Source organism: Lepidochelys kempii, chromosome 3 (genome assembly GCF_965140265.1).
Source record: "Lepidochelys kempii isolate rLepKem1 chromosome 3, rLepKem1.hap2, whole genome shotgun sequence".
NCBI classification, from domain to species: domain Eukaryota; kingdom Metazoa; phylum Chordata; order Testudines; family Cheloniidae; genus Lepidochelys; species Lepidochelys kempii.
In genome coordinates, this window is record NC_133258.1 from 101,054,498 (window position 1) to 101,198,676 (window position 144,179).

At 42.1% G+C, this 144,179-nt stretch overlaps 10 protein-coding genes across 10 annotated transcripts; 2 read left to right on the plus strand and 8 right to left on the minus strand.

Annotated features, from left to right (window-relative positions):
* Nucleotides 1-11,420: 11,420 nt before the first annotated feature.
* LOC140908244 (trace amine-associated receptor 7a-like) lies at nucleotides 11,421-12,446 on the minus strand. The gene has a single exon (XM_073335195.1). It carries the CDS (start codon nucleotides 12,444-12,446, stop codon nucleotides 11,421-11,423), a length of 1,026 nt encoding a protein of 341 aa, XP_073191296.1.
* Nucleotides 12,447-30,375: 17,929 nt separating this feature from the next.
* LOC140908245 (trace amine-associated receptor 7a-like) lies at nucleotides 30,376-31,404 on the minus strand. The gene has a single exon (XM_073335196.1). The coding sequence runs from the start codon at nucleotides 31,402-31,404 to the stop codon at nucleotides 30,376-30,378; it is 1,029 nt and encodes a 342-aa protein (XP_073191297.1).
* Nucleotides 31,405-37,575: 6,171 nt separating this feature from the next.
* On the minus strand, nucleotides 37,576-38,671 carry LOC140908246 (trace amine-associated receptor 7a-like). Its single transcript, XM_073335197.1, has one exon. The coding sequence runs from the start codon at nucleotides 38,669-38,671 to the stop codon at nucleotides 37,643-37,645; it is 1,029 nt and encodes a 342-aa protein (XP_073191298.1). The 3' UTR covers nucleotides 37,576-37,642.
* A 9,443-nt stretch (nucleotides 38,672-48,114) lies between these two features.
* Nucleotides 48,115-49,143, plus strand: LOC140908248 (trace amine-associated receptor 9-like). Its single transcript, XM_073335198.1, has one exon. The coding sequence runs from the start codon at nucleotides 48,115-48,117 to the stop codon at nucleotides 49,141-49,143; it is 1,029 nt and encodes a 342-aa protein (XP_073191299.1).
* A 13,012-nt stretch (nucleotides 49,144-62,155) lies between these two features.
* Nucleotides 62,156-63,184, plus strand: LOC140908249 (trace amine-associated receptor 9-like). Its single transcript, XM_073335199.1, has one exon. The coding sequence runs from the start codon at nucleotides 62,156-62,158 to the stop codon at nucleotides 63,182-63,184; it is 1,029 nt and encodes a 342-aa protein (XP_073191300.1).
* An 8,786-nt stretch (nucleotides 63,185-71,970) lies between these two features.
* TAAR5 (trace amine associated receptor 5) lies at nucleotides 71,971-73,143 on the minus strand. Its single transcript, XM_073336668.1, has one exon. The coding sequence runs from the start codon at nucleotides 73,141-73,143 to the stop codon at nucleotides 71,971-71,973; it is 1,173 nt and encodes a 390-aa protein (XP_073192769.1).
* A 10,259-nt stretch (nucleotides 73,144-83,402) lies between these two features.
* LOC140908250 (trace amine-associated receptor 4-like) lies at nucleotides 83,403-84,446 on the minus strand. The gene has a single exon (XM_073335200.1). It carries the CDS (start codon nucleotides 84,444-84,446, stop codon nucleotides 83,403-83,405), a length of 1,044 nt encoding a protein of 347 aa, XP_073191301.1.
* Nucleotides 84,447-98,346: 13,900 nt separating this feature from the next.
* LOC140908251 (trace amine-associated receptor 4-like) lies at nucleotides 98,347-99,390 on the minus strand. The gene has a single exon (XM_073335202.1). The coding sequence runs from the start codon at nucleotides 99,388-99,390 to the stop codon at nucleotides 98,347-98,349; it is 1,044 nt and encodes a 347-aa protein (XP_073191303.1).
* Nucleotides 99,391-122,653: 23,263 nt separating this feature from the next.
* LOC140908252 (trace amine-associated receptor 4-like) lies at nucleotides 122,654-123,697 on the minus strand. The gene has a single exon (XM_073335203.1). It carries the CDS (start codon nucleotides 123,695-123,697, stop codon nucleotides 122,654-122,656), a length of 1,044 nt encoding a protein of 347 aa, XP_073191304.1.
* Nucleotides 123,698-137,201: 13,504 nt separating this feature from the next.
* Nucleotides 137,202-138,131, minus strand: LOC140908794 (trace amine-associated receptor 2-like). The gene has a single exon (XM_073336669.1). The coding sequence runs from the start codon at nucleotides 138,129-138,131 to the stop codon at nucleotides 137,202-137,204; it is 930 nt and encodes a 309-aa protein (XP_073192770.1).
* Nucleotides 138,132-144,179: the final 6,048 nt, after the last annotated feature.

A 144,179-nucleotide genomic window follows, 5' to 3' on the forward strand; every position in this document is an offset into this window, starting at 1 on the left:
TCTTATTTTGGCTTGTGGATCTCCTCTGTGCTAACCCCAGATGCTTTTGTCTGCTTGTAACCTTTAAGCTGAACCCCCAAGAAAGCTATTTTGGGTGCTTAATTTTTGGAAATTGCTCTTTTAAAATCTAACAAAAGCCTAAGTTCCAGATGTATTTTTTTTTCTTTCTGTTTTAATAAAATTTACCTTTTTAAAGAAGGGTTTGGATTTTTATGTCCTAAGAGTTTGTACATATGCTGTTTGATTAGCTGGTTGCCACAGCTAATACCCTTTGTTTTCTTTCTCAGCTCTTTCCCTGGAGGTGGTGGTGGGGGTGGGTGGAAGGAAGGGCTTGAGGGTACCCCATAGGGAGGAATTCCCAAGTGCTCCTTCCTGGATCCAAGGGGTTTGTTTTGTTTTGTTTTCATTTTAGTGGTGGCAGCGTTTACCAAGCCAAGGTCAGAGAAAAGCTGTAACCGTGGGAGTTAAATACAAGCCTGGAGTGGCAAGTATTAATTTTTAGAATCCTTGAGGGCCCACACTTTCTGCACTCAGAGTGAAAGAGTGGGGATTCAGCCTTGACAACTGTACTACCACCTAACCAGTTATTCGAATTTTGTAGTTGTGCGTTTGATTTTTTCCTTCCTAAGTGAAATACATTCCACTTATCTTTATTGAATTTCATCTTGTTGAATTCAGACGTATTCTCCAATTTGTTGGTCATTTTTAATTTTAATACTGTCCTCCAAAGTGCTTGAAATCCCTCCTAGCTTGGTGTTATCAGCAAATTTTATAAGAATACCTTCCACTCCATTTTCCAAGTCATTAATGAAAATGGTGAATAGTACTGAACTGAGGCCTAACCCTTGCGGGACCCCACTAATATACCCTCCCAGTTTGACAGCAAAGCATTGATAACTACTGTTTGAGTAGGGCCTTTCAACCAGTTGTGCACCCACCATACACTAATTTTATGTAGACCACATTTCCCTGGTTTAAGAGACCGTCACGTGGGATTGTGTTAAATATCTTACTAAAATCAAGATATATCATGTCCACTGCTTCCCCCTTATCCACTAGGCCAAAGAAGGAAATTAGGTTGGTTTGGCATGCTTTGTGCTTGACAAATCCATTTTGCCTATTCCTTATCACCTTACTACCCTCTAAGAGCTTACAAATTAATTATTTACCAGTTTGTACTAGGGCTGTCAAGTGATTTATAAAGTTATTCTTGATTTAATAGTGCAATTAATCGCACCATTAAACAATAATAGAATACCATTTATTGAAATATTTGTGGCTCTTTTCTACATTTTCAAATATATTGATTTCAATTACAACACAGAATACAAAGTTTACAGAGCTCACTTTATATTTATTTTTATTACAAATATTTCCACTGTAAAAATGATAAAAGAAATAGTATTTTTCAATTCCCCCCATACAAGTTCAGTAGTGCAATCTCTTTATCATGAAAGTTGAACTTACAAATATAGAATTATGTACAAAAATATAACTGCAGTCAAAAATAATACAATGTAAAACTTTGTATTAGGGGTATAGAACAGCTTCTGTATGAGGAGAGATTAATAATGGGACTTTTCAGCTTGGAAAAGAGGCAACTAAGGGGGGTATGATAGAGGCCTATAAAATCATGAGTGGTATAGAGAAAGTAAATAAGGAAGTGTTATTTACTCCTTCTCATAAGACAAGAACAAGGGGACACCAAATGAAATTAATAGGTAGCAAGTCTAAAACAAACACAAGAAAGTATTTTTTCATGCAACGCACTGTCAACCTCTGGAACTCCTTGCAAGAGGGTGTTGTGAAGGCCAAGACGATAACGGGGTTCAAAAGAGAGCTAGATAGATTCATGGAAGATAGGTCCATCCATGGCTATTAGCCAGGATGGGCAGGAATGGTGTCCCTAGCCTCTGTTTGCCAGAAGCTGGGATTGGGTGACAGGGCATGGATCACTTGATGAGAACCTGTCTGTTCATTCCCTTTGGGGCACCTGCCATTGGCCACTGTCAGAGGACAGGATACTGGGCTTGATAGACCTTGTGTCTAACCCACTATGGCCATTTCTTATGTTCTTTAGAGCCTACAAGTCCACTCAGTGCTACATCAGCCAATTGCTCAGACAAACAAGTTTGGTTACAATTTGCAGGAGATAATCCTGCCTGCTTTTTGTTTACAATGTCTCCTGAAAGTGAGAACAGGAGTTTGCATAGCACTGTTGTAGCTGGCATTGTAAGATATTTACATGCCAGATGCGCTAAAGATTCATATGTCCCTTCATCTTCAACCACCATTCCATAGGACATGCTTCCATGCTCATTATGGGCTCTGCTTGGTAATGATCCAAAGCAGAGCGGACCTATGCATGTTCATTTTCATCCTCTGAGTCAGAGGCCACCAGTAGAAAGTTAGCTTTCTTTTTTGTGGTTCGGGTTCTGAAGTTTCCACATCTGAGTGTTGCTCTTTTAAAACTTATGAAAGCATGCTCATCACCTCATCCCTCTCCGATTTTGGAAGGCACTTCGGATTCTTAAACCTTGGGTTGGGTGCTGTCGCTATCTTTAGAAATCTCACATTGGTACCTTCTTTGTGTTTTGTCAAATCTGCTGTGAAAGTGTTCTTAAAATGAACATGTGCCGGGTTATCACCTGAGGCTGCTAGAACATGAATAGATGGCAGAATGTGGGTAAAACAGAGCAGGGGACATACACTTCCCCCCCAAGGAGTTCAGTCACAAATCTAATTAACACATTACTTTTTAACGAGCGTCATCAGCATGGAAACATATCCTCTGGCATGGTGGCTAAAGCATGAAGGAGCAAACAAATGTTTTGCGTGTCTGGCATGTAAATTCCTTGCAATGCCGGCTACAGAAGTGCCATGAGAACACCTATTCTCACTTTCTGGTGACATTGTAAATAAGAAGCAGGCAGAAGTGTCTCCCACAAATGTAAACAAAATTGTTTGTCTTAACGATTGGCTCAACAAGATATAGGACAGAGTGCACTTGTAGGCCATAAAGTTTTACATTGTTTTATTTTTTTTGCGCAGTTATGTAACAACAACAAAAATCTACATTTGTAAGTTACACTTTCATGACAAAGAGATAGCACAACAGTACTTGTATGAAGCAAATTGAAAAATACTATTTCTTTTGTTTATCACTTTTATAGTGCCAATATTTGTAATAAAAATAATAATATAAAGTGAGCACTGTACACTTTGTATTCTGTGTTGAAATAGAAGTCAATATATTTGAAAATGTAGAAAAACATCCAAAATATTTAATAAATTTCAATTAGTATTCTATTGTTTAACAGTGCGACTACTCATGATTAATTTTTTAATCACGATTAATTTTTTTTAGTTAATCACGTGAGTTAGCTCTGATTAATCAACAGCCCTAATTTGTACCAATATCTTTCCAGGTATTGGAGTTAGACTGACTGGTCTATATTCCCTGGTCTTTGTTCCCCACTTTAAAGATAGGTACTATGTTTGCCCTTCTCCAGCTTTCTGGGACCTCACTCATCTTCCAGGGGTTCTCACAGATAATTGCGAGTGGTTCTGAGATTGCTTCAGCTACTTCCATAAGTACATAAGATGAACTTAACTTATTTAAATATTTATTAACCTGTTCGTTCCCTGCTTTGGCTTGTTTTCCTTCCCTCTTATTGAGTATCTGGTCACTATTATCCTTTTTAGTGAAGTCTGAAGCAAAATAGGCATTAATTACCTCAGTTTTCTGGGTGTCATCAGTTATTATCTCTCCTTCCCTGCTAAGCAGAAGATCAACACTTTCCTTCATCTTTCTCTCTCTCCTAATTTATTTAAAGACCCTGTCTCATACGTCCCTTGCTAGGTGTAACTCACTTTGTGCCATAGTCTTTCTGATTTTGTCCCTACATGCTTGTACTGTTCTTTCCTCTGTAGTAATTCATCCATATTTCCCCTTTCTGTCAGCTTTCTTTTTGAATTTCAGGTCATTAAAGAGTTCCTAATGGCACTAATAAAGGAAGAGAAGAGCCGATCCTCAGAAGCAGTAACCAAACCCCAGGAGAACAGGGGGAGAAGATCCAACTCCTTTCCCCTGCCAACGACAACTACCAATATTATAGATCTCAGCTGGAAGCAGGTAGAGGAGCCTGACTGCATGCCCTCCCAGCAGGCCCGGCTCTAGGATTTTTGCCACCCCAAGCAAAAAAAATGTTTGTGCCCCTCCCCCCACCTCTGGCTCCGCCCCAGCTCTGCCCCTTCCCAACCCCTTCCCCAAATCCCCGGCCCTGCCTCCTCCCCTGGGCATGCTGCATTTCCCCCACCCTAGCTCACCTCTGCTCCAGCTGTTCCCCTGAACACGCCACCGCTCCGCTTCTCCCCCCTCCCTCTCAGGCGAGGGAGAGGCAGCGTGCTCAGGGGAACAGGTGGAGCGGAGGTGAGCAAGGGTCAGGGGGGAGCACAGGAAGTAACGGGGGAGGGGGTAGAGGAACCGCTCCCCGCTCCAGCTCACCTCCGCTCCAACACCACCGCCTCCCCTGAGTGCGCTGCCGCTCGGCTTCTCCTCCCGCCCTCGCCGGGAAACAAGCCGGGGAGGGAGGGGGAAGAAGTGGAGCGGCGGCGAGCTGGGGGGAGGCGGAGAAGTGGAGCGGCGGCAGCACGCTCAGGGGAGCAGGCAGAGGCGGAGCGGAGGTGAGCTGGGATGGCGGGGGCACATTTCTAGGGGCAGCATGGCCAGCGCTGGAATGCCACCCCTAGAAATGTTCCGTTCAAGCACCTGCTTGTTTTGCTGGTACCGACAGCCGGCCCTGCCTCCCAGAGACCCTCCAGAACAGGAGGGGCCACAGCTTAAGAGAACTCAACTTCTACACACATACATTCTCTTTCCCACAGGGTGAGCAGAGGAACCAAGTCTCCAGTTTTGGGATCTTTCTGTACAGCTGGACTCTGTTCCCTCAGAAAGCACAGGAAAGCAGGCAGAGTACTCACCATTCCAGCCTTGCACTCTTCCTTTCTGTGGAGCTGCGACTCCAGAGTATGAGCGTGGGTACCATACAGGACCAGTCCTGGAGCCTGGTAGTCCTGTCTCTTCAAGATTTAATGACAGTTGTTTCCACCCACTGTCTTCTCTTCCCAGTCATCCTAGGCTTCTAGACAGTTCTGCAATTTTATTATTGTTTCATAGTGGGGATATCAAGAACCTTAAGCTCATCACTGCCTTTTTAATTTTTAGAATAGTTAAAGTGTTCATTCACAGTCTGAAATTAGTCTAATGTTTTTTGTATTAAAAAAAAGAAAAAGAAATAAAGAGAAAAACCCTTCCTAATATATGTTATACTTATGTAAATACAACAGAGTGACATAGATGTTACTTAACCCTGTGAGCTCTTCAGGGCAGAGACTGTTTTTTGTTAGGTGCTACCACAATACAATCATACTAAGAAGACGTTCAAAATCTTAGAAGAAAAAACCAAACTAAAAAACATTAGTTGAAGTTCTGATATCAAAACTCATTCCACATCACTCTTCCATCTCGCTGACTGTTTCAGATCCGGTGCCCTCTCTGCAATTAATTTAAACAATGTGGTAGCGTTTACTCATATTTATTAAAGCATGCCAGAGAGAAGTCATCCCAGAGGTGGAACAAAGTAGATTGGCAGGGCTTAGGTGAGGTCTTTATGCCAGGTATTTGGAATTTAGATGAGCAGGGATAGGTGATTTTTGATATTTTTTTCATAAAGAGTAATAAAAATGGCAGTCCCATGTATCTGTGCTATCATACGGTACATAAATCGTGTATGCATGCTGATTGTGGATTTAATATTTCATTTTGATTAGCAATTATTTTAATGCTGCTATTTGTATTTTCTTTTTCTTACATCTGAAATATTCAGGATAACCCAGTATTACCCACAACAGTGACATTAGCTTGCTCTCCTCTGCTAGCTGAAGATCTTGGGCTTGATTTTGATCTCACATAGGTTTTACACCAATATAACTCTACTAATTTCAGTACAGTCACTCCTGATTTATAGAGACTCATCTGAGATCAGAATCAACCCCTTCTCTCAAAGCAATATACCTACCAGTATTTTGTTTTGCATTTGTATTTATGATCAAAAATGTTGTTTTCAGAGAAGACACTTTCGGGGACAGTTTACTTTGATTCACAGCATATGGACAGCTCTGTCTACATTTCATGTCTTCTAATGGTATTCTGTGATTCCTCTGAAAGCAGAGGTTCCCAAACTGGTGTATGCAAGCTATCAGTGGTCTATGGAGATCTTCCTGGTGGGCACATGGTGCTGACTTCTCCTCCTTATCTTCAGCAGCTATTTTACATTACAAGCCAGATAAAAATTCATTAAATATTTCCCTAATATTATTATTCCTTTTAAGCAATTGTTGTTGTTGCCACAAGGATGTTACAGGATGAGAGGAGACAAAGTACAAAGTGCAAGCTGGTCTCCATATTGGAAGAGAAGATTGAAGGTCTGGAGCAACAGATAACGACCCTGCGTTGCATACGAGAAACTGAGGATTTTCTGGACAAAAGTCAGGATATGCTTCTACGGGCACAAAGCTCTAAAGATTTAGAGCAGGTTGCACAGTGGAGCCAAGAGGCCAGTGAAGAAGCTTGGCAACATGTGACCTCCAGAAGAAGAAGGCGGAATGTCCGGGTTCCAGCAACGCGGACACAAGTAACTAACCGCTTTCATGTTCTCTCCACAGGTACCTTTGTGGAGAGTGGACCAGATGATATGTCTGGGGGGAGAAAGCAGAAGGAGACTCTGCTGGTTGGAAGGCATGAGATGCACTGTCCTGAGATGGGGGGTTCCATGACCACCACTCCCAAAAGAAGGAGGTGGGTGGTGGTGGTCGGGGACTCTCTCCTCCAGGGGACTGACTCATCTATCTGCCGCCCTGACCGGGAAAACCGAGAAGTCTGCTGCTTGCCAGGGGCTAAGATTCGCGATGTGACGGAGAGACTGCCGAGACTCATCAAGCCCTCGGATCGCTACCCCTTCCTGCTTCTCCTCGTGGGCACCAATGATACTGCCAAGAATGACCTTGAATGGATCACTGCGGACTACGTGGCTCTGGGAAGAAGGATAAAGGAGTTTGAGGCACAAGTGGTGTTCTCGTCCATCCTCCCCGTGGAAGGAAAAGGCCAGGGGCCATCGAATCGTGGAAGTCAACGAATGGCTACGCAGGTGGTGTCGGAGAGAAGGCTTTGGATTCTTTGACCATGGGATGGTGTTCCATGAAGGAGGAGTGCTGGGCAGAGATGGGCTCCATCTTACAAAGAGAGGGAAAAGCATCTTTGCAAGCAGGCTGGCTAACCTAGTGAGGAGGGCTTTAAACTAGGTTCACCAGGGGAAGGAGACCAAAGCCCTGAGGTAAGTGGGAAAGCGGGATACGGGGAGGAAGCACAGGCAGGAACGTCTGTGAGGGGAGGGCTCCTGCCTCATACTGAGAATGAGGGGCGATCAGCAGGTTATCTCAAGTGCTTATATACGAATGCACAAAGCCTTGGAAATAAGGAGGGAGAACTGGAGGTCCTGGTGATGTCAAGGAATTATGACGTGACTGGAATAACAGAGACTTGGTGGGATAACTCACATGACTGGAGTATTGTCATGGGGGTTATAAACTGTTCAGGAAGGACAGGCAGGGCAGAAAAGGTGGGGGAGTAGCACTGTATGTAAGGGAGCAGTATGACTGCTCAGAGCTCCGGTATGAAACTGCAGAAAAACCTGAGTGTCTCTGGATTAAGTTTAGAAGTGTGAGCAACAAGAGTGATGTAGTGGTGGGAGTCTGCTATAGACCACCGGACCAGGGGGATGAGGTGGATGAGGCTTTCTTCCGGCAACTCGCAGAAGCTACTAGATCGCATGCCCTGGTTCTCATGGGTGACTTTTATTTTCCTGATATCTGCTGGGAGAGCAATACAGCGGTGCATAGACAATCCAGGAAGTTTTTGGAAAGTGTAGGGGACAATTTCCTGGTGCAAGTGCTAGACGAGCCAACTGGGGGGGAGCTTTTCTTGACCTGCTGCTCACAAACAGGGAAAAATTAGTAGGGGAAGCAAAAGTGGATGGGAATCTGGGAGGCAGTGACCATGAGTTGGTTGAGTTCAGGATCCTGACACAGGGAAGAAAGGTAAGCAGCAGGATACGGACCCTGGACTTCAGGAAAGAAGTCTTGGACTCCCTCAGGGAGCTGATGGGTAGGATTCCCTGGGGGACTAACATGAAGGGGAAAAGAGTCCAGGAGAGCTGGCTGTATTTCAAGGAATCCCTGTTGAGGTTACAGGGACAAACCATCCCGATGAGTCGAAAGAATAGTAAATATGGCAGGCGACTAGCTTGGCTTAACGGTGAAATCCTAACGGATCTTAAACATAAAAAAGAAGCTCACAAGAAGTGGAAGTTTGGACATATGACCAGGGAAGAGTATAAAAATATTGCTCGGGCATGTAGGAATGAAATCAGGAGGGCCAAATCGCACCTGGAGCTGCAGCTAGCAAGAGATGTCAAGAGTAACAAGAAGGGTTTCTTCAGGTATGTTGGCAACAAGTAGAAAGCCAAGGAAAGTGTGGGCCCCTTACTGAATGAGGGAGGCAACCTAGTGACAGAGGATGTGGAAAAAGCTAATGTGCTCAATGCTTTTTTTGCCTCTGTCTTCACGAACAAGGACAGCTCCCAGACTGCTGCGCTGGGCATCACAACATGGGGAGTAGATGGCCAGCCCTCTGTGGAGAAAGAGGTGGTTAGGGACTATTTAGAAAAGCTGGACGTGCACAAGTCCATGGGGCCGGACGAGTTGCATCTGAGAGTGCTAAAGGAATTGGCGGCTGTGATTGCAGAGCCATTGGCCATTATCTTTGAAAACTCATGGTGAAAGGGGGAAGTCCCAGATGACTGGAAAAAGGTTAATGTAGTGCCAATCTTTAAAAAAGGGAAGAAGGAGGATCCTGGGAACTACAGGCCAGTCAGCCTCACCTCAGTCCCCGGAAAAATCATGGAGCAGGTCCTCAAGGAATCAATCCTGAAGCACTCTGAGGAGAGGAAAGTGATCAGGAACAGTCAGCATGGATTCACCAAGGGAAGGTCATGCCTGACTAATCTAATCACCTTCTATGATGAGATTACTGGTTCTGTGGATGAAGGGAAAGCAGTGGATATATTGTTTCTTGACTTTAGCAAAGCTTTTGACACGGTGTCCCACAGTATTCTTGTCAGCAAGTTAAAGAAGTATGAGCTGGATGAATGCACTATAAGTTGGGTAGAAAGTTGGCTAGATTGTCGGGCTCAACGGGTAGTGATCAATGGCTCCATCTCCAGTTGGCAGCCAATATCAAGTGGAGTGCCCCAAGGGTCGGTCCTGGGGCTGGTTTTCTTCAATATCTTTATTAATGATCTAGAGGATGGCATGGATTGCACCCTCAGCAAGTCTGCAGACACTAAATTGACACTAAATTGGGAGGAGTGGTAGATATGCTGGAGGGCAGGGATAGGATACAGAGGGGCCTAGACAAATTGGAGGATTGGGCCAAAAGAAATCTGATGAGGTTCAATAAGGATAAGTGCAGGGTCCTGCACTTAGGACGGAAGAACCCAATGCACAGCTACAGACTAGGGACCGAATGGCTAGGCAGCAGTTCTGCGGAAAAGGACCTAGGGGTGACAGTGGATGAGAAGCTGGATATGAGTCAGCAGTGTGTCCTTGTTGTCAAGAAGGCCAATGGCATTTTGGGATGTATAAGTAGGGGCATAGCGAGCAGACCGAGGGACGTGATTGTTCCCCTCTATTCGACATTGGTGAGGCCTCATCTGGAGTACTGTGTCCAGTTTTGGGCCCCATGCTACAAGAAGGATGTGGATAAATTGGAGAGAGTCCAGCGAAGGGCAACAAAAATGATTAGGGGTCTGGAACACATGACTTATGAGGAGAGGCTGAGGGAACTGGGATTGTTTAATCTGCAGAAGAGAAGAATGAGGGGGGATTTGATAGCTGCTTTCAACTACCTGAGAGGTGGTTCCAGAGAGGACGGTTCTAGACTATTCTCAGTGGTAGAAGAGGACAGGACAAGGAGTAATGGTCTCAAGTTGCAGTGGGGGAGGTTTAGGTTGGATATTAGGAAAAACTTTTTCACTAGGAGGTTGGTGAAACACTGGAATGCGTTACCTAGGGAGGTAGTAGAATCTCCTTCCTTAGAAGCTTTTAAGGTCAAGCTTATCAAAGCCCTGGCTGGGATGATTTAATTGGGGATTGGTCCTGTTTTGAGCAGGGGGTTGGACTAGATGACCTCCTGAGGTCCCTTCCAACCCTGATATTCTATGATTCTATGATTCTATGAGAGGTAGTGGAAAAGGCTGCATGAAGAGGTGTGTCTTTCCCCGCGCCTGAAAAGAGAATGAGTGTTCCATACAGTGTACGGTGTTCTGAAAGTGAACTGGAAAGAGAGTAATGTGCTTTTGAACTGATCAGACCTTGCTGTGCAGGCTGGTCGTGTAAAGTTTCATTGAGCATTCTACAGTATAAAACTCTGTTGAGTGCTTGTTATTGAACACCTTCTTATTGAACACCTTCATTATAGAGCTTAAGTGGTACAGAGGGCCTTGGGTACTGGTGTGAATTTTATCCTCTAATATCAAACATTTGATTTACGCTTCTTTTATCTTCAGTTTTGAACAATAAAATTAGTGATAAATGCATGAAATCATCAACTGAACAGAAGATGTTTCCAAGGCAGTTTTTATTCCTGTGGCTCATCAGAATGATTAACAATAATTTATTATTATATGCATTTATTTATTTATTTGAATTAAAGTAGTGCCTAATGAAATCTCAGCCCCCAGTGTGCTAAGGCCTGTAAAAACATATAGTGGAAGACAGTCCCTGGCCTAAACAGTTTACAAGCTAAATACATGTATTGCAAAACCACTTAAACAAATTTACACCCCATAGTGTTTTTCATAAAATATTAATGTTTATATTACTAATATGGTAATTTATACCATATAGGTTTTAAAGGTATGGAAAAACATTTGTTTTGCAGTATTGTTATCCCTTCCTAACAAACAGAGATGAATTGCACTGAAAAACTAATTTTTGATCTTTCTTTTTTGCCTTTGTTTAATTGTGGAGGGCCTTTCTGTCTTCTCAGTTACACAATTACAACCAGTGGACATTGCTCTATTATTATTTCATAGCATAATTTAGTATTAACAGTATCTGTAAATAAATTGTCTTGATATCATGTGATAAACCAGTTTTTCACAATGATAAAAATTTTACAAAGTATAAAAGCAAGATGACAATATTTCATCCAGCAAAAGAAATACACAGCCAGATTTTATGAAAAGGACAAGGACTGTGAAATGTGAGTTGAGTAGCTTTGTGCAGGAGCGGATAGGTTTTCATTCTGGAAACAAATTCATTGTTGAACAGTCAAGCCGGAGCATTTTACAGCTCAGAATCACTTTCATTGCTTTTCGAAACCAAGGATAAAAGACAGAGTAAATCAAAGGATTTATGGCAGAGCTGGAATAAGTGAACCAAACCATGATGTCAAAGAGAAGGGGTGAAGTTATGAAGTTAAGGAAAGCATCAATTATTACAGTTATAAAAAAGGGTGACCAACATACCAAAAAAGCAATCACAGCTATACCCAGGGTTTTAGCAGCTTTCCTCTCTCTTCTGCTAACTCTGTCACTGTAGTTATCAGGTGACTGAGTGTTGTTGCTTCTCTCTATCATTCTAGCTTGTCGTTTAGCCACAGCAAAGATTTTGCTGTAAAGTGCTATCATTGTAAAAGAAGGTATGAAATAAAGGAGAGAGGTTACAACCACCCATGTTTTGTTGAAGACAAGTTGACAGCTTCCTACACAGGAGAAGGTATTTACTAATTCTTGTATCCCTTTGTCATTAGCCCCAGTGAAGACAACAGAAAAACTGTATACTAAGGAAAATGTCCAGGCAACAGCTATGCACGTGACTGAAACGGGCACTGTGAACTTGAGAGGGTAAATTAAAGGATCAGTAACAGCAACGTAGCGATCAACAGAGATGAAAAACAAGTGAAATATTGATGAATAACAAAAAGATGCATCTAAACAACTGTGGAATCTACAGAATGTTTCCCCAAAATACCAGCATGTTTCGACAGATCTTATACTGCTGAAGGGCAGCACCGTCAGACCCAAACAAAAATCAGCACATGCCAAGGAGACGAGCAAAACATTTGTAGGAGAGTGAAGCTGTTTGAAATAAGCAATTGTAATCATTACCATTAGGTTTCCACCTAGTGTAAGAACTGTCAGAAAACTAAGCACAACATACAAAGTTATGCGGATTCCAGAAGACCACAATGTTTTATAGCAAGATCCATTAATATTCTCAAAGCAATATTGTGCTTCTTCATTCTGAAAAAGCGCTGAAGTCATGTTGTGCTCTTAACTACTCTAAACTTTTTTGTGTTTGCGTTTGTATACTAACATTGATGGCGTGAAACTTGTTGGTCAAGCTCTTCAGTTTTTAAATCTTTCTGAAAAAGAGAATTAAAGTTGTTATGAGTGAGAGTACAATCATTCCAATGTGTTGATGATTTCCATAAGTATACTATAACTGTGTACCTAAATAGAAAGTAAATAGAAAGAAATACTATAACTCTGTACCTAAATAGAAAGAAAGAACATAGCAAAATATTTGTAACTACAGCTTTCAATGGCATTTTGAAATAAATAAGTAGCAAAAATACTTTATAATTGAAAAGTTTCTCCTGTGCTATAATATAGAATTTATTTTTACCTATTCATATTTATTTAAATTTCCTCAATGCCTGATCTTTCTATTTAAGTCAATTGCAAAACTCCCATTGACCTTACACTAGTTGGAGGGACTCCTAATGCCTTACCTTTTGAGAAGCTTTTCTTCAGATATAACCCTGGATTAAAATGTGAATAGAAGGCAGGAAGAGACACCTGTTTTCAGTAGTGTTTCATCCTTGGAGTTGTTTTAGCAAAGTTAATGAGAAAGTACTGGCATGCTGTCCTCTCAAAAATGAGGGCTGGGGTGAGGGGAAAAACAGCAAACACAAGTGAAATTTATTGATTATCCCATAAAATGAAATCCCTCTGGTAAAGGGACATACTTAGAGTCTTGAAAAAAAACCCATCATTAAGGAATCTACTGTGATTTATCACAAGACAGTCCTCTAATTAAGCATATACTGTCATGCATATGTTTGAAGTAAGTCTCATTATAAGATCCTTCCTTTATTTTTTGAAAACAAATTTAACTGGCTCCCACAGCAACCAGGTGTTATCTCAGTATTTGTATTCCTGACAAAGCAATTTACAGTAATGACTAGGGAATCTGAGGTCATAGAGAATGGTACCTGTGTTAAAGAAAATCTATCCCACCTTCATTGATCTTGCAGTGGGGTATTTTTATTTCTCTCCCTCTCATATTTTTGGCCATTTTTCTACACTCTGGGCTAAACTCATTCTAGTGCTAAGAATGGAGGAACGATTGAAGCAGATTGTGTCTTCTGTAGTCCAGAGCAGCCCCCAATGCAAATTTGGGCAGCCCTAAATTGCAGTCTAGTTGCCACGGCTTCTATGGCTTTGGAATAGCCAGGGTGCGGAAGTTCCCTGAGTATACCTGGCCAGGCTGCCAATATATCCCCTCCTTCTTCTGGCCTAACCACAGAAGTTCCCCACCCCATGGGTTTCTGCAAGTGTAAAGTTCGTGGAAGAAGCTCTGATCTTCCCTGGAGGCCACTTGCTAAGGGACTGTGCAAATGCTGGGCTGGTGAGGGCAAAGGAGCTGTGGACCACATATGATTTAGGTCCTATCTTCTTCAGTGAGATTGAGTAAGTATAGAAGTATGGTCGAGATGGCGCTTCCATTCCAAACCTATATTCTCTATGGCTTATAGGTTCCTCAGAAATGCAGGTTGATTCTTTAGTGGTGTTCAGGCCCTTAGGCCTGGTCTACATTATGAACTTATGTCGGTAGAATTACATCACTCAGGGATACGAAAATCCACACCCCTGGGCTCCACCGCAGTTAAAGCAATTTCACCCCCACTGTGGCCAGCAGTAGTTCGATGGGAAATTTCTCCGATCAACGTAGCTACTGCCTCTCGGGGAGGTGGATTACCTACACAGGAGAACCCCTCTTGTCTGCGTAGGTAGCGTCTTTTCTGAAGCTTTTCTTTCACCCACCTGCCCCCCGCCAGCAGGGGAACATGCTGTTTTTACCCCCTCTTCCCTCTGCCAGGAGGGGGACGCACTGTTTTTATTCCACCCACACACACCCACACCCACACCTCTGCCCCCAGAGTGGGACAAAGTTGCAAACTCATGCCAGGGTTCAGTAAAGAGCTTAGCTGCTGCTGAATCCTGGCCTGGAATGTCAGCTGCTGGATCTGGAGCCCAAACTGCACTTTGTTCAGAGTTGCGAACATTTCAGAATTACGGACAGCCTCCATTCCTGAGGTGTCCGTAACTCTGAGGTTGTTCTGTACTAGCCAGTGATTCTGTATTTTGTAGTTGTGCATTTTGATTTTTCCTTCCTAAGTGAAGTACTTTCCACTTATCTTTACTAAATTTCATCTTGTTGAATTCAGACAAATTCTCCAATTTGTCAGTCATATTGTATTTTAATACTGTCTTCCCAAACTGCTTTAAATTCCTCCTAGGTTGGTGTCATCACCAAATTTTATAAAAATACCCTCCACTCCCTTTTCAAAGTCATGAATGAAAATGTTAATGTTAATGTTAATGAACCGCGGCCCAATCCTTGCAGGACCCCACTAGATATACCCTCCAAGTCTGACAGCAAAGCATTGATAACTACTCTTTGAGAAGGCCTTTCAACCAGTTGTTCACCTACTGTACAGTAATTTCATATAGACCACATTTCCCTAATTTCTTTAAGAAACTGTCAGGGACTTTGTCAGAAGTCTTACTAAAATCAAGAAATATCATGTACACTGCTTCCCCCTTATCCACTAGGCCAAAGAAGGAAATTAGATTGGTTTTGCATGGTTTGTTCTTGAGAAGTCCATTTTGCCTATTCCTTATCACCTTATTATCCTTTAGGAGCTTCCAAAATGATTGTTTACTAATTTGTACTAGGGCTGTCAAGCAATTTAAAAAGTTATTCTCAATTAATTGCGCAATTATTAGCACCATTAAACAATAATAGAATACCATTTATTTAAATGTGTGGATGTTTTCTACATTTTCAAATATATTTATTTCAATTACTACACAGAATACAAAGTTTACAGTGCTCAATTTATATTTATTTTTATTACAAATATTTCCATTGTAAAAATGATAAAAGAAATAGTATTTTTCAATTCCTCTCATACAAGTACTGTAGTGCAATCTCTTTATCATGAAAGTTGAACTTACAAATGTAGAATTATGTACAAAAATATAACTTCATTAAAAAATAAAACAATGTAAAACTTTAGAGCCTACAAGTCCACTCAGTGCTATGTCACCCAATCGGTCAGAGAAACAAGTTTGGTTACAATTTGCAGGAAATATTCCTGTCCACTTCTTGTTTACAATGTTACCTGAAAATGAGAACAGGTGTTCTCATGGCACTGTTGTAACCAGTATTGCAAGATATTTACATGCCAGATGTGCTAAATATTCATATGTCCCTTCATCTTCAATCACCATTCCATAGGATATGCGTCCATGCTGATGATGGGTTTTGCTCGGTAACGATCCAAAGCAGAGCAGACCTAAGCATGTTCATTTTCATCATCTGAGTCAGATGCCACCGGTAGAAAGCTGATGGTGGTTCGGGTTCTGTAGTTTCCACATCTGAGTGTTGCCCTTTTAAGACTTATGAAAGCATACTCATCACCTCATCTCTCTCTGATTTTGGAAGGCACTTCAGATTCTTAAACCTTGTGTCGGGTGCTGTAGCTATTTTTAGAAATCTCACATTGGTACCTTCTTTGTGTTTTGTCAAATCTTCTGTGAAAGTGTTCTTAAAACAAACATGTGCTGGGTCATCATCTGAGACTGTTATAGCATGAATATATGGCAGAATGCAAATAAAAAAGGGAAGAAGAAGGATCCGGAGAACTACAGGCCAGACAGCTTCACCTCAGGCCCTGGAAAAATCATGGAGCAGGCCCTCAAGGAATCAATTCTGAAGCACTCTGAGGAGAGGAAAGTGATCAGGAACAGTCAGCATGGATTCACAAAGGGCAAGTCATGCTTGACTAACCTAATTGCCTTCTATGATGAGATTACTGGCTGTGTGGATGAGGAGACAACAGTGGATGTGTTATTCCTTGACTTTAGCAAAGTTTTTGATATGGTCTTCCACAGTATTCTTGCCAGCAAGTTAAAGAAGTATGGACTGGATGAATGGACTATAAGGTGGATAGAAAGCTTGCTAGATCATCAGGCTCAAAGGGTAGTGATCAATGGCTCCATCTCCAGTTGGCAGCCAATATCAAGTGGAGTGTCCCAAGGGTCGGTCCTGGGGCTGGTTTTCTTCAATATCTTTATTAATGATCTGGAGGATGGCATGGATTGCACCCTCAGCAAGTCTGCAGATGACACTAAATTGGGAGGAGTGGTAGATATGCTGGGGGGTAGGGATAGGATACAGAGAGCCCTAGACAAACTAGAGGATTGGGCCAAAAGAAATCTGATGAGGTTCAATAAGGATAAGTGCAGAGTCCTGCACTTAGGACAGAAGAATCCCGTGCCCCGCTTCAGACTACGGACCAAATGGCTAGGCAGCAGTTCTGCAAAAAAGAACCTATGCGTTACAGTGGACGAGAAGCTGGATATGAGTCAACAGTGTGTCCTTGTTGCCAAGAAGGCCAATGGCATTTTGGGATGTATAAGTAGGGGCATAGCGAGCAGATCAAGGGACATGATCGTTCCCCTCTATTCGGCACTGGTGAGGCCTCATCTGGAGTACTGTGTCCAGTTTTGGGCCCCACACTACAAGAAGGATGTGAAAAAATTGGAAAGAGTCCAGCGGAGGGCAACAAAAATGATTAGGAGGCTGGAGCACGTGACTTATGAGGAGAGGCTGAGGGAACTGGGATTATTTAGTCTGCAGAAGAGAAGAATGAGGGGGGATTTGATAGCTGCTTTCAACTACCTGAAAGGGGGTTCCAAAGAGGATGGATCTAGACTGTTCTCATTGGTAGAAGATGACAGAACAAGGAATAATGGTCTCAAGTTGCAGTGGGGGAGGTCTAGGTTGGATATTAGGAAAAACTTTTTCATTAGGTGGGTGGTGAAGCACAGGAATGCGTTACCTAGGGAGATGATGGAATCTCCTTCCTTAGAAGTTTTTAAAGTCAGGCTTGACAATGCCCTGGCTGGGATGATTTAGCTGGGGATTCGTCCTGCTTTGAGGAGGGGGTTGGACTAGATGACCTCCTGAGGTCCTTTCCAACCCTGATAGTCTATGATTCTATGAAAACAGAAGAGGAGATATACAATTCTCCCCTAAGGAGTTCAGTCACAAATCTAATTAACACATTATTTTTTAACGAGCGTCATCAGCATGGAAGCATGTCTTCTGGAATGGTGACCGAAGCATGAATGGGCATACGAATGTTTAGCATATCTGGCATGTAAATACCTTGCAACACCAGCTACAAAAGTGCCATGCAAACACCTCTTCTCACTTTCAGGTGACGTAAGTAAGAACCAGGCAGAAGAATCTCCCATAAATGTAAACAAACTTCTTTGTCTAAGTGATTGGCTGAACAAGAAGTAGGACTGAGTGGATTTTTAGGCTCTAAAATTTTACATTGGTTTGTTTTTTAGTGCAATTATGTAACAAAAAAAATCTACATTTGTAAGTTACACTTTCACGATAAAGAGATTGCACTACAGTATTTGTATGTATGTTGAATCGAAAAATACTATTTCTTTTGTTCATCACTTTACACTGGAAAATATTTGTAATAAAAATAATAATATAAAGTGAGCACTGTACACTTTGTATTCTGTGTTGAAATAGAAGTCAATATATTTGAAAATGTAGAAAAACATCCAAAATATTTAATTAATTTTAATTGGTATTTTATTGTTTAACAGTGGGATTAATCAAGATTAACTTTTTAAGCACAATTAATTTTTTTGAGTTAATCACGTGAGTTTGCTGTGATTAATTGACAGCCCTAATTTGTTCTAATATCTTTCCAGGTATCAGACTTAGACTGACTGGTCCATAATTCCCTTGGTCCTCTTTGTTCCCCATTTTAAAGATAGATACTATGTTTGCCCTTCTCCAGTTTTCTGGGACCTCACTCATCTTCCAGGGGTTCTCACAGATAATTAATTGTGAGTGGTTCTGAGATTGCTTCAGCTACTTCCATAAGTACTTAAGATGAACTTGAATACATCAACTTGAATACATCAAGCCAGGGGAGGGAATAGCTCAGTGGTTTGAGCATTGGCTTGCTAAACCTAGGGTTGTGAGTTCAATCCTTGAGGTGGCTGTTTTGGGGGGAGGGATAGCTCAGTGGTTTGAGCATTGGCCTGCTAAACCCAGGGTTGTGGGTTCAATCCTTGAGGGGGCCATTTGGGTCAAAAATTGGGGATTGGTCCTGCTTTGAGCAGGGGGTTGGACTAGATGACCTCCTGATGTCCCTTCCAACCCTGATATTCTATTATTCTATGATCTAATTTATCTAAATATTCTTTAACCTGTTCATTCCCTACTTTGGCTTGTATTCCTTCCCTCTTGTTGTTAATATTAATTGAGTTGAGTATGTGATCCCTATTAACCTTTTTAGTGAAGCAAAATAAGCATTAAATGCCTCAGTTTTCTGGAGGTCATCAGTTATTATCTCTCCTTCCCTGCTAAGTAGAAGACCAACACTTCTCTTTCTCTTTCTCCTAATGTATTTAAAGAACGCTTAATCTCTTTGGTTGCATTTTTCAAAGGAGCCTAAGGGAGTTAAATGTCCATCTCCCTTTGAAATTCAATTTTCTTATCCATTAAATGAGGATAATAATATCCATTCCATAGGGGTGTAGGAAGACTTAATTCAATAGTATAAGTAAAGAATTTGAACACGCATAGGCTGACAGCAATATATAAGTAAAAAACTTAATATTTATATTATTGATTTGGTAAATAATGATATCATATAGGTTTTAAAGGGATGGAAAAACATTTCTGTTTCCAGTATTGTTCATACTTCATAACAAATAGAGATGAATTTCACTGAAAATCTAATTTCTGATCTTTCTTTTTTTGCCTTTGTTTAATTCTGGAGGGCCATTTTACCTTCTCAGTCACAAAATTACAACCAATGGACATTGCTCTATTATTGTTTTATAGCATAATATAGTATCAAATTAACAGTATCTGTTCCGTCAGAAAACACAAGAAAGCAGGTGGAGTATTCACAGTTCCAGCCTTGCACTCTTCCTTACTGTGGAGCTGTGACTACAGAGCATGAGCCTGGAAACCCTGCAGGACCAGTCCTGGAGCCTGGTAGTCCTGTCTTTTCAATATTTAATGACAGTTGTTTCCACCCACTGTCTTCTCTTCGTAGGCGTCCTAGGCTTCTAGGCAGTTCTACAATTTTATTATTGTTTCCTAGTGAGGATACCAAGAACCATAATATTCTCATCACTGCCTTTTTAATTTTTAGAATAGTTCAAGTGTTCATTCACAGTCTGCAATTAGAGTCTAATGGCCGTTGTATAAAAAAAGAAAAAGGAAAAAAAAGAGAAATACCCTTCCAAATATATGTTATGCTTATGTAAATATGACAGAGTGACATAGATGTTACTTAACCGGAAAATAACAGAACGCCACTAGCCGTCACCTTCAGCCCCCAACTAAAACCCCTCCAACGCATTATTAAGGATCTACAACCTATCCTAAAGGATGACCCAACACTCTCACAAATCTTGGGAGACAGGCCAGTCCTTGCCTACAGACAGCCCCGCAACCTGAAGCAAATACTCACCAACAACCACATACCACACAACAGAACCACTAACCCAGGAACTTATCCTTGCAACAAAGCCCGTTGCCAATTGTGCCCACATATCTATTCAGGGGACACCATCACAGGGCTAATAACATCAGCCACACTATCAGAGGCTCGTTCACCTGCACATCCACCAATGTGATCTATGCCATCATGTGCCAGCAATGCCCCTCTGCCATATACATTGGTCAAACTGGACAGTCTCTACGTAAAAGAATAAATGGACACAAATCAGATGTCAAGAATTATAACATTCATAAACCAGTCGGAGAACACTTCAATGTCTCTGGTCACGCAATCACAGACATGAAGGTCGCTATCTTAAAACAAAAAAACTTCAAATCCAGACTCCAGCGAGAAACTGCTGAATTGGAATTCATTTGCAAATTGGATACTATTAATTTAGGCTTAAATAGAGACTGGAAGTGGCTAAGTCATTATGCAAGGTAGCCTGTTTCCTCTTGTTTTTTCCTACCCCCCCCACAGATGTTCTGGTTTAACTTGGATTTAAACTTGGAGAGTGGTCAGTTTGGATGAGCTATTACCAGCAGGAGAGTGAGTTTGTGTGTGTATGGGGGTGGGAGGATGTGAGAAAACCTGGATTTGTGCAGGAAATAGCCCAACTTGATTGTCATGCACATTGTGTAAAGAGTTGTCACTTTGGATGGGCTATCACCAGCAGGAGAGTGAATTTGTGTGGGGGGGTGGAGGGTGAGAAAACCTAGATTTGTGCTGGAAATGGCCCACCTGATGATCACTTTAGATAAGCTATTACCAGCAGGACAGTGGGGTGGGAGGAGGTATTGTTTCATATTCTCTGTGTATATATAAAGCCTGCTGCAGTTTCCACGATATGCATCTGAGGAAGTGAGCTGTAGCTCACGAAAGCTTATGCTCTAATAAATTGGTTAGTCTCTAAGGTGCCACAAGGACTCCTTTTCTTTTTGCAAATACAGACTAACACGGCTGCTACTCTGAAGCCATTCTTCAGAGCAGAGACTGTTTTATGTGTTTGTGCCTAGCATCGTGAAGCCTTGATCCCTGCTTGGCGCCCTTAGGTTCTACCACAAGCCAATACTGTGTACGCTGTACAATACACAACACAATTTCAAGTACATAAAAGGTTGTTACAAGGAAGAGGAAGAAAAATTGTTCTTCTTAACCTCTGAGGATAGGACAAGAAGTAACAGGCTTAAATTGCAGCAAGGGTGGTTTAGGTTTAGGAAAAAATTCCTAATTGTCAGGGTGGTTAAGCACTGGAATAAATTGCCTAAGGAGGTTGTGGGGTCTCCATTATTGGGGATTTTTAAGAGCAGGTTGGACAAACTCCTATCAGGGATGGTCAAGATAATACTTAGTCCTGCAGTGAGTGCAGCGGACTGGACTAGATGACCTCTCCAGGTCCCTTCCTGTTCTATGATTCTACGAATAATACTAAGAGAAAGTTGAAAAAGTTAGAAGAATAACCCAAACAAACGAAAAAAAACATTAGCTGAATTTCTGATATCAATACTCATTCCACATCATAGAATCATAGAATATCAGGGTTGGAAGGGACCTCAGGAGGTCATCTAGTCCAACCCCCTGCTCAAAGCAGGACGAATCCCCAACTAAATCATCCCAGCCAGGGCTTTGTCAAGTCTGACATTAAAAACTTCTAAGGAAGGAGATTCCATCATCTCCCTAGGTAACGCATTCCTGTGCTTCACCACCCTCCTAATGAAAAAGTTTTTCCTAATATCCAACCTAAACCTCCCCCACTGCAACTTGTGACCATTACTCCTCATTCTGTCATCTGCTACCAATGAGAACAGTCTAGATCCATCCTCTTTGGAACCCCCTTTCAGGTAGTTGAAAGCAGCTATCAAATCCCCCCTCATTCTTCTCTTCTGTAGACTAAACAATCCCAGTTCCCTCAGCCTCTCCTCATAAGTCATGTGCTCCAGCCTCCTAATCATTTTTGTTGCCCTCCGCTGGACTCTTTCCAATTTTTTCACATCCTTCTTGTAGTGTGGGGCCCAAAACTGGACACAGTACTCCAGATGAGGCCTCACCAGTGCCGAATAGAGGGGAACGATCATGTCCCTTGATCTGCTCGCTATGCCCCTACTTATACATCCCAAAATGCCATTGGCCTTCTTGGCAACAAGGACACACTGTTGACTCATATCCAGCTTCTCGTCCACTGTAACGCATAGGTTCTTTTTTGCAGAACTGCTGCCTAGCCATTTGGTCCGTAGTCTGAAGCGGGGCACGGGATTCTTCTGTCCTAAGTGCAGGACTCTGCACTTATCCTTATTGAACCTCATCAGATTTCTTTTGGCCCAATCCTCTAGTTTGTCTAGGGCTCTCTGTATCCTATCCCTACCCCCCAGCATATCTACCACTCCTCCCAATTTAGTGTCAATTTAGTGTCTGCAGACTTGCTGAGGGTGCAATCCATGCCATCCTCTAGATCATTAATAAAGATATTGAAGAAAACCAGCCCCAGGACCGACCCTTGGGGCACTCCACTTGATATTGGCTGCCAACTGGAGATGGAGCCATTGATCACTACCCTTTGAGCCTGATGATCTAGCAAGCTTTCTATCCACCTTATAGTCCATTCATCCAGTCCATACTTCTTTAACTTGCTGGCAAGAATACTGTGGAAGACCATATCAAAAACTTTGCTAAAGTCAAGGAATAACACATCCACTGTTGTCTCCTCATCCACACAGCCAGTAATCTCATCATAGAAGACAATTAGGTTAGTCAAGCATGACTTGCCCTTTGTGAATCCATGCTGACTGTTCCTGATCACTTTCCTCTCCTCAGAGTGCTTCAGAATTGATTCCTTGAGGGCCTGCTCCATGATTTTTCCAGGGCCTGAGGTGAAGCTGTCTGGCCTGTAGTTCCCAGGATCCTCCTTCTTCCCTTTTTTAAAGATGGGCACTACATTAGCCTTTTTCGAGTCGTCCGGGACCTCCCCCGATCACCATGAGTTTTCCAAGATAATGGCCAATGGCTCTGCAATCTCATTCGCCAACTCCTTTAGCACTCCCAGATGCAGCTCATCTGGCCCCATGGACTTGTGCTTGTCCAGCTTTTCTAAATAGTCCCGAACCACTTCTTTCTCCACAGAGAGATGGTCACTTTCTCCCCATGCTGTGCTTCCCCGTGCAGTAGTCTGGGAGCTGAAGACAGAAGCAAAAAAAGCACTGAGTACATTAGCTTTTTCCATATCCTCTGTCACTAGGTTGCCTCCCTCATTCAGTAAGGGGCCCACACTTTCCTTGACTTTCTTCTTGTTGCTAACATACCTGAAGAAACCCTTCTTGTTACTCTTAACATCTCTTGCTAGCTGCAACTCCAGGTGTGATTTAGCCTTCCTGATTTCACTCCTGCATGCCCGAGAAATATTTTTATACTCTTCCCTGATCATTTGTCCAATCTTCCACTTCTTGTAAGCTTCTTTTTGTGTTTAAGATCAGTAAGGATTTCACTGTTAAGCCAAGCTGGTCGCCTGACATATTTACTATTCTTTCTACACATCGGGATGGTTTGTCCCTGTAACCTCAATAAGGATTCTTTAAACTACAGCCAACTCACTTTAAAATACAGAAAAAAAGAAAAGGAGTACTAGGGGCACCTTAGAGACTAACCAATTTATCTGAGCATAAGCTTTCCTGAGCTACAGCTCACTTCATCGGATGAATCTGATGAAGTGAGCTGTAGCTCACGAAAGCTTATGCTCAGATAAAGTGGTTAGTCTCTAAGGTGCCACTAGTACTCCTTTTCTTTTTGTGAATACAGACTAACACGACTGTTACTCTGAAACCTTTAAAATACAGATCTCTCTTCCATCTCGTTGATTGTTTCAGACCCAGTGCCCAGTCTTCAATTAATTTAAACAATGTGATAGCGTTTAGTGATATTTATTAAAGCATTCCAGAGACGAATTATCTCAGAGGTGGAACAAAGTAGATTGGCAGGGCTTAGGTGAGGTCTTTACGCCAGGTATTTGGAATTCAGTTGAGCAGGAATAGGTGATTTTTGATATTTTTTTTCATAAAAAGTAATAAAAATGGCAGTCCCATGTTTCTGTGCTATCATACGCTACATAAATTCTGTATGCATGCTGATTGTGAATTTAATATTTCATTTTGATAAGCTATTATTTTAATGTTGCTATTTGTATTGTTTTCTTTTTCTTACAGTTGAAATATTCAGGATAACCCAGTATTATCCACTAGATGGCATAACAGTGACATTATAATGCTCTCCTCTGCTAGCTGAAGATCTTGGACTTGATTTTGATCTAACATTGGTTTTACACCAATATAACTCTACTGATTTCAGTACAGTCCCTCCTGATTTATAGAGAGACTCAGCTGAGATCAGAATCAACCCTTTTTCTCAAAGCAATATATCTATCAGTATTTTGGGGGGGATTTGTCCTTTTCGGAGAAGACTCTTTGTCTGGAAGCTGGGGGACAGTTTACTTTGATTCACAGCACATGGACAAGTCTATCTACATTTTAGGTCTTCTGATGGTAGTGTGTGATGCCTATGAAGCAGAGGTTCCCAAACTGTGGTATGCAAGCTATCCGTGGCCCAAGGAGATCTTCCCAGAGGGCACATGGTGCTGACTTTTCCTCCTTATCTTCAGCAGCTATTTTACATTACAAGACTGATAAAAATATATTAAATATTTACCTAATATTATTATTCCTTGTAAGCAATTATTGTTGTTGCCACAGGGATGTTACAGGATGGGAGGAGAGGTAGATCACAAAACAACCCAGTTGCCCCAAGAGAGGGGAAAAAGAAATACTTCTGAGCAGTATTATCTCTCAGACTGTCTCATCTATTTATTTTTAGAGCTTCCATCCCTGTAGCATTAGGGTGCTGAGTTGAGGGTTAAATAACTGTCTGATTATGAACCATCTTCTCTGCTCCTCTTGAGGCAAAATCATGTTTCATGTGCCCATATTAGGCAGAGGAAAAACAAGGGGGGGCTGATTTTCAGAGGTACTGGTCCCCAAAATTCTTTTTGAAGTCAGTGGAAGGTGTGGGTACTCAGTATCTCTGAAATTCAGACCTCTGGCCATTTTGTATTCCTCCTTATTGTGGGAAAGGCTGCATGAAGAGGTGTGTCTTTCCCAGCGCCCAGAACAAGGATGAGTGTTCCATACAGTGTACGGTGTTCTGAAAGTGAACTGGAAAGACAGTAATGTGCTTTTGAACTGATCAGACCTTGTTGTGGAGGCTGGTCGTGTAAAGTTTCATTTAGCATTCTGCAGTATAAAACTCTGTCGAGTGCTTGTTAGAGGTCTCAGGATTGATCAGTTGCAGCCCTCTTCTCCAAGGATGGCCGCCATTGGCCCATGAGTACTGCAGTATCATACAAGGATGTAAAAAGAAAAGGAGTACTTGTGGCACCTTAGAGACTAACCAATTTATTTGAGCATAAGCTTTCGTGAGCTACAGCTCACTTCATAGGATGCATACTGTGGAAAATACAGAAGATGTTTGTTTTCATACACACAAATCATGAAAAAATGGGTGTTTATCATTACAAAAGGTTTTCTCTCCCCTCACCCTACTCTCCTGCTGGTAATAGCTTATGTAAAGTGATCACTCTCCTTACAATAATCTAGGTGGGCCATTTCCAGCACAAATCCAGGTTTTCTCCCCCCCACACACCCCCTCCCCAAACAAACCCACTCTCCTGTTGGTAATAGCTTATCTAAAGTGATCACTCTCCTTACAATGTGTATGATAATCAAGGTGGGCCATTTCCAGCACAAATCCAGGGTTTAACAAGAACGTCTGAGGAAGCGGGGGGGTGGGGGGGTGGGCGGTGGGGAGGGGTTTAGGAAAACAAGGGGAAATAGGTTACCTTTCATAATGACTTAGCCACTCCCAGTCTCTATTCAAGCCTGCGTGGTCCAGTCCACACAAGAGATACACTTCCTGGACACTACAGTGCTAATAAACGATGGTTACATAAACACCACCCTATACCGGAAACCTACTGACGGCTATTCCTACCTACATGCCTCCAGCTTTCACCCTGACCACACCACACGATCCATTGTCCACAGCCAAGCTCTAAGATACAACCGCATTTGCTCCAACCCCTCAGACAGAGACAAATACCTACAAGATCTCTATCAAGCATTCTTAAAACTACAATACCCACCTGCAGAAGTGAAGAAACAGATTGATAGAGCCAGAAGAGTTCCCAGAAGTCACCTACTACAGGACAGGCCTAACAAAGAAAATAACAGAACGCCACTAGCCGTCACCTTCAGCCCCCAACTAAAACCCCTCCAACGCATTATCAAGGATCTACAACCTATCCTGAAGGATGACCCAATACTCTCACAAATCTTGGGAGACAGGCCAGTCCTTGCCTACAGACAGCCCCCCAACCTGAAGCGAATACTCACCAGCAACCACATACCACACAACAGAACCACTAACCCAGGACTAACCTTGCAACCACTAACCCACTATCCTTGCAACAAAGCCCGTTGCCAGCTGTGCCCACATATCTATTCAGGGGACACCATCAGAGGGCCTAATAACATCAGCCACACTATCAGAGGCTCATTCACCTGCACATCTACCAATGTGATATTTGCCATCATGTGCCAGCAATGCCCCTCTGCCATGTACATTGGTCAAACTGGACAGTCTCTATGTAAAAGTATAAATGGACACAAATCAGATGTCAAGAATTATAACATTCATAAAAAGAAAAGGAGTACTTGTGGTACCTTAAAGACTAACCAATTTATTTGAGCATAAGCTTTTGTGATCTACAGCTCACTTCATCGGATGCATACGGCATCCGATGAAGTGAGCTGTAGCTCACGAAAGCTTATGCTCAAATAAATTGGTTAGTCTCTAAGGTGCCACAAGTACTCCTTTTCTTTTTGCGAATACAGACTAACACGGCTGTTACTCTGAAACATTCATAAACCAGTCAGAGAACACTTCAATCTCTCTGGTCACGCGATTACAGACATGAAAGTTGCGATATTACAACAGAAAAACTTCAAATCCAGACTCCAGCAAGAGACTGCTGAATTGGAATTCATTTGCAAATTGGATACAATTAACTTAGGCTTGAATAGAGACTGGGAGTGGCTAAGTCATTATGCAAGGCAACCTATTTCTCCTTGTTTTCCTACCCCCCCCCCCAGACGTTCTTATTAAACCCTGGATTTGTGCAGGAAATGGCTCACCTTGATTATCATACACATTGTAAGGAGAGTGATCACTTTAGATAAGCTATTACCTTCAGGAGAGTGGGTTTGTTTGGGAGGGGTGTGGGGGGGGGGAAGAAAACCTGGATTTGTGCTGGAAATGGCCCACCTTGATTATCATACACATTGTAAGGAGAGTGATCACTTTACATAAGCTATTACCAGCAGGAGAGTGGGGTGGGGGGAGAGAAAACCTTTTGTAGTGATAAACACCCATTTTTTCATGATTTGTGTGTATAAAAACAAACATCTTCTGTATTTTCCATAGTATGCATCCGATGAAGTGAGCTGTAGCTCACGAAAGCTTATGCTCAGATAAATTGGTTAGTCTCTAAGGTGCCACAAGTACTCCTTTTCTTTTTGCGAATACAGACTAACACGGCTGTTACTCTGAAACCTATACAAGGATGTGTAGTCCATCCCCTTCCACCTCCCTTCATTCTACGGTTTCCTGCCAGCCAGGAAGGCTGGCAGCCCTTTTTGTAGTAAAAATGGCTCACAGCTGTCTGCACACATTCTTAATGAGCACCTTATTTATAGAGCTTAAGTGGTACAGAGGGCTTTGTGTACTGGGGTGAATTTTATCCTCTAATATCAAACATTTGATTTACGGTTCTTTTATCTTCAGTTTTGAACAATAAAACTAATGATAAATGCATGAAATATAAACTGTATAGCAGATGTTTCCAAAGCAGTTTTTATTCGTGTGGCTCATCAGAATGAATTACAATAATTTATTATTATATGCATTTATTTATTTATTTATTTATTTTAATTAAAGTAGTGCCTAATGAAATCTCAGCCCTAAAGTGCTAAGCTCTGTACAAACATATGGTGGAAGTCAGTCCCTGGCCCAAACAGTTTACAAGCTAAATACATGTATTGCAAAACCACTTAAACAAATTTACACTCCACAGTGTTTTTCATATTATTTAGAGTGGGACTTAATCTTCAACGGGAGCAGAGTTAGGCCAGTGCTGGGTGCTTTCGAAAATCCCACACTACATTCTTAAGTCTGTGCTCAAGTATCCTTCAAGCTCCCTACCTTGCCCATGCTCTAGTTTGTCTCATCCATCTGTTATATCTTATCTTTTAAAACACAAGTTCTTTGGGTGCGCAGGGACTGTCACTTACTGTTTGACTGTATAGTGCCTAGCACAATGCAGCCCCACTCTCTGTCTGAGACTTCTGTTTTTTCTTAATCATGCTACCAAATCACTATGACTTTATATTTTACATTTCACTTTATTTTACCTGAAAAAAAGAAAAACTACACACAGTTTTAGAATGACGAAAAGTAGAAAGGTGCCCCCAGGGTAACTGGCAGACAAAGATTTAGATGTTGTGCAAACACAGCATCAAGACAGATTTTCAGTCTGAAATAAATTCAGTTTTGAACAACCACCAGTTATTTAAATTTTAAGACTTATTTGCACTGCATCTTAAGCAAAGATAAAAGCTGCCATAAATCACACAGTTGACAGAGAATTTATAATTAACAGAATTGCCAGCCCACAAGCATCAGCTGGACTGTCAGATCAAGAAAAAACATCTATTATGTTAAAAAAACATCTGTTATGTTAAGAAAAGCTCCCTCTGGGTACTAACAGAGTTTTACCTTTCTCTCCTTTTGCTATTACCCGTTGTGTTTTTTGTGATGATGACTGGGTTTTGCTTGTTATATATCTGTTAAATCAAGTCTGTTGTTCAGCTAGCACAAACATTTTGAAATAAAGGGAATAGCCAGTGGATCCTGCCACTGCGGCTGCATGGATATTTCTCTGAGCTCTGGGCTTCTCCAGTATTTATGTCTCAGAATGGACCATACTTTTCAAACACTGGATCTTGCAAGATTTACCAGGGGAGTAATAGAAAAGTGTTCTGTGAGTTACAGGGGCAGGAACCAGTGAAGAGGCTACAGGTGGCTGCTTCCAAAAGGGGCAGGATGAAGTGGGCTACCTGCCTATCCCAGTCAAAAGGCTCTGCCATGAGAAGAGGGAGTGGACAGCTACTCTATTTCCAACAGAGGCATTATTTTATATATTTGATTAATATTAAGATAAAACATTATTTATTCAAATGAATACTAAAAGTCAGTCGTCATCCTATTCCTATGTGTCGCCAAATATGTTTTCTCGCAGAGGCTGTAAGCCACTGATGAAGTTGGTTAAAGCTTTGAGTCAGTTGGACATTTATAAAATCATGTCTCATGCTCTCATTAACGATTTCAATATAAGCAGGAGGCTCAGTTTTTCTGCTGTGAAGATGCTAATTTATCTCTGCTGACTCCATCTCACTGCTGTGTGGCTTGTTTACTCCACTCTGGGGCTAAAGGAATGGCTCTTTAGGCAGAGGGATGTATGGCTTGGGACAGAGAATTCCTACAGGGAGAGACCTGAGAACTGCCAAGCCTGGGGAGAATGTTTGGACCGAAATTTATTATTTTTTTTTGGTAATAAACTCAACCCTCAGGAGGATGGAGAGTTTGATCCTATGCAGACTAAAGCAGGCAGGGAAGAACTGCCATGCAAATTGAATTTTTACAAAAAGTTATTTTTGGAATTTGTAAATTAAACTTTTAGAAGTTTATCCCAGTTTGTTCATGTGATAGTTAACTTGCCTGCCAGAGTAAAGTCAATGGCATGCTCCTTCTTCACTTAAAATTTAGTAAACCAGATAATAAGCATTTACTGTTATTATACAGGAATATTGAAAACTAACAAATCTTTCTCATTCACAACTGGCCTGTCCAGAGCTTCTGTAGTAAGTGTTTGTAATCCATCTCCCTTACTGCCAGTGGGAAATATCTTAGGGCTTGTCCACATGGGAAATTTACTGGAATTGATATTGCAGAATAGGTAGTTTTAAATTCACACCTTACTATAAACCAAAATAAGTTTCAAATATAGACAAGCCCTTAGAAAGTTGCTGTGACACAGTTAAGCCAGATTTTCACAATGATAAAAAGTTATACAAAGTATAAAATCAAGATGACAATATTTTATACAGAAAATGAGATACACAGCCAGATTTTATGAAAAGGGGAATGACTGTGAAATGTGAGATGAGTAGCTCTACCCAGGATCGGACAGGTTTTCAGTTTGAAAATAAATTCATTGTTGAACAATCAAGCCGGAGCATTTTACAGCTCACAATCACTTTCATTGCTTTTCGAAACCAAGGATAAAAGACAGAGTAAATCAATGGGTTAACGGCAGAGTTGGAATAAGTGAACCAAAGCAGAATATCAAAGACAAGGGGTGGTGTTATGAAGTTAAAAAAAGCATCAATTATTACAATTATAGAATAAGGTGTCCAGAATACCACGAAAGCAATCACAGCGATACCAATGGTTTTAGCAGCTTTCCTCTCTCTTCTGCTAACTCTGTCACTGCAAGTTTCAGACGACTGGGTGTTGTTGCTCATCATCTCAATCATTCTAGCTTGTCGTTTAGCCACAGCAAAGATCTTGCTGTAAAGTGCTATTGTTGTAAAAAAAGGTATTAGATAAAGGAGAGAGGTTACAACCACCCACGTTTTGTTGAAAAGAAGTTGACAGCTCCCGACACAGGAGAGAACGTTTACTAATTCTTGTACCCCTTTCTCATTAGCCCCAGTGAAGACAACCGAAAAACTGAATACTAATGAAAATATCCAGGCAACAGCTATGCACATGCCTGAAACTGGCACTGTGAACTTGAAAGGGTAAATTAAAGGATCAGTAACAGCAACGTAGCGATCAACAGAGATGAAACACAAGTGAAATATTGATGAAAAACAAAAAGATACTTCTAAAGAACTATGGAATCTACAGAATGTTTCCCCAAAATACCAGCATGTTTCCACAGACCTTATACTGCTGAAGGGCAGCACCGTCAGACCCAAACAAAAATCAGCACATGCCAAGGAGGCGAGCAAAATATTTGTAGGAGAGTGAAGCTGTTTGAAATAAGCAATTGTAATCATTACCATTAGGTTACCACCTAGTGTAAGAATTGTCAGAAAACTAAGCACAACATACAAAGTTATGCGGATTCCAGAAGACCATGATGTTTTATAGCAGGATCCATTAATACTCTCAAAGCAATATTGTGTTTCTTCATTCTGAAGAAGCGCTGAAGTCATGTTGTGCTTTTGTTGTTAACTCCTCTGAAATTTTTAGTGTTTGCGTTTGTATACCAATGGTGATGCTGTGGCACTGGTTGGTCAAGCTCTTCACTTTTTAAATCTTTCTGAAAAAGAGAATTAAAGTCAACATGAGTGAGAGTACAGTAATTCCAAAGTGTTGCATTATGTCCATCAGTAGACTAAAAATGTGTACGTAACTAGGAAGTAAATAATAGAACATAGCAAAATATCTGTTGTAACTACAGGTTTCAGAGTAACAGCCGTGTTAGTCTGTATTCGCAAAAAGAAAAGGAGTACGTGTGGCACCTTAGAGACTAACCAATTTATTTGAGCATAAGCTTTCGATGAAGTGAGCTGTAGCTCACGAAAGCTCATGCTCAAATAAATTGGTTAGTCTCTAAGGTGCCACAAGTACTCCTTTTCTTGTTGTAACTACAGCTTTCAATGGCATTTTGAAATAGGTAAACAAGTAGCAAAAATACTTTATAATTGAAAAGTTTCTCCTGTGCTATAATATAGAATTTATTTTTACCTATTCATATTTATTTAAATTTCCTTGATGCCTGATCTTTCTGTTTAAGTCAATTGAAAAACTCCCATTGACCTCACTGTAGTTGAATGGGTTTCAGAGTAACAGCCCTGTTAGTCAGTATCCTTCTTGTAGTTGAATGGACTGCTAATGCCTTACCTTTTGAGAAGCTTTTCTTCAGATAGAACCCTGGATTAAAATGTGAATAGAAGGCAGGAAGAGACGCATGTTTTCAGTAGTGCTTTATCCTCAGAGTTCTCTTAGCAAAGCTAATGAGAAAATGCTGGCATCCTGTCCTCTCAAAAATGAGGGTTGGGGTTAGGGGGAAAACAGAAAGCACAAGGGAAATTTTGTGATCATCCCATCAAATGAAATCCCCCTGGTAAAGGGTGTAAACACTGATAGATGTGTAGAGTCTGGAAAAAAACCATCATTAAGGAATCTACTTTGATTTATCACAAGACAGTCCTTTAACTAAGTATATACTGTGATGAAACTAAGTCTCATTATAAGATCCTTTCTTTATTTTTTGAAGGCAAATTTAACTGTCTCCCACAGTAACCAGGTGTTATCTCAGTACTATTACTGTAAATTGCTTTGTCAGGAATACTGACTAAGGAAACTGAGGTCATAGACAATGGTATGTGTGTTAAAGAAAATCTATCCCCCCTTTATTAATCTTGCAGTGGGATATTTTTATTTCTCTCTCTCTCTCTCTCTCTCTTTCTTTCTCTTATATTTTGGACATTTTCCCATACTCTGTGCCAAACTCGTTCCAGTGCTAAGAATGGAGTAAGGGTTGAGGCAGCTTATGTCATCCCAATGTGTCTGCTGTGGTCCAGTCCAGCCCCCAGTGCAAATTGGGGGGGCCTAAATTGTACTCTAGTTACCACGGCTTCTATGGGCTTCTGGCTTTGGAATAGCCAGGGTGCAGAACTTAATTACACCTGGCCAGGCTGCCAGAATCCCTCCTCCCTCCTCTGGCCTATCCCCAGCCTGCCCCAGAAGTTCCCCTGCCCCATTGGTTTTGGAAGTGTAATGTCCGTGGAACAAGCTCTGATCTGCCCTGGAGGCCACATGCTAAGGGACTGTGCAGCTGCTGGGCTGGTGATGGCAAAGGAGCTGTGGGTCACATATGATTTAGGTCCTGTCTTCCTCAATGAATTTGAGTAGGTGTAGAAGTATGGTCGAGATGGAGCTTCCTTTCCAAACCTATATTCTCCATGGCTTATAGGTTCCTCAGAAATGCAGATTGATCCTTTAGTGGTGTTCAGGCCCTTAGGCCTGGTCTATATTATGAACTTATGTTGGTGTAACTACATCGCTCAGGGGTATGAAAAATTCACACCCCTGGGCTCCACTGCAGTTAAAGTGATCTCACCCCCAGTGTGGCCAGCAGTAGGACTATGGGAAAATTCTCCCATCAACCTAGCTACCGTCTCTCGGGGAACTGGATTACCTACACCAACAGGAGAACCCCTCCTATCTGCAAAGGTAGAATCTTCTCTGAAGCCTTTCTTTCAACCCTTTGCATCTCCCCCCCCCCATCAGCAGGAGGACATGCTGTTTTTACCTCCCTCCTCCAGCCAGGAGGGGGATGCACTGTTTTAACTGCACTCCACCCCGCTGGGAGGCAGACAAGCTGTTTTCACACACAGCCACTTATTCTGCATTTGTTAGTTGTGCATTTGATTTTTCCTTCTTAAGTGAAGTACTTTGCACTTGTCTTTATTGAATTTCATCTTGTTGAATTCAGATGTTACTTAACCTGTGAGCTCTTTAGGACAGAGACTGTTTTTTGTTATGTGTTTGTGCCTAGCACTGTGGAGTCCTTGATCCCTGCTTGGAGCCCTTAGGTGCTACCACAATACCATCATACTAAGAAGAAGTTCAAAAACTTAGAAGAAGAAAAACCCAAACAAACGAAAAAATATTAGCTGAAGTTCTGATATCAATACTCATTCCACATCACTCCTCCAGCTCAATGACTGTTTCAGACCCTGTGCGCTCTCTCTTCAATTAATTTAAACAATTTGATAGTGTTTAGTCATAGTTATTAAAGCATGCCAGAGAGGAGTCATCCCAGAGGTGGAACAAAGTAGATTGGCAGGGCTTAGGTGAGGTCTTTATGCCAGCTATTTGGAATTCTGTTGAGTAGGGATAGGTGTTTTTTGATATTTTTTTACATAAAAATAATACAAATGGCCCTCCCATTTATGCGTGCTATCATCCACTACATAAATTGTGTATGCATGCTGACTGTGGGTTTAATATTTCATTTTGATTAGCAATTATTTTAATGCTGCTATTTGTATTGTTTTCTTTTTCTTACAGTTGAAATATTCAGGATAACCCAATAGATGGCACAACAGTGATGTTATCCTGCTCTCCTCCGTTAGCTGAAAATCTTGGGCTTGATTTTGATCTCACATTGGTATTACACCAATATAACTCTACTGATTTCAGTACAGTCACTCCTGATTGACAGAGGCTCAGCTGAGATCAGAATCAACCTACCAGTATTTTGTTTTGCATTTGTATTTGTGATCAAAAATGTCCTTTTCAGAGAAGACACTTTGTCTTGAACCTGGGTGACAGTTTACTATGATTCACAGCATATGGACAACTCTGTCTACATTTCATGACTTCTGATGGTAGTGTGTGATGCCTATGAAAGCAGGGATTCCCAAACTGTGGTTTGCTGGCTATCAGTGGTCCATGCAGATCTTCCCGGTGGGCACATGGTGCTGGCTTCTCCTCCTTATCTTCAGCAGCTATTTTACATTACAAGATAGATAAAAATATATTAAATATTTACCTAGGATTATTATTGCTTGTAAGCAATTGTTGCTGTTGCCACAAGGATGTTACAGGATGGGAAGAGAGGGAGATCACAAAACAGACCAAATTGCCCCAAGAGAGGGGAAAAAGAAATGCTTCTGTGAAATTTTATCTGTCAGACTGTCTCATTTATTTATTTCTAGAGCTTCCATCCTTGTAACATTAGGGTGCTCAGTTTAGGGTTATGTAACCATCATATTCTGAACCATCTTCTCTACTCCTCTTGAGGCAAAATCATGTTTCATGTGCCCATATTAGGCAGAGGAAAACTAAGGGGAATGAGAGGAAAAACAAGGAGGGGGGACTGATTTTTCAGAGGTACTGGTCCCCAAAATTCTTTTTGAAGTCAATGGAATGTATGGGTACTCAGCAACTCTGAAATTCAGACCCCCGGCTGTTCTGTATTCCTCCTTATTTTGGGAAAGGCTTCACAAAGAGATGTGTCTTTCCCCGCGCCTGAAAAGAGAATGAGTGTTCCATACAGTGTACGGTGTTCTGAAAGTGAACTGGAAAGAGAGTAATGTGCTTTTGAACTGATCAGACCTTGTTGTGCAGGCTGGTCATGTAAAGTTTCACTGAACATTCTGCAGTATAAATCTCTGTTGAGTGCCTGTTACAGGTCTTAGGATTGATCAGTCGCAGCCCCCTTCTCCAAGGAGGGCTGCCATTGGCCCATGAGCACTGCAGTATCATACAAAGGCGTGTGGCCCATCTCCTTGCACCTCCCCCCATTCCAGAGTCTCCTGCCAGCGGTAAGGTAGTACATATGGTTCACAGCCATCTGCACACATTCTTATTGAACACTTTCGTTATAGAGCTTAAATGGTATAGAGAGCCTTGTGTATTTTATCCTCTAATATCAAACATTTGATTTACGCTTCTTTTATCTTCAGTTCTGAACAATAAAACTAATGATAAATGCATGAAATGATAAACTGTATAGCAGATGTTTCCAAGGCAGTTTTTATTAGTGTGGCTCATCTGAATGAATAACAATATTTTATTATTTTATGCATTTATTTATTTGTTTGTTTGTTTGTTTTAAAGTAGTGCCTAATGAAAACTCAGCCCTCAGTGTGCTAGGGTCTGTATAAACATATGGTGGAAGATGGTCCCTGGCCTACACAGTTTACAAGCTACAGTAATTACATGTATTGCAAAACCACTTAAACAAATTTACACTCCATAGTGTTTTGCCTACTATTTGGAGTGGGACTTAATATTCAGCAGGGGCAGAATTAGGCCAGTGCTGGGTGCTTTCAAAAATTCCACACTACATTATTAAGTCTGTGCACAGGTATCCTTCATCCTCTGCACCTTGCCCATCCTTTTGTTTGTTGAATTAAAAAAAAATTATTTTTGGAATTTGTAAATTAAACTGTTAGATTTTATTAACAAAATCCAGTTCGTTCATGTGATACACAGATAACTTGCCTACTACAGTAACGTCAATGGCATGCTCCTACTTCACTTACAATTTATCAAATGAGATAATAAGCACTTTACTGTTAGTATACGACAATATTGCAAATTAACAAATCTTTCTCATTCACAACAGGCCTGTCCAGGGCTTCTGTAGCCAGTGTTTGAAATCCAGATCCCTTGCTGCCAGTGGGAAATATCTTAGGGCTTGGCTACATAGGAAATTAACTGGAATTGATAAAGCAGAGTAACTAGCTATTGCGCTTTAAATTCACACCTTACTTTAAACCAAAATAACTTTCAAGTATAGAATGTTGCTGTGACACAGAAGACTGTTGTGACTGGATTTTCTCCTATAATGGAAAGGACAGTTTTCTCTCAAAACAGCAGGGGTAAAATCTTGGTCCTGTTGACCTCAAGGGGAGTTTTATCCTTGACTTCATTGGTATCTGGATTTCACCTTAGTTTATTGTGTTCTTTTAGTTTCTTTTATTACTTTCTTTTTATTACTTTATTACTCCCTTGTGTGAGGAACCCTTGTGCACATGAAAGAGTCTTATTTCAACTCAATACTTCCCAGAGAGAAAGGTTGGTCTTGCGGTTAAGGCATAGAGCTGGACATTTCCTATGTGAAAATGGTCAAGTCAGTTCCGGCTTATTCTTGCTCCCATTAAAAGTCAAGGGAGTTTTGCCACCAATTTAAAAAGTAGCAGGATTGGATCCTTGATATCTTTGGTTGGGGTTTTCAAAGGAGACTAATGGAGTTAAACTTCCATCTCCCTCTGAAATTCAATGTTCTTATTCATGAAATGAGGATAATAATATCTATTACATATGCGTGTTGGGGGACTTAATTCATTAGTAAAGAATTTGAACACCCATAGGCTGACAGTAATATATAAGTATAAAATGTTAGTATTTATACTATTTATTTGGTAAAAAAAAGATGTCATATAGGTTTTAAAGGGATGGGAAATCATTTCTGTTTTTCAGTATTGTTAGTACTTCCTAACGAACAGAGATGAATTTCACTGAAAAACTAATTTTTGATCTTTCTTTTTTTGCCTTTGTTTAATTCTGGAGGGCCATTTGATGAAGTGAGCTGTAGCTCACGAAAGCCTATGCTCAAATAAATTTGTTAGTCTCTGAGGTGCCACAAGTCCTCCTTTTCTTTTATCTTCTCAGTTTCACAATTCCAACCAATGGACATTGCTCTATTATTGTTTCATACCATAATCTAGTATTAAATTAACAGTATCTGTAAATAAATTGTCTTGATATCATGTGATAAATCAGTTTTTCACAATGAGAAAAGTTATACAAAGTATAAAATCAAGATGACAATATTTTATTCAGAAAAAGAAATACACAGCCAGATTTTATGAAGAGGGGAATGCCTGTGAAATGTGAAGTGAGTAGCTGTATGCAGAATCGGACAGGTTTTCAGTCTGGAAATAAATTCATTCTGGAACAATCAAGCCGGAGCATTTTACAGCTCACAATCACTTTCATTGCTTTTCGAAACCAAGGATAAAAGACAGAGTAAATCAAAGGATTAATGGCAGAGTTGGAATAAGTGAACCAAACCACAATGTCAAAGAGAAGGGGTGGTGTTATGAAGTTAAAAAAAGCATCAGTTATTACAGTTATAGAATAAGGTAACCAAAATACCACAAAAGCAATCACAGCAATACCAATGGTTTTAGCAGCTTTCCTCTCTCTTCTGCTAACTCTGTCACTGTAAGTTTCAGATGACTGGGTGTTGTTGCTCATCATCTCTATCATTCTAGCTTGTCGTTTAGCCACAGCAAAGATCTTGCTGTAAAGTACTATTGTTGTAAAAAAGGGTATTAGATAAAGGAGAGAGGTTACAACCACCCATGTTTTGTTAAAGAGAATCTGACAGCTCCCTACACAGGAGAGGGCATTTATTAACTCTTGTATCCCTTTGTCATTAGCCCCAGTGAAGACAACCGAAAAACTGAATACTAATGAAAATATCCAGGCAACAGCTATGAATATGCCTGAAACTGTCACTGTGAACTTGAGAGGGTAAATTAAAGGATCAGTAACAGCAACGTAGCGATCAACAGAGATGAAACATAAGTGAAATATTGATGAATAACAAAAAGTTACTTCTAAAGAACTATGGAATCTACAGAATGTTTCCCCAAAATACCAGCATGTTTCCACAGATCTTATACTGCTGAAGGGCAGCACCGTCAGACCCAAACAAAAATCAGCACATGCCAAGGAGGCGAGCAAAATATTTGTAGGAGAGTGAAGCTGTTTGAAATAAGCAATTGTAATCATTACCATTAGGTTACCACCTAGTGTAAGAATTGTCAGAAAACTAAGCACAACATACAAAGTTATGCTGATTCCAGAAGACCATGATGTTTTATAGCAGGATCCATTAATATTCTCAAAGCAATATTGTGTTTCTTCATTTTGAAGAAGCGCTGAAGTCATGTTGTGCTTTTGTTGTTAACTCCTCTGAAATTTTTAGTGTTTGCGTTTGTATACCAATGGTGATGCTGTGGCACTGGTTGGTCAAGCTCTTCACTTTTTAAATCTTTCTGAAAAAGAGAATTAAAGTCAACATGAGTGAGAGTACAGTAATTCCAAAGTGTTGCATTATGTCCATCAGTAGACTAAAAATGTGTACGTAACTAGGAAGTAAATAATAGAACATATCAAAATATCTGTTGTAACTACAGCTTTCAATGGCATTTTGAAATATGTAACAAGTAGCAAAAATATTTTATAATTGAAAATATTCTCCTCTGCTATGAAATAGAATTTATTTTTACCTATTCATATTTATTCATTTAAATTTCCTCGATGCCTGATCTTTCTGTTTAAGTCAATTGCAAAACTCCCATTGACTTCATTGTAGTTGGATCGATTCTTAATTGCTTACCTTTTGAGAAGCTTTTCTTCAAATATAGCCATAGATTCAAATGTGAATAGAAGGCAGGAAGAGATGCTTGTGTTCAGTAGTGCTTTATCCTCTTAATTGTCTTAGCAAAGTTAATGACACAGTACATGCACTCTGTCCTCTCAAAACTAAGGGGTGTGGTGAGGGGAAAAACAGAAAACACAAGGGAAATTTATTTATCATCCCAGAAAGTGAAATCCCTCTGGTAAAGGGTGTAAACACTGACAGATGTGTAGAATCTGAAAAAACATCATTAAGCAATCTATTTTGATTTATCACAAGACAGTCCTTCAACTAAGTATATACTGTCATGCATATGTTTGACCTAAGTCTCATGATAAAATCTTTCCTTTATTTTTTCAATGCAAATTTAACTGTCTCCCACAGCAACCAGGTGTTATCTCAGTATTATTACTAAATTGCTTTTTCAGGAATATTGATGGAGCAAACTGAGGTCATAGGTAATGGTATGTGTGTTAACGAAAATCAATCCCACCTTTATTAATCTTGCTGTGGGGTATTTCTCTCTCTCTCTCTCTCTCTCTCTCTCTCTCATTTTGGCCATTTTTCTACTACTCTCGAGGCCAAACTCATTCCACTGCTAAGATTGGAGCAAGGACTGAAGCAGCTTGTATCATCCCGATGTGTCTGTTGTGCTCCAGTGCAGCTCCCAGTGCAGACTAGGACAGCCCTAAATTGCACTCTAGCTTGTATGGCTTCTATGGTCCTCTGACTGTTGAATAATCAGGGTGCCGAACTACCCTGACTACACTGGCCAAAGTGCCAATATACCCCCTCACTCCTCTGGCATACCCCCGACCTGCCCCAGATGTTCCCCTGCCCCATGGTTTTCTGCATGTGAAAAGTTGATGGAGCAAGCTCTGAACGTGGCAGGGTTCGTCTGCCCTGGAGGTCACTTGCTGGGGAACTGTGTGTCTGTCATGCTGGTGAGGGCAAAGTAGCTGTGGGTCACATATGATTTAGGTCCTTTCTTCCTCAATGAGTTTGAGTAGGTGTAGAAGTATGGTCGAGATGGCGCTTCCATTCCAAAGCTATATTTTCCATGGCTTATAGGTTCCTCAGAAATGCAGGTCGATCCTTTAGTGGTGTTCAGGCCCTTAGGCCTGGTCTATATTATGAATTTATGTTGGTATAACTACATCGCTCAGGGGTATGAAAAACCACACCTCTGAGCGCCACAGTTACTGCGATCTCTCCCCCAGTGTGGACAGCAGTAGGTCAATGGGAGAATTCTTTCATTAACCTAGCTATTGCCTCTCCAGGAGGTGGATTATCTACGCTGATGGCATAGGTAGCATCTTCTCTGATGTGCTACAGGGCGCCACGTGGCAGTTTATATGTAGACAAGCCCTTATAAACCTTATTCAAGTGGCATAAGTTAAAGCAGCTGAGGGAGCAGGATTGGCACAGGCTCAGAAAGCCACAATCATCTCCCTGAGAACATGTAATGATTTGGGGAATTGTCTGTACTGTCACCAAGGCAACTGTAACCCGTATCCCACCTCTGTGGTTCCTCAAGGGCATCCAATCTAGGCTCCCAGTGCCTCAGCCACCACCTCGCCTGGGAAGAGACCTGCTCTCTTCCTCCTGATCAGGGTGTTTCCAGGCTTCACGTTTCCCTGCTTACACTATGATATCCCCAGCAAGCCAGGCTGCCTAAATAGGCCAGCATCTGGGCTTTGCTCTCTCTCTGAAGGCTCTGAACAGCTGTAAATGCCAGCTGTTACAAGTTACCACACACGAATTTATAAACAAGCACTTTATTCTTAAGGTGGAAGTATTACCAAGAAAACATATTAAAAACAGTGAAAGTTTACCAGAGATAATGCATGCTAAAAAGCTTCCTAGAGGACACTCCAACTCCATCCTTGGGATCAGTCCTTCAAAACCCACAACTAGGGTTTTCCATGTGCCTACTAGTTCATAACGGTCTCAGATTCAGAATCAGAACAACCATGAATAATTCAGTCTTTCCTTTATATAGTTTTGGTCTTTGATCTTGACCTTATGTGATCAGCAGTCAATGGCTTACTCCTCAGGGCATAGCTTCAAAAGGCTGGGTTGTTGAATAACCAGAGGTGGGGAATTTGCATACACCTCTCCTGTATATCCCAGGAAGTTCACTTCACACATATTGTCCCCAAAGTCCATTTTTGTCATGCACATTGTCCAACATAGTCTTTTGATCATCACATCTCCCAACTAGAGAGGTTACATATGACCCTGGCCCAAAATTATACATAAACTGTTAATTTAATACAATGGATCCCAAAGATACTTAAACTTAATTCAGTAAGGTTTGTCAATGATTTTGCAGGAAATTGTATCTCTAACATGTAAAATTTATGAATTCTGTGTGAGATGATGAGATCTCTGAATGTATCCTTACTACGCTGCAAACTGCATTTTGAAGGTGAGAATTGGTTTGTCAGGGGAGAGATTGCCTGATAACAAAGTTACTTGGTAGGACCCTAAGGTCATCTGTTAAGACTGACCAGGGAGTCACACGTCTGAGGGACTGGAAGGTTATAAAAGGGCAGAAGCTGCTCTGTTTGGGATTTGTTGGCCATTTTCACAAGCTCAGGATGAGGGAAACTACTTCAAGAGCCTGTGAAAGGGTTGTGTGTGTGGGGATGAACTCTGAATACTGGTCCCCTAAGGACTTCCAAAGGAAGGGTGAGCTAGAATGAGGGGCAGTATTTAGGATGTTTGTTGTGTTCTATATGATCTGTAATCTGTATTTTCTGTGCTTAAATAAAGAGAAATAATGTATTCGAATTCTGTGAAAGGTGTTTTTGTGTTATATGCTATACCTACCATGTGGCCCTTTAAGGAGGTAACCCATAAGGCCAACACTTTTGAGTGGAGTTCTGAGAGAGGGTTTGTTTTAAGCTACAGAGGAACCTGAGGACTCAGCACAAAGCCCGGGTGCTTGGCAGCTGGGCCATGTGGTCACAGTTCTCAGGGGGGATGCTAAACAGACAGCTGCCATGGCTTCCCAAGAGTCTGCACCCCAAGAGCGTGCCTAGAGACCCCAAGACAGGGGCAGTGACTAGACCCTGTTCAGACTCTGAGGGGCTTAAAATACCTGGAGGCCAGTGGCTGGGTCACCTCACAGCTGGCTGAGCCACCAGCAGGTGAAGCCCAATCAGATCTGTGCCTGGGCCCTCTTCTGTTCCTGTGCCCATGCTCCTCATTGTTATTATTCATATGCATATGTATTTATAAGTTTGGGGCCTATGCTTCAGTGTTCCAGGTAGGGATAGGTTTGTTTGAAATGACTGAGACAAAACTCACTATTTCGGAAAGTCATTCCAAACTGTTACAAGTCCAAGCGAAAGGCTTATGTGCTGAGAATAAACATTGTTAAAGAAAAAAATGGTCTTGAGTTAGGATCTGTACCTACTCGTGTCACCACTTCATAAGTTTCCTTTACATTAGTAAACTATATAAGAATGGCCATACTGGGTCAGACCCACGGTCCATCTAGCCCAGTATCCTGTCTTCTGACAGTAGCTAATGCCAGATGCTTCAGAGGGAATGAGCGGAACAGGGCACTTATTGAGTGATCCATCCTCTGTTCTCTAGTCCCAGCTTCTGGCAGTCAAATGCTCAAGGACACCCAGAGTATTGGGTTGCATCCCTGACCATCTTGGCTAATAGCCATTGATGGACCTATCCTCCATGAACTTATTTAGTTCTTTTTTTAACATAGTTATACTTTTGGCCTTTACAACATTCTCTGAGAAGAAGTTCCACAGGTTGACTATGTGTTGTGTGAAGAAGTACTTCCTTTTGTTTGTTTTAAACCAGCTGCCTATTAATTTTTAAGGTAACCCCTGGTTCTTGTGAAGGAATAAATAACATGCTCCTATTCACTTTTTCCACACTAGTTATGATTTTAAGGACTTCTCTCATATCTCCCCTTAGTTGTCTCCTTTCTAAACTGGATGGTCCCACTCTTTTCAATCATTCCTCATATGGAAGCTGTTCCATATACCTAATCATTTTTGTTGCCCTTCTCTGTACATTTTCCAATTCTAATATATCTTTTTTGAGATAGGGTGACTAGAACTGCACACATTATTCAAGATGCAGTGTACCATGGATTAATATAGTGCCATTATGATATTTTCTATTATTATCTATCCCTTTCCTAGCATTCTGTTAGATTTTTTGACTGCTGCTGCACATTGAGCAGATGTTCTCAGATAACTATCCAGGATGACTCCAAGATCTCTTTCTTGGCTGGTAACAGCTAATATAGACCCATCATTTTATATGTACTGTTGGGATTGTTTTCCAATGTGCATTACTTTGCATTTATCAACACTGAATTTAATCTGCCATTTTCTTGCTCAGTTACCCAGTGCTGTGAGATTCCTTTGTATGTCTTCACAGTAAGCTTTGGACTTAACTATCTTGAGTAATTTTGTATTATCTGCAAACTTTGCCACCTCATTGGTTAACTTTTTTTCCAGATAATTTATGTATATGGTGAACACCACTGATTCCAGTACAGATCTTTGGGGGACCCCATTACTTACCTCTGTCCATTGTGAAAACTGAACATTTATTCTTACCTTTTGTTTCCTGTCTTTTAACCATTTACTGATACAAGAGAGGACCTTCCCTTTTATCCCATGAATGCTTATTTTGCTTAAGAGCCTTTAGTGTGGGACCTTGTCAAAGGCTTTCTGAACATCCAAGTACACTATATTCAATGGATCAACTCGTCCACATGTTTGCTGATCCCCCTCAAAGAATTCTAATACATTGGTGAGGCATGATTTTCCTTTACAAAAGCCATGTTGACTCTTCCCCAGAAAATTGTGGTCGTCTATGTGTCTGATAATTCTGTTCTTTATTATAGTTTCAACCAATTTGCCTGGTACTGAAGTTAGGCTTACAGGCCTTTAATTGCCAGGATTGCCTCTGGAGCCTTTTTAAAAAATTGGTGTCACGTTAGCTATCCTCCAGTTATCTGGTACAGACCCTGATTTAAATGATAGGTTACATGCTACAGTTAGTAGCTTTGCAATTTCATATTTGTGTTCCTTCAGAATTCTTGGGTGAATACCGTCTGGTTCTGGCAACTTATTACGGTTTAATTTATCAATTTGTTCCAAAACCTCCTCTATTGACACCTCAATCTGGGAGAATTCCTCAAATTTGTCACCTAAAAAGAATGGCTCCGGTGTGGGAATCTCCCTCACATCCTCCACAGTGAAAACTGATGCAAAGAATTCATGTAGCTTCTCCGCAATGGCCTTGTCTTCCCAGAGTGCACCTTTAGCACCTTTATCGTCCAGTGGCCCCACTGATTGTTTGGAATGCTTCCTGCTTCTGATGTACTTAAGAAAAATTGTGGTTAGTTTTGTGTCTTTTGCTAGTTGCTCTTCAAATTCTTTTTGGCCTGATTAATTATAATTTTATACCTGACTTGCTAGAGTTTACACTCCTTTCTCTTTTCCTCAGTACAACAGTACTGAAATACATATTGTTTGCCCACTCTGACAAAAACCATGAGCGAATTGTTACAAAACAGATAAAAAGTGGGACTAGTAATTGGAATGCCAAAAACTTATCAGAGGCAGTTAAGCAAGCATTGTCACTCACATAGGAACTAGTATATTTTAGTCACATTTCATACATAATCTTAGTTTGTGAAGTCTGTTAATTTGGACAGGAAATGTGATCTCATATATGTATTTCTGACAACAGGGAGAAACAAAAACAATGAAAGTATTTTCTTCTGAGCAGGTGAAATAACCCTCTGTCCAGAAGGCTAGCATATAAGGCCCATGTACTATTTAAAGGCCACTTTATACCCTATTTTGAGAACAGAAGCGGTTCATAGGCCTTTTGCTGTCCTATACACATTTTGCTCAGATTGGGAGAAAGGCTTAAAGTATAGTGTTTGGCACAAATGGTGCCTATATGGTAAATAACTTTTATTGATAATGTGCACAAAACCCTACTTATCTATCTTTGACTACTCCAGCTTTTATTCTATTTGGCATGCCTGTGGTCTGAGTTTGCAGAGAACTTAGCATTTTATAGCACTTTATTTGTTCAGACCAGAGCTCTCATTGAAGACAACCACTGTTGTGTTTTATTAGCACTACTGCAAATCAGATTTGAGTCTCTCAAGTTGGGCACCCAGAAAAGAGAGACCACACAGTTAAAGTTGTGAAAAGTTCGGTGTTCTCGGTGTTAAAGTTGTGAAAAGTTCTATGACTCAGAGTTCCAATGTTATATTGGGCACTTACACTAAACTTTTGAACATGGTAGAGGCAGGAATAGAATTTTCTTCTCTAGTCAGGTACCTTCCTTTCCACTTCTCCTCTTTGCTGTCTAGGCACCAGCATGGGGACCATTGAGAATATACGAAAGAAAGTTTCCCTGCTCTCAGTTCCTATGTCTTGTACCACAGCTGCCTCTAGCTGCTGTGAGGAACAATTTCTGGGGAACTGCTTCTGAGCCCTTGCAGTACTAAGCTGGAGCATGCTCGATCATTCTTTGGGAATGTCACAAATAAAGTCTGGTCAGCAAATAGCCCGGTGCAGATGGAATCTTCAGAAGTTAACTGCCAAACTAACAAGTCTCTACTGAATATGCGTGAACTGGGATTTTCAAAGGCTTGTAATATGGCCAAATATGGGTGGATTTTCATGGAGATGGCAAAAGGCAATCCCCCAACCCACTGTCAGATTTTAAGTTCCTGCTCAAATCATGAAGGTGCTAGAATTTCTCAATTAAACAGTTGAATTTTTTTTTTAACATGGACAAAACATATTTTCCCCTAATTTACTTCTGAAAAACAGCAGAACCATTTTTGCTGAAATTTTCCAATCAAATCAATCAATCGATCAATTTAAGCCGGAAGCATGGAAAATTTCAGTCCCAACTGTTATTTTAGCAAAATTATAAGCAACTATAAAGGGGTCTTATAATGGGAAGCATCAGGCAATGTTAACTACAGATGTCACTACCTGCACCACCTATAATAAAGTAAATTACACTTAGAATATACCCAGATTTTGCATCCTGATCTCATCCAAACTGACTGCTATTACCAGCAGGAGAGTGAGTTTGTGCGTGTATGGGGGTGGGGGGGATGTGAGAAAACTTGGATTTGTGCAGGAAATGGCCCAACTTGATTATCATGCACAGTGTGTAAAGAGTTGTCACTTTGGATGGGCTATCACCAGCAGGAGAGTGAATTTGTGTGGGGGGGTGGAGGGTGAGAAAACCTGGATTTGTGCTGGAAATGGCCCAACCTGATGATCACTTTAGATAAGCTATTACCAGCAGGACAGTGGGGTGGGAGGAGGTATTGTTTCATATTCTCTGTGTATATATAAAGTCTGCTGCAGTTTCCACGGTATGCATCCGATGAAGTGAGCTGTAGCTCACGAAAGCTCATGCTCAAATAAATTGGTTAGTCTCTAAGGTGCCACAAGTACTCCTTTTCTTTTTGCGAATACAGACTAACACGGCTGTTACTCTGAAACCAGTATTTTGAATATAGTGCCTTCCAGAACAAGCTCTCTTCCAGAACAAGTCTTTCATGTTTGTGTGGCTGGAGCAAGAGAAACTTGATTATTGGAAAGCTAAAGAAACTCCTTGCTCTGGTAACAGTGAAAATAAAGTTGTAAAGATTCAGATAGATCAGATGCCACCTAATCACTCACATATCTGGAGAGACAGAAGTAACAGGGTTTGGTTGAGAAGTTCCAAAAATTACTGGTAATGACACATATGAGAATCTAAGGGCCTGATTCTCCACATTGTCACACCAATTTTATGCAATGGCATTACACGGCTGACTGGCATAAAACTGGTGTAAGGGAGTGGAGGATATAGCCCTAAATGTTGTTACTAAAAAAGGCCATGAGAGTTTACTGGGCTTGTAGATAGTAGGAATGTTAAACTCAGTGGGGCTACTTACATAAGAAAAGCTTCATATGTATGTAAGTGTTTGCAGGATGAGGGCTGAAGACTGGCATGAGACGGAGGGCTTGTCTATACTTAAAACACTACAGAGGCATAGCTCTTAGGTGTAAACACTACCTACATCGATGGAAGGGGTGCTCGCATCAGGGTAGGACAGGTGGTAGATAGGCCAGTGGAAGAATTCTTCTGTCACCCTAGTGCTAAGGCTAGTGCTAACCATAGGGATTTAGGTCCGATTAACTATGCTGCTCAGGGGTGTGGATTTTTTTAAACTTCTGAGCAACCTACTTATGCTGACCTAATTTTCCAGTGTAGACCAGTCCTGCGTTAAATATGGGTGGAAATGAAATTTCCTGTTTTCTGCCAGATATTCTAGAGATACTGGAAAGTGTGACAGTAAATCTTTGTTTTGCCGCACAAACAATTTAACAACATTTTTTACACCTCATTTTCAATTTAGGGTTCCCATCCTCCATCACAGTGGCTTCATTATTTGGAAAGATCAGTGAGTTTGATGCAGATTTATTGTTTTTGCTTTGGGAGAAGAGTGAACAGGCTTTGTCATTAACTCTGACACAAGAGCTCAGGGGAGAAAACACTAATATAAATTGCAAGCCTTTTCTAGTGTTCTCTTCATACCTCAGTTCAAATCAATTTATGAAAGGGAGTTTCTCAGAATATGAGGCATTGGCAGGCAGAAATCAAGTAAGAATGACTCCTACTATTAAATCCAAACACAATAACCACAATCATTTCTTTTTTCTTATTTTAAGTTACTAGGGAAAATCTGCTGCTACTGAGATCTTACATTTTTACAATTTTTTTAACTTTCTGAATTCATCTTAATTTCTGTGTTCAAAATAAGTTTGTGGAGTTATTCTATTAACATCCCTATTCATTTTTTTCAGGAGAAGTTGGAAACAGGAGCATATTCTCCCTTTTCTGGATCATAAACGTCAGTTCAGTAATTCAAAAATAAGACTTGGAGGAAATAATGAACTCAACTTTTTTTGATAATGAAGATTTGCAATACTGCTTTGAAAACATGAATGAATCTTGCTATAAAACGCCATTGTCTTCTGGACTCCGAGTAACCTTGTATATTGCGCTTGGTTTGCTGACAATTCTCACTGTGGGTAGAAATCTACTGGTAATTATTTCAATTGCTTATATCAAGCAACTTCACTCTCCTACACATTTTTTGATTGCCTCCTTGGCATGTGTTGACTTTGGTATGGGTCTGACTGTGCTGCCCTTTAGCACTGTAAGATCTGTTGAAACATGCTGGTATTTTGGGGAAATATTCTGTAGATTTCACTATTGTTTAGATGTATCTTTGTGCCAAGCATCAATATTTCACTTGTGTTTCATCTCTGTTGATCGATATGTTGCTGTCAACAACCCTTTAATTTATCCCATCAAGTTCACAGTGCCTGTTTCAGGCGCATTCATAGCTGTTGCCTGGACATTTTCATTAGTATACAGTGTTTATACTGTCTTCACTGGGTCTAACGACAAAGAGATGCAAGAATTAGTAAATGGCCTCTCCTGTGCAGGGAGTTGTCAGATTATCTTAAATAAAACGTGTATTGTTGTATCCTCTCTCCTTTATTTCATACCTTTCTCTGTAATGATAGTGCTTTACAGCAGGATCTTTGCTGTGGCTAAACGACAAGCTAGAATGATAGAGATTATGAACAACAAAACCCAGTCGTCTGATAATTTCAATGACAGAGTTGGCAGAAGAGAGAGGAAAGCTGCAAAAACCCTGGGTATAGCTGTGATCGCTTTTTTGGTATTCTGGTCACCTTATTTTGTAACTGTAATAATTGATGCTTTCCTCAACTTCATAACTCCATCCCTTATCTTTGACATTGTGGCTTGGTTTGCTTATTCCAACTCTGCCATTAATCCTTTGATTTACTCTGTCTTTTATCCTTGGTTTCGAAAAGCAATGAAAGTGATTGTGAGCTGTAAAATCCTCCACCTTGATTGCTCAACAATGAGTTTGATTTCTGAATGAAAATGTATCTTGTCCTGCTAAGTTCTGATTCCAGGTCACGGTCTTCCTCTGTCTGTTTTGTTGTTTTTCCTTTAAAATAATCTCCCAGGCTTTTATAGCTATATACTTTGAATCCTAATGAAAATCATGTTGAGTTATTTTTAGTAAAGTCCATTTATTTTTAAAAAAATGTTCTGATTTAAAGTGTAAGTGCATATCTTTTTTTTAATGAGACTGAATAAAAACGAAAATGTTTGCTTAATTGACTCTTCTCTGTATTATATAGCATTATTTTTGTTAAATATAACATTGTTATATAGAATTTCTGACAAAATTAGAATACATTGCACTATAAACAGATATATTTAGCTCTGATTGGATAATTTTATTTTGTATTTTTCTGTATCACTGGTTGACTTAGAAACTCTCTAGACCCTAGAATAGGCCACTGTGAACTATAGGAAACATACAGAGCCCATGAAAAACCTACCTAGCAAAGATGGGGACAGGAATGGGGACTGAGGGAAACAGGCATCTTATGGAACTTGCAAATCAGATGCAGATAGGACAGAACAGTTGTTGCAGGGAAAATTCAAGTCATAATGGCAACTTCAATATGACCATAATTCCAACCCACACTGCTTTCCCCAAAGCTACTGGATCAAAAATAATGTAGATAGACATACAGTACATGCACAGAAATGAAGGTCTAATTAGATTCCATCTAGGGCTAATACCAAAAGTCCTATTGATTTAATGGTAGTCAGACCATTTCCTTATTCAGCAATAGTGATTAAAATATCAAAGTATTATGATGCTGTATGCCCTCCATGACGTTCTGAGCAACTGAATGGGGTATACAGGTCATTTAACGCTTTTGAGACAACTCATATAGACCAACTCTGTACCAGTCCCGGGTCACCTTTAAAATACCTGAATGACAGGTGATTACTGAGAAGTAGGTGATCTCAAGGAAGCAGGCTGGCATTTATAAAGAAGCCCATTCTGATCATTCTGTTTTTAGAACACAAAGCTCCATTCTGTGAGCAGGGTGGACTAGAGGTCCTCTCCATGCCAGCCGCTTTTTCTCTCACAGAACCAGAAGAATACAACAGGGGAGGGCATGTAGTGATTATGGCAGAAATAACTGCTCCTAATCTGGGAGAAGGCATGCTGAGAAACAAAAGGTCTATATAAGCCCCCGCCTCTTTCCACAATCAAGGAGAGAACCACAAGGAAGAAGGCCTGCTAATGGGCAAATTGTTGAGGCTGATTAAAATGTTGTCTTATAATTCCCTTTTTAAGAATAAGCTGCAGTGAACTCCATGTAAGTTACCTTTTCCCCTGTGTGGCTTTAAGTAGCTCTAGTGCTGTTGGTATGAGAGTGATAGCCTGAAATTTTATGGTCCCTCCTCAAAGAACTCTGAACTTTTCCTGCAGTTTTTTGTATTTGTAATAGCAGCAAAAGGATTTTAATAACATATGTTAAACCAATCCTCTCTCCAACCAAATGACTGGGTATCTTGATTTTTGGAGGAAATAGTTTCCTGCACTTCGAGTATCATGCTGAATTACAGTAGTCTGTTCTAATACGATGGAAGTTCCCAGACAACAGTGGAGAAACGATGAATGGTGAATAAAGGAAGTGATATTGAATGTTACTCTGCATGCAAGTGCTGAGTATCACAGAGACTGGGAACAGCACTCTGGAATTCCCAGGTTTCATATGATTCCTGATAAATGCCCCAAACATCCAGCAATGTGTTCTAGGCTCCTCTCAGCCTACTTGTGAAGTTTTAAACCCTCCTTAGGCACACTTCCATCTCTTTTCTATCTCTGTCTCAGATAAACTCCTGGTATGCTGACAATTCACAACACTATCAGCAGACTCCCAATGAGCTCCCTTCCTCTCTTGGATTCTCCTGTTTCCTGCTTCCCTGGCTTCTAGCAGTTCCAGGCTGTTCATGAGCTCCTGAAACATGCTCCTTGCCTTCTGCAACTCTTCTGCATTCTTCATGGCCCCTTTACAAACAAGCCTTTGAATGTCTTTCTGCTTTTCTTTACCATGACACTTCCTTCTGTGTCTCACCCCTTCAGGACCTTCACTGATTTCACAAACAAAATGAGGTGAGAAACAGTCACTCAAGGCCTAATAGTTGCTTCCTCTGCAAAGGGTGAGGTCTAGTTCTTCTATCTGAATATTTAAAGGGCATTATTAGGCTGGTGTTATAGCTGGTCCTATTCTTTCTGAATGTGTTCACTCATTCAATGGCAGAAGATGAGGGGGTAATGGTATACTCACTGTTCTAAGGGGTGAGAATCTTTCTTTCTATGGTCTTCTAGGCCCAGGATTTAGATAAGGTTCCAAAGGGTGTGGAAGGAAACAGGTTCTGTGTTCTATATATCTCCAGTTTAGCTTTCTGCAACATTTTATATCCCCCTTGGGATATGGAAGATTTAGGTTTGATTTCCTTCTTCTGCCTGCCATAGAAATGGATTTGCACTTGGGTCTCCCACATTGCAGGAGAGTGGTCTAGCCACTGCACTGTAGAATATTCTGGTACAGGTCTCTCAGTCTATCCTGCTGAAACTATTCCACTATGTCTAAAATAGTTATTGGAGCAGGGACTTGGGTCTCCCACATTCTAGGTGAATGCCTTTACCACCAGGCTGTAGAGTCACTCTTTTGCTCTTTGGCCCAAATACTATTCATTGTCATTAGGACTGACTATGAATGACAATGAATAGTCATTGGGCCAGGGGATGAAAGTGAAAATGACTCTACAGCCTGCTTGGCTCACACATCCTGGAGAACTGGGAAGTCTCCTGGGTTTCCCATTTCTTTCTTTTATTAAGGGGGAGGGGTGGGAAAAGTCCCCTCCCTTCTTCCACCTACTTCATGTGCATTTTCACAGACAGCCTGTAGCTGCTGTGAGTGACAACAGCCTTCTATTTCCATCCTCCCCTTTGCTAACTGAGGTAGTGGAATAGGTTCTTGCTCAGACCCATGGGCGGCGGCTACCATAGGCTGGGGGAGGCTGTGCCTCCTCAAACAGCTAGGCCTGGCCCCACCCATGCTCTGCCATCAGGCTCCCTTCTTTTGCTTCCCAGTCTGCTTGCAGCTCCAGTCCCCCAATGCGGTTGCCCTGGCTCAGGCTGGGGCCGTGCTGCCTGCCCTCCCAGTGCTCCGGGGCTGGCGGGGGCTACTTCCAGTGCTCTGGAGCTGGGGCCATGTGCCAGCCCTCACAGTGCTAGGAGGGCTGGGTAAGCGCTGCACACCATCCCTGTGCTCTGGGGCTGGTGGGGGGGCGGCTAGCCTGAGACGGCAGTAGAGATGCTCTGGGCTCTGCTGGAGGAGGGGGCAGAAGGGTCGGGGCCTCAGGCAAAAGGGGCTGGACTGGAAGCTAGCCTCCCACAGCCAGCAGTTCACACTTTGCCCGTGCTCAAACCTGTTACATCATTTCCCCAGAAAAACATCAGATGGAATATCCTCTATCATCCCCGCCACCACCAGCATCCCTGCACCCACCAGCTTCTTGAACAGGACCTTAGCTAAAGGCAGAGCAAATGGTTTTATCCTTGAACTTTTACCCACTTAAGTCTTCCCCCCAGCACCTAGTGTGGTTTCACTACATGCGGTGAGACGAGGATGTGGGCTGTGCCTGTGTCCCTCTGTGCCTGGAATTTATTCCCATTAACTTCCACTGTCTGCCCCCTTGGGGATCCATTGTTTCTGTTCCCATTTGGGTACAGCAGGAGTAATGTACCAGGGTTTTAGGAGTTAACTCCTAAGCACATACACTGTGTGCCCCAGATGAGGTGGTTGGGCAAGTCCCTCCCTCCAGAGGCTGAGTCACACAGTTAACTCCTTAAGTTTGAGATACAGGCTGTCACTCTAGGACCAGACTTATCCCTAATGGATGAAATGGGCAATTCCAGATGATATGATCCAGTTTATTACAGACATGACACTGCTTTTCCCCACTGTCTCCGGTGTTCCTCAGAGCTGGCTTCCCTCCCAGCTCTGTTCAATATACAACTCCAAAAAATCAGCCTCGTTTAGAGGGAAATAAACCTGGTTCAGAGGGAATTCAAAGAAGCTAGGAATTGTAGAAAACTGATAAGGGAAACAAAGGGACACAAGGAGAACTGGGAATTAACTGGGATTTAACTGGGAATTGGTCCTGCTTTGAGCAGGGGGTTGGACTAGATGACCTTCTGGGGTCCCTTCCAACCCTGATATTCTATGATTCTATGATTCTAACTCTATGACTAGCAGAGTTAAGGACAATAAGGAGGAGGTTTTTAAAAGTATATTAGGAACCAAAACTATCCTAACAATGTTATTGGTCCATTTCTAGGTGAAAATGGTAGAATTATCAATAGTGATGTAGAAAGGAGAGAAATGTTCAATAAATATTTCTGTTCTGTATCTTGGGGAAAAAAACACAACAGATGATGTAGTCATATTAGATGGTAACACTCTTTCCATTCTACTAGTATCCCGGGAGGATGTTAAACAGCAGCTGCTGAAGTTAAACATTTTTAAAACAGCAAGTCCAGATAACTTGCATCCAAAGGTTTTAAAAGAGCCAACTAATGAGCTCATTAGATCATTAATGTTGAACTTCAATAAGTTTTGGAACACTGGGGAACTTCTAGAAGATTGGACGAAAGCTAGTGATTTGCCAGTATTTATAAAAGATAAATGGGTTGACTCAGGTAATTATAAACCCACCAGTCTGACATCTATCCCAGGCAAGATAAAAGAGTGGCTGAAATGGAACTCAATTAATAAAGAAATAAAGGAGGGTAATATAATTAATGACCATCAATATGGGTTTATGGAAAATAGATCCTCTCAAACTACCTTGATATCTTTACCAACCAAATACATAATCTCATCAAAAAATAAAGGTAATAGATCTAATATACTTAGACTTCTGCAAGGCATTTGACTTGATGCTACACAACATTAAAATTGATTAAAATTAGAAATATATAAAATTAACATGGCACATATTAAATGGATTAAAAACTGGCTAACTGATAGGTCTCAAAATGTAATTGTAAACAGGGAATTGTCATCAAGTGGGTGTTTCTAGTGAGGACAGTTCTTAGTCCTACATTATTTAACATTTTTATCAATGACCTAGAAGAAAATATAAAATCACCACTGATAAAGTTTGCACATGACACAAATATTTGGGAAGTGGTAAATAAAGAAGAAGACAGGTCAGTGATACAGATATATCTGGATCGCTTGGTAAGCTGGGTTCAAGAAAACAATATGCATTTTAATATGACTAAATATAAATATACATTTAAGAACAAAGAATATAGGCCATCCTTACATGATGGAGGACTCTATCCTGGGAAATAGTGTCTGAAAAAGATTTGGGGTCATGGTGGATAACCAGATGAACATGAGCTCCCAGTGTGACTCTGTAGCCAAAAGGGTGAATGAAATCCTTGGATGCATCAACAAGGGAGTCTAGTGTAGGAATAGAGAGGTTATTGTACTTCTGTATTTGGCACAAGTGCAACTGCTGCTGGAATTCTTTTCTGGTGTCCAAAATTCAGTAAAGATGTTGTGGAATTGGAGAGGGTTTAGAGAAGAGCCACAAGAAAAATCAAAGGTTTAGAAAACATGCCTTATAACCGTGACCATCAATCAGGCATACACGTACCCCTGGAGGTATGCAGAGATCTTCCAGGGGATACATCAACTCATCTAGATATTTGCGTAGTTTTACAACAGGCTACATAAAAAGCACTAGCGAGGTCAGTACAAACTAAAATTTCATACAGACAATGACTTGTTTATACTGTTCTATATACTATACATTGAAATGTAAGTACCATATTTATATTCCAGTTGATCTATTTTATAATTATATGGTAAAAATGAGAAAGTCAGCAATTTTTCAGTAATAGTGTTCTGTGATATTTTTATATCTGATTTTGTAAGCAAGGAGTTTTTAAGTGAGGTGAAACTTGCGGGTACACAAGACATATCAGACTCCTAAAAGGGATACAGTAGTCAGGAAAGGTTGAGAGCCACTGCCTTATAGTGGTAATTTAAATAATTCAATCTATTTAGCTTACCAAACAGAAGGTTAAGGGGTGACTTGATCAGAGGTTATTAGTACCTGCATGGAAAACAATATTTGATAATAGCCTCTTCAATCTAGCAGAGAAAGGTATAGAACGATCCAAAGGCTGGACATTGAAAAATCTACAAATTCAGACTGGAAACAAGGTGTAAATTTTCAACAATTAGAATAATTAAATATTGGAACAATTTACCAAGGATCACGGTGGATTCTCCATTACTGGCAATTTTTAAATCAAGATTAGATTTTTTTCTACAAGATCTGCTCTAGGAATTATTTGGGGGAAGTTCTATGGACTGTGTTATAGAGGAGGTTAGACAAGATGATCACAATGGTCCCTTCTCATCTGGGAATCTATGCATCTTTGCCTCATTTGCAGAGATAATCCCTCAGCTGAGTTGGGGGTGGGGTGGAGGAAGCTTGCTGTGAATGGGGTGGGGACAGAGGGATAGGAGGGGGATCGAGGGGAGTTACTGAGGCTCTTTACTGAGGGGGGTGCTGGCACAGGTTCTGGTTGCGCAATGCAGACCAGTAAGGGGTTTTGTCACCACTTGCACTACAACCCTGGCTGCCTTGCAATGCTTTGCTTCTGTAGCGCCTGGCTTGGGACACTCACAGCCAGCTCACAATCATGCAATCACCACCTGAGTGTCAGTGTGCTAGACAGCCCTGGTTCAGCAACTCTGACTTCAGCAGCCGGTCTACAGCCTCACAGCCCCACTATGGCTTCCACAATCCTTCATGGCAACCAGCAGGGTGGCTCCAACACATTCCCAGTCCTCAATTTCCCCAAAACTCTGTGCCCTGAAGTGTGCAGCCCTCTCCTGGACAGCTCAGAGAAATCATAAGGTTCACACACACATAGAATCATAGAATCATAGAATATCAGGGTTGGAAGGGACCCCAGAAGGTCATCTAGTCCAACCCCCTGCTCAAAGCAGGACCAATTCCCAGTTAAATCATCCCAGCCAGGGCTTTGTCAAGCCTGACCTTAAAAACCTCTAAGGAAGGAGATTCTACCACCTCCCTAGGTAACACATTCCAGTGTTTCACCACCCTCTTAGTGAAAAAGTTTTTCCTAATATCCAATCTAAACCTCCCCCACTGCAACTTGAGACCATAACTCCTCGTTCTGTCATCTGCTACCATTGAGAACAGTCTAGAGCCATCCTCTTTGGAACCCCCTTTCAGGTAGTTGAAAGCAGCTATCAAATCCCCCCTCATTCTTCTCTTCTGCAGGCTAAACAATCCCAGCTCCCTCAGCCTCTCCTCATAACTCATGTGTTCCAGACCCCTAATCATTTTTGTTGCCCTTCGCTGGACTCTCTCCAATTTATCCACATCCTTCTTGAAGTGTGGGGCCCAAAACTGGACACAGTACTCCAGATGAGGCCTCACCAATGTCGAATAGAGGGGAACGATCACGTCCCTCGATCTGCTCGCTATGCCCCTACTTATACATCCCAAAATGCCATTGGCCTTCTTGGCAACAAGGGCACACTGCTGACTCATATCCAGCTTCTCGTCCACTGTCACCCCTAGGTCCTTTTCTGCAGAACTGCTGCCTAGCCATTCGGTCCCTAGTCTGTAGCTGTGCATTGGGTTCTTCCGTCCTAAGTGCAGGACCCTGCACTTATCCTTATTGAACCTCATCAGATTCCTTTTGGCCCAATCTTCCAATTGGTCTAGGTCCTTCTGTATCCTATCCCTCCCCTCCAGCGTATCTACCACTCCTCCCAGTTTAGTATCATCCGCAAATTTGCTGAGAGTGCAATCCACACCATCCTCCAGATCATTTATGAAGATATTGAATAAAACCGGGCCCAGGACCGACCCTTGGGGCACTCCACTTGATACCGGCTGCCAACTAGACATGGAGCCATTGATCACTACCTGTTGAGCCCGACAATCTAGCCAGCTTTCTACCCACCTTATAGTGCTTTCATCCAGCCCATACTTCCTTAACTTGGTGACAAGAATACTATGGGAGACCGTGTCAAAAGCTTTGCTAAAGTCAAGAAACAATACATCCACTGCTTTCCGTTCATCCACAGAACCAGTAATCTCATCATAAAAGGCAATTAGATTAGTCAGGCATGACCTTCCCTTGGTGAATCCATGCTGGCTGTTCCTGATCACTTTCCTCTCATGCAAGTGCTTCAGGATTGATTCTTTGAGGACCTGCTCCATGATTTTTCCAGGGACTGAGGTGAGGCTGACTGGCCTGTAGTTCCCAGGATCTTCCTTCTTCCCTTTTTTAAAGATTGGCACTACATTAGCCTTTTTCCAGTCATCCGGGACTTCCCCGGTTCGCCACGAGTTTTCAAAGATAATGGAAACTTATAAAGATAACTTAACTTAGATAACTTAATAATAAAGATAACTTAACACATCACAGCATGTTAAGTTAACTGGGGTAAGTACACCCTTGCTTGCGAACACAGCACTGAGTTGATTTATAGTAAAAACAAAACAAACCTATTAACAATAGGACATAGGTTACGTGATGCCAGGTAAAGGAAATAAAAGTGGAGATGGTTACAAGCAAATAAAAATGAAGACACAAATCTTAAGTCCAAAACTTAATCTAGCAAGGTACAGGCTTTGTTCAAGATGTTTTCTCACACCAATCTTCCTTCTTCCCAGCCACGGCTGGCTTTCCCTCACTTAGAACCTTCCACAGAAGTACCAGGTACTGTCTTCCCTTGTTTTCCTGTGTAAGATTTTTGCCTAAGCAGATTTTTCAGCTATATTCACTTTGCAGAGACTTCAACCCCCACCTTTTTTGAAGGACCCTCAACTTGCAAGAGTTCTGTTCCCTTGGATCTGTCTAGTAATGGATGCCAAGGATGGCTTCTGTCTTTGCTTATATTTTCCAAAGTTCAATGACCTTGTTTCAAGAGGCAGGGTGATCTCATGCTGTTTTTCCCTTTCTGTGGGCTTCCCATCCACCTGTACATAAATGGGACTTCCGCTGTTTTGATTCCGCCATGCTTAATTTACATAGGAGACAGGTAAATAGCAGTGACATTCCCTCCTGTCTGAGAGAGACCTGTGTCTCCTTTTGTTTGGGCACACGCTGTAAAGCCTAATTTCAATGAGTATCTGTAATTCCTTCTAGAGTGTTAATACATATATTTCATCGTGATATTAATCACCTGTGTGTCATAGCCTTTCATAAAACTTCTCACTCGATAAACTTTTAGAATACCCTAATATGGTACACAATCAGTTGATTCAATTGCTTCTCACTTGAGGTTCAACCCACTGTCTTTATAGCCCAGATAATATTTCACTTTCTTGCTCAAAGCTGTTTCCTCCCACATTTGTTAGCTTGTCAGCTCTGTTAACCTAAATGAAGATCCATTTACATATGTCTCTGCCTGCTCATCAGGCTGGTTAGAAAACAAATGCACATTCCTTTGCCTAGGACGGACCAGTTTATCAACTCCCCCTGACGTGCCTGGCTTAAACTCATTTTAGTCGTCATTCCAGCTTATATCCAAAACTCTAAATGTATACTGCATACATACATCACTCAAGAATATTAATGATCAGTGAGTTATTAGTTTTCCAATGACATATTACAGGTCACCTTTTAGAAAAATATCATGACACTAGTGTGTGAGGTGTAGTGAGTATGTCAGGCCTGACAAAAGGTGCTGACAGAGTAGTGAACCACAAATGGGCCTCTGTGGCACTGGTGTCCTGTGCTTCCCTGCCCCACAGTGGCTGGTGACCTGTGCACAATGTTCCCTTACTGCCCACCCAGGTGCTGGTGCCCTGTCCCACACCTCACCCTGGATAGCCCACGTGCTTCAAGTCCTGCCCCTCTCCTGGATGTTCTCCACCTGCTCCCCTGCGGCCAATTTAATCTCTTGTGCTGCTGTGGCTGCTTCAGACCCTCCTCTGGGTCCTGCTTTTGCCTCTCCCTCTGCCTCATGGGCTGCGGGTGAAGCTTCCCCTTGGGGAGGCTAGCCCCCTGCCTGCCTCTTACAGCCGAGAGGCCACACCCCCACTCGCTGCTCTCAGCCCCCCCATAGCCATGGCCAGGGCAGGGCAGTGGGGGCTGAGAGCTTGGCGCCTCCCACATGGCCCTGGCTAGGGTGGGGGGTGGGAGGGGTTGAGAGCTCGGCCTTGGTTGGGGTCAAGCTCCCGGCTCTGGCTACAGCTCTGAGCCCATAGCCCCTCCCCCAGTCCACCCCTTCCACCTGAGGCTCCTCCCATGGCCCCACCCCATTCTGCCCCTTCCCTTCCAACCCCACCCCTGTTCCGCCCCTTCTCCCATGGCCCTGCCCCCATTCCACCCACTGCCCCATCCCTGTTCCACCCCTTTCCCTGTGGCCACGCCCCTGTTCCACCCCCTTCTCCCCCTCCCCAAGGCCCTGCCCCCTCTATGGCCTGAGACTGGAAAAGCTCTGGGGCTGTGGTAGGGGTAGATTTTTCTAGGGACCCCAAATCCACCACTGCCCCACCCCAGCAGCACGAGGTTTGGGGAGGCTTAGCCTCCCCCAGCTTCCATTATGCACCACCTATACTCTTTCCCTCAGCCCTCCACCGCCCATGCACATGCGCAAGGGGAGAAACATAGATGGGTCCCACTCTCACCTCTGTGAGATAATGTGTGGGCTGAAAATATCAGGAGGGTGGAAACATAGATCCACTCCCCCAATATTTCCATTGCAGGGGCTTTAGCTCCCCTCACTCCCACCACTCCTGAAAAGTTACCTGAGTTACCACCTCCATAAAAGTCATCCATACAGGCAAGCTTATCCTTTTGGACTCCCCTCCCTGCAAAACAAACAAACAAACAAACAAAATCCCCTTTTCCCTGTGTCTCTCTGCAGTCAGTACAAATCTGAGGAGTAAAGCTGCTTTCAGTTGTTTATAGTCCCCACAGCCTGTCCCAAACATTGGGCTGTAAGCATCTATGGCTTTACCTCCCAAAGAAGGACAACAGAAAATGGAGTCAATCTGCAGAGGGAACCCATTTTAAATCACAAGCCTTCTCAAAAGCAGTGAAATAGACATCAATATATCATCCTCCTTAAACTGGGGAAACAATTAACCATCTATAATCACTGTGGAATTGATACTGTGTTCTGTCCCCATTTACTGAATCACCAGGTCCCTGGTTCTTCAGTCGCTTTCTCTCACTCTCACTCTGATTATCATACTCCCTGTCAGTGAACAGTTTCTCATTCAGGAACAGCTTCCTCTTCTCCAGCTGTAGCTTCCTTCATTCCAGGTCCTACTAATTTGGGAAACGTGGTCTGGATGGGACAGAATTACTCCCCCAGTTGTTGCATACACTCCAAACATCTTCCTCCATGTCATTGTCCTCAGACTTTCCCAGTCCTGCTAGTTTATTCTGGCCTCTGTTTTTCCTCAAACTCTCCTGGCAGACTGCATCCTTCCCACAAGTTCACGCAGTTCTGAACTGTGATTCCTTTTCCTGTAAAAAGACGTGGTCTGGTAGGGACTCAAAGAAGATTTCAGTTCAAGTTCCTCATCTGCCACACAGATTTTCCGGGTAACCACTTAATCCCTGTGTTTCAGTTCCTTGTCGGTAATGGGGGGATCGTCATTCTTCCCTACTTCACTGGGTTGTGGTAATAAATATGTGGAAACAAATGAAATCACCTGAGCATCATCTGATAATGAGTGTAGCACTTTTCTTTCCGAATGAAAATGCATTCCTTAAAAATATATAGGCATGGAACAGTTAAAGGAACTTGGTTACATGGGAAAGTAAAAAAGAAAAAAAAATCCTTGGTCTGTGTGACCTGGGTCACTCTTGGGCTCAGGACAAACCACTACCAACAGCTTGGTCAGGTGTAACAAAACAAAGTGGGTTTATTTGGGTGTCACTTACCCCACTGTAAGAAGCACAGCACTGGCAGCAAACACTAATCTTCAGGGAGGCTGTGGCAGGTAGCAGTCTCTCAAGAAATCCCTGTCCAAGCCCCTCTCACAGAGGTCAGCCCCAACTGACTTACATTCTCCAATTTCAGACCCTCCTTCCACAGCAGCCTGTTAACCCTTTCCTCACCAGGGGGGATTTGCATACCTCATCACAGTCTGTTAACATATTTTGTAGAAATAAATGTACAAAGACTCATAAGAATCAGCATCTGCAGAGTCAAAAGAGACAGGATCTGGCTAAGAAGTTCCATACCTCGCTTTTGATGTTACTTATGAAAATCTCAGGCCCTGATCCTCACTCCCTCATAACAATTTGACACCATGGAATTACATGGCATAAAGCTGACATAAAAGAATGGAAACTGTGGCCCTACATTTTGTTACTGAAAAAAGTTGTATGATTTTCAGGTCTTATTTTGCAGCAGAACTTAATAATGATTTTTATAGCTTATTGTCATCTCCGTTTTCCCACACTTTACCACAGGGACTTTATTTAGGAAAATCAGTGAGTATGCCTCAGACTTTATTTTTTCTTTGGGAGAGGAGAGAACAGGCTTTGTCTTTAACCTGAACGTCAGAACCCAGGGGAGGACACATTACTATAAATTGAAGCCTGTTCCAACATTCTCTTCACACCTCAGTTAACACTGATTTGTGAAAAGGAATTTGTCAGATGAGTGAGGCATTGGAAGATTCAAAACAAGTAAGAACGAACCCTTAACTCCAGATACAATAAATTAAAATAATTTCTTTTTCCAGTTATTTCACTTATTTTAAATCACCAGGGAAAAGTGGCTGCTACAGAAATCTTCCATTGTTATAATATTTAAAGTTGTGAATGAATCTTAATGTCTGTGTTCAAGATCATATTGTGGAGTTATTATATTAAAACCCATATTTACTTTTTTTTCCAGGAGAAGTTGGAAATAGGCGCATGTATTTCCTTTACTAGATCATAACCATCAGTTCAGGAATTCAATTTGTTGGAAATAATGAACTCAACTTTTTTTGATAACGAAGATTTGCAATACTGCTTTGAGAACATGAATGAATCTTGCTATAAAACACCATTGTCTTCTGGACTCCGAGTATCTTTGTATATTGTGCTTGGTTTGCTGGTGATTTTTACAGTAGGTGGAAATCTAATGGTAGTTGTTTCCATTGTTTATTTTAAGCAGCTTCACTCACCTACACATTTTTTGATTGCCTCCTTGGCATGTGCTGACTTTGGTTTGGGTCTGACTGTGTTACCCTTTAGCACTGTAAGATCTGTTGAAACATGCTGGTATTTTGGGGAAATATTCTGTAGATTTCACTATTGTTTAGATGTATCTTTGTGCCAAGCATCAATATTTCACTTGTGTTTCATCTCTGTTGATCGATATGTTGCTGTCAACAACCCTTTAATTTATCCCATCAAGTTCACAGTGCCAGTTTCAGGAATGTTCATAGCTGCTGCCTGGATATTTTCATTAGTATTCAATTTTTCTGTTGTCTTCGCTGGGTCTAACGACAAAGGGATGCAAGAATTAGTAAATGGCCTCTCCTGTGCAGGGAGTTGTCAGATTATCTTAAATAAAATGTGGGTGGTTGTATCCTCTCTCCTTTATTTCATACCTTTCTTGGCAATGATAGCACTTTACAGCAGGATCTTTGCTGTGGCTAAACAACAAGTTAGAATGATAGAGATGATGAGCAACAATACCCAGCCATCTAATAATTACAGTGATAGAGTTGGGAGAAGAGAGAGGAAAGCTGCTAAAACCCTGGGTATACCTGTGATTGCTTTCTTGGTATTCTGGTCACCTTATTTGATAATGGTAACAATTGATGCTTTCCTCAACTTCATAATTCCACCCCTTATCTTTGACATTGCAGTTTGGTTTGCTTATTCTAACTCTGCCATTAATCCTTTGATTTACTCTGTCTTTTATCCTTGGTTTCGAAAAGCAATGAAAGTGATTGTGAGCTGTAAAATCTTCCACCTTGATTGCTCAACAATGAGTTTGTTTTCTGAATGAAAATGTATCTTGTACAGCTAAGTTCTGATTCCAGGTCACGGTCTTCCTCTGTCTATTTTGTTGTTTTTCCTTTAAAATAATCTCCTAGGCTTTTATAGCTGTATACTTTGAATCCTAATGAAAATCATGTTGAGTTATTTTTAATAAAGTCCATTTTTTTCAAATGTTCTGATTTAAAGTGTAAGTGCATATCTTTTTTTTAATGAGGCTGAATAAAAAAGTAGATTTTTGCTTAATTGACTCTTCTCTATTATATAGCATTATTTTTGTAAAATATAACATTGTTATATAGAATTTCTGACAAAATTAGAATACATTGCACTATAAACATTGGATATATTTAGCTCTGATTGGATAATTTTATTTTGTATTTTTCTATATCACTGGTTGACTTAGAAACTCTCTAGGCTCTAGAATAGGCCGCTGGAGCTGCCATGGCTGCCCCGTTCTCTCCAAGAGCCATTGCCTTAAAAAAACCAGACACTGTCACTGACATGTCCACCAACATCTTGCAGACATTCTGTCTGTGTCCTGCAATAAGCTGCAAGCAGGAATAGCTCTTCAACTGGTGCAGACATTCTATCTGTGTCCTGCAATAAGCTGCAAGCAGGAATAGCTCTTCAACTGGTGCAGGATCCATGGCTTGTCTCTGGCTGGAATGGATGAAACAGGGAATGCACAGAAAGGAAGAACCTTGTCTGGATGTGTTGGTGGGCTGAGAACACATCTGTACAGAGCCATGGGACAGACAGACAATTCTCCCACATACACTGCATACCAGCTCCAGCTGACAAGGTGCTAAGAACCCTAGGATGCACTCCCAGAGATCCCAATGTCAGACACATGTCTGTGCCATGCCAGTGTGGATGTGGCTATATGGGCATGAGGTGTGCATCCACTGCAGTTTAGATGTTAACAAGCATGCTTGGCAAACACTCATTTGCAGGTGCAGGTGCCTGGACATGGAAACAAAATGCAGTGTAGACATATGCCAAGTGTTCATTAAAGGGAGGCTTAACTTGAGCCATTCTTTTTCCTTCCTGCTTGTTTTTCCAAACTGCTGCTTTCCTTCCTGCTTGTTTTACCCTGTATTAAACTAAACCAATATATTAATACACTAAGCATCCCAATAGCCAAAAGTAATATAAATTATTCATAAATTATTACACAGTACTTCTATATCTAGCCCAGTTGTTTCCATGGAAATTTACAAACACTGGAATTTTTCTTTTTTCAGAATCTCTTTTGAAACTCTGGGTTATTTAGAACAGTAGGTGTTTTTATGGGTATTAGATGATTCAGAAGATTGGTAATAGGATCATGTCTATTTAGGATTTTTCTAATGTGTTGGCCATCATGGTATCTGGGAACCAAATGCACAAGCTATGCATTGTTTCAAATTATGCAAAGTCTCCTCAATTGTAAAATGAGATTGTACAAAAAGACAGTCCAGTAATTAAGACGCTCTAGTGGGGCTCGAGAAGATTGGGTTCAGTTCTTCCTCTGTACACAGACTTCATTTCTGCAGGTTTCGTTTCCCTGTCAGTAAATATAGGGATAACGTTACTTCCCTGTCTCTTTGAAACATGGCAATAAATGTGCCTGTCCCAGGGGTCTCCAGAGTTGTGAGGCATCTCACCTCTATCAGTCCTTAGCATGAGGGAGTCTTCTCTGTATCTGCTGTGGGCTCACTCCCTGACTCCAGCAGCCTCTGGCAATAGAAGCACTACCTTCCAGGCTTTTGCAGGCCTCACTCTCTCTACACAGGCTAGCAACCCCGTCCTTTGGGCATCTCTCTGGGGTGTCCAGCCTCTGGTTCACTAAATGCTCACAGAGCTCTCAGATTCTCTACTTCCCAAGGGATAGTACACACCACAGCTTACTAGTCCACTTAGAATGCCCCTCTGCTTAAAACACAGCACTTCAATTTGTTCATAGAGAAAGCAAGTATAAGTTTATTTAACAAGGAACAGAGAGTCATATGACAACAAGCAGAAATGTTGAAAAAAAAGGGTTACATATAAAACAAAATCATAGGCTTTTTATGGCCTAAACGGAGCAAACAAATTACCCTTCAGTCTAAAGAAGTTCTTCCCAGCATTTTCAGACAAGCCTAGCTGAGATCTTTTTCATGAAGCAAACCCAATGCCAGTTTAATTCCTTGGGGAAGGATCCCAGGGTGTCATTTTTTCACCCCCAGAACAGACCTTTGATCTTCACCTGAAAACAGGGTTCCTCCCCCCTCCACTGCTGTTTACCTCTTCCCGTTAATTTTCTTTTGACTTCCGTGCAAACTCTTTATTAACATTTGATTTAGTATGCTGTTACACAACATGGTCCTTTATCCCAGGATGTTCCCTCTCCAGAGGTTTATCTTGGAGTTCCTCTGTCTTTGTAAATCCTCAGATCTCTGCCTGATCCAGACAGTAAATATAGCCTGTCACCGAGTATGTCCATTGTTTTTATGCTTAGTGAATTAGCCTGGAGGCATGCATACACAATGGTCTGCTAGAGAGATAAGTGTTTATTACCCCCTTCCTGCCTAGAATCTGCTTATCACCTTCTGTTGACCTGCCATAACTTACCTGCTTTAAGAACATAGTTTTCAGGATATCTACATAACTTTACACATTACCTGCACATATATTTAACAATGATTAAGATGACCAGCGTGACAGATGCTTTCAGTAGAGACCTTACACGACTCCTTTTGATGAACCCAGGGCGTCCCTAAACTCTATCTACCTCTGTGTGCCCTGTCAGTTGTCATCAAGAGGTTTCTGGGTCAGCCTAACCAAGTGCAAAAACAATGAGGAGTCCTTGTGGCACCTTAGAGACTAACAAATTTATTTGGGCCTAAGCTTTCATGGGCTATAACCCACTTCATCAGATTCATGGAGTGAAAATACAGTAGGCAGGTATAAATATACAGCACATGAAAAGATGGGAGTTGCCTTACCAAGTTGGGGGTCAGTGCTAATGAGGCCAATTCAATGAAGGTGGATGTGGCCTATTCCCAACAGTTGACAAGAAAGAGTGAATATCAACAGAGGGGAAATTACTTTTTGTAGTGCTAATGAGGCCAATTCAATCAGCGTGGATGTGGCCCTTTCCCAACAGTTGACAAGATGGTGTGAGTATCAACAGGGGGAAAATTACTTTTTGTAGTCACCCAGCCACTTCCATTTATTCAGGCCTAATTTGATGGTGTCCAGTTTGCAAATTAATTCCAGTTCTGCAGTTTCTCCTTGAAGTCTTTTTTTGAAGTTTTTTTGTTGAAGACTGGCCACTTTTAAGTCTTAAGTCTGTTATTGAGTGTCCAGGGCGATTGAAGTGCTCTCTTACTGGTTTTTGAAGGTTACAATTCTTGATGTCTTATTTGTGTCCATTTACTCTTTTGCGTAGAGACTGTCCGGTTGACCAATGTACATGGCAGAGGGGCATTGCTGGCACATGATGGCATATATCATATTGGTAGATATGCAGGTGAATGAGCCCCTGATGGTGTGGCTGATGTGGTTAGGTCCTATGATAGTGTCCCTTGAATAAATATGTGGACAGAGTTGGCAACCGGGTTTGTTGCAGGGATTGGTTCCTGGGTTAGTGTTTTTGTTGTGTGGTGTGTAGGTGCTGGTGAGTATTTGCTTCAGGTTGCGGGGCTGTCTGTAAGTGAGGACTGGCCTGTCTCCCAAGGTCTGTGAGAGTGAGGGATCGTCCTTCAGGATAAGTTATAGATCCTTGATGATGCGCTGGAGAGGTTTTAGTTGGGGGCTGTAGGTGATGGCTAGTGGCATTCTGTTACTTTCTTTGTTGGGTCTGTCCTAGTAGGTGACTTCTGGGTACCCTTCTGGCTCTGTCAATCTGTTTCTTCACTTCCCCAGTGGGAATTGTAGTTGTAAGAATGCTTGATCGAGATCTTGTAGGTGTTTGTCTCTGTCTGAGGGATTGGAGCAAATGCTGTCATAAATATAAAGGGAAGGGTAAACCCCTTTGAAATCCCTCCTGGCCAGGGAAAAGCTCCTCTCACCTGTAAAGGGTTAAGAAGCCAAAGGTAACCTCGCTGGCACCTGACCAAAATGACCAATGAGGAGACAAGATACTTTCAAAAGCTGGGAGGAGGGAGAGAAACAAAGGGTCTGTGTGTCTGTCTATAGTCTGTCTTTGTTGGGGATAGACCAGGAATGGAGTCTTAGAACTTTTAGTAAGTAATCTAGCTAGGTACGTGTTAGATTATGATTTCTTTAAATGTCTGAGAAAAGAACTGTGCTGAATAGAATAACTATTTCTGTCTGTGTATCTTTTTTGTAACTTAAGGTTTTGCCTAGAGGGGTTCTCTATGTTTTGAATCTAATTACCCTGTAAGGTATCTACCATCCTGATTTTACAGGGGGGATTTCTTTATTTCTATTTACTTCTATTTTTATTAAAAGTCTTCTTGTAAGAAAACTGAATGCTTTTTTCATTGTTCTCAGATCCAAGGGTTTGGGTCTGTGGTCACCTATGCAAATTGGTGAGGCTTTTTATCCAACATTTCCCAGGAAAGGGGGGGTGCAAGTGTTGGGAGGATTGTTCATTGTTCTTAAGATCCAAGGGTCTGGGTCTGTAGTCACCTAGGCAAATTGGTGAGGCTTTTTACCAAACCTTGTCCAGGAAGTGGGGTGCAAGGTTTTGGGAAGTATTTTGGGGGGAAAGATGCGTCCAAACAGCTCTTCCCCAGTAACCAGTATTAGTTTGGTGGTGGTAGTGGCCAATACAAGGACGACGGGTGGAATATTTTGTACCTTGGGGAAGTTTTGACCTAAGCTGGTAAAGATAAGCTTAGGAGGTTTTTCATGCAGGTCCCCACATCTGTACCCTAGAGTTCAGAGTGGGGGAGGAACCTTGACAAATGCAGTTGTATCTTAGGGCTTGGCTGTAGACAATGGATCGTGTGATGGGTGCCACAAGGACTCATTGTTTTTGTGGATACAGACTAACAGTCTACCCCTCTGAAACCTGTAGCCAAATGCAATCACCCAAGCATTAGCTGATAACAAGCATAGTGCTTTTCTTTCCAAAAAAAGATGCATTCTTTGAAGAACATTGGGGTAGAACAGCAAAAAGAGCTTGATTCCAAGGAAAAGTGAAAAGCAAACAAACAAAAATTCTTGGCCTGTGTGATCTGGGTCACTCCTGCTACCAAGACCTTAGTCAGGTGTAACAGAGGAGGTTTATTTGGCTGTCACAGCCTTACCCCACAGCAGCAAGCAAGGCATAGTAGCAAACACTAATCTCTCATCAGCCTCCTTCAGGGAGGCTCTGGCAGGAGGCAGTCTCTCAAGCAGTTCCTGGCTCCAACCAGGCCTGTCTCAGACATAGGTGCTTGAACTAGGGGTGCTGGGGGTGCAGTAGCACCCACTGGCTTGAGGTGGTTTCCATCATATCCAGGATCTGCAGGTTGGTTCAATGGCTCTCAGCACCCCCACTATACAAATTGTTCCAGCACCCCTGGTCTCAGAGGTCAGCCCTCCAACTGAGCTGTGCTCTCCTCTCCCAACTCCTCCCCGCAAGCCCAACACCTGGAGGGCAGGTACAGTGGAGTAGGGCTGTATTAACGCTTTCCTGACCAGAGTGGAGCCCTATCACGGTGTGTTAATATATTTTGTGGAAATATATGTGTAAAGACTCATAAGAATGAGAATCTGAAAAGTAAAAATAAAATAAAATAAAATAAAATAAAAATGACAGAAGACCAAGAAGTGTCGAGCCTTTCTTTTGCTGTTACTATTGAATATCTCAGGTTCTGATCCTTACTCCACAGCAGTTTTATGCCATAGAGTTACATGGCAGAAAACTGGTGCAAATGACCATGGCCCTAAATTTTGTTACGGAAAAAAGTCGTACAATATTCAGGTCTGACATGATAGTAAATCGTTGTTTTGCAGCACATATAACTTAATAATGATTTTACACCTTGTTGTCATCTTAGTGTCCCCATCCTTCACCATGGGGACTTTTTTACTTAGAAAGATCAGTGGCCTGCTTCAGACTTTGGGCTTGTCTACACTAGAAACTTGCATAGGCACAACTGCACCAATGATATAAACGGATTTTTTGTTCATAATTTTTCCCAGATCTATTTCAGTTTGATTCAGTTCTATGCTTCATTGTGGCCCACTGTATACCACTCCGATCACTCGGACCAATGCATTCTTTTGTTTATTTGAAGTTTTGCCTGCTTGCTAAGTTTGATGCTCACATTATAGGCAATCTCCAGGTGTGTGATGGGGGTAATGTTTTTACTTTCTACTGATGGATGGAGTGGACAGGAGGATGAGGATAGAATGTTTGGTTTCTGCTCAAGGCAACAGAAAGACTCAATGTAGCATGGCAGCTTGCCTAATGTACTTGGGTTTGATATACTATCAGTACTTCTTCTGATGGGGAATCCAGAGAAGTTGATGTCACCTCCCAGATGACCCCATCATGTGATTTTTCTCTCTCTCCCGTTACTGGGGTAAAAGTGTAAGATTTATTCAATCCCCTCTCAAACCAGTTAACTGTGATTTTGATGGTTGGAGGAAATAATTCCTGCACTTTTAAGTTTTTCTTTTTTTCCTGGAATTAGAGTGGCTTGTTCTAATACTACAGCAGTTTCCAAAATAAAACTGAGGGAGCAACAGATGGTGAATGAATGAAATGAGGTTGAATGTCACTCTTGATAGAAGTAGTGAGTATCATAGATGCACTGATTGAGAAAAACACTTACACACATTCTTAAGTACATCTCTATTCAGGACAGCCCATAAACATGTGCTTTAGGGCTCTCTTGAATATGGCTGTTTTCCTGAATTGGGGACAGAGATTGAGGACTTCTTAGATTAATGAAAAAGGCATGCATTGTGAAATATTCAAATGCCGGGAATGTACTTACTGCTAGAGCCCAATGAAATACCTCATTTGTACCTGAATTGGAAAGTTCATTAAACATAGTATATTCTTGTCATGGAAAAAGTTTCCTAATATGAAACTCTGTTGGGGGCAAAACATTATGTTATTTGGCTTTGTTTTGTTAAATATGCTGATTATAGTATTCAAGCAACTAAAGTCATTCAGTTCATACAAGCCCTCATTTGTTAAGTCAATGAAAAGCTTCCTATTGACTTCAGTGGGTTTTGGATCAGGCTCATACAGATTATTTTACTGTTAGCTATACGTAATCTGTTCTTTAACAGTAACTATACAATCATACAGCACACTTCGTACTTTATCTTGTTTGTGACGCAAAAACGTGTACAATCTGACTATGACATGAAGTGATTTTTAAAAAAGCACTCTGCTACAGACCAGTTTTCATTTGTAACAATTCATTTATATACAAATAAATAAACAATAGAAAAAAAGTAGAAAAAATACTTAAGTAATTATTGAGTTGCTCATTTATTTTATAAAGAGATTTTACTATATTTGGAAGTTTTTAAAAAAGGACATTTTCTGGAAAGCACATTCATAGGAGACTAGAGATGTGGCAAGATAATTCCCATAGGTCTGGTTAGAAAGGTGTATTGCAAAATTTGCAGCAGACCAGATCTTTCAACTTTTTCTGACCCTTTTATTAACATTTACACTGTAAAAGCATATAATCAGAGCCAGAAAGAAACTGAGAGTATAGACTGAGACCACATTCAGCAAGATACTTAAGCATACACCTAACTTTAAGCATGTAAACAGTCTCATTGACTTCTTTGGGATTAATCATGTGCTTAAAATTGGGAATGTGCTCAAGTACCTTGCTAAATCAGGGCCTAAAATTTTGCTTAAGAAAATGACAATTATGTGTGATTACAAGGTAAGCTGTACACTATCATGTTTTTTTTTAACATATTGCTGATTTTATATCACATACCACACAGAAAAATAATGATTAACTTGGTGATGAGAGAAGAGGAAACAATTTATCTTTGCTTTTAATCAAACAACATTTTTCTGTTTTCACGAACATGGGAGAAGGAGGGATGCAAAAACCATTCTATTTCAGAACCAGACTGGTATCCTTACAGTAGAGTGGTTATGTTATTCTGCACAAACTGATAATATTAGTGCTTTAAAAGTTTACTAACACCATAAAACAAACAAAAGGCATTGACAATTTATATGCAGATATGATTGTTCTGGAAGGTAAGTGACAAGTATGTCTAGTATGTGAAACCCAAGTTAGAGTCTGCCTGATCTAGCTGCTTTGAGAAAGATGGACATTGAGTTGAATAATGCCAGCTCACTGAATGTTCCAAAAACCATTATGAGAACTGCTTTGATATCATCATAGATATCATAGAATATCAGGGTTGGAAGGGACCTCAGGAGATCATCTAGTCCAACCCCCTGCTCAAAGCAGGACCAATCCCCAATTTTTGCCCCAGATCCCTAAATGGCCCCTTCAAGGATTGAACTCACAACCCTGGGTTTAGCAGGCCAATGCTCAAACCACTGAGCTATGATGATTTGTAGTTCAGTATTTTTCAGTTGTCTTTCAGGATTTCAGTTCAGCTTTTCAAAACTGCCTAAATAAAATTGACAGGATTTGGGCCTCCCGACTCTGTTGCTTGCTTTGAAAACCTCATCTTTCCACTGGGCAGAAATAATCTGTCAATATCATTTCCCAGAGTTTTTATTTCTTATCATGTTCTCAGTATTGCTTCTCATTACTTACCACTTTAATAAATAGCGAAAAGGAAAGGGTCTCCTCCTTGGGGCCATGTTTATGGTTGTGAGCTATTTTCACAGACAGTGTTATCTAAAAGCTCTGGTCATTCCTCGTACAAGTCTACTGTAGATATCCCGGAACCAATGATGTTGCGAGTTAAAATTAGTTTCACTGCCTTCCTGAACCAACGGTAGGAAAACACGTAAATCAAGGGATTGCAGGCTGAATTAAAGTAAGCAAACCAGATTAGGACATCAAAAAGAACTGGTGGAGTAATGAAATTTAGAAGACAGTCTACCATGGTGTCTATAGTAAAGGGCAGCCAGCACAGGAGGTAGATTCCTACAGCTATACCAAGAGTTTTAGCTGCCTTTCTTTCCCTCTTTGATGCTCCTAAGTGAAGCCCAAATCCAGCACTCTTGTTCATGCTGCTTATCCGTCTAGCTTGTCTGTTTGCCACAATAAATATTTTCACATACAAAGCTATCATTATGAGGCAGGGGAAGAAGAATAGAGGGAAGTTGAACCAGCCCCAGAGTTTGTTGAACAGTAGCTGACATCTACCAATACAGGGCATTTCTTGTAAGAAATGGCCCAACCCTTCCTCAATTGGATTGGTATAGAGCAAGACAAAAGTATAAATCATGGGGACCCCCCACCCAATCGCTATATATACACAAGCCACTCTTACGGTAAACTTAGTGGGGTAGAGCAAAGGATCACAGATAGCATAGTGACGATCAATGGAAATAAAACACAGATGAAATATAGAGGTCAAACAAAAGACAGTGTCCAGAAAGGTATGCAGCCTACAAAAGTCATCTCCAAAATACCAGCAGCTCTCCACAGATCGGATAGTGCTGAAGGGCAGCACCATTAACCCCAGGAGGAGATCTGCGAGGGCCAGGGAGAGTAGTAAGAAGTTGGTGGGAGTATGTAGAGTTTTGAATTGGGAGACTACAATCATCACCATCAGGTTCCCCAGTACTGTGAGCAGCATGCCCATGGCACAGACCATGTAGATGGCCAGCTGGACGCCAAAGGAGTGAAGCGTTCTGGAGCAGGAACCATTCACTTCATAGCACAATGTAGTGGACACCATTTCATTAGCACTGGGCTTCTGGACAGAGCTTATTTCTTCCTTATCAGCTGTCCACACCTTCTCCAGCTCTTCCACACTTCCAATAAATGACTCGGCTTTTAATGGGGATCCAGACACTTTATCTTCTATGTGAAAAAAAATAAAAAATAAGGTAGGAGGGAAAGAAAACCACATGTTCATGAATACATTGGAGAGTGTCTATCTTTCAAATGAAAAAGGCCAGTTTCTTGATGAATTTGCCTATAACTTTTTAAGGCATAGTTTTTCATATATATTTTTCCTTTACTCTCTCAGTCAGAAATATTTATTTATGCAACCACTTGGAATAAATGAAGGAAATATAGCAAAGGGAGAAAGGGAGATTGAGTTAACATTTTGTCATAGAAGTATATTGAGTACAAGTCTCTGGAAGCTGGGGTGTGTGAACGGGTCTTTATAGCTGATCCTATATAATAATGAATTAGTTCTTGTGAATTTCCACCAGCAGTGATGTTTTCCTTTAATTAGTTTTTGAGAGGTTTTCAATCAGTAATGAAAATAATTATTTTTTTATTGTGAGACTGACTAGAAACTGTGTTTGCTTCTTATGGAAAAATGATCTTTTCTTACAAAAAAATCCATGTCATATTGCAGATAGAAAATCCAAAAGGGCAAATTGCTCATTTTTGTATACTTCCAGTTACACAGATGAATGCAGAAAACATTATAAGACTGAATATTCCACATTCAACTAATCAGTTGTAATGACTAACAGACTTCCTAAAACTCTATCGCTACTTTTCTCCCATGTCATTACTATGTAACTCCTTATTCAATAGGAACATTAACCATAATATATATAGATATACACGTGAGAATTTTCAATGAGTATTTTTAATGAATCAGATAATTAACCAATATGATTTTAAACACACATTAGTTATGTTCCTTGAAAGTTTAGACAGATGTACTTAAATATATATTTTCCTTTATTTTATTTCAGTTTTTAATAATCACTAGGGTTGCAGCCAGAATTAGTGAAGGAAGTTAATTTCTGAACAAACACACACACAATGATGCTGGATTTCTCTTAACTGAAACAAAATACAATTATAAAACTATGTTTATAAATCATGGTACTTACAGTAAAACAGAATCACCTCTTGTTGTCTTATGTGATCTGTATTACAGTGAGTGGATCCCCCTTCTAACGATGTATCCATTGGCATACCTGGGAGATGTGCGATTAATCAACGCTTTATATAATCCAGATGGAGAGATGGGTCCCTCAGATGAATAACATGCCTGAGGGAGTGCACAAAGCATTATTTGTACAACAGAACATCACTTGTTTTAAAGAACAAGGAGTCTTAAACATGCTCATGCTCACATAGAATCTATCGACCCCTTTCAGAGGATGCCTATGAACCTCCTTGCCTATGACTTTCACTTGGAAGGGTTCTAGTAGCTCCTGGCCATGTCTTCTTGTAACATCCCTCCATCCCCACTCATTCCTGCAGATTCCAGCCCTCCTTTGACTTTTCCTCCACCACGCGCTAATAGGCTCCCAATGTCCATCCCTTTTACCTCAAAAACCAAGCAAGAAATCACAACACCCCATGATCTTCCATATTTCCTCGTGAGAGCCTGTCCTGAACTCAATCCCACAAGAAGTTCCTGACCAACTAAGATTTTCTCATCACCCAGAACAAGCGATTATTACAACCTTTCCTCCCAATAGACTTGCTGTGAATTTTAAAACAGGCTCCTGGCTCCCAGACTAAACCCTTCATATCCACAAATCCCTCCCTCCTTTTTTTGATCTAAAATTCATGACCCTCTGACTACCCACAAATCTGTCACAGACTCCCTGAAAAATATCCTTTCTCACCTGGACTCTTCTCACGATATCTGCTGCCTTGACCTGCAGCTCTAAGTTCTTTATGTGCTCCCTAAGCAAGATCTTTGCCCTTTGCCACTCTTCCTCCCTACTTCTGGTCCCCTCATTAATGCACCTTCAATTGCCCATGGCCTTTCCTCACCAGAACCCATTGTGACCGAGGTCCCAGGGAAGCCAACTGAGGTCACTCAATTAGTGTGAACTGCAAATAATGGGGCAGACAATCCCCAAAGCTGGTGGATATTCCAATACTTATATTTATGAAGCCAGCACAAAACGGCCTCTATAATGCCTCACTGATTATCCAGAAGCCAACAACACAGTTCCCTTAAAGCAACCTAGCCTCAGGCCTCCACCCAGACACCCAAGTCAACTATGATGAGGATCACTGAAAATCTTATTCATTCTATAAAAAATTTCTACCAGTCCCAAAGGATCAAACACATTACCTCCCAGGTTAAATGAATATTCCAGATCTTATCCAAATACACGCTTACAGCCAACTCTTATTAACTTAGTTAAAATTTATTAAAAAAGAAAAGAGAGAGAGAGAGTATTGGTTAAAAGATCAGTATATATACAGACATGAGTACAATTCTTGAGATTCAGATTCATAGCATAGATGCTGAGCTTTGTAGATTCAAAGAGTTCTTTCATAGGTTGCATAAAAGTGGAAAATGCAGTGAGGATTGAGGCAGTGAGGCAGCTTTGTTATGACTAAGTCAAGAATTATAACATTCATAAACCAGTCGGAGAACACTTCAATCTCTCTGGTCACACGATTACAGACATGAAAGTTGCGATATTACAACAGAAAAACTTCAAAACCAGAGTCCAGCGAGAGACTGCTGAATTGGAATTCATTTGCAAATTGGATACAATTAACTTAGGCTTGAACAGAGACTGGGAGTGGCTAAGTCATTATGCAAGGTAACCTATTTCCCCTTGTTTTTTCCTACCCCCTTCCCTGCCCCCCCCCCTCCATTCCTCAGACGTTCTTGTTAAACCCTAGATTTGTGCTGAAAATAGCCCACCTTGATTATCATACACATTGTAAGGAGAGTGATCACTTTACATAAGCTATTACCAGCAGGAGAGTAGGGTGGGGGGAGAGAAAACCTTTTGTAGTGATAAACACCCATTTTTTCATGGTTTGTGTATAAAAACATCTTCTGTATTTTCCACAGTATGCATCCGATGAAGTGAGCTGTAGCTCACGAAAGCTTATGCTCAAATAAATTGGTTAGTCTCTAAGGTGCCACAAGTACTCCTTTTCTTTTTGCGAATACAGACTAACACGGCTGCTACTCTGAAACCTGTCAAGGGGTAATGAAGCCTTTTACCAGGCATTTGCCAGCCCCCAAATATATGTCAGTTTCTGAATTTACTGACAAAAACAGTTGTGCATTACTGTAATATTTATTCAGAACATGTCAGTCTACAGGACCTTAGTTTAAAATTTGCTTTAAAAATACTTCATTAGTGAGTTGGTGAAGATTAAAAAATCACATCTCTAAAAAATCCTTGCATAGATTTTTAGATGCACAATCATCTTTAGCCTTAAATGCTTGGATCTTCAGACATATCATTTTTTAAATAAATCCTTTAAAAGACTACACTTATCTAAAATACACATTTTAATTGCTATAATAAAAAAAACTTGCTTCTAAAGTCTTCCAGTCCTTTCTGTCCATCCCTTTCTCCCTTCACCCCCTCTGCCCCCACCCTCCCACTGAAGAGAGCCCTTAAAGGGACAACACCCCTTTCCTTCCAGATAGCTGGACAAAGAGTTTCCCTTTCTTTACTTCTGACTATCTGATTAACTACTTTTAAGAAAACCCTCCAGTAAAATCAGTACCTTACTAAGATATAAAATCCTTTGTTATGCCTAAAATCTTTGGAAACATATTTTTTAAAGTTGGTGAAATTTCATAAACATGTCTATTGTTATGGAGCTCACACAAAGTAAATTAGAATTCCCTTTTTCTAAAAGCAATAAACATTGTTATGAACACACTAAACCTCTGTGACTGATTAATTTAAAATAATGTCTTTGTTTCAGTGAGTTAAATATGTAGTAATCTGGAATGATTACTTTATGGAGGCTTAAGAGTACATTTAAAATATAAAATCAGCTTAGAAATACAGGTTAAGAAAATGTAAAACAGAGAAGGGCTGCATCATGTATTCCATAATATTTAATGTTCTATTCAGCAAGACAGCTGAGTCACCCGTACTTCAAAGTTTTTGCAAATAAATGTCTGACAAACTTCAGGGCATATCAAAAAACCTGTGACTGACATTTTGTATTCCCAAGTTTAGTGCTTTTAATTAGGTACCTTCTGCATGTCCATTCTGCGTGAGGGAAAGGATACATGGGTCTCTGCGGGGAACTGTGACTCTCTGCCGCCGTGAGGCAGGCCGAGCGGCTTGGTATCCTTTGCTGCCTTGTCCCTCCCCACCTGGGCTGTGAGCCCGGGCTGCCGGTCGGGCATAGGGACACCAGTTTAATAGTACTGTGTAGGGCCCTATAAATCCTAAGGGTGGCCCTGTCCAAATGCACTGTGTAGCAGAGCAAACAAAAATGGGAAAGGAAGTGTGGCGGTCCCTTAGAGAGGTTGCCATGGCAAAAGTGGGAGGCACTCCTTTTATATGGATCTTTAAAAGAGGATTCTGTTGAAGTTGGAGCCAGTTCTTATCTTTCTAAGCTGGTACACATTCCATGGCAGATCTCAAGAAATGATACTAGGTCCTCTACCCTGAGTGGAAAAAAAACTTCCCCAAAACTTTCTGCATAAAGACTATAAGGGCAAGGCCTTGGACAATTTTTCCAATGGCATTTGAAGTTTTCCGGTTGTGTTTTTGCAATATAATGAAAATTTCTGTCCTATATAAAAAATTCATAGTGAAAAAATGGTGAATTTTGCATAACTTTACAAACTGCCAGAGAAAAAGGTTGCTGCCATGTCAGTTCCAAACACTGGACATATATACAGAGAGCGAGAAAGAGAGAAAAAGAGATAGAGACAGAGATTATGTTTAGAATATCAAAGGTGTTTATGGGCATTGAATAGCTCATCAGATTACTAGTATAGTACCTATCTGTCTTTGTTGTTTTGTCATCTATCCTCATATTCTTCTATGTTTTAATATAAAATGAATTCAAGGTCTCTTTCCAATTCCTGTCTATCTAACTATATATCTATCAGTAGGGACCATGGCATGAGCAGAAATGTTGAATGGTTTAGTCAGGTGTCTGGAACCTTGATCAGAGTCCGATGTCAACCCAAAGATCAGATCCAGAGACGGAGTCAGAAGTCAAACCCAAGGTCAGAACTGGAGTCAAAGTGAGGAGTCAAGCCAGGGATTGAAGCCAGAGTCAGTGCCTGGGTAAGATATAGAAGCAGGGATGAAAAGCAAGAACCATGCACAGATGGGGGAATGGGATAAGAAGGACAAGAACCAAAACCAGGGTGGACGGCAGGGCTTAGGAACCAGGCAAGTATACAGAGTCCATAATAGCAGCCATCCAGGGATTCACCTAGTTTCTCAGACAGCTTCCTAGGCCTATTTATGGTTTACGTAGTGCAAGTCAGTCAATCCATGGGACTGGATGACTCCCCCAATCATGAGCTTTGTGGATAAGGCCTTTGTGAGCTAGAGCTTTGGTGGATGTCTTCTCCGCCACTGGTTCAGATGAGCTGCTGGGTGGCGGCCATGGTCTGAGCACCGGGGTTTGAAGCCTGCAAACTCTTACATTACCCCTGCCCCATTCAAATATGTGGGCAGTGGTCTGGGTTTTCCATAGTGTTTTTTGTGGAAAGCATTTACCAGGTGAGGAGCCTGGACATTCTCACCTGTTCCCAGGAGCACTCTTCAGGACTGTAGCCTTCCCAATCTACCAGGGTGGTGGCTAGAAGTTGTGAGGGAATGTGGGGCTTCAGAATCAGGCAGGAAGGCAGGGCTTAGGAGTCAGGCAAGTAGGCAGTGTGCGTAATAGGAGCCAGCCAGGGAATCACCTAGTTTCTTAGACAGCTTCCTGTGCCTCTTTCTAGTTTAAGTATTGCTTCCCAGCCAAACAAAGGGGCTAGATGATTCCCACAGTTTAGGAGCATTGTGGGTGGGGCTTTTGTGAGCTAGAGCTTGGCTGGCCCTCTTCTCAACTGCTTTGGTAAGCTGGTGGGTGGTGACCACATTCTGGGTACTGGCGGAGAGCCCATGGGCCTGGTTTTGAGGCTCACAATTCCTCACGTTATCTATCTATGATAGCTCTAAAGTGTTCATCACCATTGTATTTAGGTAGCAAATATCAAAACTATAGATAGGTCTTAACTGTCCAGAGCAACTTCAATTGTCCATTTCATCATTATACATTTGGGTTTTTCTTTCTTCCCCCCACCCCTTTTCTTTCTTTCTGCTTCCTCATCATCTACTGACCATGTGACAAGAAACCATCTAACCAGAGGGAGAAGGTTTTCACAAAAGAGGAGCTGTGCATTATGTTCTGGAAAAGGCGAGACTTGGACTACACATGTCTTATATATATCTTTTATTTGCTTGAGTAAACAGAGGCAACTGAATTCCAGTGCAGTCAATATGGCACATTTTGTGTCAGTTTTTCAAAGAGTGACTCAGCTGCTGCACCCTCAAAAAACTGCACACACCTGCAAAATACCTAACCGAACATTACACAGTTTTTGCAATATCATGCCCATGGATATGCTGTCACCTGATGTATGCAAATGTCCACTTAATTGAGCAAATGGTGTGCGGGGGGAGAGGTTGTGAGTGCATTGCATCCACAGGCATTTTTGCCAGCACTTTCAATACACCCTCTGTCAATAATTTAGTTGTGTATGTTTAAACAGTGCTATTTGAAAAAACCAATCTTCAAGCAGGGAATGGAGGAGCTAGCAGTGCACCGGCATTGCCTGTTAGCTGTGGATGCAACCAGCTAGACGAACACTGCAGAAATCTGACCAGCAGAGGAAATACAAAAGATATGGGAGAGAGATTGTCATGCAGCACTCTCTTTCTTTTACAGGCAATTCTTGGGACTCAAGGCCTTACTGTATAATAAGAATGTACACATTCTATCCATTATTTGGGAGCCAAAATTTAACAAAGAGTTCTATCTGAAACAGCTTTAGTCAAAAAGTTCTTAAGAAGAGTCACACTAATTATGGGAGTTTAAGATGACGAAAACTCTGCAAAAAGACTGTTAATGAGACACCCATTATATCCTCTCCCCAGAGCTCACTCATTCCCTTTGCTGTTCTGCTGCATTTTGCTGCTGACTGAACATGAATCTCACATGGGAACCCTCAAACAAAACCAGCTTCTATAGGTTTATTCCCTGAGCTCTTGTCTGATGTCCTGCTCAGTGTTCAAGTTTTAAAAAACATTTTTTAAGCACCTGTGAAATTGCACTCCATAGCAAAACTAAACACTGAAATTATTTTAAAAAGTCACTTTTAAACTGGGGAAAAGAAGCCAGTTCATGGCACATGAAGGGCAAAATGGTAGAGTTTCTGAATAATAAGGACTGAAAGGTCAGATTCTCCAGTCTGTTTTTTCCTCCATAAGTGGAAGCAGCACAAAAGTGGCCTTCGAGCCTATGGAGGTTGGCAGCCTAGAGTTCCCTTTCAACAAGGAAATTTTGCATTGGCATAAAGCTGGCAGGGGTAGCACAAGTGCCTCCTGCATCAATTCCCCCACCCCACAGTGCCAGCGTAAGGAGAGGGAGGGTGCAATGTGGGGTGGGACAGTGCTCCATTATGTCCAGTTCTCCACTGGCTTAATATCTTGGTGGAGAAATAACTTGCACTGGAGCTGGGCAACTTCAGATCGGGGAGCTACAGCCAATTCTCTGCGGCTGCAATCTCTAATCAAGGCCTTTATGTCTAAGTATTACCCCTTGGGGAATTCTCCACCACTGCACACATACAGAATTCCTGTCCCCTGCAGATTTCTTTGCTTCCCCACAGAAAAATGACTTTCTGATGGGGAAGCAATGGAAGCCAAAAGAGCGGTCATGTGCCCCTCCCCAAAGCATGGACACATGGTTTTGGGCACCTGGAGCAGCTGGTGGTGTGGCAAATCACTGTGGTGGGAGGTGGGTCTGGGGCTAGGTTAGCTCCACCCCACCGTCTACCAAACCATCGCACACCCAGACCCCCACTGCTGTCTCCCCCTCCCACAGCCCAAATCCCACCACCAAGCCCTCTGCTGAGCCCCACCCCTCTCACACCTGGCCCTTCCCAGCCACAGCCAGCGGCTGCTACCCTGCACCGAGCTCAGTTGCTAGTTTCAGCTGGGCTGGGGATCGGGGCGGAGTGCACTTCCCCTGTAAAGAGCAGCCAGGCCCAAGTCAAACCCACCTCCAGAAAACTGACCTGTCTCCAAACCCCCCTACCCTGCTTCCTGCCCCATTGCTCCTCAGCCACCAGGGGAGGGGTCACTGTACTGGAAGCTGCTCCCCCATCTGCCCAACCCCCTTCACCTGGGACCCCCGGCAGAATCCCATTGCCCCTGCACTCAGATTTCCCACCATGAGCCCCTGTGCATCCAGATCCCCCGGCACCTGGACTCCCCCACTGAGCTGCCCACACCCAGATTACCCCACACCTTGATCCCCCTGCACTAAGCCCCTCCACACTTGGATCCTGCCTGTCTGCCTACACCCGGTGTGCCTACCACAGAGGTACAGGGCACTGGGGTGTTTCTGTGGCAGGCCCAGCCCTTGCACTATTTCAGGGTCAGGTTATAGCCTCACCGTCGAGTCCATGTCCTGGGTGGGGATGAAGGGTTATCTCCCACTTCCGTGTAGCCAGTGGCATGTGCACCCCACTGCCATGCTGGTGTCTCCACATTATTTAATGACAAATAAAATTTGTAGAATTTTGCAGAATTTTAAAATATTGTGTGCAGAATTTTTAAGTTTTTGGTGCAGAATTCCCTCAGGAGTAAAGTATATAAAGAACAGTATAACCAAGCTCACTTCACTCCTTCTCGGCTCTCTAGGGTCAGGGGGCATGTTAGGAGGCAGCAGGGGAAAGAAAGGGATGTTCTGGAGAGGGGCTCTTCCAGGAGCCCCGCAATGCATGGAGCTGAAAGGGGAAGACCCAGCCACCAGCCACTGGGAGCTGACAGGGAGAGCCCCAGCTGTCAGCAGCCCGGGACTCCTGGTGTCGGATGAAATTGCAGGGGAAGCCTAATATTGCTGGATCTGTAATTTCTGCACTATTACAAATTAAGTAGGGCATTAAATATAAGACATTTTATCAGTTTTTTATTTATTCCCAGTGTTTAAACTTCATCTTATCATTGCTATCTCTGCATGAAGGTTCATAAGCAGTACAAAATTAGTATGGCAAATATGAACTAGCGCTAGCCTTTCACCACAAGAGATCTTCTTTGTCCTGCTGACAGGAGCCAGCATAAAGAGGTGGAGTTTGGATTTGACTGTACAAGAGAACAAACCTAGTCACCACCATCTGCCCTCTTTCAAAAATGCACCATTTCATAAGAGCAGCCATACTGGGTCAGACCAAAGGTCTACCTAGTCCAGTATCTGGTTTGACAACAGTGGCCAATTTCAGGTGCTTCAGAGGGAATGAACAGAACAGGTAATCATCAAGCGATCCATCCCCTGTTGTCCACTCCCATCTTGTTGCAAACAGAGTCTAGGGACCCTCAGAGCATAGTGTTGCATCCCTGCCCATCCGGGCTAATAGCCATTGATGGACCTATACCCCTAGGAATATATATATAGTTCTTTTTTTGAACCCAGTCATACTTTTGGCCTTTCACAACATCCCCTGGCATCCTCTGAGCTCCCACATATTCGCTGGGACTGCTAAGATTCTCAGCTGATCTCGACTACTTTGGTAATGCATGGAGACAGAGGTGATTTCTCAGCAGCTACAACCCAAACCGAACACTGAATCAATGAACATCCAGAACACTTTTCTGCTAGACACTTAATTACTCATTGACTGGTGTGTATGAGACTGGCTTGCATAGCTTGCATGCATATAAAGATCAGTTATTCAGCCAGAGAAAACATTTTGGGCTTAGTTTTGTTACCCTTAAACATGCTGAGAATTAGAGAAAGATACTTTCAATTGGAGTAAGGGTGGAGATAGCAGGCCTACAATGCTGGGGACCCCATTTTTTCACATGGGCAACTAGATAACAAATTAATGCTTAAATACTGGACTTGGACAGAAATTACATTGTAGTGTAGTTGTCAAAATGATCACTGTGTATACAGGAACATAGCTGGATAGAATGTACTGTATAATTTGCCAGACATAGTTCTCTCACTTCCTATTATACAGACAAACAGCTCACTAAGACAGCATGCTAATCCTTCAACAATACCTACTACATGCTACAAAAGAGTTTCTCCAAAAGCATGTGCAGATTCTTGTAAATGTTGTCAAGATATAGGGCTCTATGTGAACTGTTCTAAAAGATCTCCAGAAATAGCATAGGCATCTAGCTATCTAGCATTAATGCTAATCCAGTCATAAAAGCTATACCTGGTTAATTAAGTGTATGCGTGAAACAAAGTAAAAGTAGAGGAATCTGATCTGAAAATTGTACCAGTCACAATCATTTTAAATGCTTTGCGAAACCAAGAATAAAATAAACCATAAATGATTGGATTACAAGTAGAATTGAAGTATCCCAGCCAGAGGAAGGCATTGTACAAGTCTTCAGGTGTTGAGAAGTTAATAAAAGGATCAGCTATTGTAAGAATAAAGAAAGGCAGCCAACAAAACAGAAACACCCCCATGACTAAACTTAAAGTTTTAGTTGCTTTGTTCTCTTTTTTTGCAGAGATTTTGTTTGTTGTTGCAGAGACACATATTATTGCACTGGGGATTTTAGCAATTTGTCTTGCATGTTTTCTTGCCACTGTAAATATGTGGACGTAAATTCCCACCATCACTGTGCCTGGGAAAAAGAAGGTTATTAGAGAAGCCAGCACTCCCCAAAGCTTGTTAAATATGAGTGTACAGAAACCACTGCAGTCAATTGAAACAACATATACTTCAATGCCCTCAATATTCAACTCTGAGAAAACTAGGCCAAAGGCAAATAAGAATGGGACAGACCAGCTAATTAATAAAAATAGTACTATCATGGGGATAGTTATCTTGGTGACATAATGCAGTGGGTCACATACCGCATAGTAACGGTCAACAGAGATAAAACACAGATGGAAAATAGAGGTGGTACAGAGCATTATATCACAACAAGTATGGAGTTTGCAGAAGAGGTCTCCAAAATACCAGCATGACTCAACAGACCTGATCATGCTGTAGGGCATAACCATGAAACTAAGCAAAAAGTCTGTAGTTGCCATGGAGCAGATCAGGAAGTTGGTTGGAGAGTGAAGCTGTTTGAAATGAGCGATGGAAATGATCACAAGCATATTTCCACCCATTGTGAGCACTATTGCTCCCACCATGAAGCTGTACATAGCCCAAAGACCGATTGTAGACCTTACATTTCTAGGACATGAATTGTTAACAAAGTCAAAGCAATACTGCACATTCTGTGGACTCCAGAGGGTGGATGAATTCATGATTTGGGATCAATGACAGTAACTTTTTCCAAAGTATTACAATACAGCCAGTCCTGGGGAAAAAGAAAGAATAAACAAAGTGACATGAACAGTAGCAACATCTGCAGACCTGTGTTTCACATTAGTTTATTAACATCTAAAATTAAAAATAATGGGCCTGATTCTGCTCTCAGTTGCATTCATGTCAATTCAGAATAATTCCCATTTACTTCAGAGGTGTTACTCCAGACTTACACCAGTATAAGAGATAGCGGAACTTGGCCCTATGCTAAAAAAGAATGGGCTGAACCATTTCCTAAATACTTGTGAATCTTAAGGTGCTCAGAACCTCGAAGTAATATTGGATATTTTTGCTATGGAGTTTATATTCAACACTATAAGCACCTTGATAAGGGGTTTGGAAAATGAAAGCCTCAAACACATGACACTCACCTGATTTGCACAGCTCTCCTCATCACCTCATAGATCTTTATTCCTGAAGGTACTGACCATACTTCCAGGAGAGATATTACAGCCTCAGAAAACCCAAATTGGTTGACAATGTAAAGATTTTAACATGAAGCACTTTGTGAAGCTGGCCAGACCTCAAGGTAAAAGAGTGACAAAAACTCACTGACAGCTTCCCCATTTTAGTAATCTTTCTGATGGGTCACTGAGTATATACCAGCAGACAAGTTTCTGTTTGTAATATTAATCCACTTAGGTGCTTACCCCAACACATACTTGGCTAGGATTAAGAGAAATATAATCGCATAATGCTGAGGAGTCATTCAGGTGTGCTAAACAATCTGTGCCTCAAAGCACTGAAAGATTTGAGAAACAGGTAAAACAACGCAAATGTAGTGAAATTTATTAATCCTTTATTATAGATAGTTCTTATTTAATACTTTTTTATTTAAACCAGTATTTGCTATTACAAATATACATATAAAAGAAGAAAAAAAACATATTTGTCACATTACAAGCTGCACACTCTCATCTGCATGCTACTCCTTATGCCAGCAAACTGCTACACAATTCTTGGTGTATACAGTAGAATCTCAGAGTTAACGAACACCTCGGGAACGGAGGTTGTTCATAACTCTGAAATGTTCGTAACTCTGAACAAAACATTATGGCTGTTCTTTCAAAAGTTTACAACTGAACATTGACTTAATACAGCTTTGAAACTTTACTATGCAGAAGAAAAATGCTGCTTTTAACCTTCTTTATTTAAATGAAACAAGCACAGAAACAGTTTCCTTACCTTGTCAAATCCTTTTTTTAATCTTTCCTTTTAGTTTTTAATAGTTTATGTGCAACATAGTACTGTACTGTACAATATTTGCTCTTTTTTTTTTGGTCTCTGCTTCCTGATTATGTACTTCTAGTTCCAAATGACGTGTGTGATTGACTGAGCAATTTGTAACTCTGGTGTTTGTAACTGTGAGGTTCTACTGTAATAGAATTAAAGTGATGGAGTTTGAAGGTGGCGACTATGTGTGATAATGTGTGCACAGGCACATATATATATAGATGTACACATGTTATCTATATGTTCTTAGAGTTCTGGAGTTTAATCAACATTATTTCACAGTGGTAAAATTAGGAATTGTAGTGCCCCAGTAATGCTAACAAGAGTTCCTGGCTACATCATAAACCATAAGACTCAAGTTGTTGGGGGTTTCTCATGCTACAAGGTCTCCAAATTTAATTAGATGCTTACATTATGTACACATCAGGGACTCATTCTTCAATAGAATACAGATTTTAATCAAACAAACTGCCCCATCTGCAAGTCTCATTTCTTCCTCCTTTCAATTCTATAGGTCCATATACCCTCTCCTGTGTCAATCATCCCCTTTATTTGTCCCTCACCTATTCCTGGTTTTCTTTTATTTCTCCCACCTTGTCAGGTTCATTAAGCTATTTCTGAACCAAAGAGTACATGAAAGCTTTCTGGCATACTTTTCTAAAATCTATTGGAAACTCCATTGCATGATAAAAATACGAACATTTGCCATTATAAACATATTGCAGGTTTACAACAGGTATGCCAGGCTGATACCAAAATATAGCTTCATTATACTCTGTTTCTTTTATAAATAACGCTATAGTATGAATGCCCCAAAATGTGTGTATGCTTAACATTTTGTGATCTTTCTCCTTTCTTCTTTTTACACCAAAGATATAGAAAGTATCGTATCTATTGTAAGCCAAATCCTTACCCCATTAAAGTCATTGAGAGTTTTAAAAATGACTTTGATGGAATTAATATTAGACCTTATGTCTAATAAAGTTTATTCCTACAAGCATTTAAGCATCTGTATAACTTTACTCCAATGAACAGGACTACTGAAATCAATAGGTCTAGCCACCTGTGAATAAGAGTGTTTTCAGGAAAGGATCTTAGTATATTATCTTGCTTTAGTACTTTGAAAGGATATATGACATTAACATGTATAAGAAATTGGACAGCATTTGCTCAGCAACAGATTTTGTAAAAGTAAACTCTCAGAGACTGCAATCTCAGGAAAAACAAAATTTCTAGCCAGCCCTATGGTCCTCACATTGATAATTATCAGCTCACTAATACCATTTACAGATGTTTTTATCTGTCATTGGAATAGCATAAATTACTGAAGATGATCCAGCTGATCATCTCTAGACAGTTGCTCAATGATCTTGCAACACATTTTAAGATTCAATTGACTTCTTTATTCTACATCGTGGATCAAGTTATTCTTGTGATACAGAGACAAACATTTGCTCTAAATGAATCACGAGAAAACTTTTTGTCATTACAGTCATTCCGTTATTGAGACTGGAAAATCAAATAAATTGCATTTCTTCTAGTACTTTACAAAATGCAGTTGGTTACATCATTACATAGGAGTAAAAGATGTTTTTACCTGATCTCTCTCTATAATTCATCTCTTCACTGAAAATGTTTTTGGCTGTGATTTTTGCTTTTGTTTCTCGTCTTTGATTTCAGTTAGAAAATCTTCTGATCCAAATCAATGAACAGTTTTGGAGCTTATGTGTAAAATGTGTATAATTTTTTTTCTTATTAACTCACAAAGCTTGTTTGTTTGCTTTTTTCTTTGTAAGACTCCTTTGTGGCAATTTTCAATGAAAATGCATTTGAAATGTTCCCTCTGTTCTTATCAGATTAACTGGGTCACTGCTAGTGTATATATACAGCAGAGAAGACCTGTAGCTGTCTCTGGTGAGTTCACAAGTCTCCTATCGTGTCTTTTCTTTGGCAGATTTACTCTGTGACTCTTCATTCTGCTGCTGCAACTGAAAAAAATTATGCATAAACAACCCAGTGAGGAGATTATTTGATTTGGTTCACAGCCCTATTGGAACTGGGAGGATGAACTTTGCGTCTACTTAAATATGTTAAATATAAAGCCATAGAAGGTCTTTTAAATTATACCTTATAAGCTTTATGGGACAGGGGCTGTCATTTACTCTGCTAAGTAGGGCTGATTGAAAATGATCTGTCAAAACTGTTTTTTGTTGGAAAATTGGGTTTTTGGCTAAAGACATATTTTTTGCAATAAATGCCTGTTTTCAGTGGAAATTTTCAATTTCTCATCCAAAAAGTTAATGGCCACAAGCCAAAATATTTCATCCCAAGTCCAAAATATTTCAGTTCTGAAATGCTGTCAGTGCCTGACACTCCACTTCTCCTCTCTCCACACGCCACTCCAATTCTCCACAGCCAGACTTCATCTCCCATAATGCACCATCACCATGGAACTCTCATGCTATTTAACCGCCACTCAGCCAAAGGGGAGACTGTGGCACATCACAGAAGATACAGTCCAACCAGGGAGCGCAGCCCATAGAGGAGAATGGGGCCTGAGGCACTTGAACTAGAGCCCCCAGGAGGCATTAGAGTGGCAAAAAAACCACAAACATTTTCCAGCCCAAATTAATGATTTTTCATTTTCCTTGATATTTTCCATAGGGGAAAACCCTTATTTTCTAGTGCTGATGGGACCCTAACCTGTCTGAGGTCTCTATGTTCTATTGCAATGTAGATGTTAAATTATAATAATTAAGTCTCGAGATAAATGAAAAAAGGAACTACTTAAATGACTTCTAATATAGGGGAATGCCTCATAAGAGAAAGGGAATTCAAAGATGGTCAGTTACATTTAGGGATGGGCAAAATATGCTAGAAATTATAAGCGTCTCGTTCTCCTTTTTCCACTTCCACACCTCGGTCTTCGACCATTTCAACCCCCTAAAAATTATGAAGGGTCTTGAATGATCGTTCTCACCATGTGTCTCTGCATATCTAAATTCAAGCCACAACTAGACATACAGGTAGTGAAATACCACAAGGCAAACTGTTCTCACTTTATCCCTATCTCTATCCAAGGCCTCACTTCAGGAGACCATCCCTACTGAGCGAAGCACTAAAGCATGTACTTCACTTTGAACACATGGTTAGGTTCTACTGAGTTAAACAAACACTTAAGTTGTTCTGCTGAATTAGAACTCAGAACAGTAAGTAACACATATCTCAAAAGAAAACTTGTTTTTGTGATATTTTCAGCCAAGGATTCATACCTCAGGCATTTAGATTGCTTGGGTGTTCTTTCATTTTCTTCTATCCTGATATGTAACAGAAAGGCTGATACGTGCTGCCGATTTTTTCTTGCGTTTATCTGTGGACTCCAGAAGGGTATATAAAATACCAATCCAGAACAGTTCATGCTGTGAGAGGATCATACAAACCATACACAGGCATTTACAGGTGAAAATGATATATCCTTGCCATAAGCAGGCATTGTATAAATCTACAGGGATTGGTGAGTTACTACATCATTCAGCTATAATATGTCAGAATAAGGAAGGTTAATGAATAGTGCATTTGTCTGAACAAAAATCGTTGGAACTCCAGACAGCACCAGTCACTGCTGGGATGGGCAGAGCAGGAGTCATGATTTCCGAACAATGTTGTCAGACTATCAGGCACAACATGGCTCAGGGATGAAATAAGCTGATGTGTTCAGCACACATAGAAGGTTATGAACAGTTATTTTTTGTGTATAGAGATTGTGTATGAATAAGACTATTTCTGTAGTGGATTAATTTATCACCAAGGGAGAGTTGTGGTGGGGGAATCTGGCCTAGTGATTGGAACAGAATCAGAGGGCAGAACTCTCCTCACAATAGCTGCTTCCTTGACCTGCAGCTCTAGGTTCTTTATGTGCTCCCTAAACAAGATCTTTGCCACTCTTCCTCCCTACTTTTATTCCCCTCACTAACACATCTTCAATTGCACATGGCCTTTCTTCACCAGAATCCGTCTCCCACTCCCTTGATGTTCCCTTGCCTCTCATTCCCTCTGCTCCTCCAAAGTGTTTTTCAAGTGCACTGTGCCAGAGCAAACAAAAGTGGGAAAGGAAGTGTGGAGATGCTGCAGAGAGTTTGCCATGGCAAAGATGGAAGGCACACCTTTTATGTGGATCTTTAAGAGGCGATTACACTAAAGTTGGAGCCAGTTCTTATCTTTCTCAACTGGTACACACATTCCCTGGCAGAACTCCAGAAGTGATGCCAGGTCCTCTACCACGAGTGGAAAAAAACCTTCCGCAAAACTTTCTTAATAAAAACTACAAGGCCAAGGCCTTACAATTTTTTCAATGGCTTTTGAAGTGTTCCAGTTGTGTTTTAGCAACATTATGAAAACTTCTGTCCTGTATAAGAAATGTATAGAGAAAAAATGGTGAATTTTACATAACTTTACAAACTTCCAGACAAAAAGGTTGCTACAATGTCAATCCAAACACTGGACATTTTTGTGTGTGTTTATCAAAAAAACGTAGATAAATAGATAGATAGAGAGAGATTATAGTTAGAATATCAAAGGTTTTTATGGGCATTGGATAGCTCATCAGATTACTAATATAGTATCTATCTATCTTTGTTGTTTTGTCATCTTCACCATCTTCATATTCTTCTAGGTTTTAATATAAAATGAATTCAAGGTCTCTTTCCAATTCCAAGTATGAATGTATCTACATCAGAATAATGATCCTGTCTAGCTATTTATCTGTAGGGACTACGGCATGGACAGTTCTAATAGTTAGAATCAGGAGCCTGTAACCTTGGTCAGAGTCAGATGCCAACCCAAAGGTCAGATCCAGAGATGGAATCAGGAGTCATATCAAAGATGAGAACTGGAGTCAGAGTGAGGAGTCAAGCCAGGGGTCGAAGAAGGAGTAAGATGTAGAAACAGGGATGTGGAGCAAGGCAGGAAAGGAGAAACCAGGAACAGATGCAGAAGTGGGATAAGGAGGCAAGAACCAGGTTGGACAGCAGGGCTTAGGAACCAGGCAAGTATACAGAGTCCATAGTAGCAGCCATCCATGGATCCACCCAGTTTCTCAGACAACTTCCTGGGCCTGTTTATGGTTTAAGTAGTGTGTCCCAGCCAATCAGTGGGGCTGGATGACTCCCCCAATCATGAGCTTTGTGGACAAGGCTTTTGTGAGCTACAGCTTGATTGGACTTCTCCACTGGTTCAGGTGAGGAGCTGGGTGGCGGCCATGGTCTGAGCACTGGGGTTCAAAGCTTGCAATCTTTTACATCACACCTTCCTCTTCACATATGTGGGCAGTGGTCTGGGTTTTCCATGGTGTTTTTTGAGGAAAGCTTTTACCAGGTAAGCAGCCTGGATCTTTGCGCCTGTTCTCAGGAGCACTCTTCAGGATTGTAGCCTTCCCAGTCTACAAGATACCAGCGTCTACTTTGCCTGATTCTGGCATTGAAGATCTCATGGACAATATACTCACCATGGTCTTAAAAACACACCAGCGGAGGGTGGGATGGTGTTTGGGAGTGGTGAGGGAATGTGGAGCTTCAGGAGTGATACATGGAAAACTGGGTGTATTTGGAGAGAATGAAGTAATTTGTGTTCAAAGGTAACTGGATTAATTTGCCAGGAAATTCAATAGTGGCCAAGGGATTGATAACCAAATTTATGAAACAGCCTGTTCTTCTGTAGGTTTTTCAAGTATCAGACCTTCTGGCTTACCAAAAATGTGGACTCCTCCTGTCGTTGATGACCCACACATGGTTTGTAGCTGTTCTTGGCATCCTCCAGATGAACTTTTAGGTTATCTTGGGTTTGACATGTCTGTTGTGTCTAGTCTAGAGCTGCTGGGTTGTGGGAAGGTATGGGTAGCTCTGGGTAGAACTAAGGGGAGAACCCATAGTTTGAAATAAAAGGGCTTTGCCCCATAGACGTGTATTTTGCTTTGTACACAAACTTTGTACGCAAACCATTGTATTCAAACTCTGCCTGAGCTAGAAGCAAGGACCAGTCATTCTGGTGCAGGTTTATGAAGCATCAAAAATATCCTGAGGGATTGCAAAAGTCTGAAGTGTTTATTGTGTGGCACACTGGAGTCAGCACATACATTGCAAGAGGCCACATAGGCCTGCAACGAGGCCTGAATATGAGGCCACCAGAAGGCATGAGAGACTAGGAGCTGAGCTTTAAAGCAGCCAAACTGCCTGGTGAGAGTCATAATATATTTGTAGGGTTGCAGACCTTGGAGGCCTGGTAGGGGAACATATATATGTCCTTATACATAGGTTACCCTATCTTGGACATTGTGGGGTTCCTTACTTATGGCTTCCTGCTCGTCAGGAAGGATCCCATTGTCCAAAGCTGATCGTATGAGGATGACCAGATCCTGGCGGGGAGACGCACCCATTACATTATGAGGCTATCGATGCAGGAGGTTTTAAGGTTCAAGTCATTGGGCCAGTGTAATATTTGCCCTTCTGGGAGAATGTGCCAGCCCTGCTTTTTTGATGATGGGAGATGGGAATGATGGGAGATCACAAAACCAAAGCACAAAAGGAATAATGGCTACTACAGTTGTTACTGGTTGTGGTCTTGGCACAAAGTTCATATTCAAACATATATATTCAAAGTTCTTATGGTTGGTGTACACCTGGATGGGTCCCTTTTAGATGGTGGCACCACTCTTTGAAGGCCTTTTTAATTGCCAGGAGATTTTTGTCCAAAATTTCATAATTTTGCTCTACATATGTGAGTTTTCTGGAATAGAAGGCTTATGGATATAGCAATTGTTGAGGACTGTGCCTTTTGGGATAACACTGCTTTGATCACCAAGTTGGAAACATCTGCTTCAGTGATGACTTGCATGGTGTTGGGGTGGACCAACAGTGATAAATGTGAGTATTAATTGCTCAAGACCTGATGGGCCTTGAGAGATCATAGGAACCTGGTGTTTTTGTGGAGCAGGGCAGTGAGAGGGGTGATCCACTCCAAGAATTTTGGGATGAACCACTGATAAAAGTTCATCAGCCCCAGGAAACATTGTAGTTCATGATCATTCCACAGTACTTCCCACTAGAGGAGGTCTTTATCTTATGTGAGTCCATTGAGATACTAGTAGGAGACACGATGAACCCTAGGATTCTATGACAGACTGATCAAAGACGCATTTTTTTAACTTAGCCTAGAGGCCATGTTGATGTAGCCTCTTCAGGACTGAATGGACATCCAGGTTGTGTTGTTTGGTACTGTCTGGAAAAATAAATATGTCATCCAGGTATGCTATCATATATTGGTCCATAATGTCCTGTAGTACATCATTAATAAAACCTTGGAATGTCATGGGTGTGTTTGTCAAATGAAAGAGCATCATGAGATAGTCAAAGTGATCATAATGCATTTGGAAAGCGTTCGGTAACAGGTATTGGTTTCTCATGGTGACCTGCTTCATGGCCCAATAGTCTACATACAGTCCAAGGCTTCCATCTTTCTTTTTAATAAAGAGGAGTAATGCCTTGGAAAGCAAATTGGGCTTATGAATAAAACTGTTGGGTAGGTTCTCCTGAAGGTAGGTGCCCAGTGCAGCTAGGTTCACATTCAGACATGGCAAATATATGCTGAGTGGAATGTTTTCCCCGGTTGTAGTTTGATTGGGCAATCATAGTCCCTGTGCTGGGGCAAGGTGTCTGTGGATTTTTTCTAAAGACATCTTTGTAGTCACTGTAGTTTGACAGAACTTAAGCGCTGAAATTTAGCTTAGTTCACACCAGCTGATAAGAGGGTTGTAGAGGGCCAGCCAAGAAATACCCAGAATCAGAGGGAAGTGTAGGGAATGGATGGCATCGAACTATAGCATCTCTCAGTGCTCTTGGATAACAACCTGGAGAAGAACTGTTTCTATGTCCACTGGCCCGGAGGATAAGAGGGCCCTATCATGAACTTTTATTGATGGTTCATCAAAGTCAGGAGTCAAGCCTCGGGTTGAAGCCATCGTCAGGGGTAGGGCATAAGAGTGGGGACATGGAGTGAAGCAAGAAAGCAGGAACCAGGAGCTGAAGGGGGTTAGGGATAAGGAGAAAAGGAACCAGGAACAGGCAGGAAGAAAGGGCTTAAGAGTCAGGCAGGTAGGCAGAGTCTGTAATAGCAGCCAGCAAGTGAATCCCTTAGTTGCTTATACAAATTACTGTGCCTCTTTCTGCATTAAGTATTGCTTCCCAGCCAATCAGAAGATATCTCCCCTAGTTTAGGAGAATTTTGGGTGGGACTTTTTGTGAGCTAAACCTTGGCTGGCCCTCTTCTCAATTGCTTTGATAAGCTGGTGGGTTGTGACCACAGTCTGCGTACTGGCTGGGGACCCATGGACCTGGTTTTGAGGCTCGGGATCCTTCATGTTATCTATCTATGATATTTCTAAAGTGTTCGTCACCATTGTATTTAGGTAGAAAATTTAAAAACTATAGATAGGTCTTAATTGTCCAAAGCAACTTCAGTTCTCCATTTCACCATTATACATTTAGGGTTTTCTTCCCCCCCACACACATTTTCTTTCTGTCTCTCTCTCTCTCTCTGCTTCCTTATCATCTGCTGGCCATGTGATAAATGAAGTGTGTGTGGTGGGGGCTGGAGGGGGGAGCTCCCTTTGATGGACCCCAGCCAGCCAGGTAGCTGTAAAATCCCTCTTGGTAGCTGTTCTCTACTTGCTTTACCTGTAAAGAGTTAAAAAGACCCCCAGGTAAAGAAAAAAAATTAATACTTGCTACTCCAGGCTTGTATTAAACTACCAAGGTTATAGCTTTTCTCTGACCTTGGCTTGGTAAATGCTGCCACCACCCAAATGCAAAAAACCCCCTTGGACCCAGGAAGGAGCACTTGGGAATTCCTTCTTGTGGGGTACCCTCAAGCCCTTTCACACACACCCTCCCCCTGGGGAAGAGCTGAGAAAGAAAACAAAGGAAATGAGCTGTTGCTACCAGCTAATCAAACGACATGCACAAACCTCTTAGGACATCAAAAATCCAATCCTGTTCTTAAAAAAGGTAAATTTTATTAAAAACAAAAAGGAAGAAAATACATCTGGAACTTAGGGTTTTGCTAGATTTTAAAAGAGCAATTCCAAAAATTAAGCATCCAAAATAGTTTTCTTGGTGGTCATCTTAAAGGTTACAAGCAAGCAAAAGCATCTGGGGTTAACACAGAGGAGTCCACAAGCCTTAAAAAATAAACAGAAATAAACCTAATTGCATCTTCCTAAACATTCCTAATTTACATACATGTTTGGGTTGTTAAAAGGAGTTCTAGATATGATCTGATGGTTTTCATATCTGGGTCAAACTTTACACAGCATTCCTGCTGCCCATCTCTTCAGCCCAGAGAGAACAACAGACACAGGGAAAGTTTCTTTCCCCATTTTAAAAAGTTCTAGCCTTCCCATTGGCCCTTTTGGTCAGGTGCCCACTTTTTTTTTCTTTACCTGGAAGACTTTTCAACTCTTTACAGGTAAAGCAAGTAGAGAACAGCTCCGCAAAGGGGTTTTACAGCTAACTGGCTAGCTGAGTGTCCATCAAAGGGAGCTACCCCGACCCCCTGACCCCACTTCATTTATTATAGGCCACGTGACAAGAAACCATCTAACCAGGGAGAGAAGGTTTTCACAAAAGAGGAGCTGTGCATTATGTTCTGGAAAAGGCGAGACTTGGACTACACATGTCTTATATATATTTTTTATTTGCTTGAGTAAACAGAGGCAACTGAATTCCAGTGCAGTCAATATGGCACATTTTGTGTCAGTTTTGCAAAGAGTGACTCAGCTGCTGCACCCACAAAAATGTGCACCCTCCTGCACAATACCGAACAGAGCATGACACAATTTTTGCAATATCATGCCCATGGATTTGCCGTCACCTGACCTATGTATGCAAATAGCCACTTAATTGAGCAAATGGGGGAGGGGCAGAGGTTGTGAGTGCATTGCATCCATGGGCATTTTTTTGCCCGCACTTTCAATGCACCCTCTGTTGATAATTTAGTTGTGTATGTTTAAACAGTGCTATTTGACTGTTTAACAATCCGCAAGCAGGGAGTGGAGGAGGTAGTCGTCCACTCATAGGCTCCGACTCCATGGATCTCCATGGCTGGAGCACCCATGGAAAAAAATTAGCAGGTGCTTAGCATCCACTGGCAGCCTGCGTCCCCTGCTCCCTCCAGCGCTTCTTGCTTGCTGGCGGCCCCGCTGATCCACCCCTCCACCTCCCTCCCAGTGCTTCCCGCCCACCATGATCTGCTGTTCACCGGCATGCAGGAGCAACGGGGAGGGGGGAGGAGGAGTGGGGTTGGGGCATGCTTGGGGTAGGGGGCAGAAAGAGGTGGGGAAGAGGCAGGGCAGGGGTGGAGCAGAGATGGGAAGAGGAAGGGTGAGGGTGGGGGTTTGGGGGAAGGGGAGGAGTGGGGGAGGGCTTGGGGTGGAGGGGGGGTCGAGCACCCCCTGGGGGAGAGAGGAAGTTGGTGCCTATGAGTGCACTGGCATTGCCTGTTAGCTTCCACATAAGCTATGGATGCAACCTGCTATACGAACACTGCAGAAATCTGACCAGCAGAGGAAATACAAAAGATATGGGAGAGAGATTGTCATGCAGCACTCTCTTTCCTTTACAGGCAATTCTTGGGACTCAAGGCCTTACTGTATAATAAGAATGTACACATTCTATCTACTATTTGGGAGCCAAAATTTAACAAAGAGTTCTATCTGAAACAGCTTTAGTCAAAAAGTTCCTAAGAAGAGTCACACTAATTATGGGTGTTTAAGATCATGTTAATGAGACACCCATTATATCCTCTCCCCAGAGCTCACTCATTCCCTTTGCTGTTCTGCTGCATTTTGCTGCTGACTGAACATGAATCTCACATGGGAACGCTCAAACAAAAACAGCTTCTGTAAGTCTATCCCCTGAGCTCTGTCTGATGTCCTGCACAGTGTTCAGGATCTTTTAAAACATTGTTTAAGCATCTGTCAAATCGCACCCCCTATATAAACTAAACCCTGAAATTATTTTTAAAAATCACTTTGAATCTGGGAAAAAAGAAGACGCTACCATGCTGCATGGCATGGCACATGAAGGGCAGAATGGTAGAGTTCCTGAATAACAAGGACTAGAAGACCAGATTCTCCAGTCTGCTTTGTCCTCCATAAGTGGAAGCAGCACGAAGTGGCCTTTGAGCCTATGGAGCTTGGCAGCCTAGAGTTCCCTTTCAACAAGGAAATTTTGCATTGGCATAAAGCTGGCAGGGGTAGCACAACTGCCTCCTGCATCAACTGCTCCCACCCCACAGTGCCCGGCCTAAGGAGAGGAAGCCATTATGTCCAATCCATTAATATCGCTGTACAGAAATAACTTGCATTGGAGATGGGCAATTTCACATTGGGGAGCTACAGCTAACTCTCTGTGGCTCTTATCTCTAATCAAGCCCTACATGTCTAAGTATACAAAGGCCAGTATAACCAGACTCACTTCATTCCTTCCCGGCTCCCAGGGTCAGGGGGCGTGTCAGGGAAAAGAAGGGGATGTTCTGGAGAATGGAGATACAGGAGCCTTGACATGCACGGAGCTGACAATGGGAACCCTCGTCACCAGCCTCTGGGGGCTCACAGTGGGGCTATCAGCAGCCCTAGGCTCCCGCTGTCAGCCCCCAGTGGCTGATAAAATTGCAGGGGAAGCCTAATATTGCAGGTTCTGCAATTTCCGCATTATCGCAAATTAAGTAGGGCCTTCAGTACAAGACATTTTATCAGTTTTTTATTTATTCCCAGTTTTTAAACTTTATCTTATCATTGTTGTCTCTGGATGAAGGTTCATAATTTCATAAGCAGTACAAAATTAATGTGACAAATGTGACAAATATGAATTAGCGCTAGCCCATCACCACAAGAGATCTTCTTTGTCCCACCGACAGGAGCCAGAGGCTAGGGACACTCAGAGCATCAGGATGCATCCTTGCCCATACTGGCTAATAACCATAGATGGACATGTCCCCCCAGGAACATATCTAGTTCTTTTTTTGAACCCAGTGATAATTTTGGCCTTTCACAACATCCCATGGCATCCTCCGAGCCCACACATCTTTTTTGGGACTCATACGGTTCTCAGCTGATCTCGGCTACTTTGGTAATGCATGGAGACAGAGGTGATTGCTCAGCAGCTACAACGCAAACCGAACACTGAATCAGTGAACATTCAGAACACTTTTCCGCCAGAGACTTAATTACTCATTCATTGGCGTGCATGAGACTGGCTTGGGTAGCTTGTATGTAGATAAAGATCAGTTTTTCAGCCAGAGAAAAGATTTTGGGCTTAGTTCTGTTACCCTTATTCATGCTGAGAACTAGAGTAAGGGTGGCATCTATTTTCAAACATGGGCAACTAGATAACAAATTAATGCTAAAACAGTGCACTTGGAGGCTCAAACTGGTACTTGGAGAGAAATAATATTGTAGTGAAGCTGTCAAAATGATCACTGGAAAATAGCTGGATAGAATGTACTGTATAGTTTACCAATAGAGCAGTGGTGGGCAACTGCTAACTACCTGGCTAACTACGTATTTGCAGGAAATAAAGTAAGAATAGAGGAATCTGGTCTGAAGATTGTACCAGTCACAATCATTTTAAATGCTTTGCGAAACCAAGAATAAAATAAACCATAAATGATTGGATTACAAGTAGAATTGAAGTATCCCAGCCAGAGGAAGGCAATGTACAAGTCTTCAGGTGTTGAGAAGTTAATAAAAGGATCAGCTATCGTAAGAATAAAGAAAGGCAGCCAACAAAACAGAAACACCCCCATGACTATACTTAAAGTTTTAGTTGCTTTGCTCTCTTTTTTTGTGGAGATTTTGTTTGTCATTGCAGAGGCATATTTTATTGTACTTGGGATTTTATCCATTTGTCTTGCATGTTTTCTTGCCACTGTAAATATGTGGACATAAATCTCCACCATCACTGTGCCTGGGAAAAAGAAGGCTATAAGAGAACCCAGCACTCCCCAAAGCTTGTTAAATATGAAGGCACAGAAACCACTGCAATTAGTGGAAGCCACATATTCTTCAATGCCCTCAATATTCAACTCTGAGAAAACTAGGCCAAAGGCAAATAAGAATGGGACAGACCAGCTAATTAGTAAAAACAGTCCTATCACAGGGACAGTTATTTTGGTAACATAATGCAGTGGGTCACATACTGCGTAGTAACGGTCAACAGAGATAAAACACAGATGGAAAATAGAGGTGGTACAGAGCATTATATCACAACAAGTATGGAGTTTGCAGAAGAGGTCTCCAAAATACCAGCATGACTCAACAGACCTGATCATGCTGTAGGGCATAACCATGAAACTAAGCAAAAAGTCTGTAGTTGCCATGGAGCAGATCAGGAAGTTGGTTGGAGAGTGAAGCTGTTTGAAATGAGCGATGGAAATGATCACAAGCATATTTCCACCCATTGTGAGCACTATTGCTCCCACCATGAAGCTATACATAGCCCAAAGAGCGATTGTAGACCTTACATTTCTAGGACATGAATTGTTAACAAAGTCAAAGCAATACTGCACATTCTGTGGACTCCAGAGGGTGGATGAATTCATGATTTGGGATCAACGACAGTAACTTTTTCCAAAGTATTACAATACAGCCAGTCCTGGGGAAAAAGGAAAAATAAACAAAGTGACATGAACAGTAGCAACATCTGAGGACCTGTGTTTCACATTAGTTGATTAACACTTAAAAATAATGGCCCTAATTCTACTCTCAGTTGCAAAAACATCAATTCAGAACAATTCTCATTTACTTTAGAGGAGTTATTCCAGACTTACACCAATATAAGAGATAGCAGAATTTGGCCCACTGATAACCAAAAAAATTAAAATAAAATAAAAAAAATGGGCTGAACCATTTCCTAAATACTTTTGAATCTTAATGTGCTCAAAAACTCTAAGTAATATTGGATATTTTTGCTAAGGAGTTTACATTCAACACTATAAGCACTATGATGAGAGGTTTGCAAAATGAAAGCCTCAAACATGTGATACTCACCTGATCTGCACAGCTCTCCTCAGAGATCTTTGTTCCTGAAAGTACTGACCATACTTTCACGAGAGACATTACAGCATCAGAGAACTCAAAATGGTTGATGCTATAAAGAGGGGGCAGGCATAGCTCAGTGGTTTGAGCATTGGCCTGCTAAACCCAGGGTTATGAGCTCAATCCTTGAGGGGACCATTTAGGGATGTGGGCCAAAACTTGGGGATTGGTTCTGCTTTGAGTAGGGGGTTAAACTACATGACCTTCTGTGGTCCCTTCCAGCCCTGATATTCTATGATTTTAACGTGCAACACTTTGTCAAGGTGCCCAGACCTCAAGGTAAAAGAGTGAAAACTCACTGACACCTTCCTTATTTAGCATCCTTGCCAATAGGTCACTGAGTGAATACTTGCAGACAAGTTTCTCTTTGTAATATTAATCCACTGAGGTGCATACCCTCAACACATACTTGGCTAGGATTAAGAGAAATATAATCGCATAGTGCTGAGGAGTCATTCACGTGTGCTGAACAATCTGTGCCTCAAAGCACTGAAAGATTTGAAAAAAGGTAAAAACCCACCAGTTTAGTGAACGGTATCACACGTGTATTATGGATAATTGTTATTTAATACTCTGTTTTTATTTAACCAGTATTTACTATTACAAATATACATGTGTAAGAGGAAGAAACCATATTTGTCACATTACAGTCTGCACACTCTCCTCTACATGCTATTCCTTATGCCAGCAAACTGCTACACAATTCCTAGTGTATACAGTAGAATCTCGGTTAACGGACACTTTGGGAACAGAGGTTGTTCGTAACTCTGAAATGTGCGTAGCTCAGAGCAAAACATTAGGGCTGTTCTTTCAAAAGTTTACAACTGAACATTGACTTAATACAGCTTTGAAACTTTACTATGCAGAAGAAAAATGCTGCTTTTAACCTTCTTTATTTAAATGAAACAAGCACTAAAACCGTTTCTTTACCTTGTCAAATTCCTATTTTAAAACTTTCCCTTTATTTTTTAGGAGTTTAGGTTTAACACAGTACTGTACTGTATAGTATTTGCTTTTTTCCCCTCTCTAGTATCAGATTATATACTATTGGTTCCAAATGAGGTGTGTAGTTGACTGGTCAGTTCGTAACTCAGGTGTTCGTACCTCTAAGGTTCTACTCTAATAGAATAAAAGTGATGGAGTTTGAAGGTGGCCACTATGGCCTGAGAAGGTACATCGTATATGCTAGTGTGTGCATGCATACGCACATATACATAAATGTACACACATGCTATGTATATGTCATTAGCTTTTGGGAGTTTAATTAACATTATTTCACAGTAGTAACCTAAGGAATTGTATTTCCCCAGTAATTCCAACAATAGCAACATCATAAACCAGAAGACTCAAGTTTTGGGGTTTTCTCATGCTACAAGATCCCCAAATTTAATTAGATACTTAGATTATGTACACTTCAGGGGCTCATTCTTCAACAGAATACAGATTTTAATCAAATCAACTATCCCCTCTGCAAGCCCCATTTCTTCCTCCTTTCAATTCTATAGGTCCATATCCCTTCTCCTATGTTATCTATCCCCTTTATTTGTCCCTCACCTATTCCTGTTTTTCTTTTCTTTTTCCCAGCTTGTCAGGTTCATATAAAGCTATTTCTGTACAACAGAGTACATTAAAGCTTTCTGGCATACTTTTCTAAAATCCTTTGGAAACTCCATTGCATGATAAGAATATGAACATTTACCATTATAAACATATTACAGGTTTAAAACAGGTATGCCAGGCTGATATCAAAATGTAGAGTTATTATAGTAGGGTTCTTTATCTTATATAAATAATCCTCTAATATGAAAGCAAAGCCAATTATGCTGTATATATGCTTAATTTTGTGTAGTCTTTCTTCTCTCTACTTTTGACACCAAAGATTTAGAAAATATCAGATTTATATTAGGCTATATCCTTACCCCATTAAATTCATTGAGCACTTTAACAGTGACTTTGATGGAAGAAATATTGGACATTATGTCTAGTAAATTGTATTCCTACATGCATAGAAGCATGTGTATAACTTTTCTCCCACAAGCAGCACCACTGAAATCAATAAGTCTATCCACAAGTGAATAAGAGTATTTGCAGGAAAGGATTTTATATTAGTGTATTATTGTGCTTTAATACTTCGAAAGAATATATGACATTAACATGCATAAGAAATAGCACAGTGTGTGTGTGCTCAGTAAGAGACTGCAATCTCATGAAAAACAGCATTTCTAGCCCAGCCCTGCAGTCCTCACATTGGTAATTATCAGCTCATTAACACCATTTACTGATGTTCTATCTGTCACTGGTGTAGCATAAGTTCTTGAAGATGATCCATCTGTCCTTCTCTAGTCAGTTTCTGAATGATCTTGCCAGACCTTTTCAGATTCAGTTGACTTCTTTATTTTACTTAGTGGTTCAAATTATTTTTATGATACAGAGACAAACATTTCCTCTGAAAGAATAATTAGGAAACTCTTTGTCATACAGTAATTCCACTATTAAGACTGGAAAATCAAATAAATTGCAGTTCTTCTAGTATTTTACAAAATGCAGTTGGTTACATCATTACATTGGAGTAGAAGATGTTTTTACCTGACCTCTCACTATAGTTCATCTCTTCACTGAAAACATTTTTGGCTGAGATTTTTGCTTTTGTTTCTAGTCTATTATTTCAGTTAGAAAAATCTTCTGATTCAAACAATGAATAGTTTTACAGCTTACCTGTAAAGTGTGTATAAATCTTCTTTTTCTTATTAAATTGCAAAGCTCATTTGATTATTTTTTCTCCATATGACTCATTTGTGGCAAAACTCAATAAAAATGCATTTGAATTTTTTCCTCTTTTTTTATTAGATTAACTGGGTTGCTGCTAGTATATATACAGCAGAGAAGACCTGTAGCTGTCTCTGAGGAGTTCACTAGTCTCCTATGTGTCTTTCCTTTGGCAGACTTACTCTGTAACTCTTCATTCTGCTGCTGCAACTGAAAAAAATTATGCTCAAACAACCCAGTGAGGAAATTATTTGATTTGGTTCACAGCCCTATTGGAAATGGGAGGATGAACTTTGCCTCTGCTTCAATATGTTAAATATAAAGCCATGGAAGGTCTTTTACCTTAGAAAGTTTATGGGACACAGGCTGTCATTTACTCTGCTCAGTAGGACTGGTTGGAAATGTTCTGTCAAAACAGTTTTTTATTAGAAAACTGGGGTTTTGGCTAAACACTTTTGTGTCTGTGTGTGTGTGTTTGGGTGTGCAATAAGTGTCTGTTTTCAGTGGAAATTTTCAATTTCTCATCTAAAAACTGAACGGCCACAAGCCAAAATATTTCAGATCTGAAATGCTGCCACAGTACCTCATGGGAATTGTAATTCCAGTGTCTGGCACTCCGGTTCTCCTCTCTCCACATGCCACTCCAATTCTCCACAGCCAGACTTCATCTCCCATAATGCACCATCACCATGGAACTCTCATGCTATTTAACCGCCACTCAGCCAAAGGGGAGACTGTGGCACATCACAGAAGATACAGTCCAACCAGGGAGCGCAGCCCATAGAGGAGAATGGGGCCTGAGGCACTTGAACTAGAGCCCCCAGGAGGCGTTAGAGTGGCAAAAACCACAAGCATTTTGCAACCAAAATGGATGATTTTTCACTTTCACTGATATTTTCCATGGGGGAAACCCCTTATTTTCTAGTGTTGATGGGACCCTAACCTGTCTGAGAGATCTCTAGGTTCCACAGATAAACGCAAGTAAAAATGGGCAGAACATATCTTAGCCTTTACATTACATAACCAAGGGAGGAAAGTAAGGGAGAAATCTCCAAATCTGCTGTTATCAAAAACTGGAAGTAGGAGCAATACAGAGGAGAGGTGTCAGCAGGCCAACAGTGACAAAAGGCTCCGAAGGGCTTTGAGAACTGGCCCAAAATAACTCAAGATTTTGGGTCACATTAGGTTTTAGGGTGATTCCAAATTTTTAAACCAAAGTTATTAATACTAATATTATTATTAATGGGGGAGCAGTAGGGTGGGAGAAATGTTGTATTAAGCAGAAGTGTGAGCTGCTGAGCATATAGCTTCTGGCTAAATGACAAAGGGAGTAACCAGGGCAGAGATGGCAATTCTTGGAGGGTGAATATGGCTGCTCTTCACAATGTGGTCAAGCAGCCCAAAACATGTACAGCAGATATATGGATCACCAAATAAAAACTATGCAATAACATGTGCCAGCCATAAATAAGAGGAAACCTGAATGATCCTTTTTAGAGGAAATGTCCATTTCAGAGCCAGAGTAAAATCATAATACCTCTTTGCTAAACATGATTTCAGGACACGACACATAGAGGTCATCAGACTATCAGGCACAACATGGCTCATGGAAGAAATATGCTGATGCGTTGGGCACACGTAGAAGGTTATGAACAATTATTTTTGTGTGTCAGGATTGTGTATGACTAAGACTATTTCTGTAGTGGATTTATTTACACCAACGGGGAGTTGGGGGGTAGGGGTGGGAAATGCTTGTGATCCAAAGTAGTAATTCAAAAGAATATCTGGCATACACTGAAGTGCAGGTGGTGCGACCTAGTGGTCAGAGCAAGGGTCCGGCCTAGTGTTTGGAACAGAATTAGAGGACAGAACTGGAGGCCTGGTCAGGAGACAAGCCAAGGATCAGAAGTTCATAGGTAGGCAGGGACGAGAACTGACACAGAAGCCGGCAGAGGTTGGTGCAAGGGCTGGACAAGAAGCAAGTCTGACACAGCTACAGGCATGGAACACACTCAGCCATCACTGTGCTGCTGTTACTCCAGGGTTAAAATGGTGATCTGTTGTTCCTGCTGACCAGCTGGGGAGCACAATCACTTAGTGAGAGTTTATTGGGTTGCTAGGCGAGCAAGCCGGGAGGCAGCTGAGTTCCTGACACTATCCACCTGATACTAGACAATGATGGAAAGGAGGGAAATGAATGATTTGGCAGGAAATGCCACCCTCTACATGAATGGTGGACACTCCTACACAATGCAGTCATGCGCTGTTGATCTGCCTGTGCCACATAGGCAAATGGGGAAAACATTTGACTGTAAACACCCACCTACATACCCAGCATTGATTGGAGAAGTGTATTTTCATTTTTTAAAATCACATATTGACCTAACAACTCTACAGCTGCCAAATTAAGGCTACTGTGCATAATAAAAAACACAACTGGAACATATGAAAACCCGATTAGCCTAGGAAAAAAACTGCAACTTGTGTAATTAACAATTCAGATGAAATCAGGAGATAGCAGCAATTGCAGGCCACCTTTGCTTAGTAATGTCAGTGCCAATATGCAGGACCAGATTTACCATGAAACAAACCGTGCAGTGGCATGGGGCCCCTAACAACAGAGGAGCTCCCAAAATGCAGGACAAATATCTGACAACCTGCCCCGAGTCCCAGTTGGCGGCGCAGCAGGGCTCAGGCAGGCTGCCTGAAAGCCGTGGCTGGTGGCCCCACGCTGATCCTGGAAGCGGCCGGCTGCTGGCACATCTCTGTGCACCTCTGGCGGCAGGGGGGAGGTGGCTCTGGATGCTGCCCCCACCCCGAGCAGTGTACGGAGACCCGCTGCCCCCCTCTCTCCAAGAGGCGTGCAGAGACGTGCCACTAGCAGAGCTAAGGTGGCTCCCTGCCCACTCTGCCTCCCTCCCTCCATGCCGCTTCACTCCCGGAAGCGGCCAACATATCCCTGTGGCCCCTGGGAGGGGGGTGTCTCTGCATGCTGCCCCGCCCCAAGCGCCAACTCTGCAGCTCCCATTGGCTGGGAACAGCGGCCAATGGGAGCTGCAGGGGCGGCGCCTGCAGGAAGCGGCGCACAGAGACCCCCTGCCTCCCCCACTTAGGAGTCGCTGAAAGAGGGGTGTGTGAACCCCTGACCCAGCCCAGAGCCTGCCCCCCCCACAGTCCCCCCCCCATTACTTATATATAGGAGGAGGATGAAGTAAAAATGACAAACGGGGGAGAGCTATGAGAGAATGTTCTTTTTCTTGGCTGGGTCCTGAAAAGGGGGTGGGGGGGCAAAAATGAAGCTGCGCACAGGGACCCACTAATTCTAAATCTGCCACTGCCACTATGTCAAAAATTCCAGCCCAAAGCACTGTTCACAGAGCTCCTGAATAAAGAAATAATGTAGCTAGGCTCATCCATTACATAAAAAAAATTGAGGATCTAGCCCAGGGGTTTTAATGACAGGTGGCCCATTTCCTCCATCAGCATAGTGACTCCAGTATTTAAAGTGTTGTGATGCTATATCCAAGTCCTTTCAGGGCTGCTGCAAAGATAGGATGTGCAATAGAGTCTGCAGAACTTTACCAGCTTGTGGGGGAAGCTTCCTGCTCTACCACTACACCATTCTTGGGCTACTTCTCAAATGCCCACAAATAGAGTCTATGACAGTGAGGAAATGGTCCCAGAGAAGAAAGCTCAAGTTTATTAAGAAGGCAATGCTGGTAGTTCAGAGTTCAAGGCTGGAGGCAATGAGTAGGTAACTGTGATTCCTGTTTCTTCTCAGTGGGGAAGGACGAAATAACCCAAAGGATCTGAAGAATATATTTTAAATTATATAGAGAGTCCTATTCTCACTTTGCAAGTGAGATAAAATCATCTGTGAACAAATTCCCAGGGTAACCTCCAGCATCCAAACAGTGACAACATATATCAACAGATTTTTTTTCATAATTTTTCTCAGATGTCTTTCGATTTGGTTCAGTTCTGTGCTTCATTGTGGCCCACTGTATACCACGCCGATCACTCGGACAGTGTCCAATGCATTCTTTTGCTTATTTGCAGTTTTGCCTGCTTGCTCACACTATAAGCAACCTCCAGGTGTGTGATGGGGGTAATATTTTTACTTTCTACTGATGGATGGAGTGGACAGGAGGATGAGGATAGAATTTTCGGTTTCTGCCCAAGGCAACAAAAAGACTCTATCTAGCACAACAGCTTGCCTAATGCACTCGGGTTTGATATTCTATCAGTACTTCTTCTGGTGGGGAATCCAGAGAAGTTGATGTCACCTCCAGATGACTCCATCATGTGACTTTTTCTCTCCCCTGTTGCTGGGGTAAAAGTGTAAGGTTTATTCAATCCCCTCTCAAACCAGTTAACTGTGATTTTAATGGTTGGAGGAAATAATTCCTGCACTTTTAGTTTTTCTATTTTTCCTGGAATTAGCATGGCTTGTTCTAATACTACAGCAGTTTCCAAAATAAAACGGAGGGAACAACAGATGGTGAATGAATGAAATGAGGTTGAATGTCACTCTCGATAAAGGTAGTGAGTATCATAGATGCACTGAATGAGGAAAACATGTACGCACATTCTTAAGTGCATCTCTATTCAAGATAGCCCTTAAGCATGTGCTTTAGGGCTGCCTTGAATACTGCTGTTTTTTCTGAATTGGGGATAGAGATTAAGGACTTCTTAGATTAATAAAAAAGGCACGCATAATGAAATATTCAGATGCTGGGAACATACTTACTGCTAAGCCCAATGACGTACCCCATTTGTACTTTGGCAAGTTCATTCTTGTATATTGAATAAAGTGTATTCTTGTTATGGAAAAAGTTTACTAATATGAAACTCTGTTGGTGGCAAAACATTAAGTTATTTGGCTTTGTTTTGTTAAATATGCTGATTACAGTATGCAAGGAACTAATTCATTGAGTTCATGCTTTGTACCATACTGTTTTCATCTGTAACACTTGCTAGTGTGAACCCTTTTTGTTGTATTTTTACTTATAAGCCCTCATTCAAAACCTAGGGAAGTCAATGTAAAGCCCCTATTGATTTTAGTGTGTTTTGCCTCAGGTTCACACTGATAATCTTCCTGTTAGCTATATGCAACCTGTTCTTTAACTGTAACTGACTAGCATACACCACAGTTTGTTCCTTATCTTGTTTGTGACGGAAAAACATATGTACAACCTGACTATGACGTGCAGTGATTAAAAAAAATCTGCAGGCTTAAAAATTTTATAAGTTTTCATGTCAACAATGTGTTTATATACAACTAAATAAACAATAGAAAACAGAAAAAATACTTGTCATTACTTAGTTGCTCATTTATTTTTGTAAAAGAGATTTTACTATATTTAACAGATTTTTAGAAAAATTTCTGGGAAGTACTGTCATAAATATAGTGGGAAGAGTAACAAACTTTATGTATGCAGTAGCATAAAATCCCTCCTGGCCAGATGTACTGAATCACTTTACCTGTAAGGGGTTAAGAAGATCTAATAACCTAGTTGGCACCTGACCAGAAGGACCAATGAGGAAAGAAAATACTTTCAAATCTGGGGGGCAGGGAGGTTTGTTTGTGGCTCTCTTTGTTGGTTCCCTCTCTGGATGGAGAGAGAGACCAGCAGGTAAAACATCTCCTGAAAGCATACCTGAATGACAGGTTTCAGAGTAACAGCCGTGTTAGTCTGTCTTCGCAAAAAGAAAAGGAGTACTTGTGGCACCTTAGAGACTAACCAATTTATTTGAGCATAAGCTTTCGTGAGCTACAGCTCACTTCATCGGATGCATACAGTGGAAAATATAGTGGGGAGATTTTATATACACAGAGAACATTAAATAAGGGGTGTTACCATAAAGACTGTAACAAAAGTGATCAGGAAAGGTGAGCTATTACCAGCAGGAGAGTGGGGTGGGGGGTGGGGAGAACCTTTTATAGTGATAATCAAGGTTGGCCATTTCCAGCACTTTACAAGAACAGTAGGAGGGGAAAGAAACAAGGGGAAATAGTTTTACTTTGTGTAATGATCCATCCACTCCCAGTCTTTATTCAAGCCTAAGTTAATTGTATCCAGTTTGCAAATTAATTCCAATTCAGCAGTCTCTCGTTAGAGTCTGTTTCTGAAGTTTTTTTGTTGAAGAATTACTTTTACATCTGTAATCAAGTGACCAAAGAGATTGAAGTGTTCTCTGACTGGTTTTTGAATGTTATAATTCTTGACATCTGATTTGTGTCCATTTACTCTTTTACGTAGACACTGTCCAGTTTGGCCAATGTGCATGGCAGAGGGGCATTGCTGGATGATTCATATAAGATTTAAAAAACTGTAAGTAAGGGCAAGGAAATGCATTAGATTATCTTTTGTTTTAGCTTGTGAATTTTTCTTGTGATAAAAGGTAGTTTTATTCCTGTTTTTTGTAACTTTGAAGCTAGCCTAGAGGGGAATCCTCTGTGTTTTAAATCTTTTTCTTTATTACCCTGCAAATTTATCTTTCATCCTGATTTTGCAGGTGTGATTCTTTTACTTGGTGGTAGCAGCAATATACCATCGAAGGACAAGGAAAGGAATTGTACCTTGGGGAATTTTTAACCTAAGCTGGTAGAAAATAAGCTTAGGGGGTCAGTCATGCGGGTCCTCATATCTGTACCCCAGAGTTCAGAATGGGGAGGGAACCCTGACAAATACATTCAGAGCAGTCTAGTGATAATATTAGAATTTTAAAAGCTTACCAACTCTATAAAACAAACAAAAGGCTTTGACAATTTAGTTGCAGATATGATTGTTCTGGAAGGTAAATGACAAGGATGTATTGTCAAGTTAGGGGTCTGTCTGATCTAACTGCTTTGAGAAAGATGGAGATTGAGTTGAATAATGGCAGCTCACTGAATGTTCCAGTATCCATTATGAGAACTGGTTTGGTGATTTGTAGTTCAGTATTTCCTGGACTTTTTCTGATGTTGTCTTTCAGGATTTTGGCTCAAAGATGCCTAAATAAAATTAGAGGAATTGGGCCTCCCAACACTGTAGGTTGCTTTAAAAACCTCACCCTTCCATTGGGCAGAAATAATCTGGGTCAGTAGTATTTACCAGAGTTTTTATTTCTTATCATGTTCTCAGAATCTCTTCTCATTTCTTACCACTTTAATACATAACTAAAAGGAAAGGGTCTCCTCCTGGGGGCCATGTTTATGGTTGTGAGCTATATTCACATACAGTGTTATCTAAAAGCTCTGGTCATTCCTGGTATAAGTCTTTGGTAGATGTCTTAGAACCAAAGATATTGCAAGTTAAAACTTCCTAAACCGTCAGTCACCCAATTTTGAGAGATCCTTTTGTAACTCTTCACAGTCTGCCTGGGACTTAACTATCTTGAATAGTTTTGTATCATCTGCAAATTTTGCCACCTCACTGTTTACCCCTTTTCTCAGATCATTGATGAATATGCTGCATAGGACTGGTCCAAATACAGACCCCAGGGGGACACCACTATTTACCGCTCTCCATTCTGAAAGTTGACCATTTATTCCTACCCCTTTTTTCCTATCTTTTAACCATTTACCAATCCATGAGAGAACCTTCCCTCTTATCCCACAACTGCTTACTTTGCTTAAGAGCCTTTGGTGAGGGACCTTGTCAAAGGCTTTCTGAAAATCTAAATACACTATATCCACTGGATCCCCTTATCCACATGCTTGTTGACCCCCTCAAAGAATTCTAGTAGATTGGTGAGGCCTGATTTCCTTTTACAAAAAACATGTTGACTATTCCCCAACAAATTACGTTCATCTATGTGTCCGACAATTTTATTCTTTACTATAGTTTCAATCAGTTTTCCCGGTACTGAAGTCAGGCTTACTGGCCTGTAATTGCCAGGGTCACCCCTGGAGCCCTTTTTAAAAATTGGCATCACATTAGCTATCCTCCAGTTATTTGGTACAGAAGCTGATTGAAATGATAGGTTACAGACTACAGTTAATAGTCCTGCAATTTTCACATTTGAGTTCCTTCAGAACTCTTGGGTGAATAACATCTGGTCCTGGTGACTTATTTCTGTTAGTTTATCAATTTGTTCCAAAACCTCCTTCCTCTATAGGTGCCCCCTTTTCCAAAAGTTTCCCCAGTTCCTAATTCTGAACCCCACCTCCCTACACCTCAGTGCGTCTTATTCACACATTGAGAGCCTACAGTTCTGCCTGTCTAACTGGCCCTGTGTATGGAACTGGAAACATTTCAGAGACTGCTACCATGGAGGTCCTGGACTTCAATCTCTTACCTAACAGCCTAAATCTGGCCTCCAGGACCTTTCTCCTATCCTTCCCTATGTCATTGGTACCTATATGTACCATGACCACTAGCTCCTCTCCAGCACTATGCATAAGTCTATCTAGATGTCTCGAGAGATCCGCAACCTTTGCACCAGGCAGGCAAGTCACCATGCGTTCTCCCAGTCATCTCAAACCCAGCTATCTATGTTTCTAATGATTGAATTGCCCTTTACTAATACCTGTCTGTTCCGAATAACTGGAGTTCCCTCCCCCAGAGAGGTATCCTCAGTGTGAGAGGATACCACATCATCATCTGGTAGGAGGGTCCCAACTATGGGATCATTTCCTTCTGCTCCAGTTGGATGTTCTCCTTCCCTGAGGCTTTCATCCTCCTCAACAGCACAGAGGCTGTCAGACCGGGGGTGGGATCAATCTACTGTGTCCCAGAAAGTCTCATCTGTGTACCTCTCTGTCTCCCTTAGCTCCTCCAGCTCAGCCATCCTGGTGTCCAAAGCCCATACACAGTCTCTGAGGGCCAGGAGCTCCTTTCACCGAATGCACACATGCCACCTGCCCATAGGGCAGGTAATCATACATGCTGCATTGGGTGCAATAAACTGGGTAGCCCCCACTCTGTTGCTGGACTTCTGCCTGCATTCTCTTTTTACTCCTGCAGCTGGTTCCTTTGTTGTTATTGTAATCAATGCCTTATTTAATCCAGATGGAGAGATGGGTCCCTCAGATGAATAGCACGCCTGGGAGAATGCACAAAGCATTATTTGTACAACAGTACGTCACTTGTTTTAAAGAACAATGAATCTTAAACACACACATGCTCACTTGCCCATAAAATCTATAGATCTCTTTCAGAGGATGCCAATGAACCCCTTTGCCTATGGCTTTCACTTGGAAGGGTTCTAGTAGCTCCTGGCCATGTCTTCTTGTAACATCCCTCCATCCCCACTCATTCCTGCAGATGCCAGCCCTCCTTTGACTTTTCCTCCACCACGCGCTAATAGGCCCCCAAGAACCAAGGATTACGTCCCAGGATCTTCCATATTTCCCAGTGAGAGCCTGTCCTGGCCTCAATCCCACAACAAGTTCCCGACAAACTGAAATTTTATCATCACCCAGAAAAGGTGATTATTACAAGCTTCCCTCCCCATAGATGTTCTGACAGTCTATTGGTTTTCTCTGACTCAGAGTAAGTTCCCAGTACCACAAAATAGCCTGGTTTAATGGGACCCTGGACAATCTCTCCAAGACTATCCAGAAATGTGCTCCAGGCTCCCCACATCATAGCTGTGAATTTTAAAACAGGCTCCTGGCTCCCAGACTAAACCCTTCATATCCACAAATCTCTCCCTCCTTCTCTTGAGGACAAATTCATGGTTCCATGACTACCCACAAATCTGTCATAGACTCCCAAAAATACCCTTTCTCACCTGGACATTCCTCACAATATCTGCTTCCTTGACCTGCAGCTCTAGGTCCTTTATGAGCTCCCTAAACAAGACCTTCCTCCCTACTTCTGGTTCCCTCACTAACGCTCCTTCAGTTGCACAATGCTTTTCTTCACCAGAACCCATCTCCCACTCCCTTGATGTTCTTTTGCCTCTCATTCCCTCTGCTCCTGCCAAGTGTTTTCCAAGTGCACTGTGTGCCAAAACTGCCCCCCCACAAAAAAAAGTGGGAAAGGAACTGCAGAGGTGCTGCAGAGAGAGTGGGAGTTTGTAGATATTTGTATTGGTATTTATAGAGGCTGGTGGGGGCAGTGTGCTGGGAGAGAAGCTGAGCCCCGATTAGGGGGTGGGGCTTCTCTGACTAGGGGTCCTATAAAGGTAGCCAGCCAGCCAGTCAGACAGCAGTACAGACAGCTGCAGTGGTACAGGAGCCAGGAAACAGAGCTGTTAACAGGGGTGTTTGAGTGGGAGTTGTTTGTAGGGAAGAATAAGAGCCAGGCAAAGGAGCAGACAGGCTAGTGAAGGGAGTGTGTGGTGGTCTGGCAGTGTTTTGGTGCTCGTTAGGAGTTTGTTTTTGCTGTGGGTGCTGGTGTTTTGGTTTGGTTTGGTTTGTGTTTCCCAGCTAACAGGATTTAGGTGGGAAGGCTATGACAGATACAGAGGCAGCAGTGGTAGTGATCCAAGTAGTGGAAGACACTATGAAGATGACTGGATGTAGAAGCTGTGGCATGTACATGATCCTGGAGGGGGTACCTGAAAAGAATTTTGTCTGCATGAAGTGCCACCTGATAGAGCTGATGGAAGAGAAGATCTGAGGATTAGAGATGCAGGTTGAGACTCTGGTTGAGTTTAGAAGGGGGGTTGAGCAGATGATGGAGCAAAGACATGAGGAGGCTGAAGGGAAAAGCTCAGCCTTGCAGATAGAAGCAGGACCAAAGAACTCTGAGGGGATACTGCTGGGTGAGGAAAGTGGACAGTGGAAGCATGTGACTAAGAGAACCAGGCAGAGGAAAAGATGTGGCAGTGAAGGAGAAATAGAGCTTAGGAACAGGTTTGCAGAGTTGGAAAATAAGGAAGGGGCACAGCAGGTGGTCACTGAAGGTGAGAAGGCAAGGAAGAAGAGAAGAGCAGATAGTCCTACAGGAAGAAGGCAAGAATCAATGGAGATAACAGGACTAAATATGAGCCCCAGGAGGATACAGGACGGGTTGCAGAGGATTGCAAGGGACAATAGGAATCGAGAGGACTTGCGGCCAGAGGGAACAGGGGATAGACTAGAGAATCACACCATTGCCAGGGAAAGGCAGGTCTACGAGACTGGGGATTCATTACTGAGAAGAACAGACAGGCCTGTAACAAGAGCTGATCCAGAGAACAGAAGGGTGTGCTGTCTGCCGGGTGCTAAGATATGGGATGTGGACCTGAGGCTGAGGAGGATTCTAACGGGAGCAGGAAAGAATCCATTGATTATCCTTCATGTGGGAACAAATGATATGGCTAGATTCTCACTGGAACGTATCAAGGGAGACTATGCCAGGCTGGGGAAGACACTTAAGGAAATCGAGGCTCAGGTGATCTTCAGTGGGATTCCACCTGTTCCTAGAGAAGGACAACAAAGGTGGGATAAGATTATAATGCTCAACAGATGGCTCAGGCAGTGGTGCTATAAGGAGGGCTTTGGGATGTATGGCCACTGGGAAGCATTCATGGACAGAGGACTGTTCTCTCGGGAGGGACTTCACCTGAGTAAGTGGGGAAATAGACTTCTAGGATGGAGGGTGGCACAACTGATCAAGAGAGCTTTAAACTAGGAATTCGGGGGAGATGGTTCGGAGATGTCCAAGTAATCTCCATGCCAGATTTTCTCTTTGAGAGGGAAGAAAATGAAGTAAGAAAGGATACAGCCGTGGGTAGGAGAATGGACATAAGGCAGAAGGGCAGTGTACATACCAAGCTAATAGGTAATATTGGCGGTAGAATGTCTGTGCCCAATTGGGTGAAGAATGTGAGCGAAGCCAAACAGAAAAAATTAAGATGTTTGTAAACTAATGCGGGGAGCCTAGGTAACAAAATGAAGGAACTAGAGCTACTGGTGCAGGAAGTGAAACCAGATATTGTAAGGATAACAGAAACATGGTGGAATAGTCGTCATGACTGGAGTATGGGTAGTGAAGGGTATGTGCTGTTCAGGAAAGACCAAAATAAAGGCAAAGGTGGTGGAGTAGCACTGTATATCAGTGAGGTAGACTGTAAGCAGCGTTTCCCAAACTTTTTTGGCCACAGAACGCTTTTTAGCCTATTACGGAACACTTATAATATTATTTTGTAGTCGTTTGGTTTTCAAATTAAAAAATGCGTTATTTATGCTCAAATTTATTTTATAAAACAAAGCAAAAATACAAATTTAAAATAACTTGAACTAACAATTTCTAACTGGAAAGCGTGTATAAAGTAGTACAAAAATCAAGTGCAAGAGTCAAAATTAAATTCTAGGTTCTTTCACGGAACACCTATTCACATCATGCGGAACACCAGTGTTCTGCGGAACACAGTTTGGGAAACGCTGATGTAAAGAAATAAGAAGCGATGGAATGGATAAGACAGAGTCTGTTTGGGCAAAAATCACATTGGGGAAGAAAGCTACTAGAGCCTCCCCTTGGATAGAGCTTGGTGTGTGCTATCGACTGCCAAAATCCAATTTGGATATGGATAGAGACCTCTTTCATGTTTCTAATGAAGTAAATACTAATGGAAATTGTGTGATCATGGGAGACTTAACTTCCCAGATATAGACTGGAGGACAAGTACTAGTAATAATAATAGGGCTCAGATTTTCCTAGATGCGATAGCTGATGGATTCCTTCATTAAGTAGTTGCTGAACCAAGTAGAGGGGATGTCATTTTAGATTTGGTTTTGGTGAGCAGTGAGGACCTCATAGAAGAAAAGGTTGTAGGGGACAACCTTGGTTCGAGCGATCATGAACCTAATTGAGTTCAAACTAAATGGAAGGATAAACAAAAATAGATCTGTGACTAGGGTTTTTTATTTCAAAAAGGCTAACTTTAAAAAATTAAGGAAATGAGTTAGGGAAGTGGATTGGACTGAAAAACTTGTGGATCTAAATGTGGAGGAGGCCTCGAACTACTTCAAGTCAAAGTTGCAGAAACTATCAGAAGCCTGCATCCCTAGAAAGGGGAAAAAATTCATAGGAAGGAGTTGTAGACCAAGCTGGATGAGCAAGCATCTCAGAGAGGTGATTAAGAAAAAGCAGAAAGCCTATAAGGAGTGGAAGATGGGAGTGATTAGCAAGGAAAGCTACCTTACTGAGGGATACATGTAGGGATAAAGTGAGAAAGGCCAAAAGCCATGTAGAGTTGGACTTTGCAAAGAGAATTAAAAGCAATAGTAAAAGGTTCTATAGTCATATAAATAAGAAGAAAACAAAGAGAGAAGAAGTGGGACCACTTAACACTGAGGATGGAGTGGAGGTTAAGGATAATCTAGGCATGGCCCAATATCTAAACAAATACTTTGCCTCAGTCTTTAATGAGGATCTTAGGGATAATGGTAGAAAGACAAATGGGAATGAGGATATGGAGGTAGATATTACCACATCCGAGGTAGAAGCCAGACTCGAACAGCTTAATGTGACTAAACTGCTAGGCCCGGATAATCTTCATCCAAGAATATTAAAGGAACTGGCACATGAAATTGCAAGCCCATTAGCAAGAATTTTTAATCAATCTGTAAACTCAGGGGTTGTACTGTATGACTGGAGAATTGCTAACATAGTTCCTATTTTTAAGAAAAGTTAAAAAAAAAAAAGTGATCTGGGTAACTACAGGCCTGTTAGTTTGACATCTGTAGTATGCAAGGTCTTGGAAAAAATTTTGAAGGAGAAAATAGTTAAGGACATTGAGGTCGATGGTAATTGGGACAAAATACAACATGGCTTTACAAAAGGTAGATCATGCCAAACCAACCTGATCTCCTTCTTTAAGAAGATAACAGATTTTTTAGACAAAGGGAACACAGTGGATCTAATTTACCTCTATTTCAGTAAGGCATTTGATACGGTTCCACATGGAGAATTATTAGCTAAATTGGAAAAGATGGGGATCAATATGAAAATTGAAAGGTGGTTAAGGAACTGGTTAAAATGGAGACTACAGCGGGTCACACTGAAAGGTGAAGTGTCAGGCTGAAAGGAGGTTACTCGGATCGGTTTTGGGACCAATCTTATTTAATCTTTTTATTACTGACATTGGCACAAAAAGTGGGAATGTGCTAATAAAGTTCATGGATGACACAACGTTGGGAGACATAGCCAATATAGAGAAGGCCGGGATATCATACAGGAAGATCTTGATGACCTTGTAAACTGGAGTAATAGTAATAGGATGAAATTTAATAGTGAAAAGTGCAAGGTCATGCATTTAGGGATTAATAACAAGAATTTCTGTTATAAATTGGGGATGCATCACTTGGAAGTAACAGAGGAGAAGGACCTCGGAGTATTGGTTGATCACAGGATGACTATGAGCCGCCAATGTGATATGACCGTGAAAAAAGCTAATGCGGTCTTGGGATGCATCAAGTGAGGTATTTCCAGTAGAGATAAGGAGGTGTTAGTACCATTATACAAGGCACTGATGAGACGTCATCTGGAATATTGTGTGCAGTTCTGGTCTCCCATGTTTAAGAAGGATGAATTCAAACTGGAACAGGTACAGAGAAGGGTTACAAGGATGATCCGAGGAATGGAAGGCCTGTCTTATGAAAGGAGACTCAAGGAGCTTGGCTTGTTTAGCCTAACCAAAAGAAGGCTGAGAGGAGATATGATTGCTCTCTATAAATAGATCAGAGGGATAAATACCACAGAGGGAGAAGAATTATTTAAGCTCAGTACCAATGTGGACACAAGAACAAATGGATATAAACTGGCCATCAGGAAGTTTAGACTTGAAATTAGACAAAGGTTTCTAACCATCAGAGGAGTGAAGTTCTGGAACAGCCTTCCAAGGGAAGCAGTGGGGGCAAAAGACATATCTGGCTTCAAGACTAAGCTTGATAAGTTTATGGAGAAGATGATATGATGGGATAGCCTAAATTTGGCAATTAATTTATCTTCGACTATTAGCGGTAGATATGCCCAATAGTCTGTGATGGGATGTTAGATGGGGTGGGATCTGAGTTGCAACAGAGAATTCTTTCCTTGGTGTCTGGCTAGTGAGTCTTGCCCACATGCTCAGTGTTTAGCTGATCGCCATATTTAGGGTTGGGAAGGAATTTTCCCCCAGGGCAAATAGGCAGAGTCCATGGGGGTTTTTCTCCTTCCTCTGCAGCGTGGGGCATGGGTTACTTGCTGGAGGATTCTCTGCACCTTGAAGTCTTTAAACCATGATTTGAAGACTTCAAGAGCTTGGACATAAGTTAGGGGTTTGTTACAGGAGTTGGTGGGTGAGATTCTGTGGCCTGCGTTGTGCAGGAGGTCAGACTAGATGATCATAATGGTCCCTTCTGACCTTAAAGTCTATGATTCTGTGAGATAGCCATGGCAAAGGTGGGAGGCAGATCTTTGTTGTGGATCTTTGAAAGGGGATTACACTAAAGTTGGAGCCAATTGTGTCTAAACTGATACACCCATTCCAATGCAGAAGCCAAAAAGTATTCTAGGTCATCTACCCTAAGGGGGAAAAAACTTCCAAAAAACTGTCTTCATAAAGACTTTAAGGCCAAGGTCTTGGACAATTTTTTCCAATGGCATTTGAAGTTTTCAAGTTATGTTTTTGCAACATTATGAAATTTTCTGTTCTGTATAAAAAAATCACTGTGGAAAAAATGAAGTCAGAGTCAGGAATCAAGCCAGGAGTCGAAGCTGGAGTCAGTGTCAGGGGTAGGATGTAGAAACAGGGATGTGGAGCAAGGCAGGAAAGTCAGAACCAGCAACAGGTGGGGGAGTGGGATAAGGACAGGAGCCAGGAACAAGCAGGAAGGCGGGGTTTAGGAATAAGGAGGTAGATAGAGTCCATGGTATCAGCCATCCAGGAATTCACCTGCTTACTCAGACAACTTGCTCTAACTTCCCTCCCCCACTCTGGCCTCAGGAGGAGCTCACTCTTCACTCCACCCTGACAGGTGCTCGCTCTTCCCCTGGGGCCGGAGAAGTTCTGTGAGCCCAATGATTACGGGGGGAGAGGGGAGGCTTGCCCCAACCTTGTGTATGCCCCTGTCAGGATGGTCTTTGTGGAACACCTCCTGGAGGCCATTTACAGCAACATAACCAAGTGCAGTGTCTACACTGACACTTTGTCACTATAACTTTGACACAAAAAGCAAACTGGACAGTCTCCACGTAAAAGAATAAATGGACACAAATCAGATGTCAAGAATTATAACATTCATAAACCAGTCGGAGAACACTTCAATCTCTCTGGTCACGCAATCACAGACATGAAGGTCACTATCTTAAAACAAAAAAACTTCAAATCCAGACTCCAGCGAGAAACTGCTGAATTGGAATTCATTTGCAAATTGGATACTATTAATTTAGGCTTAAATAGAGACTGGGAGTGGCTAAGTCATTATGCAAGGTAGCCTATTTCCTCTTGTTTTTTCCTACCCCCCCCCAATGTTCTGGTTTAACTTGGATTTAAACTTGGAGAGTGGTCAGTTTGGATGAGCTATTACCAGCAGGAGAGTGAGTTTGTGTGTGTATGGGGGGGGGGGGGGGGGGATGTGAGAAAACCTGGATTTGTGCTGGAAATGGCCCACCTTAATTATGCACATTGTAGGGAGAATGGTCACTTTGGATGAGCTATTACCAGCAGGATAGTGAGTTTGTGTGTGTGGTTTTTGGGAGGGGGCTGAGGGGGTGAGAGAACCTGGATTTGTGCAGGAAATGGCCCAACTTCATTATCATGCACATTGTGTAAAGAGTTGTCACTTTGGATGGGCTATCACCAGCAGGAGAGTGAATTTGTGTGTGGGGGTGGAGGGTGAGAAAACCTGGATTTGTGCTGGAAATGGCCCACCTGATGATCACTTTAGATAAGCTATTACCAGCAGGACAGTGGGGTGGGAGGAGGTATATTTTCATATTCTCTGTGTATAAATAAAGTCTGCTGCAGTTTCCACGGCATGCATCCGATGAAGTGAGCTGTAGCTCACGAAAGCTCATGCTCAAATAAATTGGTTAGTCTCTAAGGTGCCACAAGTACTCCTTTTCTTTTTGCAAAAAGCACTACACCACTCGTCGAGGTGGTTTTATTTTGTTGGCAAAGCTGGAGAGTTTTGTCGGCAGAAGGAGCACTGTAGTATGTCCATTTCCACTGTTTTGTCAATGACACCTGACTTTTGTCAACAAAACTGTAGGGCAGACGAGGGCTAATAACCACCTGTGGCCTATCTAGGAGTTTTTCCATCATCCTCTGCAACACTGAGTAGGGATTATCTATTAGGATGAAGTGGGCATATCCCATGTAATCAGTTTCCCATAATTTCAGGATTTTCATTGCTGGATTTTAGTCCTTTTTTTGGTCATCTCCATTATCTTCTCAGTGTGCAAGGAATTCATTCCAATCCACCTGTACAAGTATCTCCATCAGAATACTGCTCATATCTTATATGTATCTTTTATTTGATTGAACGAGCAGCAGCTTCTGATTTCCAATGCAGTCGGTATGAACCATTTTGTGTCAGTTTTTCAAAGAGTGACTCAGCTGTTGTACCCACAAAAATGTGCACCCAGCTGCAAAATCCCTAACAGAACATGACACAGTTTTTGTAATATCATGCCCATGGATATGCCGTCACCTGACCTATGTATGCAAATATCCACTTAATTGAGCAAATGGGTGGTGGGGGGAGAGGTTTGCGAGTACAAAGCATCCATGGGCATTTTTCTTGCACTTTCAATACACCCTCTGCTGATAATTTAGTTGTGTATGTTTAAACAGTACAATTTTTAAAAAAAAATCTCCAAGCAGGGAGTGGAGGAGCTAGCAGTGGACTGGCATTGCCTGTTAGCTGCCACATCAGCTGTGGATGCAACCAGCTAGACGAACACTGCAGAAATCTGACCAGAAAAGGAAATACAAAAGATATGGGAGAGAGATGGTCATGCAGCATTCTCTTTCTTTTGCAGGCAATTCCTGGGACTCATGGCCTTTGTATAATAACAAAGTACTCATTCTGCCAATTATTTGGAAGCCAGAATGTAACAAAGAGTTCTATCTGAAACAGCTTTAGCTGAAAAGTTCTCTTAAGAAGAGTCACACTAATTATGCGTATTTAAGATCATGAAAACTCTGCAAAAAGACTGTTAATGAGATACCCACTATATCCTCTCACTGATTCCTTTTGCTGTTTTGCTGCTGTTTGCTACTGAGAGAAGATGAATCTCAGATGGGAACCCTCAAACTAAAACAGCTTCCATAGGTCTATCCCCTGAGCTCTATCTGATCTCCTGCTCAGTGCTCAGGGTTTTTTAAAACATTGTTTAAGCACCTGTGAAATCTCATTGCATATCAAAACTAAACACTGAATTTATTTTTAAAAGTCATTTTGAATCTGGGAAAAAAAGAAGACGCTACCATGCTGCATGGCATGGCACATGAAGGGCAAAATGGTAGAGTTCCTGAATAACAAAGACTGAAAGATCAGATTCTCCGGTTTGCTTTGTCCTCCATAACTGTAAGCAGCACAAAGTGGCCTTTGAGCCTATGGAGGTTGGCAGCCTAGAGTTCCCATTCAACAAGTAAATTTTGCATTGGCATAAAGCTGGCTGGGGTAGCACAACTGCCTCCTGCATCAATTCCCCCACCCCACAGTGCCCGGCCTAAGGAATGGGAGGGTGTAGTCAGATGTGGGACAGTGATCCCCTATGTTCAATCCTCCAGTGATTTAATATCGCTGTACAGAAATAACTTGCATTGAAGATGGGCAACTTCAGATCGGGAAGCTACAACCAACTCTCTGTGGCTCTTCTCTCTAATCAAGCCCTACATGTCTAAGTATGCAAAGGCCAGTATAACTAGCCTCACTTCTTTCCTTTCCAGCTCCCCAGGGTCGGGGGACATGTCAGGGTCAGCAGGGAGAAGAAGGGGATATTTTGGAGGGAAACTATACCATGGGACCATTCTAGCTGGCTGTTCTGACTTGCCCTAGAGCCAGTTCTTATTTACCAATTTCTATCTACCTCATTCCTTGCTCTATATAAACACTCAAGTATTATATTAGGCCTGCTAATTTTTTGATATCCAGATATTTTGTGGCAACTATTAATGCAAGGGGCTGACAGTGGGAGTTCTGGCCACCAGCCACCAGGGGCTGAGAGCAGGAGCCCTGGCTGTTAGCCACCCAGGGCTCCCGTTGTCAGTCATAGAATCATAGAATATTTGGATTGGAAGGGACCTCAGGAGGTCATCTAGTCCAACCCCCTGCTCAAAGCAGGACCAGTCCCCAATTTTTGCCCTAGATCCCTCAATGGCCCCCTCAAGGATTGAACTCACAACCCTGGGTTTAGCAGGCCAATGCTCAAACCACTGAGCTATCCCTCCCCCGTGTCCCTGGTGTCTGGCAAAATTGCAGGGGAAGCCTAATATTGTGGGATCTGCAATTTCTGAAATATCACAAATTTAGTAGGGCCTTAAATATAAGACATTTTATCAGTTATTTTATTTATTCCCGTTTTTTAAATAAACTTTATCTTATTGTTGTTTCATAAGCAGTACAACATTAGTATGGCAAATATGAACTAGCACTAGCCTTTCACTACAAGAGATCTTGTATTATTCATGCTAATAATTAGAGAAAGATACTTTCAGTTGGAGTAAGGGTGGTGCTATCAGGTCCACAACAATTGGGAGAACATTTTCAAACATGGGTAACTAGATAAATTATTACTTAAATGCTGCACTTGGAGTCTCAAACTGGTACTTGCAAAGAAATGACATTGTAGTGTAGTTGTCAAAATGATCACTGTGTATACAGGAACATAGCTGGATAGAATGTAGTATATAGTTTGCCAGACTGTTCTCTCACTTCCTATTATACAGACAAACAGCTCACTAAGACAGCATGCTAATCCTGAAACAATACCTACAGAGACATGGTACAGAAGAGTTTCTCCAAAAGCATGTGCAGATTCTTGTAAATATTGTCAAGATATATGGCACTATGTGAACTGTTCTAAAAGATCTCCAGAAATAGCATAGGCATCTATTAATGCTAATCCAGTCATAAAAGCCATACCTGGTTAATTAAGTGTATACAGGAAACAAAGTAAAAGTAGAGGAATCTGACCTGAAGATTGTACCAGTCACAATCATTTTAAATGCTTTGCGAAACCAAGAATAAAATAAACCATAAATGATTGGATTACAAGTAGAATTGAAGTATCCCAGCCAGAGGAAGGCAATGTACAAGTCTTCAGGTGTTGAGAAGTTAATAAAAGGATCAGCTATCGTAAAAATAAAGAAAGGCAGCCAGCAAAAAAGAAACACCCCCATGACTATACTTAAAGTTTTAGTTGCTTTGCTCTCTTTTTTTGCAGAGATTTTGTTTGTCCTTGCAGAGACACATATTATTGCACTGGGGATTTTAGCAATTTGTCTTGCATGTTTTCTTGCCACTGTAAATATGTGGACATAAATTCCCACCATCACTGTGCCTGGGAAAAAGAAGGCTATAAGAGAAGCCAGCACTCCCCAAAGCTTGTTAAATATGAGTGTACAGAAACCACTGCAGTCAATTGAAGCAACATATACTTCAATGCCCTCAATATTCAACTCTGAGAAAACTAGGCCAAAGGCAAATAAGAATGGGACAGACCAGCTAATTAATAAAAATAGTACTATCATGGGGATAGTTATCTTGGTGACATAATGCAGTGGGTCACATACCGCATAGTAACGGTCAACAGAGATAAAACACAGATGGAAAATAGAGGTGGTACAGAGCATTATATCACAACAAGTATGGAGTTTGCAGAAGAGGTCTCCAAAATACCAGCATGACTCAACAGACCTGATCATGCTGTAGGGCATAACCATGAAACTAAGCAAAAAGTCTGTAGTTGCCATGGAGCAGATCAGGAAGTTGGTTGGAGAGTGAAGCTGTTTGAAATGAGCGATGGAAATGATCACAAGCATATTTCCACCCATTGTGAGCACTATTGCTCCCACCATGAAGCTGTACATAGCCCAAAGAGCGATTGTAGACCTTACATTTCTAGGACATGAATTGTTAACAAAGTCAAAGCAATACTGCACATTCTGTGGACTCCAGAGGGGGGATGAATTCATAATTTGGGATCAACGACAGTAACTTTTTCCAAAGTATTACAATATAGCCAGTCCTGGGGAAAAAGGAAAAATAAACAAAGTGACATGAACAGTAGCAACATCTGCAGACCTGTGTTTCAGATTAATTGATTAACACTTAAAAATAATGGCCCCAATTCTACTCTCAGTTGCAAAAACATCAATTCAGAACAATTCTCATTTACTTTAGAGGAGTTACTCCAGACTTACACCAGTATAAGAGACAGCAGAATTTGGCCCAATGATAACCAAAAAAAAAAAAAAAAGACTGAAGCATTTCCTAAATACTTTTGAATCTTAAGATGCTCAAAAATTCTAAGTAATATTGGATATTTTTGCTAGGGAGTTTACATTCAACACTATAAGCACTATGATAAGAGTTTTGCACAATGAAAGCCTCAAACGTACGACACTCACCTGTATTGCAAACACAGATGGATTACGGTTTTGTGGGGCCCTGGGCCAGAGCAAGTGGGGGCCCCTCTCTACCCCTTCCACCTGCAGTCCCCTCGCACACCTCCCCCACACTCCTGCCATGGAAATGGGGTTTAGGCGCAGGGGACTTGCCCTGCTCTGCCCGCCTGGTTCTCCTGCCAGGGAGCAGGGTCGAGGTTCAGAGGCTTCCCCCACTTCCAAGCAGGAGCGCCAGGTTGGCGCGAAAAGCAGGGCAGGCCTCCCCACTCCCTCCAACCGCGCTCCCCGGCAGGAGCGTAGGGGAGGTAGAGCGGGTCAAGGCACGGGGGAGCTCATTTTCTGGAGCCCCCCCCCAATTGACCGGAGCCCCAGGGCACGGGGCCTCATTGGCTGAGTGGCTAATCCACCACTGATTGCACAGCTCTACGTATCATCTCAGACATTTTTGTTCCTGGAGGTGCTACTCATCCTTCTAGGAGATACATTACAGCATCAGAAAATCCAAAATGGTTGATGCTATAAAGATTTTAACATGCAGCAGTTTGTAAAGCTGGCCAGACCACAAGGTAAAAGAGTGACACAAACTCACTGACACCTTCCTCGTTTTAGCATGCTTGCCAGTAGGCCACTGAGTGTATACCTGTTTCTGATTGTAATATTAATCCGCTGAGGTGCATACCCTCAACATTTACTTGGCTAGGATTAAGAGAAATACAATTGCATCGTGCTGAGGAGTCACTGAGGTGTACTGAACAATCTGTGCCTCAAAGCATTGAAAGATTTGAAAAACAGGTAAAAGGACACCACTTTAGTGAACTGTATTAAAACTTTATTATGGATAATTGTTATTTAAGACTTCTGGGTTTTTTTTTTATTTAAACCAGTATTTACTATTACAAATATACATGTGTAAGAGGAACAAACCAGATTTGACACATTACAATCTGCACACTCTCCTCTGCATGCTATTCACACAGTTCTTTGTGTACAATAGAATGAAAGTGATGGAGCTTGAAGGTGGCCACTATGGCCTGAGAAGGTACATCGTATATGCTAGTGTGTGCATGTATTCGCACATATACATAAATGTACACACATGCTATGTATATGTTATTAGAGTTTGGGAGTTTAATTAACATTATTTCACAGTAGTAAACTAAGGAATTGTATTCCCCCAGTAATTCCAACAAGAGTTTCTAGCAACATCATAAACCACAAGACTCAAGTTTTGGGGTTTTCTCATGCTACAAGATCCCCAAATTTAATTAGATACTTAGATTATGTATACATCAGGGACTCGTTCTTCAATAGAATACAGATTTTAATCAAATCAACTATCCCCTCTGCAAGCCCCATTTCTTCCTCCTTTCAATTCTATAGGTCCATATCCCTTCTCCTATGTTATCTATCCCCTTTATTTGTCCCTCACCTATTCCTGTTTTTCTTTTCTTTTTCCCAGCTTGTCAGGTTCATATAAAACTATTTCTGTACAACAGAGTACATTAAAGCTTTCTGGCATACTTTTCTAAAATCCTTTGGAAACTCCATTGCATGATAAGAATATGAACATTTACCATTATAAACATAGTACAGGTTTAAAACAGGTATGCCAGGCTGATATCAAAATGTAGTGTTATTATAGTAGGGTTCTTTATCTTATATAAATAATCAAGCACCCAAAAGCCAATTATGCTGTGGGTATGCTTAACATTTTGTGATCATTCACCTCTCTACTTCTTACATCAAAAATATAGAAAGTATCAGGTCTATTTGTAGGCCAAATCCTTACCCCATTAAAGTCATCAAGAGTTTTAACACTGACTTTGATGGATCTTATGTCTAATAAAGTGTAGTCCTACAAGCATTTAAGCATGTGTATAACTTTACTCCCATGAATAGCACCAGTGTTTACTCTTTACCCACAAGTGAATAAGAGTGTTTGCAGGAAAGGATCTTTGTATATTATCTTGCCTTAGTACTTTGAAAGGATATATGACATTTACATTCATAAGAAATAGCACAGTGTGTGTGCTCAGTAAGAGACTGCAATCTCATGAAAAACAATATTTCTAGCCCAGCCCTGCAGTCCTCACATTGGTAATTATCTCATTAACTGATGTTCTATCTGTCACTGGCATAGCATAAGTTGTTGAAGATGACCCAGCTGTCTTTCTCTAGTCAGTTTCTGAATGATCTTGCCAGACAATTTAAGATTCAACTCACTTCTTTATTTTACAGTGGTTCAAGTTATCTTTATGATACAGAGATAAACATTTCCTTGGAAAAAGTCACAAGAAACCTTTTTCTCATTACAGTCAGTCCAATATTTAGACTGGAAAATCAAATAAATTGCAGTTCCTCTAGTGCTTTACAAAATGCAGTTGGTTACATCATTACATTGGAGTGAAAAATGTTTCACCTGATCTCTCTCCATAGTCCATCTCTTCATAGAAAACATTTTTGGCTGTGATTTTTGCTTTTATTTCTAGTCTTTGGTTTCAGTTAAAAAATCTTCTGATTCAAATCAATGAACAGTTTTAGAACTTACCTGCAAAGTGTGTATAAATCTTTTTCTTATTAACTCACAAAGCTTGTTTGATTGCTTTTTTTCAAGCTATGACTCCTTGTGGCAATGCTTAATGAAAATGCATTTGAAATTTTTTCCTCCTTTCTTACCAGATTAACTGATTGCTAGTATATATACAGCAGAGAAGACCTGTAGCTGTCTCTGAGGAGTTCACAAGTCTCCTATCGTGTCTTTCCTTTCGCAGATCTACTCTGTATCTCTTCATTCTGCTGCTGCATCTGAAAAAATTATGCACAAACAACCCAGTGAGGAGATTTTTTTTTATTTGGTTCACAGCCCTATTGGAAATGGGAGGATGCTTCTACTTCAATATGTTCAATATAAAGCCATGTAAGGTCTTTTACATTACAAGCTTTAAATGACAGGGGCTGTCATTTACTCTGCTCAGTAGGGCTGGTTGAAAATGTTCTGTCAAAACTGTTTTTTGTTGGAAAAATGGGTTTTTGGCTAAACACTTTTTTTTTTTTTTGCAAGAAGTGTCTCTTTTCAATGGAAATTTAGAATTTCTCATCAAAAAACTAAATGGCTACAAGCCAAAATATTTCATCCTAAACCCAAAATATTTCAATTCTGAATTTCTGCCACAGTGCCTCATAGGAATTGTATTTTGAGTGCCAGTTCTCCTCTCTCCACACGCCACTCCAGTTCTCCACAGCCAGACTTCATCTCCCATAATGCACCATCACCATGGAACTCTCATGCTATTTAACCACCACTCAGCCAAAGGGGAGACTGTGACACATCACAGAAGATACAGTCCAACCAGGGAGCGCAGCCCATAGAGGAGAATGGGGCCTGTGGCACTTGAACTAGAGCCCCCAGGAGGCGTTAGAGTGGCAAAAAACCACAAGCATTTTGCAACCAAAATGAATGATTTTTCACTTTCACTGATATTTTCCATGGGGGAAACCCCTTTTTTTCTAGTGTTGATGGGACCCTAACCTGTCTGAGGTCTCTATATTCTGTTGCAATTGTAAGGGGACTGTTGCCACCTTACTAACATTCAGTGGGGGTGTTTTAGTTGCTAGCTCCCAGTACTAAAAAGGGGGAAGGGTAGATGGAGAATCAGGACCCTGAGACTGACAGCCCCCAGGAACAATGGGGATAGGCCAATGCTCCAGGTCAGCCTGAATGACAGGGCGAGCAGGGTAATCAGGGAGTCAGGAGGCCCCATCCTCCATGTGAGCTGGATTTGCCTGGGTCAGACAGAGTGGGACCGAGCTAAGGAGAAAGCAGGGGCCCAAGCTAAGCTGGAGAGCAGGGCTGGGCCAGATCCAGAGGGACCAGAAAAGCAGCCCAGAGAGAGCAGACCTGTCCTGGGAGCAGAGCTGCAGCAACCAGAGCTAGAGGGGCCAGAAAAGCAGCCCAGGGAGCTGGAGGCAGAGCAGCAGCAGTGCAGAGACAGAGTGGTGAAGCTGGGGCTGGAGCAGTCTGGAGCTGGGTGCAGTGAGCAGCTGGGTAGACCGAGGGGGACCTTGGGCAGCGGGCCCAGCACAGGGAGACGCCTCAGCCAAGAGGCTCTGTAGGCCAGGCTTGGATCATATACCCTTATTTATACTGTTTACATACATGCCCTTTCAGTCTTAAATCACCACCTGCACCCACAACCATTCCCAGCTCTGCCATGCTTAGATCTGGCCAGGAACAGCTGCCTTTGTCACTTTGCTACTGATTTCCAGCCATTTCAGCTGCCAGGGAACCTTCCCTCTCTTGGCTGCTCTATCTGGTCAGGACCCAGAAAAGCAGTAGCAGAGTCACCCAGAGCTGTTTCATCACAGTGCCCTCTGCTGACTTATCGCTCAGGAGATTTTCCATACTATTTATCTAGGTAATTTTAGCACATGGGATCTGAGTGCCTCCTTTAAAGGGTTTCAGAGGCCATTGTTTACAACTGAAAATGTAGATGATGGCTTTTTTTCCTGCCATTTGTCTCTCCAGATGCCAAATCTCTCTTTCCCTGAGCTCTATTCCCTGCTTTGGTGTCTGGTCACTGGAGACTTTTGACACGGTCTCCCACAGTATTCTTGTCAGCAAATTAAAGAAGTATGGGCTGGATGAATGCACTATAAGGTGGGTAGAAAGTTGGCTAGATTGTCGGGCTCAACGGGTAGTGATCAATGGCTCCATGTCTAGTTGGCAGCCGGTGTCAAGTGGAGTGCCCCAGGGGTCGGTCCTGGGGCCGGTTTTGTTCAATATCTTCATAAATGATCTGGAGGATGGTGTGGATTGCACTCTCAGCAAATTTGCAGATGATACTAAACTGGGAGGAGTGGTAGATACGCTGGAGGGCAGGGATAGGATACAGAGGGACCTAGACAAATTGGAGGATTGGGCCAAAAGAAATCTGATGAGGTTCAATAAGGATAAGTGCAGAGTCCTGCACTTAGGACGGAAGAACCCAATGCACAGCTACAGACTAGGGACCGAATGGCTAGGCAGCAGTTCTGCGGAAAAGGACCCAGGGGTGACAGTGGACGAGAAGCTGGATATGAGTCAGCAGTGTGCCCTTGTTGCCAAGAAGGCCAATGGCATTTTGGGATGTATAAGTAGGGGCATAGCGAGCAGATCGAGGGACGTGATTGTTCCCCTCTATTCGACATTGGTGAGGCCTCATCTGGAGTACTGTGTCCAGTTTTGGTCCCCACACTACAAGAAGGATGTGGAAAAATTGGAGAGAGTCCAGCGAAGGCCAACAAAAATGATTAGGGGTCTGGAACACATGACTTATGAGGAGAGGCTGAGGGAACTGGGATTGTTTAGTCTACAGAAGAGAAGAATGAGGGGGGATTTGATAACTGCTTTCAACTACCTGAGAGGTGGTTCCAGAGAGGATGGTTCTAGGCTATTCTCAGTGGTAGAAGAGGAGAGGACAAGGAGTAATGGTCTCAAGTTGCAGTGGGGGAGGTTTAGGTTGGATATTAGGAAAAACTTCTTCACTAGGAGGGTAGTGAAACATTGGAATGCATTACCTAGGGAGGTGGTAGAATCTCCTTCCTTAGAAGTTTTTAAGGTCAGGCTTGACAAAGCCCTGGCTGGGATGATTTAATTGGGGATTGGTCGTGCTTTGAGCAGGGGGTTGGACTAGATGACCTCCTGAGGTCCCTTCCAACCCTGATATTCTATGATTCTATGAAGAGGTTGGGAGAACTTCAGTCTGTTTATTTTTACATTTATATTTACGTATCAGTTACTCTCCTCCCTGGGGGAACTTGACATCTGGGAAAGAACTGACTTTAATCTCATTTCCAACTGAATGAGGAAAGGACACTCAGTTTTAGCCTAGGCAATGCAGAGAAGGGGCATCATAAAGAAGCAGTAAAGGATATCAAGGATTTATTTTGGGTTCACAATTCACCTTGAATGCCCTCTGTTGGCAACCCTTGGTATGGCAGCAGACGCAGTGTAAGTAGGATGAGCCATATGCCCACACAGTTCATATTTTACCTTAATCTTTTTTCAATCCATGTTATTTCTGAATTGCAGACACTCAGGTCTGGGGAGAGCACACAAGGGGTAGATTCTGTTTTCTCCCATGTAACAGTGTCTCTAGGAGAAACTACTGACGTCATTCTGCATTCCCTGTTTGAAACTAGTGTTCTACATTAAAATAAGACCTAAAAGGAGAAGCTGATATCACTTTCATGCCTAATTCAACTTTTCATATAAAGCAGCATTTAGAGCCTGATCCTGTACCACTGAACTCAGTGGGATCCCTGTCATTAACTTCAATGAGAAAAGAAATAAACTCTTAGGCTCTGGTCCTGGAAGTGGCTCCATGTAGGTGGACCAAGGAGCCCCAGTAGAGCAGCATAATAATCTATGGAGCTCAGCAGGGGTTGGAGGTCTGCCAGCATATAAGATTATGATTTCAGTGGGTAGCTCACAGTCCTGAAATCTCTGTTGCAGTAGCTCTTCTTAAAAATAAAACACAAATATAGGCAATACAAGAGTCCAGTCATGCATTTCACACACACATCATTTTCCCTCCCCTTACGTGCCTATGTCCAGGGGAAGCCTTGATAGATCACAGGCTGGTTTTAAAACAACTTTCTTATTGTTCCCCTGCTTGTGCAAAGGGTAATATTGAACTTTAAGGGGAGATTTGCTCAGAGTGACTGCCTGGAATTACTAATGGGTACAACACACTGTGCTTCTATAACTTTACAAACAGATCTCAAGAGATTTGCGAAAAAACCCGAGAACTACTTGGCCTTTAGTAAGTAAATGAAGGAAAATCTCTTGCGGGTACTAATCTGCTCTCCCCAGATCTCAACATTGGTTTCTGCTTCCTTTGCCACCTCCATTTTTCTCTTTTACCTTCAGCAATTAAATGGCTCCAATCTTTTGATTACAGATGACTCTTAAGAAAATACCATCATTTTGAAGCCATGATTTCTGTTAACGTAATTACTCCCTTCTCTGGCTTTAAAATTATGGTGATTTTTCTATGAAAGGTAATTACTGTCTTCTGGTCAAAGTGCACAATAGATTTGTGGCAAAGGCAACTACTAAACAAGATTTTCTCCTAAACAAAAATACACGATGTTTGAATTTTGGTGCATTTGTGGTTAGTCAGTCTAAATGCCTTTCTGATCATTTTGAATGGCAGGAAGAATTTATCATCTTTTCCTTTGCTTCCCACTGTACTGATAGTATGTTGTCACGTCCTGCTTCTCACTATCCTACAGAATATATCCAGAAACATTACCACTATGGAAATTAGACTCAGTAACAATTGTCCTTCATTCTTGTCCTATGTTCCAGGGTGTTGTATAAAAGTTAACAGCATGTTTCTGGTGTTAGAACAGAAGACAGGTTGACAGGATTGCCTGAGTACTAATTTATACTCTTAACACTGACTTTTTCTGCACTTTGGATAAATCACTTACCCTCTCTGCCTTAGGGCTTGTCTACACTTAAACATTCCAGCAGCACAACTGTAGCCCTTCAGTGAGGACACAACCTATGCCAACAGATGGAGTTCTCCATCGGCATAGGGAATCCATCTCCCTGAGAGGTGGTAGCTAAGTTGACAGGAGAATTCTCCCACCAACCTAATGCTGTCTACACCAGTTTAACTCCATCACTCAGGGATATGGATTTTTCACATCCCTGAGCCATGTAATTATACTGATCTAATTTCCTAATGTAGACCAGCCCTTAGTCTCCCCCTCGGTAAAACAGGCTGCCTTTAGCTCCTTGGGTCTCTGCCTGCAGCACTGCTCTGCCCAGGGTGCTTGCTGCCTTCAGCCTGCAAGACAGCCAGTCCTCCTCCCTCCTCAAGCTCCAGGGAATGACGGAAGCTGCTCTGCAGCCCTTCTTATATGGGCCAGCCTGGCCCTGATGGGCTGCTCCACACAGCCTCTCTCCAATTGGCTCTCCCTAAGGCTCTATTAATCATAAGTAGGGATTTTGTTTTGGTAAGTCAGGTGATAGCTCTTTGTTACCAAGTCCACACCTGTATATCTGTTTCATGTAGAACTTAACATGAACTTTTCATCTTGGGCAAGCTTTGCTTAATCCATTCTTCTGTTGAAGGTGTTGCTCTGCTTCATCATTTTCTGGTTGCAAATGTTCATTTAGATTGATAATCCTTTGCAAATATATTGTGACAGGGTTGGGCCAGATGGCTACAGGAGAGTGATCCTATTGGGATCCAGGAAGTGGGTGGGTAGAAGCCCGCCCACTACTTTAAAGGACCTCCCACCAGCCTAAGGGGAGTATCCACAGGACTGGGATACCAAGCAAGTACGGGGGACAACTAAAGATAAAACAGTGACAGGAGTGAGGTGAGAGGGCTAAATGAAGGGAAACTGACAGGGACACTGAGCAGAGAACCCTGGACAGTGCCCACTGCTCCTCGAAGGTGTCAAGGGAGCCAGTGGACGCCTCCCAGAGGAACTCTGCCCGGATGCGTGAGCGGATGGATGATCAGAAATAGGACCCACAGTCACAGGAGACCCCATCAGCCAACTTCCTCTCCCTGGTCTTGTAGATGCCCATTTTGGCTAGGCTAGGAGGAGGTTGACAAGGAGGTCCAGTGACTTTGTGGGGCCATGGATAGGAAGTGCATATATGAGCAGAAGAGAGGAAAAGTGCAACTAAAAACATAAGAGGATGTTTAAGAGGAGCTGGAATAAGGGCTGCAACCTGGCACACTCCAGGTAAATGTGCGCCAGGGTATCCCTCATGCCGCAGAAGGGGCAGGTGTCTGGGACAGTGGTGAACTGCACCAAGTACACGCATGTGCTCACGGCTCTGTGAAGGAGCCGCCAGCTGGTGTCCCCAGCAGGCCTCAGGACCAGGGTGGAATACAGACTGGCCCACCGGAACTCCTCACCCTCCAGAGGTGGCAGGAGGTCCCACCACTTTGTGTTGGGGTGGGACATGAGGGTGAGGACATGAAGGGTGTGGAGCATGAGCGTGTATAGATGCTTCCTTGGTGTGGTCTGGAAGCAGACCGGCTGCAGATCATGCAGCTGGCTGGCGGAAAAGGGGTGGGATGGCCGGGTAGGTCCACAGAGCAGGGGCCCAATGAAAAGGTCTGGAGGGCCTGGGGTGGAGGGTGGGCGGGGTGTGCCCTCTCGCAGGACCCGGTTGAGGAAAACCCGAGCAGTGGGCAGTAAAGTGGCCTTCACCTCCTGAAGTACGCGCCAGGGAGTACGAGACCTGGAGAGCCCCATGTGCCGAGCGAACATCAGGGGATCCAGGCAGTCTCCCTGGTCATAGTCCAGAGGTCTCCAACTCTGGTGACGTCTGCCAGGATCACCCTCTGGTGCACCAAGGGGGACTTTGCCACCTGCACATGGAGCTGGGGGCTGTGTAGCAGGGGCTCTGTGAGGAGATCCGCCCCCTCAGTGGCTGCCATGGACCTGGTCACCGAGAGCAGTTTCCAGGTCTGGAGGAGGTCCTGGTAGAAAATTAGCAGCCCAGAGAGATCTTGGTAAAGACCTCTCAGATGGAGATAAAGGCGCTGCCGGTCATATCGGAGCCCTCGGAAGCAGCTCAGGAAGGCATGCGCCAGTACGCTCCACTCCAGACTACCTGCACCATAAAGGAGCCTCTGCAGGGACTGGAGGCAGAAGACATGGACCTGAGTGCGCAGTCACTTCAGGCCCTGCCCTCCCTCCTCCAAGGGCAGGTGGAGGACCCCTGAAGAGACCCAGTGCAGTCCTGGCCAGAAGAATTCCAGAACCAATGTCCGGAGGTTGGCCAAGAAGCCCAGGGTGTTGAGCCAGTGCCAAAGCATGGACAGGACTAGCTGATTGAGCACCAGTACCCTCCCTCGGAGGGAGAGGCACTGGAGTAGTCTTGTCCATTTCTGGAGCAGCTCTGTCACCCTGCCCTCTAAACCTTGCCAGTTCTCCAGCAGAGACAGATGAGTGGCAGAAAGGTAAACGCCGAGATAGAGCAGCGGACCCAGGCTCCACCAGATGGCCTGAAGCACGGGTGGGAGGGATCTCGCCTGCCACCCAACCCCGACCATCAGGCCCAGTTGAGCTCTTGACCCAGTTGACTCGGGCAGAGGAGGCTGCCAAGTATATGGCCTGGCACGCCTCCACCCGCACCAAGTCGCCCGGATCCTGGACCAAAAGGAGCACATTGTTGGCATACACAAACAGGACCAACCGCAGCTCTAGATCTCGCAGCACCAACCCCATCAGCCTCTGGCAGAGGAGACAGAGGAAGGGCTCAATCACCAGAGTGTACAGCTGGCCCGAGAGGCGGCACCCTGCCGTACTCCCCGCCCAAAGCTGACCGGCTCGGTCAGGGTTCAGTTAAGCCTGACCAGACACTCCACAGAGGTGTACATCACCTGATGAAAGCCCACAAATTGGAGTCCGAACCCAAATGCTCGCAGAGTGCCCAGGAGATTCCCACGGTCCCACTGTCAAACACCTTCTCCTGATCCAGGGACAGAAGGGCGAACAACAGACTATCACCTACATCCGAGCTCCAAGAGATCCCGGACCAAATACAGATTATCAAAGATTGTACACCCCAGGATGGGTGTAGGTCTGGTCGGGATGGATCACGTCCACCAGCACGGACCCCAGCCACAGCGAGTTGGCTTTCACTATGACTTTGTAGTCCATGCTGAGGAGCAAGACAGGATGCCAATTCCGAAGGTCACCGGGGTCCCCCTTCTTCAAAAGCAAGGCAAGCATGGCTCACGTGCATGACAAGGGGAGATCCTGCTCTCCAATGACTCAGCCCAGGTGGTGACAAGGTCCAGGCCGCAGATGTCCCAGAACACGTGGTAGAACTCCATGGTCAGCCTGTCCATACCAGGAGATTTTTTGGTGGGAATGCGGCGGAGGGCTTCCCAGAACTCAGCCAGAGTGAGAGGCAGCTCTAGATGGTCTTGGTCACTCATGCTGACCATCAGGAGTCTGTCCCAGAGCACTCTGCAAGCATTAGGATCAGTCGGATCCGGGGAGAGAAGGCCTGCATACAAGGTCCTGGCCTTCCTGCACATCTCCTCCTGACCCGTGAGGGGGTGCTGTCCTCTGCCAGAAGGCAGCTGATGTGCTTCTTGGCCCCCCTCCTTTTCTCCAGGGCATAAAAGAAGTGGGAGCCATGATCCATCTTCCGAAGGAGGCAGATGAGGGATCGAACAAAGGCACCCTGGGGCCTGATGGTTTTCGAGAGCCCGAAGCTCCTCCCACTTCTCCCGGCACACTCCGCAGAGGGATGGATCCTCGGGGCTGGTGGCCAGACATCTCTCCAGCTCTAAGACCGCCCATTCCAACTGCTTTGTTGCCTCATGCTTGGGTCCAAGCAGGAGCAGTGGTGGGCTGGGAAGGAGGAGGGATGGCTCCAGGCGCTGGGCAGCCAGGGCTGCCAGCAGCCAGGCCCTTCTCCACCACCTCCTGGGCAGTGGCCTCCAATGCCAGCAAGAAGATGACCTTCCCATACATTTTGGAGGCTGCCATGATAGCCGTGGGCCCCACCACCCTCGCCAACGTCCGCAAGTGCTTCCTGGTCAAGGTGGGGAATGGGCCCCGGCCACCAGAGATGGTAGCAGAGGCAGTGGCCGGGAGAGATGACGTAGTGGCAGGCAGGAGAGCCACCTTCACCTGGGCATACGCCTTGGGGGCTGGGAGAAGCCCCCCCCCAGAGCTGGTGGAAGGAGCAGCGGGGAGGGAAGCCACAGCCGGTGGCAGGGCCGCGGCAGTGGGGGCAGCCCCTACCATGGAGGGGCCCTTACCCTTCTTTTTGCCCTGGCCTTTCCTGCCGGCTGGGGGGTCTTCCCCAGAATCGGAGGGGGCGAGGGACATGGCAGCAGTGGAGTTCACCCCATTGCCTGCCGCTGCTGGTGCCCCAGCAGGGCCGGTAGCAGATGGTTCAGCAGTGGCGGCTGAGGTGGGAGCCAGAGAGAGTGATGAGGGACAGACGGAGGAGGAGCAGTGGGGTCTGCCTGAGGGGTCCCACCCACCTTGTACCCCACCATAATGAGCAGGGATGAAGGAGAAACACTGGAGAGGGGGTAGGGAAAGGGGGAAACAGGTCGACCACTCCTCCCCACTAGGCTGGAGGCAGGGGAGGAGGGCACCGGAAGTGGGGGTTGGGATGTGGATAAGGGCAGCCTATGAAGGCAAAGGCTGGAGGTGGGGGTTCAGTCACCAACACAGGATGGGATTCCGGCTCCTCTAGCTGCACTAGGGGAGGAGGGGTTATAATAGCATTGCGGGGGTGCAGTGAGGCAGGGGTTCAAACTGAAACAAGGGAGGGGCACGCACATGGGAGGGGCATGGGCACACAGAGCAAAGGGCCAGTCAGGGCAGGGGGACCGCGTTGGGGGTGGGGGTGGGGGGAAATAACCAGGCTGGAGGTAGAACAGGGAAACCAAGGGGCCAGCTTCAGAGGCTGGGATGGGGCAAACAAAAACTGAAGTGAGAAAGGGCAGGGCAAGCAAACAAACTGAAGTGGCCGAGGGCTGGGGCAAAGGGGGGGCAGGAAAAAGCTGCAAGGGTCAGGTGGGGCAGGTAGTAAGGGCAAAAGTGGGGGTCTGCTGCAGGGGTAGGGGGGATGCAGTCCAAGGCGGGGGGCACGTGCACCCACGTGTACTTGTGAAAAGTCAGTGATGAGGTTAGCTGAGTTAATGGCAGGTCTGAGCCACTAGCAAAAGTGGCCAAACTGAGGGCTGCCGTGAATCTCCGAGGCGAGCAAATCCGCCAATAAGCATAGGACCCACCAAGGCAGAGGAGGAACTTTGTCACAGTATATATATTACTGAATTATGAGAGACATGTACTGACATTTTCTACTGAGTGCTTACTTAAACATAATAATTCACTCTGTATTGCCACTGCATATTGTTGGGAGATAATCAGTGAAAACTATTAGATGATAGCATTCTGCAATAATAATTATGACAGATAAATAAGACATCTTTAATTTTACACTATAATATTCAACCAAACTATGCCCCCTTTTTTAACTGAAAATCACCACTGGATTTATTTGTTATAACCAGACACATTATTGATTTTCAGGAAACAGACTAGCTGTACAGAAGTGTGTCTGGAATATTTTACCTAATAAGTATCTCAGTGCTTTTCGAAACCATGGGTAGAAAAAACCATATATTAATGGATTACAGGTAGAGTTAAAATAGCCACACCACGTTAAGGCATCGAACAACATTGCAGGAGTAGAGAAATTTAAAAATGGGTCAATTAAAATTGTGAAGAAACATGGAAACCAGCATATTAGGAACACCCCCATGACTATACTTAGTGTCTTAGCCGCCTTCCTGTCTTTATTCTTGGAAAGTTGATTTGACTTTTCACGATTTGCATTTTCAGGCATGCTGCTCATAACATGTGCATGCTTTTTGGATACTAAAAAAATTTTGACATAAATTCCTATCATAACACAGCCAGGAGTAAAGAAGCCAACTGTGAACAAAACTGTTCCCCATAATTTATTAAACATAACTGGACAAGAACTAGAGCATGTAACTAAAATCTGATAGCCCTCTATTCCAGAAGCATATGCTTCTGAGAAAACCACTCCGAAAGCAAAAGCAGCTGGTATTGACCAACAAACTGCTAGCATTCGCTTTATCACAGAGATGGTTATTTTGCTAGAATAATGCAGTGGGTAACAGATAGCATAAAAGCGATCAACAGCAATGGAACAAAGATGGAAGATAGAAGTTACACAGAGCATCAGATCAAAACTATAGTGGACTTTGCAGAAAGTGATCCCAAAGTACCAGCAGTTCTCCACAGATCTGACCATGCTGTAGGGCATAATGGTGAATCCCAGAAGAAAGTCTGTAATAGCCATGGACAGAATCAAGAAGTTGGTTGGAGAGTGAAGCTGTTTGAAATAGGAGATTGAAATGATTATGGCTAGATTCCCGAAGATGGTGATGAAGATGGCTCCAGTCATGGACAAATACATTGCACCTCGAACGCCTGATGATCTGAACATTTCAGGACAAGATCCATTTCCAAATTCAGAGCAATCAATCAGGTCCTTGGAGATATTAGGAAAAGCCATAATCCTTTATCAGATATTTTCTTATTAAGATAGACAATATTTTTACGTGCAGTTTTAATGTTCAGGCATTTCCAATGGACTACAGCTCCTAACATAGAATACAATATAAAGTTAATTGGAAGTAACCAGTAAACACTGTTTAAAGTTATCAGGTGAAATCCTGGTCCCACTGAAGCCAAAGACAAAACTCTTATTGATTTCAGTGGGGCCAGGTTTTTATCCATCATTTCTCTGATAGATGCTGAAGTAATTTACATGGGTTGACACTGGAAATGATGATAAATATCATTTACAAAAATGTTTTTAAATAAAAATGTTAAAAGTACATACTTTTTTCACCTCATTAATTTGACTATTAGTATCACTTTTCTTTTGTGCAATCTATTACTTAAGTTCCACATTTTAAAAAGCTATTTATTTTCTACAGATGTCAAAATCAGCTCTTTTAATTAATGCCAAACATTCAAAAGGGAGGTGGGGAAGCAAAGAATTAGAGTTATAATGTGTGTGGGGGGGGTTGTTTTTTGTGTTGGTCTGTAATTTTAACTTCTACTTAGCTGGGCCTCCAATTTTTTCATTCTATGGGCCACTTTGTAAAACGAATTCTCCCACATGGACTATTTCTTCTCCTAGCCTCCTACTGCATGGAACTGACCACTGCTTTCCCACAAATCACAGTTTGAGAGCTGCTATTTTTAACAAATTGACTAGTTCAGAGCAAGCCTGTTCGGTAAGGGGAGTTTTGTGCCCAGCTCGCACTTCCCTGGAGACCTTTGAGAAGTCAGGTAATGAGTTACACTCCACAAACACTGATCTTACAAGTGTCACAAATTCAAAACTCCACTCTCTGCCTTTCAGCCATTCCTGTTGATGCTAAGCTCACATGCTATGGAGGATAAAGTACCCATCATGAACATTTGTAACTAAAATTGGTTGTAAAAGCGAGAAAGCATATGACAACAAATAGCCATATCTTTATTTTCTTCTCACATACACCAGTTTTACACTCTTGTAACTCTACTGATTGAAATGGAGTTACTCTTCATTTACACCAGTATAAGTGAGAGGTGAATCAAACCCTGTGTATTAGCCATTTCAGAACATTACTTTGAACAAAATGTATATAACAAGCTAACAATAAAGTTTGTATTCTCTCTTATTTGAACTATTTGTAAGCTTTCACTTTTATCCCTGAAGAAATCTGAAGGCTGTCAACCAAATGAATGCTGAGGAGGATGTAAATACAGTATCTGTCCATCATCTGCAAAGGGTTATTATTTTAATATTATATAAATCCTTTTTTCTAAAAACACGGCATGTTATTTTCTGCACTGCAGATTCTTGCTTATGCAGCAAGAGACGGCAAATTCTATTTTCTTCCCTCTGTTAGGGTCTGATCCCATTTCCATGGAAGTGAATGAAAAACTCCCATTGATTTCAACAAGAGATGGATCAAGTCCTTAGTTTTTTTTGTGAAAACACAGCCTCACCACTTTCTCCCCTTCTGCATACTCTGCTAGAGATCATCCTATATTATATAAAAAATAGAAGCAGAGAGAGATACCATATCTATGCCAAGTCAGCCTATATGTAAAGAAACATGTGATGTGGGGAACAGCTCAGCCCCATTGCTTCTATCCCCACAGATATTGTCTTAAAAGTAAGAAAAGATAAACATACAAGCAATGCAAGATTTAAAATAAATACTATAGATTCATGCTTCTTTACCCTGCCCCTACCTCCATCAAGCTAGGTAACATCATCAATACATTCTTGAAGGTTTATTCTTCTATTATTGTCCAGCTTATGTGAAATATTAATGTGGAATTTGAAGGGTAGCTCCCGTTGATGTCTTTGCCCAGAATAAGCAGGAAATGCATATTACCGAGCATTTTATGACATTACAGTCAGGTCTCAAGAGAATTTAAGCCAAAAGGATCATTAGGGGGGTTGCTGCTACAAGAGGTACATGAAGCCAGGTCCCCTGAAGGGATTGTTCTGTCCTCCATAACAGGATCAATATCTGTGCCTGCTTCATCTGCACTGACGCACTCACCTGTGAGAGCAGTTTTGGTGATTTGGAATGGATGAAAGTCAGCATGGAAGGGGCTCCCTTCTCTCCTTCTAGAAAGGAGATAGATGAAAAGCTGAGGTGTCAGGTGTAGATGGCACAATCTCTTCCTATTGTAGTGGATAATACTTTGTTTCTTTTGGATATTTGAGTAATTACCAGTCCTACAGGAACATAACAAATCTGACAAAATTACCTTCTTGACAATTTGAATGAGATGTAAATCCTCTCACTTTTCCCACCCTGTATCCCATTATATTTTTACTTGATTCCTCTGCATACATGTCAAACATTCGTCATAGGTCCAGTATTTTTCCTGTAGCCTCATAATGAAGTGTCCAGCCAAATCTCGGCAAGTGTTAAGAGTTTCTGGTTTGTTAAGAGTTTGTCCCTCAACCTTAGCATCTATGATTGATACAATGAAAGGCCTTTGCAGGCATAAGGTACTGGCTACTTTTTCAGTAGGTGCTGGCTTAGGAAGACTGTGCATTAGTTTGCTTTTTGCCTGGCACGTATACATTGTTCCATCAAATTTGAACATCAGTCATGGTACCACGGAGAACTCACATTTTCCCAAGGTGTCATATAGATCAACTTCATGCTGAGAGCTGGTCAGGACCAGGAGATGAGCAAACAATAATCTTTCTGTGATTAGGTCTGTAACAGTACCTGCAACCTTCATCCTTATTTTCTTTTTTGTATTTGAGCACACCTTATTCTGTTCTTCTTGATTGGAGCCCATAGACTGATGGATCCTTGGATAATTCTTGGGTTTTGAAGGTTTCATATAAGTCAAGACCGAAAGTATCCATTTGACTTACATCTTTAGCTATCTCATCACTGAAGGCTTCTTTTTTCATGATATTAATCCTACGCAAATGGGTTGCCAGTGTGAGTAAGCTGTAGCTTTAAAATTGCCCCATCTTGGCATTTAACAGCACCTAATTTGTCTAGATAATGCTTGGTTATTTCTGTGGAAGTCATACCAGTCATGCTTAATGTTTCATTCGAAATTTTATGGCATTCTGGGGTTGTCAGGTTCTCTGGCAGCTTCAAATTTTTCCTGATGCTTAATGTGCTTCTTCTCCAGCCTTGCCAAATTCAGGTTATTGGTGCACGTCTTATAGCGTAGAAGATGCCACAGAGCATTGTGTTTAATCAGCTCCTCCACAGTGGTATTCTCCAAAGCTTCAGTTACTCACTAGCTTGGTACACTATAACTCCCCCATTGGTAGCTAAAAATGATCAACACCAGAGTAAAAATAAGGATTTTGTAATAAATTACTTTGGGATTGTATTTATGTTATGAAATGTACATTATGTAACTGTGGATACCGTTTGCTGATGGATTCCAGCAATTTTTGGCTGAATGCTGACCTCTTAACCGGTGCTCATTGTAACTATTTTGGCAAAATAAACAAACCTGATAATCAATATCACTGAACTGCTTCTTTTTTGCCGATGATGACAAAACAATTTGAAGCACTCCTTCAATTTATAGTAATCTGTAACATTAAAAAAATTCATCAGGTATCATCTTCTGTGCATTAACTGATGACGCAGTGCTGTCAGTCAAGGGCCACACTTTAACACTGTGAGGGCTGCATGTTTGACATGCCTGTGTTAAATTATCATTTAAAACATGCTGATTTTGAAATATATATTTTCTCAAATATATATCTACTTAATTGTTCTAGGTTTATCATGGTGGATATCATTATGCTCCCTGGAGAAAGGACACTGTATCAGCACAATTTCCACAAACCAGAGGACCTGGAGCTGAGAGCCAGGATGGGCAGCGAGTTCCCCCTGCCAGGCTGCAAAGGATGATACCACTGAAATTATGATTCTGTAGCTTTTTACAACTCAAATGACACCTCCCTGACCTTTTATAGTAAATACTATTAATATCAAACTATAGTAAAACTATTTCCCCATGTTTATTCCACACACCCCCCCACCCCATTCCTCTCACATTCTTGTCAACTGCTGGAAATGGCCCACCTTGATTATCATTACAAAAGGTGGGTTTTTTTCCTCTCCAGCTGGTAATAGCTCACCTTAAGTGATCACTCTTGTTACAGTGTGTATGATAACACCCATTGTTTCATGTTCTCTGTGTATATAAAATCTCCCCATTGTATTTTTCCCTGAATGCATCCAATGAAGTGGGCTGTAGCTCACGAAAGCTTATGCTCAAATAAATTGGTTAGTCTCTAAGGTGCCACAAGTACTCCTTTTCTTTTTGAGGATACAGATTAACACGGCTGCTACTCTGAAACATGACCTATGAGGGAAGATTGAAAAAATTGGGTTTGTTTAGTCTGGAGAAGAGACAACTGAGAGGGGACATGATAACAGTTTTCCAGTACATAAAAGGAGTTTATTGTTACAAGGAGGAGGCAGAAAAATTGTTCTCCTTAACCTCTGAGGATAGGACAAGAAGCAATGGGCTTAAATTGCAGCAAGGGTAGTTTAGGTTGGCCATTAGGAAAAACTTCCTAACTGTCAGGGTGGTTAAGCACTGGAATAAATTTCCTAGGGAGGTTGTGGAATTTCCACCATTGGAGATTTTTGAGTGCAGGTTAGACAAATACCTGTCAAGGATGGTCTAGATAATACTGAGTGCAGGGGACTGGATTAGATGACCTCTTGAAGTCCCTTCCAGTCCTATGACTCTATGATTCCATTTCCTCTTGTTATAGAGGCTGGGGATGTGTCTGAAGCTATGTGAGGTAATCTAGGAGCAGGTCCTGGCCTAACAGAGAAGGCGCTTGGTTCCATGGAAAAGCAATCATTTGAGGCTTATGAAATCACCGTGTTCTTATAGTAAGATTTCCCCCAGTTTCACTATTAACCAGAGATTGGCCCAAACCCATCCTCCCTAGGTCTACACCTGGGAGCTGTATTTGGATCCAAGTTCATAGTCTAATACACAGCAGTCTCCAGTTAAGTCAATCCACAAGTTCACCAGCTTGGAGAAGGCTGGGCTCGGATCTGGATTTCTAGCGCTTGCATTCAGTGTGTCGAGGTCCAGGATTTCGATTCGCCCCATGATGGGGAGAAGCATCTCTGTTCAGATCTGCTGTTCTGATTGGGGAGGGCTGGTCCAGACTCAGGGAGAATTGGTTCAGACCAGACCGGATTCTGCCATTCCGGCAATTCCCACCGATACACCTAACATTGCTGTGCATTCCAGCCGTGCCTCTTGGGCAGGAACAGGACTCCTGTTCTTCTTCTAGCTTTCTCTGCTTGATCTTGATGTACTGCTGAACAGCTTAATATGTCAGTCATAATGTTACACTGGTACTGTTGTGTGCTTGTTTTTTAACGTAACTGTTTTAAATACTCCTGTGTTGGCCTTTAATTCTGTCTCTGGGTTCTGGAAATGAATAAGGCACAACATAGAAATTATAGAATCATAGAATATTAGGGTTGGAAGAGACCTCAGGAGGTCATCTAGTCCATCTCGTCCAATCCCCTGCTCCAAGCAGGACCAACACCAACTAAATCATCCCAGCCAGGGCTTTGTCAAGTCAGGCCTTAAAAACCTCTAAGGATGGAGATTTCACCACCTCCCTAGGTAACCCATTCCACCACCCTCTTAGTGAAATAGTGTTTCCTAATATCCAACCTAGACCTCCCCCACTGCAACTTGAGACCACTGCTTGTTCTGTCATCTGCCACCACTGAGAACAGCCTAGCTCCATCCTCTTTGGAACCCCCCTTCAGGTATCTGAAGGCTGCTATCAAATCTCCCCTCACTCTTCTCTTCTGTAGACTAAATAACCCCAGTTCCCTCAGCCTCTCCTCGTAAGTCATGTGCCCCAGCCCCCTAATCATTTTTGTTGCCCTCCACTTCACTCTTTCCAATTTGT

What these genes read in the sequence shown, in the direction of transcription:
- LOC140908249 (XM_073335199.1), top strand. Translation starts at nt 62,156, where the DNA reads ATGAACTCAACTTTTTTTGATAACGAAGATTTGCAATACTGCTTTGAG.
- LOC140908245 (XM_073335196.1), bottom strand. Translation starts at nt 31,404, where the DNA reads ATGACTTCAGCGCTTCTTCAGAATGAAGAAACACAATATTGCTTTGAG.
- LOC140908244 (XM_073335195.1), bottom strand. Translation starts at nt 12,446, where the DNA reads ATGACTTCAGCGCTTTTTCAGAATGAAGAAGCACAATATTGCTTTGAG.
- LOC140908246 (XM_073335197.1), bottom strand. Translation starts at nt 38,671, where the DNA reads ATGACTTCAGCGCTTCTTCAAAATGAAGAAACACAATATTGCTTTGAG.
- LOC140908794 (XM_073336669.1), bottom strand. Translation starts at nt 138,131, where the DNA reads ATGTATTTGTCCATGACTGGAGCCATCTTCATCACCATCTTCGGGAAT.
- LOC140908250 (XM_073335200.1), bottom strand. Translation starts at nt 84,446, where the DNA reads ATGAATTCATCCACCCTCTGGAGTCCACAGAATGTGCAGTATTGCTTT.
- TAAR5 (XM_073336668.1), bottom strand. Translation starts at nt 73,143, where the DNA reads ATGTGGTTTTCTTTCCCTCCTACCTTATTTTTTATTTTTTTTCACATA.
- LOC140908251 (XM_073335202.1), bottom strand. Translation starts at nt 99,390, where the DNA reads ATGAATTCATCCACCCTCTGGAGTCCACAGAATGTGCAGTATTGCTTT.
- LOC140908248 (XM_073335198.1), top strand. Translation starts at nt 48,115, where the DNA reads ATGAACTCAACTTTTTTTGATAATGAAGATTTGCAATACTGCTTTGAA.
- LOC140908252 (XM_073335203.1), bottom strand. Translation starts at nt 123,697, where the DNA reads ATGAATTCATCCCCCCTCTGGAGTCCACAGAATGTGCAGTATTGCTTT.